The sequence below is a fragment of the Triplophysa dalaica genome, chromosome 22 (assembly GCF_015846415.1).
Source record: "Triplophysa dalaica isolate WHDGS20190420 chromosome 22, ASM1584641v1, whole genome shotgun sequence".
Lineage (NCBI taxonomy): Eukaryota > Metazoa > Chordata > Actinopteri > Cypriniformes > Nemacheilidae > Triplophysa > Triplophysa dalaica.
In genome coordinates, this window is record NC_079563.1 from 9,166,009 (window position 1) to 9,304,637 (window position 138,629).

General features: G+C 39.4%; 1 protein-coding gene and 1 long non-coding RNA gene across 2 annotated transcripts; one reads left to right on the top strand and one right to left on the bottom strand.

The window, feature by feature from the left end:
* The first annotated feature begins 48,443 nt into the window (after positions 1-48,443).
* On the top strand, positions 48,444-108,567 carry LOC130411913 (uncharacterized). The gene is made up of 3 exons (XR_008905130.1): positions 48,444-48,667; positions 48,757-48,972; positions 107,596-108,567. It is a non-coding gene; the product is annotated as an uncharacterized LOC130411913 (long non-coding RNA).
* Positions 52,496-120,039, bottom strand: pcdh1a (protocadherin 1a). The gene is made up of 5 exons (XM_056736917.1): positions 119,464-120,039; positions 114,895-115,713; positions 111,331-113,517; positions 72,204-72,423; positions 52,496-56,225 (listed from the first exon to the last, which is right to left on the bottom strand). Exons 2-5 carry the CDS (start codon positions 115,684-115,686, stop codon positions 55,852-55,854), a joined length of 3,573 nt encoding a protein of 1,190 aa, XP_056592895.1. The 5' UTR covers positions 115,687-115,713; positions 119,464-120,039; the 3' UTR covers positions 52,496-55,851.
* Between the last annotated feature and the right edge of the window lie 18,590 nt (positions 120,040-138,629).

Sequence of the window (138,629 nt, forward strand, 5' to 3'; positions counted from 1 at the left end):
GGTTTATGTAAAGAGAAATAGCTCATTCTAAGATAATAAAAACATAATGCTTCATTATTATACACCTCTGAAGATATAATTATGTATATTATATAGAATTTCTGTCAATAGATCCTCCAAACAATATTACACACTGGACCTTTAAATGTTCATCCAAGCCCAAACTCTTGCTATTGGTTGAGGCGATGTTGAGCAATGTTTAATAGTGATACTTGTTTAAAGTGTCTGAACCAGAAATACTATCTGAGCTGGAAATTCTTCATAAGATCTATAACAGCTTGATATACTAAAGTTTATAATGATCTTGAATTCTATTTGTCTAGCCATACCATTTTTTCCCAATCAATAAGATAATCAAGTGAAGAATTAGCAGAACAATGAGCAAATGCTATAAACTTGCCGCGCTAATTAGCAACACGGCAAAATAAACCATTTATACTTATGACCATTAACCACAAGCTGAACTTACCTGAAGAATGCAATACTGCTGGTTATTTATGAGTGCATGTATGGTAAATGACACTTTGTGTAACAGGTATTGATTTACAAAACTAAACATAGGACTCTAATGTCACATTACATATACCAATCTATAAGCCAGTGAAACTAAAAGAAGACTTTATACGATTTTCTTCCCAGAGCTCCAATTATCCAGTAGAAATTGAGATTCTTGATCAACTAACAGAATTTTGGTCTATTTCTAGGCAGTCTCCCTGGACTCATCATTGTAGCTGCATTTATCTGTGCACCACCACAACGCTGCTTTTGCTACACTCAAAAAGCATATCTGAGGATTCCTACAAAGCCTACGGGATAATCAAAATATTGTGTATGACGCAAATCATGGTTGTATCCTTGTACTGTATGTTCTAATGTATTTGTATAATAAATACACTAGTATAATTTTACAAGATTTAAAAAAGCTAAAGGATTTTTATTCTGTGCAACACAAAGAAGATATTTGGAAGAACGTTGGTAACCAAACAACCTTATCCCCCTTTGACATTCATTGAATAGACCCAAAACCACTAAGACAATTTTCTAAATATCCTCTTTTGTGTTGCACAGAAAGAAGAGTCTATACAGGTTTCTAAGGGTGAATAAGGGATGACAGAATGTTTTGGGTTGGTTGATCTATCCCTTTAAGGGTCAGTATATTATGTTTAGCGATGCATGGATTAGCATCTTCTAAAACGTGTTGAATACAACAAAGCGATTTGAACTTGCAACCTACTCTTCCATGAAGCAAAGCCAAACGTCAAAGCATCCATCTTTGCTTGGTCTACGCTGCTAAAATGGCACATTCTCCCTTAGGATCAGCCTCCAGGCCTCCATCACACAGACACTAGCTCTGCACAGCACACCGTGAGCCTGTTCCCCATCTAAAAAGTTCAATCAAAAGCTTATGTGGGCATCACTATGGAACCTGTCCACCTGGGCCTCAGGTCTCCATCCAACAGATGAGGCTGCCAGGGGCTGAGCGCGGAGGCAGCTGGCGAATAAGAGGACAGAAACGCTCTCCATCAACACCGACGCTGTGACGGCTGAGGCATCGTCGCCGACTGATACTCTAGTCCTACTTTGTTACGCCACCGTCCCATATGACAGCCAACACGCTGTGCCATAACCACTGAGACATCTACAGTGCTGTTTCCAGTCAGGACCTGCATTTATTCTCTCCGCTGCACTGTGACTGTGATTTCTGACAGTCTTAGGCAGGATTAGAAGGGTTTTGTACAGGCGGTAGTTAGCGTTGTAGTGGAATTTGTTTTTGCGTGAAATTCCTGAGAGGCGTGAGGCTTAATTCAGGGTAAATTGTTTTCGACGAGTTTCAAACGGCGCAGTAAAACCAGATATCACATACTTTGGCTATGCCAGCTTGTCAGAGCTACGGGCAAACGGGAAGCATGCAGCCTCCAAAGGGCACCGGGTCCTTCATATTCAGCTGGAAGCTTTGCACAAAAATTGTGTTAGGGCCTTACTTTGAATTTAAATGAATATTGCATGCTCTTTTTCAAATGTCATCTTCCTTGCATGCCAAGTTTACACTTTCCATTGCATATTTAGCCAGGGGAATGCATAAGGACCTTTCAATCAAGGAAAGGCACCTTCCCCTAGACTTTGTATTAATTATGAAAATGCATTCAGGGCAAGGCCATCCAGATGTCTAGTGGCAATTGGAATTTAAAAGCTTTTTTTGGCTTGTTATTGTGGTCTCTAGACTCTGGGAAATCCCAAATGCATCACCGGGGATTGCGCTCACAGTCCAATTAGCGTTTTGAGCAATTACAGCAAAGAAGGCCATGGTCATTTCAGTGGCGAAAAACTTATGGAGTTTAAGGCAATCGGGGCGGGAAAAGGGACGCGGGGAGATTGAAGGGAGAACAACGTAAACAGGAGGAAGCTGAGGGATGCTTGAAAAGTACTGCTGAGTGTCTAGACAGAAGAAAAAGTGCACGACGGGTCAGACAAAGTGAAATTCAGAGAAGAATCTGACAAGTTACTCAAGAAACAGTAGCCAGGAAACAAAAAAGGAAACATTGGTTGAGGCTGGAAAAATACTTTATTATCTGTTGAAATAAACATTCCTACAGATAGTCACTATTAAAAGATTTTTTATCCCTTGCTAATAAATGACAAATTTTCAGAAAATATACACCTTATCAGCTGGCTCATGAATATTAATTAGGTGACATAATAAAATATATTATCATTTTAACTATATTTCTTTGCGTAAATACATTTTAGCACAGACAGTGGATTAGGCTTACACACAATTCAAGTAGATTATGTACGTATATGATATTATTGTAAAAAATATGGCTATAGAGTGTGAAAGTAATTGTGTGTTCGCCTAATAACCGAACTGGTTCAAGGGGCGCTAACCGTATTAAAATAATTCATTATTGACTTTTTAGTTTGATTTACTGGCAATGCCTCTCCCTAGCCTTTAACGTTCATTTATGCATTTGGACACAATTTTTTCCTTTTAAAAAAAGAAAACTGATTAAATTTAATGACGAATAAGTAAAATACAGCATGAACATTTTCTAAGTAAATAATTGTCGCTATACATGCCAAATCGAATCATACAATTCATACAAGCAGTTCCTTAGATGACATTGCAAAATCGAATCACAAAAACCTGCATATGATATGATGGCAGCTGACAAAGGTGTTCAATGAAAACAGGGGCATGGCCTTATATATAGAGCGGTGACATGGTCACATTTAATAGTGCTTCTGATGAAAGCTGGAATGAAAGACTATAATCAACACATATCGAGGCCTCAAGACACATGAGCTTTGCATTGAGTTTCTCCACTGACACAGTACTGAATGCACACTTCAAATCAATAACACTGGGAAAAGCCACCAATGGAGAGGCTTTGACGGTGTCAAGAGTGTGACAGACCAAGAAAGAATGAGGTATAAATTGCTGGTGTGACAAAAGAGCCTACAACTGGCCAGCAGGGGAAAAGGTAAATAGTTAAAGAGAAAAGAGAAGATAAAGCGAGACAGGAGAAAGAGAGACATGAGAGAGAGTGCCTTTACAAAAAATAACCATGGCAACCACAGTGTCCCAACAAGACCACGGTTACTACAATTAGAGTTAGACAGATACAATAAAACTGCAATTCTGAAAATATCTTACATTCAATACAATCCCATTTCAATTCATCATGGTTTGTGCAGTAACAATATTTTACTGTGAAACTATGATTCGCGGTAAATTTCTAAGGGGTCAACATTATGAACTCTGAAAAACAGCATGCAATTAATTTGTCGAGTAGGCTATTTGTTAAATCAAGTGGTCAGTTTTGGGTCAATTTGAAAAATTAACGGCTGTTAAATACAAAATCTACATTAAGTCCAAATGAACATGTCATAACAAAATAATTCTCTATATATTGACCAGGCACTTGGATGGATCTCTGACTACAGTCACAGTTAATATTGATGTATTTGCTATTTACGTTGTGCAGTTGTTGAGTCTTTTTTGCATGATCCTTGTTTTTCGGAGTTGATTTTCTTCAAAGATTGTTTTATGTTATCTACAGATTCAACAACACTTACCTGGGACAGGGAATAGATATCTGACAGATGCAGGTCATGACAGTCTAGAACAGAATACACCGAAATATAAGGTAACCGATAATAAAAACTCTGTTTGCTGCTGTTTTCATGCATTTTGTCAGTATTTTTTGCTCATTTCTGAAAAATCCATGTCCATTTTTATTTTCTTGGAGCCGGCCAATAATGTGGATGATTCATGTGCTGGACTCACATTTTTTTTCAAATAAAATCAGTGTAAGCCCTTTGATATACAAACCCCAACAAACTGCCTGTTTTAATAAGAAATACATCAACACAAGAAGAGAAACTGCATTCATAAAGCAATTACATTAGAATCTCAAAAACCTATTGGGGGAATGGTGTTCACAAACATAATTCATTTCAATGTTTGATACGATACTTTTGTTCACTTGTGTTAAACATCATATCATTTTTAATGTATTGGGTTGCCAATTGATTTCCAGTGTGAGTGCCGAGTCAAAACCAGTTGAGAATCACTGCTGTAGATTTCACACGGACAGAGAGGGCACAGAGACTCGCTTTAAAACATCAAAAACACAGCATGAAACGGCAAAGCACAGACCCAGACAGAAAATGAAGAGTCCTTCATAAAAAGTGAGAAATCAGTGCATTGAGCGCCTTGTGGGACAAAAGGAATAATGACGCGCCGGCATTGAAGAACCGAACAAAGAGGAGGGTGCAAATGGATTTGATGTGAGACGTCACAGGTAAAGACAGCAAAGTGAAGGATTGGACGGAGATGAGAGAGAAGGAGAAAAATGGGAGTAGAAGGTCAGACAAAGAGAGAGAACAAAAAGCAAGGGTTCGATTCAGCCAGGGATGAGGTGAGAGACTTGAATAAAAAGACTGACAGGTGAATGGAGAGTCTTTTGTATGTGGAGACTGCGTTTATAAGTATATGCAACTGTGAAGTTTGCTTTAAGTGCTGACAAGGGCCTGTGAAAACAGAACACACACGAGAGAGGAAACATCGTGGGCTGTTAAGAGCCGTATGGGGAGGAATGTCGAGAAAATGTTGACATTACTGACAGGTCGACGCTAAAGGTGTTGATGGTGTAAAGGAATTCCTGAGGTCTTTGTCAATCAGGCATCTACACATTCTTTTCAACAAACTTACATCAATACTTCTAAATACAAACAACTGGAACACATAAACATTTACCTGTCTTAAACATTATGGGATATTATCTAGAGGCCACATGTTAGCACAGCCCAGGTGGTACGGAGTAAAAGCTTTTATACATTTATGTACAAGTACATTTCCATCAGATGTTGTAACAAATAAATATAGGTATATAGCTTTCCTGTAGCTCAGTGGTAAGAGCATGGCGCTATCAATGCCGAGGTGATGGTTTCGATCGCAGGGGATTGCACATACTTAGAAACATAAATGTATAGGATAATGCAATGTAAGTTGCTTTGGATAAAAGTGTAAAATGTAGATTATCCCTGCCAATTATATTGTAGGTGCTTTAAATAAAATCTGCTGCATTTATTTAACCATATACATTAGTTTAAACATTTATAGCTACTGGCTTTAGTCTTTAGATGGTTCGGAAATATCTTTTTAAGCAATTAGGTCATAAATACAAGTATAAAACTCTGAATTTCTGAATTGAGACCGTGTCAGTGAGAAAACAAAAGCACTGAATGCAGCATCTGTGGATGACGGTAAATGTGCTAAAATGATGAATGTTTACTTATCTCAGAAGCTGATTTAGTGATTTAGTGTTCTTTATACAGCTATTGAAATAGAAGCAAGCTGCAGATATTAAATATCTGTATAAAGGAAATCTACATAAAGTTCGATTTGCGACATCACTGTCGCTTCATTAATGTAATTTTGACTTGGTTGTAGTTATGGGTTAAGGGTTTGAATATACCAATCCAGTGTCATGTCAGTTTAAAATGTAGAATCTATTGATTCGTGTACATGGACACAAATTCCCCTCTGTTTTTTGAGTCACTCAGCACGACTTTCAATATATAGACCGCATGCACATATACATTTATATATTTATAAACTGATATGAAGTTTGACATATTTTATGAGGTGGCAAAGCAACCCCTGACCTAGTCCCGCTTAGCCAGACCTTCATGCTGTCTAGAATTTATCACCGCTTTCTTTGGCGAAGGGCCCGCTCAAGAAGCCATATGACTGACAGGTAAAGCAACCAATCACATTTCATTTTGTGCCGCATCATGTTTAGAGGCAGGTAAATTTCCCTGCAGTAACAGACCGGTGTTCGTCACCAACGTGTCAAAAGTTAAAAGAACAAAATGATTATTAGTTCCTGTGAACCTCGCAGGACTTTTAAGAATTAAGCGTTTAATGGATTTTAATAAATTCTTATTAAATTGAAAGTCGTGCTGAGTGACACGAAAAAAGGGGAAATTCGTGAAATGAAAACGAATTAATAGACTACAGTACAGTCATGAACAAAAGTATGGGCAGTAAAATAAATGTTGTGTTTGCAACCTCTGTATTTGAAGATTATTTTCCCACATGTTTTTATGGTATACTGGATATCTTAAATTAGCATATTTTAAGTTTAAAGGCATTTATTTGCAATAAAAGAGTCAATATTTTCAGTGTTTTTTCATAACCTCTGCAATTCGCTTTGACATGCTGGATATTAATTTCTGGGCCAAATCCTGATGGTGAAACTTTCTTGCCTTATTAGTGCTGTGAGATTATCACAATTCGAAGATGATCAAGAGTCACTTTTTTCAATTGTTAAAAAGGCTCAGCATAAGACATTAAAATTTACCCATTTGGCAGACACTTTTAACCAAAGCGACTAACATTGTATTAAACTATACATTTGATTCCATGTATGTGCCAGGCACCCGCGCGTCCGATGAAACTGTCAAAAAGCTGTCAAATATAAGAAATTACATTCCCAATAAAATATGATACAGAAATGATACAGAAATAAAATTTATATTATTTTAGTTATTTGGAAATATTTATCTTTTAGAAACCGGAAAAGACAGTAATTATTAAGCCGAAATAACTGTTTCATGTTGTTAACCCTGATCATTGCCAGGCAGATATTTTAGGAAGAGTTCAACAGTTATAAGATCCTCATAAGTTAGTTGCCTTGAAAACAGCTACATAAAAATTGGTGTTTCGAGCAATATATAAAAAATCTTACTTAATCTAAGTTGTTTACCTACAAAATCCACACACTTAAGAGTTTAAGTCCAATGAACTTAAAATCATCAGTTCAAAATGTAATGCCGAAGAATACCCAAACCCATGAGCCCTACGCCTGAATGTTTTGATTATGTTTGGTCAAAGAACAGGAAGTGATTATTGGTATTATTAAATCAAGTTGTGTAAGTGAATTTAACAATTTTAGTTCAATCTACACGTGAATCAAGTTAAGTGAACAAAAACAGAGACCCAAAACTCCTTCCTTCAATTGAACTTAGTACTGCAAACATATTATGGTTTCCAGTATATGCATACGGTGTAAATTGAGTAAGTCCTAGCCATGACAGTGTGCAGACCATAATGTAAATCTGAATTAAATATAGCACTATGGGTACAATATGATTTAAGCCCCGAATGCCTCAAAATCTCATGCACTTGTTGGCAGATTTTGAAACGTTTATGACAGACGTCACTGCCTTTACCTCACAGCAATTGGCTGCCGCCCAACTTTTTCGCCTTTCATTTGCACTGTTTTTTAACTTTTTGACGCTTTCACCGCTTGTCACAGTTGGTATTTTGAGTGGCTGCCATGGCACGGTTCTAATATTTGGTTGCTCCGCTAGTTGAGGTTTTTATAGTGATTTGCTATGCGGTTGCTAGGGTATTCTGGATGGTTGCTAGGGTCCTCTCTTCGCTGTAATTCTGTGAGATTTTTTATCACTAGTCTTATCATCTGACAGGTGGAAATCGAAAGTACGATTGCTTAGAAAAGTAATGGCACACCTATCTTGAAGCTGAACAATCCGACGCATTCTTCATGTCCGTATAGCAAAAATAATTGATCGATTTACATGCCAATCATTTAGAGAATTTGTTTAGATACAATATCACACACACGTAGGTGATTTCAAGTTGTACTGTCTTCGTAGGCCCCACAAAATTAGGTGATGAAAATGCACAAAGGCACACAAAGTCTCCATAGCCCATCAACCATCTCCCAAGGAAACTAAATCCATTTCCTGCCACTGTCCTCAGAAAACGCTTGCTTTTTATTCAGGCAGAAGGAGGACTTTTAATTGCTTTCCATAGTTGCATTTTCTAAGTATGCCCCTCTACCAGCGCTCAGAGGGGGGTGGGTTATCCCGTGAGGCTCTCCGGGTGGGCAAACCATGAAGACTTAAAAACAGAAAAGTGCCGCAAACTATAAATACATTTATGGCGAGAATGTTCCCTTTAAAAAAGGCCATTCCATGCCTCGTGGGGTTATCTTTCTCATATTCACATAGTTTGTATTATTGTCATGATGTGTGCCTGTTATAAATGCGGCCCCAAAGGATCAATGCGTTGTTGATGTACAGTTACCGCCTCAATGAGGCAAAGGTGGAAATTGTTGTCTATGCATTCAAAGTTAATGGCATTTTCATAGAAATGGCAAAAACATAATATTTGTCATTGGCATTTCAAGGGGTAGAGGCAATGCAAATCTCTTGCTTGTATTTTCTTTTTTACGGCGGTTTGTTCATTCTTTACACACACAAAATAAAATGAAGGAGTCAATTAGAGAAGTAAAGCACATTACACTGCATTAATTCTCTCTGCATATGGAAATCAGACTGAAAATTGATTCATTATTCTGTGTTGAAAGCAATTATAAAGTTTACACTGCTCGCATTAGAGAGGCTGGAAGGTTGTTGACAGCTTAGACACCGAGTGGGCTTTTGGTTTGATAATTACTCATTAAACGTGGAGGTGGTGGTGAGTTTGGAGGCAGTCACGTGGCTCGGTTCAGTCTCGAACCCCGTATCTAACCCCCATCTCCAACCGCAGACAATTAACAAAGGCTAACAAAGTGCTAAAAAACAGTGTTGGCTGAGGACATTTCAACTCGGAAAGGTCTGTTATACAGTCCTCATCAGGGGCGTAAAAAAGATCGGAAAATTGTTGTGAACCTTATCAGGCGGGTTCATGAATATTAATTAGGTGACTTAACATTCGCCTGGCAGTCGAAGCTGAACTGCTGAAAAGTGAGTAATTTGGGAACAGACATTCTTACTCTTCACAGATGCATGTTTGATGGTTTGTAGGCTGTGTAAATGATACACAAATCGATTGGCTTGTTTTCCCATAAGAAAATTAAGATCACAAAGGAGATATCTCAATTATTGCTAATAGACGGCTATCAGATTAAATGCTTCCATAGACTTTTTCCTTGCCAAACAGATGACATAAAGAGTCTCCTCTACAGTCTTAAAAATAAAGATGTTTAAAAGGTTCTTCACAGCGATGCCATAAGAAAACCAGTTTTGTTTCCACTAAGAACCAGGTTCTTTATAGCAGTGGTTCTCAAACTGGGGGCCGTGACCCCCTTGGGGAACCCGAAGATGGATCTGGGGTAACCACATATTTTGTGTCATTTTATGAAATATAGAAATTCATCACAGATTTTATGCAATCAAACATAAAACATAAGACCACCAACCAAAAGAATTGATGTTTCGAGCATTGTATAACTAAATCTGTTTTTGGTTTAATTAAAATTCTAAGTTTAAGATTATAAGTCTTTATTTGGGGGGCCGCAAAGCAATGCATTTAAAACAACAGTGGTATCACTTTATTTGTATTCTGAGTGTGATTCATTGACCATTTACAGAAAAAAACACAAATTAAAGATGAATTTCAGTGATAGGATCAGTTACTTCTTTTTTTTTAAATAAAACACAAATATTGGTTTAATATTGCAACATTATTGTTATCATGAATTCTGTTTGCCACAATAATCATGTATTGGAAATCTGATGTTGTGACATCACACATTTAAAGTTTTGCCTTAATAGCCACATACTATCTCTGCCTCCCGACACTAATGTGAAAATTGACCAAAAGAACAAAAAACCAACACAAACAATAAATAAACCAAACGAAAGATGAATTTGACTCCATACAATATTTATTAAACAAAATCAATTAGTATTTTGATTGGATATATATTTGGACATAATAATCCTGAAGTGAACATCTGCAGATACCATGACATCCCTAGTGTGTATAATGTACAACATGAAGTTTAGCAAAACCGAGTGAGACAAAGTTCCTACGTCAATAAACATAACCAATAACTCTAACTCTAATAACTAAGTTTTTGAACCTCTGGAAATTAATTTTTATTAGTTCAGATTTTAACCAGAAAATAAGCTTGACCTCATGTTTCGTCACAACATCACCTTGTGTCTTGTCGTTTTGAGTATGAGTTTGAAAATGTAGCTCATTAGGAGCAGAAGTGATGCAAGATCACTTTCTGATTGGATGACTTTCAATATGCCACCTCTGATTGGACTGAAACATCTCTTTAAACTGGAATTCTATTTTAAGCTCTCAAATCTCTACATTTTTGATATGCAACGCTTGAAGAATCAGTGTTTGATAAACGATTGCAGATTGCTTTAAAAATGTCTGAATCGATTGCATCAGTCAAAATTATTTCAATACCGCCGCATCACAAACTCATAATGTGTATCCCCTGGAGACAAACTTGCATGTATGTTTCATATAGCCTAAAGAATAATCTCAGTTTCTTTATTGACCAACTGTTGATAGTGCCTCACAGGCGCTTGCATTTTATCACTCTGAGTGCAGTCGCGGAAAGTTGGAAATATGCAAATGCATAAAGATGGTAAGAAACCCCTTATTGATCTGAACTGTGCTAATGGGCCCTATATAGTGTCTTAACCGCTAAATTGCTCCTCTTATAATATGAAATTAATGAGGATCTTTGCAGAACGCATATTAACACATCAATATCAGCTGTAATTCTTAGAAATTGTGCAAGACTCTTTTCTAAAAGGCTGATTAAGATGTAAATGCATTCATACGCACACAGAGCCATTTTATCTCTCACAGAATTCTGCGCCGCAGAATAAGGTGGATGATGAAGAAGACAATGTGTGGATTATTTCCGAGTTTGGAAAAAACTCTCGCTGTAAGCATTTGCATAAAAAGAAACCACCAGCGCAGCTGCGTGAAAAACTATGGGATTAAATGGATTCTGCATAAATTAGTCGTAAAATTTGAATTCAATTTTGGCAACAAAAGACAAACACGGTCTGTTCGGTTTTCTGTTTTTTATTGAACACACTGGGTAAACACAAGGTGGAAAAAAGAATGTAAACCGTTCGATTTAATGAACCTCCTTTGGCAGCAATAATCACTGATGGTCAAAATTCTGTTATATTTATTTTTACACAACGATTGCGGTTTATTTCCCTTAAGCAGTATAATATGTTTTAGTGAATGATTGAAGTTGCTCTCTTGAGGTCACATCAAAGTATCTCAGTTGGGTTGAGGTCAAGACCCTGCCCGAGCCACTCCAGGACGTGTGTTTCCTCTTGGTGACACCATTTTGTTGTTGGTTAACTTCCGTGCTTTGGGTCCTCATCCTGTTGCATAACCCAGCGTGGACTACAACATTCTCCTTAGCAATGTCATGATTAATTTGCAATTCTTTTTTTCGTTCAGTGATAACATGCTGTTCAAGCCTTCAGACTACACAGCAGTCCCAATCCATGACAGCCCTTTCACTCTACTTGTTGAGATGTTTTGAGCTTTTTGGGCTTTTAGTTTCCACATATTGCATATACAGTATATATTTTTTCAAACAACTTACCTTTTGTTTCATGTGTCCACAGAAAATCTTTCCAGTAGTGTTTTGGGACATCTACATGCAGACCTCAATGACTCGTTCTGTGGTGTACATGAACATTATCCTTGTTTAAAACTGAAACTATTTTATGAGGTGGCTTATTCGAATGAATTTATACAATGTGAATTATACAAAAATGTATGATGTTTAGAAAAAGCCCTTTCTTATACCCACCCCTAAACGTTAAGCCACTGAAGTGAAAGGAAATCGTAGTAAAACATACAAACGAGATCATATGAATTAGTATGAATTTGTCATAATTCTACCTCATCATGTCGTGTCTTTCTTGGTCCTGTGGCAGAATCATGGCAGGATTCCTTGTTTTATGTGGAGAGAGACATTTTGACCCTTCTTGTTTTCCATATGCTCTCTCTGGTCTCGTCTCTGTTCCCACCCTTTTGTCTCTTTAGTTTGATTGTTGTTTAGTTCATGCCACGCACCTGTTCCCTCTTGATTTGCTTCCCTTAAAATAGCCCTTGTGTTTCATTGTTCTGTGCCCTGTACTACTATGAATATCTGTTTCTTCATCCTCATCCTCATCCTCTTGTTCCTGTTCCTGGATTATTCCGTCTTGTCTCAGTAAGTGCTGAGTTTAGTTTATGTCTAGTGTTTGGTTAGTCTAGTGTATGGTTAATCTTCGTTTCGGTTCACCTGTATTATTATCCCGTTTGGGAAAATCTTGCATGTAAACCCCTTCACCACTGCTGCCTGCAATATGTTTCTTCTCCCCCGCAATTCATGACAGAATTAGCCAATTTGTAAAATGGTAACGAATTCTCATGAGATTGTGTCGAAAAGTAAACAATGTCCTGATCTACCATTTCAGCAATTAATATTGTATTAATACTTTATTTTGATATAGCACCTTTAAAGTGCTATATCAACGTTCAAAAATAGTGAACCAACTTTACAAAGTATAGACGATTTGTCTTAAAGTAGACTGAAGAACTTTTGGCGATTTTGAAGGCCTTTGGAGATGCTCCTGTAATCCTTTCCAGCTTTGTGCAAGTCAACAGATCTTAATCTTAGATGTTCTGAGGTCTCTCTTTGCTTGAGGCATGGTTTACATCAGGCTGTTTTTGTTTTGAAGAGCAAATTCAAATTCTGTCAGTGTTCTTTTATATTCATTAGGCTTGGATTTCACATTTTTTATTTACACTTTCATCTGTGCCATGTGTGTTTAATTTAGACATGAATAATTGTTTTTGTTTGTGTGTTGTTGACATCAATTTTATGTCTTATTTTGAAAGGTACATCCAAAAGGTTTACTAACGTTTTACATTAAAATATTCCCTGAAGAAATTTTATTTTTTTAATCCGCACACAATTAAGTTTCTCACTGCCCGCACCTTATTGACAAGAGCAACTTTGGAAAGCAAGGGCGCAATGTGTTCCTTTTTATAAACACATAAAATGTGCAGAGCTCACTTATGTCAGTTGTAATAAAATGCAAAAGAACAAAACTGCAACCTGATGTTGTATCTAAAGTTAAGTGACAGTTTTTTTTTACTTTGATGCGTTTGAAAGTGGGGAAGTGCACACGTTTTATTTTCGTACCAAAACAGAATTTGAAGCAGCATCTAGTGTCTTTTTCTTAATTTAAGTCAGCAGTCATGGAAATGATGGTGTTGTATAACACTTTTACCTGAGGCTTCTGTAAGACATCAAAGACATTTGTTATTTTTCGGCACACAACATTGGTGAGTCACTGTAATAAATGAATGTTAAAATACATTCCACACCCCCAAAAGCCCTCCACATCCATCTTGTTTGATGATTGTATTTCTGCTACTGATTAAACATGATTTTTATTGGAAGATCTGTGCCGTAATTCAATTAACGTTTCACTAGCTAACACCACCAAGTGAATGTCATTACATTACCTAGGACAATTAGGCTTGTTGATAAACAGACAAGACGGAACAAAATGTCTCAAAAAGCTATTTATGATTTCCCATAAGAACAGGGGAAATAGGTACTAATAAAATGTAAATTAGCATTAATTCATTTTGCGGATGCATCGTAGAGAGACTTGACACCATCACAAAGCAAGCTCCCAAAAAACTATTTTCTGTCGGTCACTGTCAGCATCTATAAAATAGTCTTACTGTTCCAAATACATCATCTTAATCGTGATGACACATACCTAAAAAAGTGAGTCACACTGGGTTCCTTACCAATGAGCAGTCTGTGTCAGCTGTAGAAAAGCTTTGGCATTGTGAAACGAGAGGCTTCAAAACAAGATGAGGCACAATCCGTGGAGGGCAAGTAATCTTTCTTTAGATTTATGTTTGGCATTTGGCTTGGACAGACAGTGATTTTGGAGAGGACAGTAAGAGAAGTGGATGAGAGAGAGGGGGTGGGGTCAGGGGAATGGACCACTGGCCGGGATTTGAACTCAGGTCGCCCAGGACGCACCGTCGCCATATGTCGGAGCACAAACCACTCGACAACCGGCTCCGATCATTTCTTAAATGAAAGGTGATTCATTCACCAAATTGCTAAATTGAATGTGCAGTAGATCAGGGGAAACTCTTCTGAATGCCGGCTGGCCTCGTTTTGGCCTTTGATATTTACATTCTATTTCCTTGCATGGGGAAGGCCCACATTTCAGAACATTTTTTATCTAAAATTTCATACATTTTTTGAAATATTAAAAATGTAACATCCATTATTGAAACTGATATATTATGCATAACGTTATGCATTTTTTTATTTTTTTGTAGTTATATTTTTAGAGGTTTTAAACCATTTTATTAGGACAGGACAATATAAAGCTCACAGGAAAGTGCTGGGCAGAGATATGGAAGTGGGTTCGGAAATAGAATTTGGCACATTGACGCTACATGTCGGCACGTTAACCAAAGGGCTATTTTTTATAAAATACATCATACATTATAATAATCTTAATATTATATATAAGGTTTTGTATTTATTTACTTATTGGGTATTAATATTACATAAATGTAATAATATAATAGAAATGTATACTGTATATATATATATATATATATATATATATATATATACATAGCCACGGAAAAAATCAAAAGATCATTCTGAATTTATTTCAAAACATCATTTCTAGATATATTGTGGTCATTCCACTCCAGTGTCTGTTGAATCACAACAAAATCAAACCACAGGAGGTACATTAAGTCATCCAACAGCAATGTGAAAGACTGAAAAGAAATCAAGGTTATCACATAAAACAACTTTTTTTTACATTTTTTAAATACATGTAAAAATAGTCCTGTTGTTTTGCTTAAAAGTGAATATGAAGGTATTTTCTTTGCAGTATTTGAGGTCTGAAAAAATACAGAGCACCTCTCCTGTAATTTTGACCTGCTTCTTCACTTTAAATGCAAATAGAAACAATATTTTGATTTGAAATTTGGAAGAAATATATAAACCATATAAACATATATATTGTATACACACACATTTTCATTTTAATATATTTATTTATTTAATTAATTGAATTTACTATTTCTCATCCACCCCCTACATAGGTCAAACAATGAAAATTTCCTAGCAGTACACCGATGAACGTGGTTTCTTTAATTTGTCCTGAAACACCATTTCTTTCAAACAACCAGATTGCAGGGTCAGGGTTAGATTTAGGGCTCGGTTTGTGAACTTGAACGTCATGTCAACCTGAATTTCCCCTTGATTTCAGAAGTAGCACATGTTCCTGCCTGTCATTGGTTGACAGGAATGTTAGATGTTGATCCAGGAACATGTCCTACTTGGCTGAATCACCTCAATGTGTCGTCGCAGCCATATGCGAAGCCTGTAAAACATATCAAATATTCATGCTTGTTATAATGAAATTTAGATACACGGTAATGAAAACTTCACACGCTCCCAAACGAACACTTTCATAATCTTAGTCTGGTTTCAGACAGCCACCCAAGGCAACCGAAAACAATAAAACAAACACATCCGCACTGCGACAGCAAATAATTGACACTCAAAGTGTCTTAATCCGTACGTATAAATATACATATTTGAAACGACTGGTGTCTGAAGTATTCGTGGCGTTTGGAGCTTAATATAGACGGAATAAGAATGAGGCAGCGGGCGGTAGTTCTGTAGGTGTGTGTGAACTAATCCTAATTAGTCTATGTAGCGGAGGAGTTGTATAATAATTACCTGCTGCAAAAGATTGTAGACTTGTTATGATCTAGATTGTAATCATTTTTGGTGATTATTACTTCTGAAGGGATTGCGGTTTTAAACACTCTCTGCTGTGGTAAGCATTTGACTGTAATTAGTACTGAGATACTACAACTATAATATCATTGTAATCAGAGATTTAATGTGGAATAACAGTGTATACCAGTCATAGGAAAAGGGGTTGGAGTCAAATCAAGTTTGAGAAACCAGGAACATTATGAAAGGAATTCTTTGGTTAAAGTTAAATGTTCATGTAAAATGTGTCTAGCTTTAAGCTCCCGTGTCCTATCTTATTATTTCTCAAATTCACATTTTTTCTTCTGTGTTTTTCTTCTACACACACACACACCACCCTGCACGTCCGCTCAATGTTCTCGATTCAATACAACAGAACTGTTACCGCTGTTCATTACCATCAAACTGCTTTACAATTCAAATGAACGTAGACCCCATGTGATATACATGAAATGACTTATGCGAGTTCCGGATTCCTGTCAGTGGAGTAACCAAACAAAATTCTATTTCCTCCGGCTGGGCACGATGGGACGGTCCGTGTCACCCAGGTTCTCATACCCAATTACCTCTGGGTCAACACGGGGAAATTGGCTTCAACATTGATTATTTTCTATCCCGGTGGGGTGGATGAATAATTGACCCTTCTGATGTCTTGAGTTTAACACTGTCTGAAAACATCAGAGTACAGTTATCAGTCCTGAGAGGTCTGTGCTTTGTTGTCTGGTTGAACATGCCGACTCGAAAGCGAGTCATCTTCCAATAATGATCGCTATCAAAGCTTGTTGTGCTTTTTACAATTTTCTCATATATATTATTGTTCTATCATTAGTGTCAACAGAGTAAATAACCCCTGCTCAATGGTTTATTAGCATTTTTAAAGTTATTATCCACAGTTGTAGTTAGCATCGATCTCATGACTCTGCAGTTTATTGGTAGGTCAGCGGGGGGTTGGTGATTACATGGTGGTCCGGCTTTATAGGGTTTCATTGTCGTGGCAACACCGACGATCTAGAAATAATGTGTATGCATTCATTAAACACGCTTAATACGAGTAATGTGAATGTACTTTTGTTCATTTTCACAAATGGTCTTTTATTCAAATACATTTGATGAGATTTGAGTAATGTTGCCCGCACAAGGTTCATCTTGGAAACTTTGTCAAATTGATAGTCTCTATGATGTCTCAGCTGGGAATTATGATAAAGTCTCATTTTAAGAAAAACTTTGTGGCGGACCAGACTCAAAGTGAAAGTCCCCCCCAAAAAGAATTCTGTAATCATTAACTCACCCTCATGTCATGTGAAACCCGTGTGACTTTCTTTCCCACAATAAGTGATTTTGGAGAATGTTGTTAACCGGCACCCATTAAATAGCATTGGTTTTTCGTCCATACCATAGAAGTGAATGGGTACCATCATTGTTTGGTTACCAACATTCTTCAAATGATCTTTTTTGGTGATCTGCAGAAGAATGTAAGTCATACAGGTTTGAAATGACCAGAGGGTGACTAAATAACAGAATTTGTGCACTTTCCCTTTTATACTTGTATGAATGGTGATCTATGTCCTTGTTGTATAAGTCGCAAGTGTTGTGACTTATTAGGGTTAAAGTGTTGTGTTAGTAAAGACAGAAACGTTTTCACAGCCTGGTGAAGAGTTATTAGATAATGAAGAGCAACACTCAGGGAGTTCAGCTCAAAGGAATATGACATACAGTAGCTCCCATATTCTAGAATAAAGGATAAAGAACCCCAATAAATTAGTTAAATGTAAGGTAGCTTTTAAGCCTGTATGTTTGTATGTAGCCACAAAAATAAGGACTGATATCTACCAGGATCTCTAAACAGTTCCCCAAACAGATAGTCCGCCCTATAAACTTTTAAATCTCTAAATCAAATCTCCTGTGTTTCTCCAGAGTTTTGAAAACATGTAATTTAACAGTTTACACAGACATCCTACATAAAGCTACATATTAGGCAGGGAAAGATGGCTTCGCTTCAAGATTAATCAAATTAGCTACATTTTTATCAGTGTTCTGATTTGGGGTTTTCGGTTTGTTATTGGTTGTTAAAAATGATATTACGAGAAACAAACGATGCTGATCCAGAAACATGTCCTACATTTCTAAATCTCATTGTGCATTCAGCCACTGCTGCCGTAAGCATGTTTGTTTGAGTTAAAATTTTACACATCATTTCAGATTATGCTTTGATCTTGCCTTTGACTTTTTGTTTGGGAGAAGACAGTAGAAACGTTTCACAGCCTGAAGCAGATTTACCAGATAATGAACAGCATTGCACAGTGAGGTCATTCCACCAAAGTGTCTTCTTGACTCCAAACCGCAGCGTAACAAAATATGATCCATTTGCTTCCTGCCAGCAATGTGACTGGTACTATTCACCAGGGACTTTTAAAAGCTATTGAATGGTTTTTCTCCGTCTTCATTGAATGCACAAGTTTACTATATTTGACCAGAGAGAGCGAGTTATAGTCCTCCTGCAGGCCGATCTTTACATGCAGAAACGGAGACATGAAAAAGAAGAAAAGGTCTTTTTTTACCCAGTGAAGTGGATCTTTCATCTCTGTTAACACTTCCATCAAATGTGCTTCATTAATATTGCAACTATTCCATAAGTAGGTTTTGGTGTTCATTTCCAATATGAATCATGCATTTGGCATGAAATTTTGAGTGAGGTGTCATACAGGGAGATTCTGCTGGAAATCTCCGCTTATATACCGATGCCCTCCGATACCCTGAAATTTCCAGCCGGCGTGATGGATTCGGGAACGGTCATGAGAAAGTGAAGAATGTGACTTAGAATAAGCAACAATCATTCATGTGATGTGTGAGGCATGCCACCCAGCCGCAGCTGTTAAATTGATCCCGGTGCTGATTCATTTTTCCCTTCATCAATAAGAACCTGCTACAGAAGAGTCAGAAAGTCACGGAAGTTTGGAAACGCGGTAAAATATTAGATGCGGGTAATTGTGATGTGTGATTGCTGCTAAGGCTCAAAGAAGTACGCTTTTTGTTCCGGGACGTGAGCGGATCTCGTGAGACAACATAATAGGAATGTTAATGTCGAGCTGGCGAAGTAAACAGCCTGTTTTTCAGGACGAATTTATCTTGCTTTCCAACGTTGGCATAGGCAACAATAAGCCTGGACCGATCTCTGCTACTGTTCTGAGAAGGTGATAAGCGCCAACTTAATCTTTCCCTCACACAGCCATTGGTTGAAAATGTACACATCGCTGATGTTTCCTTCTGCTTGGCCGCTCGCTGCTTAATCTTCCCGCCATTGATTTTACCAGAGGAGATCGACAACCGGCCTGACAGCCCAGGCAGGGCCACGGCTTGCTGAATAGAAACTTTGTGCTCAGGTGTCCTCTGAAATTTCTATTACAGCTCGGCAGTAGTCAGGGTCAAGTCTCACAGACGGCTTGCTCTTCCAGAACACTGTGACTGGAGTGAATCAATTCCTTTATAGCATTGCAGGATGGTGCCAGACCTGCTTTGCTAATCCGATGCAAATTATTGGAGCGTGTTTACTAAAATCAGCAATGTTTTAAATCAAATGACTTAAACGGAAAATTCTCTTTCAATAAATGTCACGTCTCTGTAATGTACAGGTATGTGTTTACCACGCAGCTATACTGTAAAGCTGATTCAGATCCAACCAGAAGCTCAATACAGCACCTGAAAAAAAACAAGTACATGTAGACTCCATTAAAGAGGCCAGATTCTTAAGAACGCAAAGTCTTTGGGCTTTAGTTCTTACACCGGTGACAGCCGATGCATGTTGCCATGGATTTTTTCCAGCTCCCTTGTTGCCAGTGGCAACAGATCAGTCCAACAGCCACTGTATTGTTCGGAAGTAAGAGAAAAATCGGGTTTAAAACGGAGGCTGATTCCTACAGAATTTAATTGACAGTTTGGTACCGGGCTGTCAATTCTGATCTGCCTTTTCCATTTTATATGGCATACTGTAGGATATTATTGTCTTATACAATACAATGTTCAAATAGCTTCAGATAGTGCCTGTTGATGCTTTATACTAATAAATCACATATTTTTGAACAATCATATTTGCTATTTTATTTATAAAATTAACATTACATAACATTTTAATCACTATGAAAAAAGGCAGCATATGAATGAACATGGGCTCCACTGAACTGCACGCGGGGGGTAACTGTTATTCTTCGCTAAGAGAGCAATAATTGCCCAACAACGTCTAACCAAATTGTTCAGGCTTGAATAAGCAATTAGGCTAATCGGCCAGTGTAATGGCAGAAGAATTGCCACAGCCTTTTCCTATTAGTGCCTTCGCTTTCCAAGACTCTACCCGAGAGTCTTGACATCCTCTAACTCTCCTGCTCGACTCATGCTGCTTGACGTTTTTTCACGCCTTTACATTTTCGAACATTTCCCTCAGTCTTTCACTTCCTTTCCGGAGCATCAATTGCATTACTAAACCGCTCACATTCATTTTCTATCACCCCAAAGGCAATTATAGTGAAAGTACAGGGCCCGAAGTCGAGAGTCAATGTTACCCCGAGCCGATATAATTCATGCTGGGAAAGAAACCTTTAATTGGCACACAGAGGCTGGAGAAATGAATAGGAATTCGCTATGAATCCCGATAAAACAATTTTTTCAGCGTGGCAAGGAAGGTGTAAACTACCAGGGTAAACTCCGAGGAAAAGATGTCTTCTATTCCCACATTTTGGATTCCTTTTTATAATAGGAGAGGGAGACAGAAATCGTCTGTTTGAAGAATAATGAAGCTTTCTGCTGAATTTCGATGTATGAGCGCAACACCGGAGATGAGAAGAAGGATGAATTCATGAAATCAAATGCTCACGCGCTTAATTCCGGCTTCTGTCCGCTGTTTTACATTTCAGATAATCATAAATCAGCGTATTAGCAACATCTCAAGATTAAATTGGAAAATTTGCTTTGCATAATTAACTCGCTTTTGAACAAGCGGAGCTGAATGGGAGAGGCTTTCTTGAAGTGGATACAAAACATTATGACTTTTCGATCTTCTTTCTATGTACCTCCATGAACGCTCAGATGTTTATGACTGAGGAGACAAAAGGATTAAATTTGTGCCGGGAAATGTGAGCTGAATTTGAAGCATGAATGAAAAAACTGACCCTTTCAATGCCTTCAGAAGATGAAAAGTCTCAATTTCTTTATTTCCCTTAAATATATATTGCATATGATAATATGGAAAAGTTTACTTTGAAAAGTGATTCCTTTAAATGATTCTTCTTGCTTTCTAATAAGTTTGGCTCATATTATGCATAACCACTTTTTATATCCTGCAGTGATTGTCATCTCAAAACTTAAACAAAGTTAGTTCTTAAAAACCTGTTCATCTTATGATGCATGGTGATGAAAATATGACTGATGTAAGTCTTGCCTCTCAATCTCTCTTTTTTTGAATAAAACATTAAAATAATTATGTCCTTTCAAAAAGTTATCGTACATTGAAAGAGTTTTCAAGGTTTGCCCCATTTTATGCATAACTGTATGACATCTGGCAGTGTTTGGCATTGCAAAACTGTGATTAATTGAGGTGAAGTTTGATTTAATTAAACTTTTATCCAATCGCCTTTATATCTCTAAATTTGACAGACACACTAAAAGTTTACACAAAAGTTATAATTATTTTATCATTTAGTCACCCTTAAGTCATTCTAAACCTGAATGACTTTCTTTCTTCCGCAGAACATAAAAGACAACATTTTGAAGAATTTTGGTAAACACATAAACACATTTCTCAAAATATCTTCTTTTGTGTTCAGCAGAACGAAGAAAGATGCACAGGTTTATAAAGACATCATTGTGAATGAATGATGACAGAATATCTATTTTTGGGTGAACTGTCCCGTCATGATGGGGCTATAGATTCTATAGCCTTTGATGTCCTACACTTTTAAAACATAATAAATCGAATCTTTTGTGTGAACTATTATACATATTTGTTGTACATTTATCGTTGCATACATATTTATATATATTTTTTTTATTATCGATTGTATAATTATTTTTAAATAATATTTTTTATTAACCTCACAAACTTTATTTATGGCTGTGTTTTCCACTTTCTTTAAATATTTGTATTAATTGACTTTAAATTATAGAAACTATAAAAAATATATATATAAATTTTGCGATTACCTTACGTGAATTTTGTGCCAACCCAACTGAGTGTCAGCTTTGGACTAAAATAGGGGTTATAGTTTTTACTATTACCAGACCCTTTTTAAAGATGAAAATGTGCCTCTGCATACTGCATGCATTGGGACAACCATAGACATATATAGCCCAGATGCCTCATTGTCCACTGGACCGTTAGTCAACGCCGCTGACATATTGGTTAGGGCAAAAGCCGACAACAAAGACATACTAGTGAATGGTGGAGCTGCAGTTTTCTCGATAAAAACACAACATCTTTTTCATCATTCCCAACAAATTTCAATACTTTTCTATTTAACGTGGAGTACAGAAACATTTTGGTTCCAGGTAAAAATGGTTATAGACTTGAATGTTCATTTATTGTCATACAGAACTATTAAAATCACGCTTGTCAAGCAGTCATGTAGGCTTAGTTACATTAATCTAAAATTATTTATGGTAGATTAGATGCATATGATCAGAAGAACACTGATCGTTTAATTTAAAATCCTGGGAAAAATCAAAACAATGTCTTTACTATATGACCATAGATAAAGCTCCTTCATACTTATATTGCATGGCAGTGTTGTTTGTTTTACTATATCACATACATCATGTTTTACTTCTGTAACGGTTTTACCAGATTAATAAAAAAACATTCTAAAATTACTATAGGAAAAGCCATTTCCACAGTGAAAAACATTAGTTTTTATATAATACGTAAATTAAACTATATAACATTGAGTGTTGTGTTCGATGATAAAAAAAACCTCAGAAACAATCTCTAGGTATTCTCGACTACTGCAACGAACGTTGTTATTTATTCTGTTGCTTGTTTTGTCTATAAGATATCACTGAACGCGGTCCCATCTAGTGGATTCTCACCAATAACAGGCACAAATAATGGATCTCACATTCCTATTGACAACCATTAATTTTAAAGTAGGCTATCGATATATGATGCAAGGAGAGACATGACACAGTTCTACGTATATCATAAACTATTAAAAATATTTTAAGAAATGGAAACGTGACTGTGCTTTTTATGCCGAAAAAGCGCAGCTATCCCATTGGGTTAAGTGGGCTTTAAGCGCAATGTTGCCCTTACTACTATGGCGGCACCGTTGAGGTTGAGCCACCAACGAGGCATCTTGGTAGCTTACGTGTATTATGTCTATGGGGGCAACAACATGTGATTTAAAAGTCATTCTTTAATAACCCACTCATACTCAAAGATCACATTAAATATTAGCATCTCATGCTTTACTTTTCTATTTATGTAGCCTACCTCTATTTCTAAACATTGAATCTGAAGCCCTTCTCAGACGTTGTTGATCAAAGCTGAACTCGACGGCAATCGAAGGTGTTTATTTACATCACTTTGCACCCACACCCTCATTTACTATAACTACATGCTGAGTTTGAAATCAGGTCACATTCATTTACTTTAAACAAACAGCGAGGAGACGAGCGCTTGTGCCACGACCCCTCAACCGGCGTGTGTTGACGTGCTTTATCGAGCCGTTTCATGAGGAATGGGCGAGTTAGGCGGCGAATACTTGGATGAGTGATGAATCAGACTGCATCGCATCTAAAATGAGGTCTCCGTAATGAGGATTAACTTGAGCAGTCAAGCCTGGTCGCACCTGGCACCCGTCAGTCTCTGACACTGCGCGCTCTACTCCCCGCTGATCTTTACTCATATGTGCGCTAATATCAGCGACTCCATGCGTAATTAGGGAGCTGCTTTCAGCCACAGGCGGACTGTCGCAACCTTTGACATTTATAAGTTTGTTGAATCACCCCTCAAAAACTCATTATTGGTTTGCGATGGTTTCAAAATTGTAGATTAGATCGTGAAATGCCCCATTGTCATTTTAATTAGTGTGCATTTTGTCACGACACAGTGTGATATTTAATTTCTTATTCAGAGATACAATATTAGCCCATACCTCAAAAAACGACATTCAGAAACGTTTTGTCTTAGTTGTTGTTTCATCATATAGGTGGTAGTCTAAAGTTTTAAAGGGAGAGTAACCCAAAAATGCCATTTCTCTCAACATGTACTCACACCCGGTTTGTTCCAAACATTTATACATTTATTTTTTCTGATAAACACATAAAGGAAAATGTTTTGAAGAGTTTTAGTAACCAAACAGATCTCATCCTCCATTGACTCCCATAGTATAGGGAAAATAAACAGGCTATGGGAGTCAATAGGGGATGAGATCGGTTGACATTCTTTTAAATATCTTTCCTAGTGTTTAGCAGAACAAAGAAATTGTATATAGGTTTGGAACAATCTGATAAGTAAATGTTGACAGAATTTTCCTTCTTGTGTGAACTATCCCTTTAATTCATGCATTGGCAGGAATGTGGACCGACATTTCATGAGAGATGTCGAGAGTGTCAAAATGAAGCATTTACATTTTTATATGTATCTGAATCAATAAATCATATACACTCTTAAAAACGTTGCTTTAACATCAGTTCACAAATGTTCTTTGTAGAGGAAAATATCTTTTCGAATTGAAAAAGTACAGAAAGTAAAAAGTAAGAAATACGTTTTTCTTATAGACAGTTTCATCGGACGCACGCGCGCCTGACCCCCAATTCATTTCCGGTTTGTGTTTGGCTTGTGTCTAATAATATAATTATTTATATTTATTTTATTTAATTGATTGTTATATTAATTTGTATTATTATGTTACTGTATTGTAAAATTTATTGTTTATTGTATTAAATAAACAATTTGTTGAATGGGTCCTGTGGTTCGGTCGCATTTAAACAAACCGTATGATTTAATGACATCTAGCGGTTGAGCTTGGTATCAGAGTCTAAATTTAAAATATAGGAGAGACAAGTTTAGCCAAGCAACAGTTCTTTTCGGTTTCTTTTGATTGTTATCAGAAATAATGTACAGGCACTCCATTGTTTGTGAATGTGTACCGGAAGTTGGGGTCAAAGAAGTGCACATTCGCAGTAACGTTTGTTTCGCTATACAAATTATCAAATGGTTCTTTGGGCACCTTAATTCATATTGATGTATTGTTATTCCCCTAGTGTACATGCAGATATTAATAAATGTATTAGATTACAAACATGATATATTAACAAAGATTTATATATTATGAGTTATTTGTGCTTAATAAATAAAAGGAACAGCACAAGGTTAAGTTAAAAACACAAAATGTATTGTCCTTAACTACTCAGAGAAATGTAAAGGACAGATTGCCTTTTTAGAGTGTGATTGACAATCTAATAGCTTTGCTAATGTAAGCGGTTTTGTTGAGATTTCCTAAGCCTTAGAGACTATGATATTATTACCCAGAAAAAATCTGATAAACAGAAGAAAAATCTTTAGTAAAAATCTCAATTTGCTTTCCATTTAATAGTGCCTTGGCTGAGAAACAAGTGAGATACAGAGATCTTTCTTGCGATTGGCTTTCCTATGGGTAAATGTCATTTTAATTAGCCCTCATCCGAATGGCAAAGAATAATTTTACACATGTCAAAATATTGACCTTGATTATGTAGCTTTCGATTCTTTTTTTCTGCAGAGCACTTCATAAATGCAAGAATATTTGTTTCAAAAGACGAGTTGATTGCGTACAGCAATGAAATGCCTTATGCTTTCTGCTTGTTTGCATGACAAATATTTCGGCACCCCAACGTGACCTCTTCATTTCCAGCGAGTTTTTCGAACATATTTACAGTAATTAACATGCCAATGTTTCACTCAGCATCTAGTAAAAGGGTCGTTCCATTGCCGGTACATGAAAGTCAACCTCAATTACTGCTCAGAAATGCCATTTAGCCTTTTAGCTAAACTCACAGTGCTCTGTTTGTTAAGCAAACAAAAACAACACAACGTCCCCGTTTCCTAGTCAAGACAGATAACGTGCGCATGACAGCTGTGAATGTGCTGTTCAGCTTTAATATCTGAATTTTCAATTACATTTTTGGAGCAGTGCAATGTGTTTTTCGTCTTAAAGGGCTGGGAATAATAAAGGCAATTATGAAAAAGGGGGTGCAATGTTCTGGGGCAAGAATGTAATAAAAATCTGATTCAGTAATTTATTACATAACGTGCTGTCTGCCGTCTTCATAAATGTGCTACGCACTCACCGATTCCAAGTGTGGTGTACAACTTTATTGTGATGGGAAAGAAAAACAAAACAATTAGGACAACAGTGTAAGGTTTTTTGTCAAAAAGTCTTCTTAAAAAAACCTAGCATTCAGAATGCTAGACATACAATTGAGAAGTCATATTTCAGGGTCATTTAAACCTTCATGCTGGTTCTTGTTGCACATGGGGGGGGGGGCAGCTGGGATTGCAAATGCTGCTTGGCCGCAGAGATTTGTTGGAGATTATGGCATGACGGTCATTTATAAGGAGAGGACGCTCATTCCAGAAGAGCGAGTCCTAAACAGATAGAGACACAAATTGCCATGGATTGTTATTCACGGTTGTTTGTGAAGTAAAACTACATGAATAGCACAATCTACATGAATAACATTTGCCACTGGGTATGTTTATCAATAGGTGAAAATACCTTATAATGTCAGCAAAGAAAATATAAAACTATACTATGACAAGTTAACATGGATCAGTATTGTTCCTAAGGGAATAAATATTAGGCACGAGAAGCTTTTGGGAACAGCAGCTGTTTTGCGCTCTGTCACTCTTTGACTACTGTGTTAGCCACCAAAATATCTGGCAACCTTTCAGTTCTCAATTCTGCACCTGCAACATCTGAAGCTGTTGAATTAAAACTGATAAAATGTTTACTTAATATTATTTCGAGGAGTATTACGGTTGTATAATTCACTATCACAATGCTGAACAGTGGCCTAGACCATCTTGTCTATTCTGATGATCCAGGATGAAAAGAAGAAAAATGAAGTGATACCTGAAGGAGAACCTCAAGGCACCGATGCTGGTGGATCATCACAATGCTGCTACTGCTGGATTTCCAGCATCCATGGTATAAACATCAGTCTTCTCTGTGAACATGAGCCTGAAGGAAGCCCTCTCCATTCATATCTTCATCAAAAGCCCGATTTGGCTGGAACTAGTTTCCCTTGGGGACGTTGGAGAAATGTGTATTAGAGACATAGTTTATTTTAATAAGTCTGAAGTCACATTAAAAATTACCAAATTCATTATTAGCAAATTCATCCAAATAATCGAAACCTGTCAGAATGTTAATGTCTGTGATTTTCCATTTCTGTTTTTGGGCATTGTAAACTATACCATAGTACTACAGATAGCACAGGTAGAGCTGTAATATGTCTGCTAAAGATGTGGAGATCTGGAAAATATTTGCTGGTTGAAAAAACCTTAAGGGCAGTTTTACAAACATTCTAATTTATAAACATTTTACAGACCGACCCAGTCTCAAGACAACATAAACAGATTCGTTTTTATTGAATTTCCGTTTTTTCCTGTCAGTCAGAAAGACCTTTTTTCATGTCACTCAGCATGATTTTTAATGCAGAGACCATGTGTGTATGTACAATTATATATTTATAACCTGATATCAAAAGAAGTCCTACATATTTTAGGAGGTGGCTAACAACACCCTACCACATCCAAACCCTAAAATCACACTCGCAAAGGCAAATTTTGCTAACAATGCGAGTTTCACACGGTGGCAAAACAACAATAAATGGCTACCCAAGCCCCGCCCCTAAACCTAACGTCACAAAGGGGAAAGTAAAATCATTACAAAACATATGAATGAGAGACTAGGAATTCACACGAATAGCCACCTTTTTAAAATATGTATTAATTCCCCTTCAGATTGTGTTGATATATATTTACAAATAAAAAAGATAATGAGTAATTAAATACTTAGATTGAAAGGCATGCATGGGTGACACGAAAAACTTTGTGCTGGGTGACACGAAAAAAGGGGGAAATTTGTGTCCATTATCATGAATTAATAGAGTAGATTAAAGTTTGTGACAATGTCAGAAATTCCCACGAGACTGTGTTGTACAGACATGTACAAGATGTCTATATGATATGACAGCAGATGTCTCAGAGAAATCTTGCAGATGTTAAGGCAGACATCAAATAGACATCTCCCAGATTTATGTGCTCGCAGGTTCTGTAACTACTAAAGTTCACAGCAGTGTGTTTTCTGCATCCCATTAATAATGGATATGCATTCTGCCATTCTCTTATTTAAATAATTAAAAATATACCACTAATAATGTCAGTAGTGAAATAACGTAAAGTTATAATTATAAAAAGTAATAAGGTCTTTTATTTCAGTGGGTTTATAAGCTTCTATTAAATCACGTTTCTTCTGTAAGATTTATTTGATTTATTTATGTGACTTAATCAATAATAAATAAAATTATCCAAAAATTCCCCTTAATCTTAGTCCTGTCCGGATTGGTGCATTTAAAAATTGACTCGTTGTTTGGAAAACTTTTCTCATAAGGCTTAAGGCTACCAAAGTAAATACTATACCATGCTATGTGAAAGTTGCCCTCCGGTCAAACTCTTTTCTTCAATCTGGAGTTGTGACTTCGCTTGAAAACAAACACATTGAGATTTTCTTTAGCCAAAAAGTAACAATTTATAATGCGCAACGATGTGGACACTAGAAGTCCAGACAATGACTGAATAACAACATGTTGAACATTTCCTGTTATTGAACACTCAAATGTTTTTTTTCCTTGTTTCTCTGCTCATAGATTCCGAAGTGTGTGAACCCAGTTCCTATCTAGCTGTAGCAAACACGTCTGAATGTTGCAATTTACAATGCGAATCAATACGGAAAAATTAAACCGTTTCTAGCCTCTTTGCAAACAACGTTTGATATGATTGCATCGGCGTGCAGCATTAGTGATGAGATGTTATCAGTGCCATTGGAGACTTCAGTTACTCGCCTGTCTAGGCTGCTACGCAAAGATTAATCCGCAGCCGTGTCTCGTGATGGGGGGCTGCTCCTCACAATCTTCACCATCAATCAGTCAATATCTCTCATGAGCAGATGTGTGTTAACACACACACACACACGCTGACAGACGCAAACAATTAAACAGACTGGATTAAAAATCACATAGCAACTGCCTGAGGATTAAACCTAACCTATAGAAATAAATCATACAGAGACACATGCAGGAATGTTTATAGACACACCAGCACCATCCTCCTTTGTGCATATTATTGTAAAAATGACAGATGCATCTATCAAGGAACACATAGACGCACTATCTATCCGTCCATATATTTACTCTGAAGGCACTGGCTACAGAGAAACATTCCTTTTTTTCTTATTTAAGGCTTAGAGAAGCATTCATTAAAAATCACAGACACGCCAGCTCACATTTATATGCACGCACACTTGCTTCCCCTCTAAACGTGAGGTTTGTAGTCTGACAGGAAGTGTGGGCTTATCACCTCACTCACTGTTAGTACAGAGAAAACATCAGTTTGTTTTTCCTTGTTTCTCATTTTCACCTGTCACTATATATGTGACCACATACTTTGACATCTGTTCAAATGTCTTTTCTCAGGGAAACATGTCGACAAACACACACCACAAACTGCTCAACCTGATTTTGCATGTAGTTTGCTCTTTTCCTGTCTCGCTCTCGCTCCCTGGCACTGCTTTTTCCTCGGGAAAAGTGTCTGGTGTCGAATAAGAATTCATAGTGTTAATTAGACAAACTCTACAACGGTGAAGTGCAAAACATTCAGTAGGAACTATATGTCACTGTTATAACTTGGCAAAAGGCAGATGTAGGATCGTGCAATAAACATCTAATTAGAATTGTTGTTACCCTCTTCTTTTTCATACCTTCCCAAGTTTACAACATTGTAATCTGCTACATTATTGATAAAAATAATAATCAACTTTTTAGGATTTCCAGGACAACATAACCAAGAGAATGAGAATCAAGCATAGTGTCCTAACTAGCTTTCTAGTGTGTAAGCATAATTGTTATTTATCTTACTGGAAAATTAGAATTATTGACATATTTCGATGAGATGTTAACATCGGTGTCTAATGGGAATCAGACCCTTTACAGGGCGTTTCAGGAAAAATGCATTTCGACAGGAAGAATTACGGGATCAATACCAGGAAGCCTCATTCATAAAACCATCGCCATGCTGGAGTGCTATACAAACGGCTATCTGCTGTCTCTGATCCATCAGCAAATGCAATTAGTAATGCACAAAGCAGCGACATCTCTACTACAATCAATAACATACTTCCTTTTGTGCAATGCTCCAAACCACCACATTCAGACGAGACATTGCAAACAGTACTGACATTGAAAATGAAAATTGCCTGGATGGCATGCTAGTGTAAAGTATGTTCTGTTCAGTCTTTCATGGTCAAAACTGAATGGCTGAGTGAAGCAAACCTTTAGGTTATAGGAACATCTTCTCAGGCGTTATGGACTCCAAACATCTAGCAAGGTACAGACTGTTTGATATAAAGCATTTAGTATGAAAAAACGACTTGCTTTTGGTTTTATCAATTCAATCAATCTATCTATAAACAGTAGTGTCCAAAAGTGACACTTTATTTTTTAAAGACGTATTAAAATCTTTTTATTCATGTAACATAGTTGTATTAAAGTCAATGTGTTTTAAATGTTGGTTAAAGTTAAACTCAAACTGAAAACAGTACTAAGAGGAAAGTAATTCAATTCAATGTATTTTCGAATAAAACAAATTGCCATGATGATGATGACAAACCAGGCTGAAAGGCAGATCCAATTGCAGTGTGATTTAAATAAGACCAAATAAAGAAACCATGAATAAAGCAGCGAATACAGCGAAAACAGCGAAAACAGCGAAAACAGCGAAAACAGCGAAAACAGCGAAAACAGCGAAAACAGCGAAAACAGCGAAAACAGCGAGGAGACATAGAACGCAACATGTGCAACAACTGACAATGGACAACTTAAACATTGGGGTTTAAATACATAACTAATGAAGGATCTAACAAGGAAACAAGACACACCTGGGAAACCAATAAAAAAAAGAACTACAAAGGACTACAATATTGGACAGGAAACAGGAACTACCAAACTTAAAGGTTCACATCAAACAGGGGAAACACAGACAGTTACGTGACACTAATATAACAGCACTGTTTTTCCTCCCCTATATATAATGTATAGTTGGTCACGGTTGTATTAAAATGTGCTTTCTTATATCCATCCGTAATATCATCCAACCCCTCACACTTGCAAAGTAAACTCACACAAAATCTTCAGTTCAACGAAGTTCAACCAAACTCAGTGAAAAAAAGATGAAGCATTTGAATGAGGGCAAAAATAGCTGCATGAAAAAGTACAACAACATAAAAAGCACATTTTTGAGGAAAGATGAATATTTCAAGTGCAAATGCTTTAGTTATGCTGCTGTTCAGCGAGAGCTAGAGAACTTCAAACATGCAGAGCAGCGGGGACCGGACTGAGAGCACCTCGGAGCACTTTGGCCGTGGTGTGGCGTGGCTGTGCTGGGTGATCAAGAGGAAAGGAATGGCTCGGGTCCAGTGGAGATAATGGAATTGGTGTGTTCTCCCTGGGCGATGCTCCCAGCTGGAGTTAATTCTGTTAATAGCAGCCGACTCTAGCTTCTCCCTTTGGTCCCGCCGTCTGGCGGAGGCTGCACGCAGCGGGGACCGAGGAGCATGGAGCAAACGGCCAGACGCGGATGTATAATGAATGAAGCGGGACTGAAGGCCACGGCTTATAATTGCTCTCTGTGCTGCTAATGTATCATTACAAAAGAACCGGACCCCGCACACTTCACTTTGAATGGTTTACCTTTGAAAGCCAATCAGAGGGGCACGTCGGACCACGCCACGGTGAACGGGAACACGCAGCTTGAATGAGCCACCCTATGAACATCTGTTCATTTCAATGCTTCACCTGCTCTGGATTCAGTCTAAGCACTGTGCAGTATAACCCATGGGGTTACAGAGAAAACTACCAAAAGCCAAACAATATGATTTAGCAAATGTTAGTCAATATGGAAGTCGTTCTGCCAGGCTGGTCAGTTGCCTTTGTGAATGATTGTTGTTTTCCTCGTAGGACTCAATTAACCCTCATGTTCCATTCAGATTGACTTTGCTGTCTTTATGTTTTAGTGTTCCCATAAATCCAAATGACATACATGTGAAGAATAATCATTTTCCATTATAATCAAAGATAATGAAAATGCATATGCATAAATGTAGTTATCCTAAAATAATAAATAATTATTATTTATTTAAAATAATAAAATAAAGCATTTTCAAACCAAACCTTCCTTACATTTTTCTTTTGTGAAACACAGATGTTAGGCACGATTTCACAGACTGACACCTTCACCTAAAGAGATCTTTTTAAAATCTTAATTATTTCTTAATCATAATATTTCTCGATATATTAGTCAATAAGACTATTTATTCAGTCTCAAGTGTTCCAGATATTTCACCTGTGAAATGTCTCCGTAGAGTTTCAGAATAGATCTCAACAATATCACAAACTGAGCTCATTGGCCAAGTCTGCCATCAAAAGTCAATATTACTCAAGATTTCAATATGAATTTAAATGTATTATCCAATTTTACCCAAATCCAAATTGTTTCAATAAAATCTACATTCATTTTACAGCTCCTTATTCCTAATGCAAGTTTACAATTGTCTCATTTGTTTGCTCCCAAGCAGGAGACACATCTGAGACTAAGAGACAACCAAAATTTTAAATTCTGTCATATTTTGCTAACCCTCAAGTTACTCTAAACCTGTACACATTTATTTTTTCTTTGTGTTTGAACACAAAGAAAGATATTTGGAATGTTAGCAACTGAAATTTCTGGGTCACCATTGTAGAAATATTTTTTAGTTTTTTTGAAGAATTTATGAAAACAAACCGTTCTGGGAATCTGTTGACCACCATTTTTCTGGTAGTCAGCGATGCCCCAGAAATCGCAGTTTCGCATATATCTTTATTTGCATGCTCAACAGAACAAAGAAATGTAAACAGGTCTGGGACAGATTGAGTTTGAGTATTTCATGACAGATGTAAATTTTTTGCTACCCCTTTTAATAAAACACATCTCTTGAGCTATGAAAGAGCAAATTCTAAGCAGTAACAGCCTCAACATTCTTCAAAATGCCATCCGAAAATGTGTGTTCTACATAAGAAAGTTAAATATATACAAAGGTGATGGTGAGCAAATAAAGGCAGAATTTTTATTTGTGGGTGAACTATCCCTTTAAGTTTTTTGAGCTATTAAAAGCACCCCGGGGGCTTTCAGACCCCAAGGCAAACATGAGGGTTAACTTGAACAGCAATTTACCGGATCCGTGATTAGACAAGTACAGGAAGAGATCAGGACACAGGCAGAGCCCGATGATCCTGGCTGATTTACACTCTGTCAGTCCTGTGAATTGAATTGGCAATCCTCAGCCCAGCGGCACTCGAAGAGGAAGAGGGGAAGTTAGAAAGAATGATGAGATTAAGGATCATTATGGACAACTATTCTAGCCAACGGGGTTTCAAGCGTGATGGAGACTCGCACAAGTGGAAATAAAATTACATTTGTCACTAGTAATAACGAGGTCGTCTCCATTTTTACAGACGTCCAAGTTGATATTTTTCTACATTAGAGTGAAAATGAATAAACTTGTGTGTATTTATTATGAAAAATCACAGAAGCCTCGTCCCACAGTGATGTCGCCCCCGAGGAAGGCAGCTGCACTTTGGAACAATGACACAACACGCATCGCATGACAAGTCACCTCCGGGGTAAATCTTCAGCTCAGCTCATGAGTCACGAGGACGAAACAGAATTTCTTTTTTTCCCCCAAAGATGCTTCAATAAAACATGTGGCTGAATGTTGCTTTTATTAAATAACCAATAGTTGAATCTCCTTTGCTTCTGAAGAACGTGGCGTTTGTGCGTCCCGTGGGAAACCATCAGGCTCACTTTGCGACCCCTTCTCCATGAGCGCCCCCCCCTCCAATGTTCATGCGTCGTGTTTTCCCGGCAGTGGCACACAGGGCGATATTTTCTGCCTGCATTATTTCTTTCCACACGTCTGTGGTGAAAGGTCCAATTTACAGTTCAGAAATCAGTTCAATACAACCGGATTGCTTTCGCAATAACTTCAGATGACCGAGGGGAGTCTAAATCCCAGCCGAAGGGAGTTCTGCAGGCATCATGTGGGGGAGCTCTTGAGCTTCGCAGCAAATCCATCACGTCTCCGCCGTGTTGTGATGGAGTCTCACCAGGCTCATCTGCCTACCTCCAACCTGTTGCTGGTAATTAAATGATAAATGTCTGCAACGGAAAGAGAAATCATAGATTGTTCCTCTCTCAAATGCGTACAAATAAGGCATGCCAAGTCGATGGCTGCTATGCTGTAAATATTGACTGCAAATGCCAACTGGATAGATTAGTATGCATTCCTGTCTTTGGTCAATATCCTTCTTCATCAGAGTGGGAAGATGCTATAAATGCACCCCATTGTTTTTGCGGCTTAGTGCCACGTTTGAATTCGGCATGATTCACCCGTCAAAGGAATAAGTCGTAATCTTCAGCCTAGTTAATTAAAAAGCCAACAAACAGACTGTTCCAGAGAACAGACAGAGGCTTTAGCGCCTATATACTGTGGGATCACTAAGCCCGAGTTGTCCCCTCTCTGTTCAATTGATTTAAAATGTAAACAATCTTTTCCACACAACAGGCATTTTGCTCCGTAATCAGATCCGTCCTTGTCTTTCACATGAAATAGCACGGATCATACTGGAACGCACGCACTTGCAAATGACATCCATTACTTCTACTGCAGATCTAATAAGCGCCAGTCTCATTTTCCGTCCCTCTCCAGCTTCACCACTCTGCAAGTTTACAAGGCGTATTTCGGATTATTGGCAAAGTGGCCTTAATGTTTTCGCTACATATTTCATCAAAGCGGCAAATCAACGATGATAAACTCCTGCCTTCGTGAGTTTATGACCCATATTCTATTGATTCATTGATGTGAACCATACCAGACTACATTCTGCTCATTTGCATCTGGCGTGCATGGACATAAATAGATCAACATTCTGCTGGAGTGTTTAGCGATTTAATGACTGGAAGATTCAGACTCAGTTGACTCTACAGAAGTGTAGTGGCTTACGTCCAGGTTTCCAGAGTTCAAAAAAGGCACGCTTAAAGGGATTCTTCAAAAAAATCCTTCAACACCGTGGAAGCGGGTCTAGCAGACCATTCCTTTAGCGCATTCGTTTCAGAGTCTTAGCCATGAGCGTCTCCGCGAGCTCATTGGATTGGCAGGCCGTAATGGCGCAAACAGGATACATTAAACGGTACCGTCGCTGACACCCCACAGCACGAGTCTGGCGACCACTGCAGTCATTACTCTTTAAAACTGCTGACCAAAGCCATCACAGCGCCTGGGCTGTCAGACAACACACAACTTCTACCTGCCAGGAACAGAGAGACGATGAGAGCGAGGAAGATAAAAAGAAACCGAAATCAAATGAGGTGTGTTAGGGGAAGCGTGGCATGGAGAAGCCTGACGGTGATTGTAGTTGAAGGATAAAAGATTAAAGTGAATGAATGAGATTAATAGGGGCCATGCATGAAATTGCAATTTTTATGGATCCAGATATCTTGTTTTTATGAACACAACCATGACCAATTCAGGTTAATTTCACAGAACTTATTTAAAAGAGTGCTATTTACCCTTGGGGGTGACGGTTAGTTCACCTTTCAGGCCGCAGATATAAATAAAGCAACTTTATTGTTTCACCTCATTAACATTTCATATAAATTATTCCCACAATGCACATTAATGTTTCAAGAACGTTAAAAGGGCTGCGAAATGAATTGCTTTGTATTTTTAATCTCTGTCATATTTCATTTGGCCAGAGAGTTCCCCCTTCCGGCATAAATATCATGAGAAATATCGATCAGCATCACCTGTCATGCGTGGCGTCATATATTTTTATGAGGAGCATTGTTGCTCGAAAAAAACAGCTGATTCTCACCGGACGCAGGAAATCCATTAACGTCGCATCATTCCATCACACGGCTCTCTTATGTCAACCGGCAGGGGGGATTGGGGGGGCCGGCAGAATTCACAAAGCCATCAATAATTAATAAATATTCATAAAAGCCATTAAAAATGAATGCAGACAATTGCTTTCAAAGCCGACCCAAATTCAGACCTCACGGTAATAGTAGAAATGGCATCACATGACTGTTGGGATTTATCATTTCCATAATAAATGTCTCTTTTAAAGACAATGCGTTCAGACGGGGTCAAGAAACAGCAATTTCTGGGGCGAAGCGATAATGATGAAGCTCAGTAGTGAGGCGCATAAAGATTTATTATGTACATGCGCATCATGCGCTGTCAGTATCTCGGCAGCATTAGCACAGCTCGCATTCATTAGCAAGCTATCCAAAAATGATGAACACTTTTTGACATAAACAGCTCATTAATTTGACCCTGACACACATAAGTTTGGCATCTAGTCACTAGGAGACCATTTTGTAATGCTTGCTTGTTCCACATCTATTAATTGGTCCTTGACAACAGATTGTAAGCCTCTTTAGTATCTTGAAGCCGTGTCTACGGAAAAGACATATTTCTGTCAAACACCTTTGTTGACTGTTTTTTTATGTATGTATGTGTGTGTGGGGGGGTATGGGTGATGTTTAGTTTTGTGATCTGGCAGATCAGCAGGTGATTGATGTACAAGCAGAGGAAAATGTCTATCATTTGCAACACTTGAGTAGCAAAATGTTGAGTAACAGCGTGGAATTGTAACCTCATTCTTCATTCTGTAGGCAGGAAGCAGATGTATTACTTCGCTTCTTGAACAGTGAAATGGGAAGATGGCAATAGAGAATGCTTAATTCACTGGAAACAGACACAGAATGTTATTCGAAAAGAAAGACAAACAGCGCTCAAAATCTCAGATTGGTCCACACATATGGTAGTGGCCAAAGGTGATTTCGTACAATTTGTTATTTAATGCTCATTCAGGTTTGGTTAAACCACAAAAATATGGGGCAAAATGAACGAAACACTAAACTTTAAAAGTTATTCATTGAACGGAATTATTTGACAAAATAAAAATATCAGGGAATTTGGGTTATTTACACATACAAAAAATGCATTGAACAACAAAAAGCTTACAGGAAATAAGCAAATATTGACTTAAACTTTATCTGTTTTTAATATCATATGAAAGCTGAGGAAATAAGCTTTCTATTGATATATGGCTTTTTAGGACAGGACACTATCTGGTGGAACAACAACTCTTTACAAAGCTGTGATCTGAGGGTTCAAAAAAGCAAAATATTGAGAAAATCGCCTTTGAAGTTGATAATCTGAGGCACTGTAGCAGGCCATCCACTCACAAAAAGATATGATAATGAAAATGATTAAATATCGTCATTAAACATGATCTTCACTTATTTATCCTAATGATTTTGGGCAAAAATAAAAATCTGTAATTTTTACCCCTACAATGTATTTTTGGGTATTCATAAAAATATTCCAATGCTACCTAAGAGTGGTTTTGTTGTCCAGGGTCACAAGATACTTAGGTCACAGAGACCCAGTCGCTGGGAGTGTGAACGCACATTTTCGTGCAGCGTTTTTTTTTTTTTTTGACATTTTGCAGACGCTTTTATCCAAAGCGACTTACTTATAAATAAAATACACCAGGAAAATACACCCATGAAGGACTGTAACTAACCGTTTTATAAACAATTATAGATACTTCTGCTGAATTAATCGGCAGATGGATGGATGAAAATATCTATTGTCTAGTTCTAGACTAGTGAATTGGTTCGTTGATAATGTGTTTTTGTATAGACAACTAAAAAAAAAGTTTTTACAGAAACTAGTAACTTGCAAACTCCCAGTAGGCAAAGCCAAAAATAAATGTAAACTCCCTGAAAGAAAAAACGCTCTGTTCTCTAGTAAACTTCCTAAACTTTCTCTCTTTTAAAAAAAATAAAAGCGAATTTGAGATCCCACCCTCCAGTGAAGAGCATTTTTGTGGGCAGAGATGTGTCCTGTGACAAACTGTCTAAAGCGAAAGCGCCGGCTGCCCGTAAGTTTGCCATCACTCTCATTTCGTCTGAGACTCGCCGCACGCAGGGAAATATTTCATGAGCTCTAAGTGACTGAAATAGTGTGTAAGCATTTTTTATCGGCCGGGCATTTTAATTAAATGAGGTTGGGGGAGTTTTTAAGAGGGCCTTTTAGTTCTGTGCATAGACATTTATAATGTACGTCTCTGTGTCCATTTGGATCTTATCAGCTTTGACCCACGATGCCTCTGCTAGTGTAGACGTAAATAAAACATCTTCAAATACGTTATCAGCAATGACCCTAACTTAATTACCTGGTTGTGGACCTGGAGAGCGTATACTTTCCCTCAGTGGTACATAAACAAGCACGGGAACACACACACAAACTCATACCTCAGCTAGATGATGGACCATTCAGCAAACATCTTGTGATCAATCTTGAGTCAGCTTAGCTGTCCCACTTTCCACCAGAGACTTGTGTTGAGCAGGACTCATCGATTTCCCTTCCAAAAAGAGACACCGTGTGTGCTGATCGTACTGCATTTTAACCGAATAACTTTTTGCCTTCTGCTCCTGGCAGCAGGTTAGGACTGCATAAGGAGATGTTCTGCACCAGGAGGGGCTGCGAGCCACTGCTATCTTAAGATCTGCACAGATCCGCTTTACACATGCTGTTATCAGACATAGGAGACATTTGGGAAAGGAACATGAGATGTTGAAGGCTTTCTCGTAGAGACTATTTATGTACTGTTCTGTGTCTCGCACAGGAATGGTCTAGGCTTCACAAATGAGGTTCTTGGAAGGGCCCCGGGAGTTTTCTCTCCTGTGGTGAGAGCTGTCACCTCCGTCTTTTTGGCACTTCAATTACAAAGAACTCATGACCCACAAGAAAAAATCATGTACAGACATGGACGTGATGAAGTGATGATACGATTTTATCAGAGCCTGACATTTGTTCTCAACGAGTCTCATATTTCTTTAATTGTGGAATGGATGTAGCTCTTGTTTTGTAAATGTATTAGATTGGTTCAACAGTTTTATCCAATTGAGAGAATCGTGTGCTTGTGTATCCTCAGCAAAGATTGCAACTGAACTTGCTAAAGGACACATACATAATTCAGACAAAGATGGGCCCGGAAAAGCATTTAGAAGCTTAAATCACTCAAAAATCTTTGAACATTTCATAAAAAATGATACATTTGATAAAAAATCTACACCACAAAAAACTAAAAATAACAGCTTAATTTAGAGAAAAGCATACCACCACACCATAAATAACAAATGTATGTTTTAATGTAAAACTTGTACGAAATGTACAAAATCAAAAAAATGTACTTTTCAGGATGTCAGAAATATGTTCGTTGTTAGTTCTGGGGAAATAAACATTGATACATTTGGTGTGTTTTTATTCAATGTGATGTACAATATGTAACATTTTGCCAGTCTTGAGGAATTAAAGTCATAATAGTTCACAACCAACTCAGCTCCAGGAACACTATTTACTCACTTTAGATTATTTTATATAGTTATCGGTACAAATGTTCGAGGAGTAAAAGTATGATTTATGCTTCATAATATAGTGAATTCAAATTTTTCCAAAGTAAAACGGATACTTCAAAAAAGCAGATTATAGTAAATAGATGAGTACTGTCTACCTCTGCTGTTATATAAAATAGACGAACACTTGAAACACAATAATGTATAGTTTCAAAATTAATTCTTCTGTTGATGAAAAAGGATGACTGTAATAATACACATAATCCAACGTACATCTTCATATAATCTGTGGATCACTCCATTTATCCAAGGATCATTGAATTTATCATGGGAAGGTTCAGTAGATCAGAGCTGTGTTTCTCAATCCTGTGAAATCCAAACCCAAACACTGCACGTTTTGAACGTCTCCCTTATCTAACACTATTGATTCCTCTGTTAGCTCATTAGTAGACTGATCCATGACTGCTGTGTCAAATAAAGCTGAGTTTTTACAGTATAATTTCATTCCATCCTTTAATTATGTTTCTTGTCAAATTGTAAGATCCGACCTCAGTGAGATATAAAATAACACCCAAGACACACTATAAAACATCAAATGCTTTTATGTCCGACTGTGAGATGTACATATTAGGCCTACTTTACTTTCAAGTGGTGATTTGATCAGAACTAGGAGCGTTGACTGAGTGTTTATGTGACATCCTAATTTTCACACAGTTAAAATGAACCCAAACAAACCCTTAAAAAACCAAGCCGTCTTAAGTAAGTTGTGACTCGGCAAAAGAGGTCATGGTCCGTCAATTGATGGTTGTGCTCTCCAAACAACTTTCTAGATCTCTCTGTTACTCTCTTTCTTACACACACACCTTTATCATCAATAACTTTGTTCCTATTGGATCTTCATAAGAAGTCCGTCATACAAGCAGGTGATGATGACATCAAAACTCCAAGATTAATTGTAGAGGCATTTTATCTACTGTTGTCAGCACGTCACACTGTACGATTCAACACAGCTGATTTTTTACCTGACATTTTGACAAACCCCCAAATTTATCTGAGGCGGCAAAACCCCACAGCGTGCACCTGGCTTAAGGGACGCATCCACACCGCTTCAAGTCCTCCCACACCCACCTTGAGAGACACTGAACTGGAGAATGTGTATATCACTTCTAAGCTATAAACTCATGTTATCTCCTGTGTCTTATAGATGGTGAGTGGAATCCTTTCAGTCATGCACATCTGTTACCATGGTGACGGAGACCTGCTGGGCTCCTCAATACATGCAACATGTGTTTGACACTCTGTCATGAGCACAATAAACAAAATTTACATGCAGAGACGCTTAAGCAGATGCAGTGAGCAGTCTAAATGTGCTTTTTGCGTGCGTGTACGTGTCCGTACGTGTGTGACACTAAAGCGGTCTCCGTACATTGTGATTTGGTACATTCAAGTCTGAATGCCAACAAAAGTGTGTGCGTTGCGGCAGCGGCGGCTTTGACGTGCTCATCCATCAGTGCGGCGCGCTGAGGTCTCCGTCAAAGCGGCAGGGCTACAGTGGACCGCAGGGAGGGGAGGTGTCACTCTTAAACAGGATATATGGCCTCTCACTGAGACACAAATTACAGAGTAAATACATTATGGTGCTGCAAGACTTCCCCAATGCAACATCTCTTTACTGGCTGCGGCCCAGTCAGCGCACAACCGCATTAGACGGCCCGCTCCACGCCGCATACACAATCGCATTAGAACGGCCTGCCAACACCACATACAGCCACATTACACAGAGCCGGGAACTCCTATGCAATCACGAATATAAAATGAACTCACTGGATCTAAATGTTCATCGACCCACTGCAGAGTGAACAAATTTAGCCGCAGCATAAAGCCCCCGCAACATACCGGATTCAGTATGGTCTCCAACTAGAATAATATTCCCTATGTGCTGGCATTTCAAGGATACAATATGATCTGTCATAAGCCTGCCGGCCTGCGCACTTCAACGCACACGTGTGTGCTTTTTAGAGAAAATTGCTTTCCCACTACCTCCTCACTTCACTTTTTCATCTAATTAAAAAGAAATACGTTCTTTTCTTCAATTCGTTGTGTTATCAATCCTCCGGCCACCGAAGGGGGTCAGTTCATCCATACATCAGAAGCCCACGCGTACTCCATGCTTTCAACATCCTCCGTATCTAATGAAGACTGATGTCCGACAACACCAGTCATCTTAAAAGCACAGAAAAGAGGTCTGCGCACTGTATCATTCCCGAACTGTCAAAACAAAACATCTTTGTCGACAATCAGTAAACAATTCGCCATCTATAAAATATGATTTTTTAACTCGGGAAGCGGTTTGACATGAATTATGCCCCATTTGTTTGAAGCACAGCTATAATTTTCATAACTACACCCACTGATAATAAAGTGCCACGGGTGGCTGTCTGTCACCTTGGCAGCTTTCTGTGACAGACGACATCCTGCTCGGTTTATTCCCAGTTCTCCGCTCTCGTCTCATGCCCTCAGCGAATCACAGCAGCGCCCTGCAAAAGCACAAACATGCTCCACGTGAAATTAAGCTTTTTTCGCCGCCGCTGTCAGATAATGCGGCAAGGATGACGGTGACTTGTTTTATGACCTCATTTCTCGTTCTCAAACCTGCAGATTCGCTTTGTATTTCCTTGTCTTTGTGGCTTTGCCAATGAGAATAGACGGGGCAGTGTGCACACACAGCATAGACAAATGGACTCTCGGTTTCAAGCGGGGGACGTGTTTATATCTACTGTACTAGAGAGAGATAAGGATGACCGATGAGAAAGAGTGGAATAGGTCAAACGTAATGTTTAATTTAGACATGAAAAGTATTCATTTATTTAAACCTATAAGATGAACATATATTATTTTGAATTAGTGCAGGCAAGGCAATGCGTTCAGGTTTCTCACAGGCTGGGAGCACAGACCAGGGTGAGTGGACAATTACATCCACACAAGCTGATCTGTGCGAGCTTTCTTCCAATTATTTTTGGTGTAAAGCACAGGGAGGGGGTGGAACGAACCTAGCCCTTAGCAAATAATGATGTACAAATGAGTGGAGGGGGGGCAGAAGGGTTGTGTGGGGGCACCAACGAAAGTCCACTGCGGCTCTAAGTGTATAAAGCCTGTAAGGACTGTCTGTAAGAAAAATCTTTTTAATATCCCAATTGTTCCTTCTAGACAGCCAGAGGTTTAAAGGGAGCTCTATTAGACATTGTGTCTCCGATTTGTCTTCGTAGAAAAAAACTGTAATTTTAAATATTGTAAATGTCTCGTCTTGAGTATTATCAAAGATCTCAACATCAGCGTCACTGACTGTGCTCAGACTTGGCAAGATATCAAAATCTGATCCTGCAAAGTCTAAAGTCAGAGATTTCATGTCTGTAAACCCAGAAAGCAAATCAAAAGCAACTGTTGCAAAGAACCAAGAATTTCAAAAGGTGTTTCATAAGGCTGTTTTGTTGTCAACAATTGTGTTTCGTTTCTATTTTCAGTTGTGTAAAAACTAAAAGAACCATCTGATACTTAAAGTTGTCCTCTGTATTACCCCGCGTTATAAAACTTTACCACAACAAATTACAGTCCCATCAGTTGTGGAGCAGGTTGCATTTTGGGAGCTAAAATGTTGAAATCATAAGACTAGCTGAATAACACTCATCTTCTCTCATAACTTCCATTATTGGAAAATATTCACATGTGAAATAGGCCTACATGAATAATTGAGTACCCTGCTGAAGAAATATAAGAACCCTGCCCAAAACACAATAGAAACGTTTATGGATTTAATGGTTGTGTAGCATTCGTAAGATGTAAACACTGGTCAAGAAGCACTTCTGGTTTCATTTTTATTTATTTTATTTTTAAATCTTACATGCATTATTAAATCTAAGAGATATTGGTTTAACATTCCGTTTTAAATGGATGTATTTTGTTCAATTTTTGTGCAGTGTTCTTCTGAAACAGAGCCGGATCAGCGTTGTCTACGTTCTCCGAAGAGGTCAATAATGGGAACTGTATTGGTTTTAGTGGAAACGATAATTGTGTCTACTGGTATGTGATGGATTCAGTTGGTGAGATGTTATCTGGCAGATCCTATGGAAAAAACACGTGGACTGGTGTTTATAATGGTATATAATGGTATTTTATTTGAAACTTTGCTTGTTTGATACTATAGCCACGCCCCTTAGCGTCTAAGATTACGACGATATCAGTAAACAAACCAACAGATGAATTTTTCGATTAACCATTTCAATTTACCCAGAACCGGAAACTCATCTGAACTTCAGCAACAGGTTAAAGATTTAATATAAATCCCTCATTATATCAATGTATGGCAATTAATTTCCAAATAACTCCTTGTAAAACTATTACAGGCACATATTAAAACGATGACATCCTTATACATTTGATCTGGTCGTGGGATGATTGAGATTGTGTCTCTTTGCTGCGTAATTGACTCCCATAATTCACTTTTAGATGCGAATTTTATAGCCGAAAATAGACGAGCAGGTTATCGCTCAGAAAGCCTTTCATTTACGCAGCCCTATAAAATGATGAATTCACCTCATCCAAAACTCCTGGCTTAAGTGCATTTTTTCCCTCTAGATCACCTCTTTATAAAGCCACTGGGAAGAGCTGCACCATTTTCTCCAGGCGCTGTAAGGTAAGAAAGTGTTCGCACACGATATGAATCTCATTTGAAACAGCCCGAAACATTGCTTTGCATGAGCGGTCCTATCGCGCGACGGTGTCGCAGTAGCGCGCGCGCGTGAGCGCAGAGATTTGTCACGCGCTTCCCGGGCTTCTGCAAAGAGATCGCGAAGAAACACCCCGTAACCGCCACAAAACAGCCTAAACCACAACAGGCCATTAAAGTCACTTTACCATGAAGAGATTAAACCCCCTTCCTGAGGAAAAAAGGTAGGGAGAGAAAAATCGTAAAAGCTGCTAGCACACGGACACATTTTAACTAGCTCTTGACTATCTTGTTCTCTCTCATGACGTATGTGCTAATACTTTTGCACAAAATTATACCAAAGCAAACAATAGATTCTGAATAATTTGATGTAGCCTATATTTTTTATTCATTAGCAGACTAAATCTTATAAACCCGACTCTTGGTTTACTTCAGAAACATGTATTGTGATGAGGGAGAGAGAGAGAGAGAGAGAGAGAGAGAGAGCTAAAACACAAAAGGAAGTACAAGTTTAGTCAAGTGTGAAGGAAGCAGTCATTATAAAACTGAAACATGTCAGTTTTGCTGTAAGGAAAAAAGAAATAAATTTAAAATGCGTTTGACATTTGAGCTTTTTTTCCGACAATGGAGTACTTTAAGGCTACATTAAATGATTGGTGTTACTCAGAAAGAGAAGCTCATTTTCTCACTTTTAAGACTCTTTATAAAGTCAACATATCCTCTGGAGAATATTCTCCATTCCATCACGAAATCTCTGAGAGATCAGTTGAGAGGTGATCAAGCTTCACTTTTTCCCCACTTTTCCTCCCCAGAACAAAAGACTCTCTGTCTCCTGGCAACAAAAGAACAAATTTATGGAGAGTGGAAGAGAGAAATGTGACAGCATGTGGCACCCAAAACATATGCTTTATATTTTTTCCCTGAGCCTATTCAAAGTTTTCCTCAACCGTTTCTTCAAAAACACATCATGCACCGAATAATGGCTTTGAGACTCTCCGTTATTTTCAATTCGATGTCTTGTTGTTTTGAGGCGCAATCTGCACTATCGTAATTGGACAGCTAGGCCTAGCTGTGTGTGTGTTTTCTCAGAAAAACAGCCAGGTCTGTTTGTTAGTGAACTGGGAGAGTACTTCTCCTCTGGGATGTGGGCCCAACACTATGGACGGAGGGAAAAAAACAAGTCGAAAGAAGTGACTCAGCACTCGTAGTTTGAGATGGAACCACCAATTCCACATGGCTCTAGAAGATCCAGTCTGGGATGCTACAAAAGTGGATAGGCTGAAATTGGCTGGATGCAGAGAGAGAGAGGTCTATTGTTAGGGCTATGGAGAAGCCTCGCTGCCTGAGGAGGGAGACAATGATCTTCAATTACCAACAACTCTCAGTCCAATTTACAGCGGACATGTGAGCGGGAAGGACGAACGAATTGTCTTCAGAGGAGAGGAGTAGAGGCTGAAAGTTTGAGGAGCGAGAAAAGGTGAGATTTTTTGTACGGGCAGCTAAGTGGATCGACATATAGAAAAGTGAATGGGAGTCTTTTAATTAGATGACGGACACAAAGAAGGGTGGCTTTAATTAGAAGGGAATCGATTGCGAAGGAAAGTTTTATTCATAGGGGAGCGAGAGAAAAAAGTCGGAGCTTTAATGAGACTACAAGATCAGAGCTCGAGCGAGAAGGATGGGTGCGCTTTTTTCCGACGTGGCGAGCGACACTGAGAGGTGCCTGTCATTAGTGGCTGTGCTTGTCATTAAAGCTTTAATGTATTTCGCTGTTTTTCTTTCACTACAGTAAGGCCAAGACACTTGGTGGTTCGAGTTGCGTTGGATGAAAGAGAAACACTTCAGAAACCAGACATTTCAGGCTTGTACTGGCGCAGTAAATCAGAAATGTTTTGCATTAGCCACAGAGACGCACTCAAGTTTCTCTCTAATCGTGTGCATCCAACCACTGCAGTTGGCAAACAGGTGAGACCGTTCCCCACTCGGATAAAATATAGAAGCCTTAGACTTAGTTCGACAGCAGAGCAATTATACTTTCATACAGAAGGATTGAAGAGCAGAAAATGAGCGCGTGGGGTTGATCAGAGGCTCCCATGGCTGAGATCAGCTGATGGCACTCGGCTGCCCAGGTGTGTGTTTAATCAGGTGCGCTTCTACTTTTGGTTTCAAATCGGACAGAAGGAGCAAGTCCACCGGGAGACCGCCTGTCAGTATTCATCTTCTAAATGAGAGCCCCCTTCTCCACTCCATCATGTAGCCTGTCTCCTGTTCTCTGGGAACTACCGGTTCTGCTTTCCCCAGCAGCTACAACATTTCTCAACAAAACGCAGTGTTTTCCAACTGTACCCCAACTGTCTTTACAAAGCCATCAAGAAAGTGCAGGAGAGCTGCCTCCGCAGCCTTGGAGGCAGAAGAAACACTATAGCTCACCGTGCCTGTAGGACTCATTCAGGTGTGTAAGAATATCTGACAAAGCGCCACAATAAATGCAAGCAGTGTTCCTGTGTATATATAACAGTTCACAAAACGCTGTCAAAATAATAGGAGCACGCTTGCAAAGCTAAAGGCAAATATGTAAAAACGCAGAAACGCTGTGGATTCACCTCTCAACTGATCTCCCTTTAAAATAAACAGAATTTTTCTACCATTAGCATTATGTTTCGTATCGACTCTGCATGGCCTTCGACGAAATCGTTCAGAGCATCTGTACGCATGATGTTTAATTGCACCCCTTGTGTTTACAACAAAACATCCATATTTTCTATGCTCTCTGTTTTCTTTCCTTTACTATCTACTTCTTGAGCATCTGTTTCTTGATACTTTATCTAAAGTTCCTTAGAGGGTTTCTCACGGGAGAATGTTGAACCTTCTCTTGATTTAAGAAGCTTTATTTTCCTTTGATTCCGACTTTCCTTCTCAGTTTAAGCTGAAAAAAGAATATGTACTACCTGGCTGGACCTTATACACACCGTATAAAGAAAAGTTACACAACATGTCTCTCTGAAAAACGTCTATGGAAGAGTCATCCCTTTTATCTTTTTCAGAAAATTGATTGACGTGAGTGTCTACACAAAATGAAAACTGTCTTTATTTACTCACCCTGTTGTCATTTCAAACCTGTATGACTTTCTTTCGCAGAACGCAAATTATTGCCGTTTTGGAGATTGTTGTTAACTGGCACCCTTTCACTTGCAGTTGGTTTGAGTCCGTACAATAGAAGTGGATGGGTGACCGTGCTGTTCGTTTGCCAACTTTCTTCAAAATATCTTCTTTTGTGTTCTGCGGAAGACACCCATACGGGTTTGAAATGACAAGAGGGTGAGTAAATGATGACGAAATATTCATTTCTGGGTGAACTATCACTTTGAGCTGGGTAGTTATCTGCCATAAGAATAAAACAAATTTAGTTTTGTTCTCATTAATTTACACCTGTACACATACACATCCTTACTATTTAACATTTGAATAAAATAGAGCGTTTACATTCTCTAATCTGTCTAAATGGCAGAGTAATTAAAATATTTTTTTTATACCACAAATTAAGTCTTTATAGTCATTTCATCTCAGTTAAAGGGATAGTTCAGACAAAATCGTTTGGCTGAACTAGCAAATCGTTTCATATTTTCATAAAACTGAATGTCCTTTTTAATAATATTAGCCATAATGTGCAGCCTCTGCACACGTAGTATTTACAGTAGTTCTTCTTGTAGTATTTGGTGGCAGATGGCATACCAGCGTCTGGTACGTTTAGCGCCACCTGCAGAAAGGGAGTCTTTTGGCTGTACAGTTTGGCTAATACTATTAAAATTGATTTTTAAATGTATGAATATATCAAGTGAGTCACTTCACAAAACGTCAGCATGTAGCCAGGAGCCACTTTTTGAAATGATGTGCTTTAGGAACTCTTGGACAGGTTGACCCCATAGACTCCCATTATATGAAGCAGAGAGGGCTGTGGATTTACCAAACAATCTTCTTTATGGTTCTACTTAAGAAAAAATGTCACCTATCTTGGATGGCCCGAGAGTGAGTAAATAAATGGCAAATTAGAGATTTTGACTGAACTATCCCTTTAAGTGTGTTGAACTCTAATTTGCTTTACATTTTTTTTCCAGAAAGAAACCATAGGTGTCAGATCATCATGTTAATAAGCTGGGGTGAAATACAAAATAACAGGACTGCATACAGGGCCGCCAGTGGAATTCATTTAGTTTGGGACAAAATGATAAGCTCCTGTACATCCAGCAGTGTAAATATGCGTTTAGGGGATCACTCTCATCACAGGTCCCAGTTGTCTCCTCCCATCACATCCATCCAGGTCACATCATGGGGTGAGTAAAACTGTAAACTTTATGTAAACTTTTTATGCTCAAAATTGTGTTTGCAAACCATGTTTTAAAAAGATTGGTGGACATTTGCTGTTCTGTCAAATTTCCATCATTTCTGCCACATCAAAACCATTCCAGGATTTGCTCAAAATAATTACAGGTCATAATTTTCGCCGGTCCTAATGACACCAAATTGCCCCACAGCTGGTGTCTGTAAATTTTCATTTTTCTGAGGCCTCTTACAAACCGTCCATAAAATGTTTGACAAAGCACAACTGCAATGACTAATAGATGACTAGTTCTATTATCTAACAGTCTCAGTCTCACCATAACCACGGTTTGTAATTGCACTTTGTGAAAGGATATGAGATAAAAATCATGAAATACTGATAAAAGCCATTCTATCGCTTTGTGTTCATTTTGAATATAGTGAGTAACTATAATTGGACAATTACCCATAATATTTAGTCAGATTATTACTTAAGTGCATATATTCTATTTGTTTTTTTAATGTAGGCATTTATTACGCTTTAGAGGTTTGATATTGTATGTTTGATGGTATTATTCAACAACCTGGTTCACATTTGACAAATTTTGACTGATTTGGTCAGTATTTATTTTTTCACTCCACACCATATGAAGACCATCACTTTTTATATTGCATAATGCAAATTTCCCGTGTGACATCAGAATTATTTCTATTGTTTATATACTGTATTCCAAAATAAAGTTTGAATTGTAATTTCAGTTGATTCAGAACCCAATGATCTATAATTGCACAGGAAGCCTGGAAATCAAGAATATAAATATTGACATTTAACAATACAGCAGGTGATTCAGACATGACAATGTGCACGGTGTCTTGACACAAACTTCAAATCCATTTAGACAGAGACTTGCTGCAAATTAGATCAACGTTAAAGTGTCATGTTTTTTTGGATTAGAAGATCAAGTCCCTGGATGATTTGGGCGCTTGGCGGTGGGCTAGGTAGTGTTAAGCTTAGTCACAGTCTTTGTGATTTTAATAATACATTATGAACCGGCCAACACACAAATACAGGTAATATAAAAAATGTAAGACATTGCTGTTGGACTACTTGACAAATTGAATCTTATGGTTATGCTACATACGCTCCATACCAGTCATGAGCTATTGGGTGTTTCTATCAAGTTGAATGCCTCAGATGAGGCAGTGAATGAGCGTGAGGAGCGAATACTTATTCAAAAAGTGATTTTCCACTTGAACATACAGGAGAAGGCTCCTGAGGGCCAAGTGACTGCAGGGAAGAGCGTTTAGGCCCACTGAACAGGTGAAGAGGCAGCGTTCGAGAAAAGACCGCCACGAGGCATTGCGTACGGTAGTCGTGTTCAGTATGTGCGCCTGTTTGTCAGGGTTGATGGATGGCTCTGGGCAGTTTTGGGATCATAGATGATTGGAAGATTGAGTTCAGGTGGGAAGTAATCGGGTGTTAAATGAGACAAAGAGACGTTTCATAGATACTTTTGGGCGGCAAAGGACTGCATCCCTCCCGAGCACAAACAAAAATAAAGATGTTTATGTGTGTAATTGTGCAAGTGTGGGTGCGTGTGTTCATAAGACAAACGTTTTTAGGCGTGACGCTGCATGTGCCACCCGGGCCGCACTGTGCTTATTGACTTTGCACATAAACCTTTTTAATGATGATGCTGTTTAAATTGCACCATTGATTTTAATGCACCAATTACGTATATAGTGTATGAGAGTCGATATGTAGGACAGCAGTACAAATAGCTGAATATGAGAAGGCTTTAGTCCAGCAATTTTCTATGTGTCTTAAGTGCCTACAATCTGTAAAACACCTCACTTTCCTGAAAAATGTGCAATCAATACTGTGCTGAAAACCTTTTTAAGGCTCGCAGCTCCATGCATTTTCGGCGGAATGAAAAAAGAATGCAGTTTCTAGCGCCTCGCAACTACAGGAAAACACGATGCCTTTAGGATCATTACCGTCGCTGCCGGAAAAGGCCTTACGACAAGAATCCGTGTACCCATCGATCTTCACGTCTGTTTATTTATACAGACAAAAGTGCACTATCCTCCTTTCAGAGGAGCGAATGTTTTTAGGAACGCGTCGTCATTATACGATAGGAGGGGAAGGCTGGCGGTTGGAGAAACGGCGTTATTTGACAGTGTTTAATTGGAGAGTGTGTTTGAGAGGCATCCGTCCCCGCCGCTGGCTTTACTTCTAATTGCTGGCAGCACCGCGCTTAACGAAGCGAGCAGGAAAGAGCGTGGGTGAGGGAGAGCGAGAGGAACAGAAAGAGAGAGGGGCCAGGTTTCTATGGCAACGGCAGATCAACAGTAGGCAGTAGCCGAGGGGGTAGTTTCATCTTGAAGAAAGAGCCTCTCTGCTGAGGCTCCCTCCGCAACAAGAAACAAATGCCCCAGCCGCACGCAAACAAAACACCACCAAAACAGCTGCTTTAAAGCTCAGCCCGCAGAGTGCGAGGCGAAGCGAAAACCTATCCATTAGAAAGAGATTAATGGAAAAAACTCAGTGGGTCCTCCCAACGCAGCCTCGCTTAAATAAGCTGCCACGAGCCTCCCTGTCTGTAAAATGTGCTTCTACGTGGTCCAGAGCCACTATCTTCCTGATCTCAATTATTATTCACACAGCTTTACTCGTTTCATCTGTTGTCGTCGGGAAAGCTGGCACCGCAGGTGATGTCAACAAGAAACTGAAGAACAGCAGCAAATATGAAGGCTATCTGATTCATTAAACCTGACTGTTGAGTATCGGGTATTAAACTCTAATCCTTCTCCCAGACATTGGGTGTATTATGTAGTTCCCCTGATGACCATTAGGGGGCAGTTTGCACTCTAAAGTCAGCCTGCTTCACCGGCCAATATTCCCCTCCTCAACTGCGTCTGGCTCACTTTCCTGATCAGAGAAAGTAATATGTATATCTCATAATATTCTGTGAACCCACACACTTGCTCTGAGTATTTACCTCACTTTTCATCCCGTATGCTTGATCTTCCTTATAACCTGTTTATATATCTCGCTTTTCAGCGTTTGTTCGCTACCTCACATCCATTTATTTTTATCTTTGAAAGCTATCATTTCCGAAGCGCAAGAATTACGCCATAGCGTATCTATAAAGAGAGCAGACGGAATGAAAGCCGGATTGATTTATTGTCTTTCATCTCAGCGCAATCATCTTTAAAGGCTTTGTCTTATTGCGCTGTCGAGTATTGGGAGGTCTTTGGCGTGGCCTTTTAGCTTCTTGAACGCTTGTAAAGGATTAGGTTTCCAAGACTGGAGATTCGCGGACCTTTCCCCCATTAATTTTGATGGACAGCTTTTCTAAACAGTTTACTTTGTAAAACGAGAGCTGCACATTACATATCCGCGGTTCACATTTGGTATTCTGTTCTATTAAGTTCACGTCACTCTGAGAAACCATAACCTTTCCTCTTTTTCTGTTTACCCATGCAAATAGATTCAGAGTGTATGTGAGAGAAAAAGACCAAGTGCCTTGCATCTTTGTCAGAACATTTTGCTTTATTAATGAAAAAGCGCCATGGAGATATCACAGTCCCTAAATTCATTCTTAAACAATAACTCACCAAGCAAATGTGTTTCTTTTGTTTTTTTCCTTCACTCGTTTTATTACAAACTTTGCAAGGACTTCTAACAAGGAGTTTGTTTTCAACATGCGGAAACAGAACGAAACAAAACACATGGGAATCAAACAAACAAGTCGGATTGGACAATCCACTGTTCACGATAAACATAAAATCTGATAAAGCCCTCTGTGACAGGAGCCAGTGAATGACTACGGTGCAGGCATACAACAGCCACATTCACACTGACTCAGCAAAAGATTGATCCATCCAAGGCAAGATGTGCACATCTCAATAAACACTTCACGATTTTTATATGCCGTCGGCTTTTGTTGTAAGATTTAAAAAGCTTCACTTGCATGTACATAAAACTGTACAAAAACAGATCATCACAAGCATTTTTAGTCCTATATAAATATAACCAACAATTAAGGATAACAAGTTTTGAACTCTCCTGCAAAAGACATACTTTCAAGGCAGCTGTCTTTAGTTTGGGTTGAATGGTGAAGATGGGTTTGTGCAGTGAACTTCTGTTTAGTTCTAAGGAAAGGTTTCTGAACCCGCACTAACATCTCAGCAAGAACAGTAAACGGTTTCTACCAATTATCTTTGGAATCATGCTCAACTCGTCGCCTGCTTGACACCACGCACGGAGGGGATGTGGAGAGCTATGTACAAAACTCTTTTAAAGAGATGTTTACCACAAACACCAGTTTTTGATATTCTATGCAGAAACGCCTCTTTCTAAGGACAAAGAAAAGACTCCCTCGTTCATCACGGTCTCGTCACATCCAGCTAGAGACATCTAACAGCAAAAAGAGCACACATCTATACACCAGTGTAAAAACACAACCACGAGAAGTGGACATTTCTCATTCTGTCCTCTGACGGGCCCAGCGAACAAAACTATTATTTTGGGCAGAGAACTCGGAGGAGTCTAGCATTAGAAATCCTTATGAATAAAATAGCCAGACTCAGACATCCAAAACAAAGTCAGAGGAGTCGAAACCAGCAATTTAGACTACCTGACTCAGGTTGGCATCAGAGCGAGGCATGGTCAAAGCCTGTTTGAATAGATGAAAGCATTTAAGTGCTAGAGGTTTGTGGTCATATCTGTCTTTTAGCTGTGTTAAGTCCAGGTCAGCGATCTGACGCTTTCGCCTAGCCAGAGCTGAGCGCAGTTGCGGGGGGTTAGGGGAGTTGAGCCGGGCTAATTACGCTGGATCATGACTCCCGCTGGATTTTTTGTATCAGAGTCACTAAATGGCTTTGAAAACAGCATAATGTGCCTTCTTTCCTTGGGGCGGGATAATCATTCGCCTTATTTAATCATGGCTATGTCCAGTAATTTCCATATGTTTCAGCCTTAATTGTTTCGCGAGAGGTGCCCAAGGCAGCCGAGATGAGGTAAGCGCAGTGAAAAATGCCACTTGCTAAACAATCGCAGCTTTTTCCCACCATCTTCCGGGATCTTTTCCATGATCGGTGCTTCCTTTAGGGGCCGGAGTGTTCACATATGCCAACTGCACCACACTCATTACTCACCCTAATTAAGGAAATGCCCATCGCACCCCCGTTCCATCCCCCCGCAGACACAAACACTCACGTAGTATCCAAGCACTAGAATCCGAGCGGTTCCAGGTGCGGGAAAAGTAGAGATCTCGAGCCGATGCATTGTGATGCAAAGGTAATGAAAATGTCCATCAGACTGTCCCGTAAAAGGGACTCTCAAATACGGAGGGAGACACAGCTAAATACTGTCTACTAGATAGTCAGCACAGTGTCAAAGAAAAACGTTTAGTTAAATCAAAGTTATACTTAATTGATGGAGGACAGAACATTTATGTAAAAAATGCGGAAAATAGGCCAAACGTGGTGTGCAGATGTAATTTTTTGAAACATTTGTACTTTTTTGATTGTGGCAAAAAAACATGCACAATTGACATGCGAAAGACAAGACAGGATTATCAGTCTAATTTGTCCATTGTGATTGTTATATACAACTGTTTTTAAGGCATTAATACATTTGTTCTTCAAACAAAGTCGAAACAGCACGCAAATATTTCCCTTGAAAACGAATATCAAAAAACAACGTAAACGAACCAAACCATGAGTGTGAAGGTGAGAAAATGAATCCGTTTGATGGAGGCAAGTCATGTCTGTGTACTCTCAATCGCAATTGTGTAGTTTAGTGCCGTCGCAGTGTAAGCAAACGAAACGGTGCTGATAATCTGAGGGGAGCCAGACGATCTTCTTCTTACCGTGTTAGCTGTAGGCATCTCTGCGAGTGCCAGACAGCGAGTGCACTACACTGTGAGAGTTCAGTAGGAAGGGAAGATTCACAGTGCCAAAAAACACAAGTTCTGCTGCATGACACGAAAGCACACGCGCGCCTTCGCATCTGTTGAAAGCGTGTTAATGCTCCAGAAGCCGCTCACGTTACTTTTTGTGACAGAAGGTCCCCTGACGCACAAGCGCGCACACGCTGGCATATGTTAAGCTCTGTCATAGTGTTTTAATCGCTGTTAAATCCACCACCCGCCCACCCGCACCTAATACACGCCCACACACACAAACTATACACTATAGTGCATTACACGTATGGATACAGCAGGTGAGGGTCCAGGGTCAAGATGGGAACGGTGAGCACTGGCCCATCTGAAGGTCTTCCAGTCCGGTTCAGTTGGCCCTCAAAAGCAGCAGTTCTAACACAAACTCTGTCTTCAGGCTGGTTTAGATGTACCTTTTTTTGTTACTATTCAACTCAAGCCTGATAGTATATTCATATACACACCATACAAATGTATTTACAGCGTTTTACAGGTATTAAGACTGCTCCCCTCTGAGGACAGGATCGGGTTAAGAGTGTTAGACACTTTATATCTGGCTCATGACCCTGTACAGCAATTTATTCTGCCCACGGCACTTCCCAAATGTAATCTATTGAACCTATCGACATTTTGCAGGCTTGCGAAGCTTAAAATCAGTTAGTCACATCAAAGTATTCGTTGATCGTTTGTGACGGTATAAAATGGATTAGAAAAAACAACAGCGAAACAAAAAGAGAAGTATAATAAATAGAGGTATGAGTGAACGGATGGATAAATAAATAAGATAAATAAATCACTCTTCTACACGTTTTCAATGACCAATAGTGTATTTTCCACTATCGAATTGATATTTCATCCTGTCGCAGGTTCAGGTTTCACAAATCTCTTTCTTAACCGTGTCTCTGTAACTTCCGATGTGCATCAAAGATGGTGGGTGTGGTTATCTCACAGGTATATCTCCCTTTTCGAGGTGTGATTCGAGCTTGGACTTGTGGGCGGGAACTCTGACGTCACGCTCAGAGGCACCTCTTCCAGTGGGGCGTGGTCACTGGGCATGTGGTCATTACTGGAGTAGGCACTGCGGGAAGGTGGGAGGCGTGGCCTGTTCTCCTCTCCCCCGAGCCTCACACTCCCATTGGCCAGGCGCCCCAGGCTCCCCCTCTCCTGATAAGGCACAAACGTAGACAGTTTGGGGGGGTTGCGGGTCTTGCGGACGGGTGAAGGCTGACCGGGCATCCAACAGGCATCCGAGTGACCCAGCTCGCTGCACTCCTGACTGCAGTTTCCTGTCATGGCAACGTCAGGTAGTGAACGGATATCTGTCAGGGGCAAACACACACAAAACAGGTCTTTAATGACGGCAGTAATTGAAATTAAAGAACAGCAAATCAAAACTTGTTTTGTTACACTTGAGTGCACCGGTACTAAGGGAGTCAGAAAGACACTGAAGTTCATCTAGCATCAAACACAAGCAACTAACAGGGAATACACAAAGAGCTGCCGGTGGTTGCCATGCACTGTGGTGGGGTTGCTATGTGAGAGACAGCTGTTGCTACGCAAAGCGCTGTTGTTAAGCAGTGCATACTGGGATTTCTTTGGTGGCCACCGTAGGTCAGAATCTTCCGGTTTGATCTATCAGTCGATGTGAATTGAAATGGTTTGTACACGTTTCGATCTACAGATGTTGATATGTGCTTGCTATGTGCTGAGTAGCAGTGAGGTTGAAAGGTGCGGTGCAACAATCGTTTGCAATCCCACATGTGCACCGGAGGACTGATGCCAAAAGGCTGAACGTGTATTTCACTTTTTATTGCATTTATGGCCCTTGTGCTCTCGATATACATGTATTGAATATTTATACACACATGCTACACATACAGGCCCGTCTGCTTCCAGTATCCTACATTCAGCACTAAATGAGACCTACCAATGGTCCCCGAAGGAAAATCCAGCGCTAAGGCTTATTGATTGGCAGGTCTGAAATTAGTGAGCGTCTGATTGCTATCCATTTTCCATTCCACTGTTCCCTAATTAATTAAATAGGGCCGAGACCCAGTGACCTCATTCCGACAAAGCAACATCGAGAGGCTACATTAACACACAATTCTGTAATCCACCTACTACGTGCGCTCTCCCATTAGTAAACACAACCCTTGTGCTCTGGCATTATCTATTGTGGGGTAGGCAAATTTCCCAAGGCCGATTTTGTCCCAACCGCTTTATAAAGTAGCTTGCGGCAATGATGTATCCATTACAGGGGGAGCATATCCAGTGGCTGAGTAGGGATTTGCATTTCGTTTCGTGTGTAAATGAAATGGCGAAATGTTGCATGACTTTGATATTTTTAATGTTTTGCTGAGATTTGTTTTGTGGTTGTTGCTAACATAGTTCTTAGATGTGTGTGGGGGGAGGGGCATATTTCTACAAAATTTGCTTTTAACGCTCCCTTAGATTAGATTATACTATCCAAATATGAGGGGTATGGTACAAAAGCGACCTGTATCAGGCAAGGTTATTATAGTTCACCATAACTAAAACTATTAAAACATTTCTGTTTATTGAATAAAATAAAACTATTGGACTTAAAATAAAGATTAGCAATGTTGACTCAAGAATAACCTTAAATAGGTTTAGGTTGAGGCACTCAAATTATTAACAGGAAAGAAATAAAAACTTAAATAAAACTAAAATAAATGAATCTTATATCGCAATAAAAAATACAACAAATAAATAATGAAAAAGGAAAAAAAACTAAATTGATAATGTAATTATAAAGCATTAATATTAATTAGTTGTGAAAATTACGTATTAATATTAAATTAGCTTTTATTAAAATAAAATAAAAATCATGGACAAACAAAAATCTGGCAGAAAATAAAGCACACTTTAACTAATATGTATGTATAATAAACATTTGTTGATCCTCTCTTGTGGTAATAAAATGATGTAATAAAGTCATTCTGTTGGGTTATGTCTTTATAAACTTAAAGCATGTGATGTGTGTAATGTTTTGCCAAGCCTTCTCAAAATCTTCTCAAAGTTGAGCTTTAGTTTATACTCCAAACACACCAATGCATACAAAATGTTTAATGAATAATTATTAAAATGATTAAATAAAAGGTAAAGACGCAGTTGTCCCAAGTTGCAGATGACTTCATGCCACCACTGTACATACTACTGTAGTACAGATTAAAACATAAAGACTACAAGCAGTCAAAACGCATAAATTGTGCATAACCTAATTGACATTCATAATCTAAGCTTTACCTAACCCCATCATTTTTTTGCCCTCATGCATCTACACACCACCTCCATCCTCCCTCTCTCCACTTTCAATTCTCTCCACAGCTTCAAACCCATGAATCTTCCAGAGACAGAGAAAATGAAGAGAAAAGTAGTGGAGACCCTTAAATGTGCGAGAGATCTACAGATGGCAGCCCTGAGGCAGATGCCGGGGCCCAGGGGACGCACCTTCACTGGCCTTGAACATCCATGCAGTTTTAATGCACTCATTAAACAAGCTCTGTAAGGCTCCACAGGCACAACATAACCGATGGTTCTCTCCACACGAAAACACCACGGCGACCCCGCCGCAGAGAGCAAAGCGCGCTAACACATGCTTCAAAAAACTCCCAATAAACATGATCCGACGTGGCCCATACATCAAAGAGGTGTACAGTAGTTTAAAAGAGGGCGTTTACTGGACTGGGAAGAAGGCTTTATATCTTACAGAGAGGAATAGATCAACTCTCCCCTCTTGAACAAACACATTAGAGTCCTGCAATCCTATGTGTGTGTGTGTGTGTGTGAGGGATGGACTGTGTGGGAGAAAAATTGCGTGGGGAACTGAGGGTGTAATTGAGGATGTGTGCGTTAAAGGTATAATGGGTGTACAGTATGTGTGTGCTTGAGGAATACGGTATGCGTAGAACCGGCAGCAAGTGTGTTTGAGTTTGAGTGGTGTGTTTGTGTGGTACTGTTGCTCTACAGAGTAAGTGCGAGTAGGCAGGTGTGAAAACTGTTTCTACATTTATTACCCATTACTGAAGTCTCGTTTCTTCTAATTTTCTTACAATTACAGAATAATTGGTAATCATCAGATTACAAATTGAAATGGTCTTTGTGTAACCCGTAGACAGAGTGAAAACCTGATAGAGAAAGCCTGAATTTAGGATCAGGCATGTAGAGTGTGTTAAAATCAACAACTAATGGCGACATTTCATTGTTAAGTTGGCTGTTTGGTTTGGTTGCTATGGACGTTTACACGGAGCCATCAACTGAACAAACTGGTGTGTGTGGTAAGGTGGTGTGAACTAGCCTTAAGACACGTGTGAAAGTTGCATTTGTAACTATAGCAACAGTGGGTTGTAGGTGGGCTGCTATCCATGGTACCGGTTGTCATATTAAGCTGTGATGAAACGAATCATAACATTGAAGGCTTTGTGTTGAAGCTAAGTTGACCTAACCAATCCAACCAACCCCCACTTTTCACAAAGCAATCCAATCCTAATGGACAGAATAATGCTCTAAATTATTGTTACATTATTATATTCTGCTCCTACATAATAGACATTATATTCGCTCATACATAGGTCACATTATTATAGTCAAATATGTTGCAGGTGCTATTCCCCCTCAAAGTCACAACACACATACACCTGTTCTGTGGTTGGTTGTGTATGTGTGTGCTTGTCTGTTTGTGTCGGCACTGGTTTGTGCAGTGATTGGTTTTCCCTCCACACAACAAAAGCTCGAAACCATCCAAGTTTCCAGCCTTAATCACAGCACACAACCTAAAAAGGAGACCAAAGGGAAACAAGAAAAAGGGAAAGATGAAAGACACGAAAAAAGGTAAACCTTTTGCTAACGGCGCTTTCCCGTGACTACTTTAGCATACAGAACCTGGCCGTCTTTCATTTTTTAAGACACATGCGAGGTACGGGTTTGCAGTGTTCTTGCATCAGAGAACCAGTGGGATGACTGGTCTCGTGGATCTGTGGCAGCTTTCTTCTGTCTGATCTCCGGCCCAGGGGCAGTGGGGAGGGGAAATGGGCATGTTTCTTTTCCTGAGATTTCACAGAACACCTTTCGTTTTATCCAGCGTGCACACTTTCAAACGCACCCTGAGCCTTTTGCCCTCCGTCCGTCTCCCCGATCCTTTTTTCCCAAGTGCTTTTTGCGTACGAAGCTTGCTGCGTATTCCCTTTTTTTCGCTACCTCCTACTTAACTTTTTCTTCAAATCACTGCTTTTCTTTCTCCCTTTCATTCGCTCTCCCTCCTTCTCTCACCTGCTGCTTTTGAGTGTGGCGCTGTGCTCTAATCAGTTGGAAATTACAGTCCAGTTCACACAAAACCAAAAGAATCTGCCTGACTTCACAATCGTCCACGGTTTTAATCAAATGTGCAAAACGCTCATATAATTACAAGAGTCTATTATCAAAAATCAGGTGGCCTGTGGTTAACGGTGAAAAAACAATGATGTCTGTATTTCTGTAATAATCCGTGGCAGCCGTCTTACGGATGCAAAATGACACAGCTTGTTTTTGCCTGGCATGCTGGGGGTTATTATCAGACACAGAAACTCCTCTAACAAGCTGGCTCTGCTGAGTACATCATGTTCCTCTCTAGAGAAACTAGTGAAGATAAAGAAAATGAGAGAAATCAGCCGAGAAAATAGCATGAAATAAGACACAAGTCATCTCAGAAACATTCACGTAATGGCAAAGACATCCCTAGAACGATACATATTTAAGAGGTAATGATGCCGAATTGTTTAGGTGCTGAAGCATTGCGGATCTGTATTATCTAAGCTTGTTACAAGTTATATGTTCCTTTTCAAGCGTTTTTGAAAACAACGCTCCTCCAGTGTCCTGCTTGTTCTGGCAGGCCATTCTATTTGAGGCCGTAGAATTGATGGAACTTCTTAAAGAGGCATAGAGATGCTTCACGAGGTGAGAAGAAAGAAAAGCCTCAACTAGCCCACGAGCAGAATGCATGCTTGGGAGGTGGCGTGGCTACTCTGATGAACTGATTAGCCGCTAGCTCGTGCCAGGTCCTCCTGATGGTCTGCAATTTTGGACTAGGGATCATTTTCCTCTTGGCGCCGGAGCGGTGTTGCTTGGCCGTGGCACGTCCTGAGTTTTATTATGGCGATTGCTGGCGGTCGTATCTGGCGTTAGTGCAACGCACTTTGGCTCTATCAGTCTGCTGTTGGATTAAGGGGTAACAATTAAAGTCCGACCTTCTGATGTGTGACTTTATAATCACAAAGCATTAGAGCATGGAACGAATGGTGCATATCTATATATATGGCGTGCGAGGGGACTGCTGGTCATGTGGCTGCGCGGACGCTGTTGCCTCTGGCTGGTTGGTAAAGATGGAAAGCGGCCGCAGTGGACTTGCTCCTCTCAGCACTTCTGAAAATAAGGAAGTACATGTCAGAGCCACACAGCTCTGCTCCCTCTAGTGCTATCCATCATGGCAGGCCAGTTCAGTAGTTAGAGAGCGCTTCACTAACTCACGCTAGCAACCGTCGTGTATGTGTGTGTACAAATGTGTACGCATGTGTATGTGTACCTGAAATGGAGGTTTGAGCCCCAGGGTCTTTCTTTGCCTTGATGAGCAGCCCAAGTGGTGTGGAAGTGGATTTGACCCTGAGCCAGCAGTCTCTCAAAAGTGCCCTTTGTGCTACCTGGTCCGAGAAATCTTTTCTGCGGTGCAGAGGTGACTTGGAAGGAAGGTGGCCAGTGAAGGCCCTTCCTTCATCATTTTATTGGCTTGCCGCGTGTCGGACTCCCTCAGTGAGGCATCCGAATATGACCAAAAAAATACTATTGATTATTTCTTGAATATTGCAATTATTATAATTACTAATCACTAATCACCAATTAAATTTGGTTTGCGTTGGGCAACTTCATGCTACTTTCTTTGGGGCCTAAATATTCGTCAAACAGAAAAAACAACTATTAATGTAAATGAAAAACAAAAGTAGACATGAAGTAACAGCGCTACAACCCTTCCATCCAATTATTATAAAGAAGCTCTCGTTACAAGTTTACAATTTCCATCCTACTGTATAAACTTGTTGACTGTCACTTCAAAATTCTGGATTCACGTCGGTTATTGTTATCAACAGGCATAAAAACTGACTCAAATGCCTGTGATTTCTAATTGTACTCATGAATACTACAGACATATCTGTGACTGTATGCAAAAACACTGAAATAACATTTTGAGATGACGAGGATAGTTTAAAATGAAACGCTGTAATTGGCCAAATGATGATTAGTTAATCGCGGGAGCTATAATCGTAATCTCAATTATTTTTGTATTAATTACACAGCCCTAGCTCGGAGATAAGATAACAGAGATGTTTTTCTCTCCTTGTTTTGAGCTAATCTTCAGTCCGGCCTCGCCTCATCACGTCGCATCAGTCTCTGTTGTGCAACGTCAGTCAGCCACATCTAGACACCGACAGTATTTTTATGCGTTTTCAAATTATCCCTGCATCTCTATAAAGTGGAACGGTTTCGTCTCCCTTCTAACTCAGTCTATAATGTCGACTTCCCAAACTTTACGCGTTATTTATTGGGTTATGTTGTGTTATGTGTATTGTAATAGTCTCCATCTGTCAGAGCATCAAAGGTGTTTATTGTGTAAGCAATCCACATGGCAGTATAAAGGATTTTGCTTCTGATTTGCATGCAGGCACAGACACACACACATCCACCCACGCGCACACACAAATATGTTAATGTTCCCAGAAACTCAAATCAGCCACTCACAAAAAGAATAATCTACTAAAAAATTCTTCTCCAGCTGCACTGTTGTTTATGAATTAACTATTATCTTGTGCCATTAAATAAATAATAATTTAATAATGTATTTTAAACTTTCATGATGGATTAAATGAACGAATTCAGGCTGCGTCACATCAGCAGGTTAAATCTGTTTTAGAGATTTATCAGGTTTAGCACAGAGATAAGAAATATAGCAGAGATGGAAAGAGAAAGAGAATTTTGATTTTTAAGAACCTTTTATTACAACGGGACCCCCTATCCACATCCTAGACTTCTACACACTACAACTGTTCACATGGAAAAGAAAATTATAATAATTATTTAGATAATAGGTATGAAAACATTTCTTCAACAACTGTACACGAGGCTACATTTAAACACCACTTCATCTCAAAAGTTAAAAGATCATTCGTAGACTTATAAAAACAAGAATCAACCAGGACTTGTGACTTAATCATTACAGCATCATCACCTAGAGAGAAAGAGAGAGAGAGAGAGAGAGAGAGAGAGAGAGAGAGAGATGCGTTTCTAAGGAATGTGTCAGGATAGTCAACTAGTCAAATGGTTACCATATAACCACAAAAAAATATTATTTAAAATCATTCTCAATTTTTCATTTTTTTATGTACATTTTAAAATCCCATACATCCGAAGACATAATGTCTAACATGTTTGTTCCTATACAACAATCACAGTGAGCAGCTATGGGTGCTACATAGTGTAGTAATGGCAGCACGATGAAACCGCTCCTGACCAATCAGCATCAAGGACCAAGAACTAACCCTGTAATAATAAATTGCCTATAAACACCCAGTCACGCCTGTCAGTCTGAATGATGTAACTTAAGGAAATATCCGGCATTATTTGGTGTAAAATTAGCGAGCAAGGTTTTTTTGTGCATTTTGTAATGTGACATGATGAGGGTATAATCAGCCTCATTGTGGAGAAAACCGAAGGTTGATGTTGAGTTGTTGACAGTTTGTAAAGGCGATAATCATCTAAATTTTTATCTACGATAAGCTCGCCTTGATGACACCCCATCGAGGACTGAAACCGCTGCTGTATTTTGAGTGATCCACTTTGTCCTAATAACAGATGTTATCTGCACCACTTGGGCCAGATCGTATCACAGTCATTACAGACAATCCTGGGTAAATGTTGGGAGTGATATGTGAGGTTAAACAGGGGGGCTTGGAGCAGCTTGAACACAAGAGAGTCAAAGCACCTGACCAGAAACTAGAGCTGCTTGTCTAACATGAATTAACAAAGTGAGCCAAGATCATAGATTAACTTGTTGGTTGTGAAACAATATTCATATTAGATTGTGTTTGGTTTAGAAATGCCTAAACAACATTCTAATCATTTCATCTATTTTCTTTTGGTTTTAGGTGAGCTTGGCTTGCTTGTAAAATGTATGCTGATCCTAATGTTCTGTTTATTTTGCAGAGATTCACACATTCATTTATTTGTTGAAGGTATTATCAGGCATTTGTAGAATATTGTTGATTACAAAAGTTGTTGTAACTTTCCTCTTATTTGTATCCCCTAAGAAAACATTTCAGATACAGTAAGGTACCTGGACATAAATGGAGCAAGACAATAAAAGCTAAATTTGTCCCAGCAACCCCAGTAGTCCTAACATAAAAACAACAATTTAGACAATCTTACAGCTCAAATAACAACCATTTTTTTAAAGATGAATCTGTGTGCTTTAGGGATGTAACAATATTATCGATATCGTGTTATCGCAGTAGCAAAATTGTTTCAATATGATCGTGGTCACATGACTGAAATGATAGCTCTTCTGGGCCTAACATAGAAAATGTTATAAAAAATAATTGATGTTACTTTGGGCAAGTCCATCTGGTGCAATTATTTAGATTATAAAAAGGATCTCATACAATAACTCATACCTCTAAGCAACAGTTATTATTAGAGGATAAAGAAAAGAGGATGCTTGCGGCACGTTTCCAAGTCATCATTTGTCATATTAAATATTGCAATAAATGTTGCACCGTGGACTTTATACTGAGGTATTATTGTCAAGTGAGATTTTCAAGGGGTCATATGACACGGCTAAAATTAATATTATCGTTTGTTTTAGATGTAATACAATGTGTTTACATGATTTAAGGTTCAAAAACGCTCAACGCTGTATTTTCCACATACCGTGCATGTTTGAATCTCCTCTTTGCCACGCCTCTATGAAACGCACCGATTTTTAACTAAGCTCAATGCTCTGAAAAGCGAGGTGTGCTATGATTGGGCAGTTAACCGGTGCATAGTAATTGGTCGAATACTGCAAGTGTGTGGCGTAAATGTTACATCTCTTACCATATTTGGACAGGTACGCCCGCGGTCTTAGGTGGTCTTAGTCAACTCATACCACGAACTGACGTAGATTTGTGGCGGTGTGGTTACACGAGGCGTAAACATTTTTTGCGCCATATGACACCTCTAATATTTAATATATACCCCTAAAATACATCCTCCACATTTCTGCATTGAGACACTTAACATGCATGACCCTGCTTCATCCATTATGCCTTACTGCCTTGTCTTAAAAAAACCCCTTAAAGTAAGAGTTTAAATTATTTTGCGTGGTAATCGACATTATGCCACAAAGGCTGTCGATAGAGCTAAACCAGAACATGTATTTACACCGCACCATGACCCAGTCCCTCGATCTCTCTCTGTTTGCATTCACCCAAAACCTTGCAACAGCGCTACATCTGATACCGAGCGGTTGTTTTTTCCTACCACGGCACTGAAACGGCAAGTGGCGTGCTGTAGAACAATAAAGGCAGCAGAAAATAAACGACAGTACAACAAGCACAATAGCCATGTTGGAACCTGCTGGCATTAAGGCCACAGCCTCACTGACAGCTCACCTCTGGAGGATAAACAAAACCAGGACACATTGTTTCACTCCAACCCGCCTCTTTCTAAAACAACCACCAGGGGAAAGAAAAAATACCGTCCGAAAAATCCAGAGCATCACATGCGGCTTTCTTTTGTAGGGAAGGTTGAGCAAAGAGCAGGAACACTGGCTCAGGTCTCTGCAATCAATTCTCCTAACAGGCAGGGACTCTGACAAGGCCCAACGCCATCTGTCTGAGCGGAGCCGTGTCCCGTGTCGTCACGCCACACTGGCACCCGGGCAATCGCCCAAGCTGGCACCCACAAGACAAACAAGCCCCCTCAGACTAACACTCTGTTCGTCAGTCTGTCCCTCTCGCTTCCTCCCTTTGAACACGGGCGAACGCGTATGCATTGTCACATAGAGAACAAACAAAGACGGTGTCTGCTTTCGTCCACTCAACAAAACTCGCAAACGATCACACGCGAACGCATATCACTTGCGCGAGACAAAACAAAAACAACCCTGAGATCTGAGTGCGATGTGCGATTAAAAATGAGCTCAGGACACAATGAAAAATTATTCCAATAAAACAGAGAGCTGGAAAGCGAGCGAGAGACGCTGTCAGTGGAGTTCAGAAGACATACTACATTATTAGGACTTCATAAGGCCTGGAAACATCACAGGAGCGAGAAAAAAGAAATATTTTTTTTAAATAAAAAAATCACACGGCATTGCTAAAGTTCCTCATCATTATGCAAATGCCATTTTATTCCATTTTATCTCTGTCTCTTTTTCCTCTCTGGCCATATGTGCTATGGCTCATGTTGGGTCTTCAAAAGGAGCCTCTGTCCAAAACAGCCAGACCACATGCAAATACCCCCATCTGGGGATCAAGCAGCATCCCCCGGACCCCCTCCTCAGTTGATCCCCTCAAGCAGGCGGGGGGCTCGAGTGGAGTTGAGATGTGGTCAAACGTCAGCGCTGACCTGTGTAAAAGTCCCAGCGAGCCTCAGATGGCGACCCTGGCTAGTGACCGCGGTTCACGAATAATTCGACTCCCGGGAGTGGAAACCTGCACGCTTACCTCTCCCAGTGGGACCTTATACTAAGCCAGCGAGTGCTTCTCTTAAAGAGTACAAAAGCAATCTAACATTGAGTACGACCCAATATCATTTGCCTCAGAGACCAAGTGTTTCGACAATCACGTCTAATGAGCCTTTAAAAGTGTTTCTGAGAGTAAAATCATTCTAGACGTACGCCAGACTGGATTGCCGTTAGAAAACCGCAACGTTCGATACAAAAAACATGCTTGATAGTGCCTTCATAAATCAAAATTAGCAGCTCTAATCAGAGTCAAACAACCACTTATCAGAAGGGAATGATTCATCAGTGTCAATCCCTCCTCTTTTTCATACTCTCTCGAGTAGAGGAAGTGAAATGGAAGCCGCAATAAAGACGAAATCAGCATTTGCGAGCATGTCATTGTTCGTTGACTGTCACTCAGATTGCCTACATAAATGAGTTCTGTACACCTGGCTCGTCCAATCAAACGAGACCAATTAGGAGAGAAGATTAAAACTCCAAACCTGTTATGGCAGACGTGTTCTCATCGCTAGCGCTGCCTGTCTCAAAATATCACAATCAAACTTCTCAGATCTGGGCGCACCCGTACGTACTAATACAGATTCTTTTCCGGGCTGCTTCTGTAAATTGCGGCTTGAATGTGCAAGCGAGATCATTTACTGTAACTCAAGCAGATTGGGGTTCCATGTAAACAGTAACCGTTGATAAACAAGCACATATGAGCACTGCAAGAATAACTGCTCATCATATACTGTAAACGTTCAATATAAAGCTCATTTTTCATCGTAATGTTAATACGATACTAATACCCATTAGCCAGCCCTTAAACTAATGACGCTCATCAATTCTAATCATTTCCCGTGATGACGACAGGCTTATTGAAAGATGGTGTTCGATACAAATATAAAGGGTGACATGCGATCATTCAGTCCGAGAGGAGCGATGACTTTTTCTTGTTTGTTAACTATGGAAGCCAAAACGTTTGCTAATTAACATTAATCTAATTATTATACAGCACTGTATCATTCATTATCCATATACATATGGTGATCCAGAAATGCGTATTACTCATCGTTGCATAAATATGTATGGATGCTTGGGCAAATGTTATTTTAACTCTATGCTTTTCTAGAAGGTCGGTTCTCTGAACCGGGGGAACAAAACACACACAGGGCTAATCACTGGGAACAAATGCAATTTTTACGGCAGAGTTCCTTATATTGTTTGTCTGTTCTGTGAGCTGGCTCTTTAAAAGCAGAAAATGTGATGAACTGCACTAAATGCCCGAATATATGCTCGGTTTTAATGTTCTTCATTATTATTTAACGAATTAGTGATGCAATGATCGATAGGAAATGTACACAAACGTCTCTTTTAGTTTCGATTAGGTAAATAACATTAAGTCAAAATCTATCTCAGGCTAATTTACATAAAAAGTGGTGTGCTGGTGCTAAAAAGAATGACAATGGACTCATTTAAATACTCACGGCGCAGAACTGTTTTATCGCATTTTGCACCTGGTTCGCCTGTAATGCAGGTGGTTAGCGTATAAGATGCAGGGTTTTGCACTGAATTACAGCATGCAAATGCAGTGCAACTCACTATACACTGGATATATAGGAAACAGTTGTAATGCAAAGCGAGATCTGGACAACTCGACACAGAACAAAATGCAAGAGCAAACCAAAAACCAGAGCTAATGCTTACGTCAAAACGAGGTCTGAAATCAATAGTAACAGATCATGTTACATGAAAATCAAATCGTGTTTCGCAGATCTCAGGAAGCCCGTCTGAGCCTGTTCTCTAAGGAAAAAGGCTTGTGTTAGAGAGAGAGAGATAAAGAGACAGACAAAATAAGTAGACAACAAGGCGTGGACAGCAATAGAGAGAGAAATGCTATAAGAGATACAAGGACAGGTAGAAATACAGAGAACCAAAGTAATGGGGCTGGGGTGAGACTTTCCTTCCACTAAATCAGGGAATCCCAGATTTTAAGACCACCATCCTTCTTTTACCCACCATATACCACTGAATTACATCATACACTTCAATCTGATCCAGGATCAAACGAGAATCGCACGGGTGCCATGGAAACGCACTTCAAAGGCTTCCTGCACCAGCAGCCGGTGTAAACCTCTGTTACTGACTGCTGCTCTTGCACCTTAAAGACGCTTCTGGGTTCTGTTGACTTGATAACAATGAGAAACCGGCTGACAACTGCCTGAGCTCAAATCTGATATTTACTGATGGAAAGACGTAATACGCCTGCAAACTGCATAGTGAGAAATGTCAACATTTATTATTTATTATGATGTTTTGTATGCACAGATTTTTTGTTAGCATAGAGCAGCATATGAATGTTTATTGTTAAATAGAAGTAATCAACAAAGACTATGATAATAAACCCCAGAAAATTATTTTATCTTGTCCCACAAAATCAAATTGACAGTTACCTGCATACAATTGAAGTATAGGGGCCGTTCAACTAGTATTGCCTCAATCCATTGCACTAAACATAGACTATAGGATACAAATATTTTGCAATGGTGTTGTAAACTAGTGCTAGACAGATACATCAGTCGGGCTGATTGACCAAAGCTGATGATCCCCCCTCAACAACTGTTAGCACCTTTCAAGATCTACTGTTAAACATATCCAACCTATAACCCCACTAGGGATGTCAAGATATACCGGTAATGGCAATAACTGTAAATTTTAAAAACTGATTTATGATGAATTTGTGTTAATATAACACATATATTAAATTATTCGTAAGCTAATTCAAATTTTGCCTTAAAGTGACTTTCTTTCCTCTGCAGAATACAAAATAATTATTTTGAAGAATGCAAAACCAATGAAAGTCAGTAGGCACCGCCATTGTTTAGTTACCAGCATTCTTCAAAATATCTTCTTTTGCGTTCTGCAGAATAAAGAAAGTCAGACAGGTTTAAAATGACAACAGGGTGAGTAAATGATGACAGAATTTTCAGTTTTTGGGTGAACTATAACTTATAGAGCCACAATTGTTACAAAGTCTTCTCTAAGCCTCCCTACACTCATATTTTGAGTATAATTCAATGGCCAAAAAGAAACATACAAAATTAAACATTGACTATTTACCGATTACAATATTTAATTTATTTGAAATCATACCCATGCTTTTTCAATTTTTGGACAATTGAAATTTCAGTTAAAAAAAATTATAAAAAAATATAAATTTTATATTAAACTAAAGAAAATGTAAAATTGAGTTTTTTTTGCTATCATTAAAGGACTAATTATATCAAATTAACATTATAATACCCACCCTCATGAAAACAATGCATCAGCTGAGCTGAGTAAATTACACATTGTAGCTTTTGTAGTGAATACAATGCACTGTATGTGCACAGTATGAATCATTAGAATTCATATAGCCATACGTCTCTCCGATGTGCTGTGTAATGCCCTGTCAAAATGACACTACTCAATCATCAGACGATTGCCAAACGAGAGGTCTAGTGACAGGTTGAAACATTAGCGCGGCTCTTGGTACGTCAGTTTGTGGTTTTATGGATGGATTAGAGGTATCATGTATATTGCACGCTATATTGATGGAGGCTAACAATGGCTGCTGTGTCAAATATCCCGTGAAGGGCATGTGAAATATTGTATCTGTCATTTGCTCAGCCTGAGAGATGATCGGCGTTCGACGTGTTGTCTGGGGATGAGGAACTGATTGGTTTACGGTTGCAATCGGCTACCGAATCAGTCACGGGCTGCAGGTATATCTGTATATCTAAAAGGGGAGAGGGTACAATGCGGCATTCACTGTCTTTCCCTCGAATCTGGAGGTTTGGTAACAAAGGCCAAAGCAAATCATAAAACACCATCACTTCCTGCACAAAGGATCCCACGTCAGCAGTATAAAAGGAGACTTTTCATAACCAAAGGCCGAACTGCTTTAGGGGACCCATGGTGTCATTCCTGCTAGGAGCCGCAGACGCACAGAACGACGAGTGTGAACTTCACATATTGCTTTTCATCTAGCTTAAACGGAATGACGCGCCGAGCACTCCGCCCGACCCCCCTTCCCTACCTGTCAATCATTCCACCGGCAGTGAGCAAAACCCTCCACCGGCCCTGCTTGTCACCCTGTCACTCAAATCCCACCGCAAAAATAAATAGGGGGCAGGAACCGGTGCTGTACGGTAGACAGCTGCAGGGGGAGGGTGTGGGGACAAGTGCCTTTTTTAATTCATTTTCTCCTCCGTTTCTCAATAAGGGATTTCTGTCTAATCTCCCTGAGGGGAGACTCATATTTTAATTAGGTCTACCTCTGCTTAACAGTTCCCCACCCTGCCTGATCAGAGAACGTGCCCACCCACTGGTGCTAGAGAGGCTGTCAGCTTGACTCAATTTCAAATCAAACTGTCTCAAATCAAGGATGCCACCGATCTTTGGTTTTCTCGCTCCCCAAATGCCATAAGCCAGTTTGTTTCTTGCTAGTGTTAAACAACCCCTCTATTGATCTATTTCAGAAGTGGATAATGACACGTCACATACGTGAGACCCAAATGCTTATGTACAAACATAAGGTCATACATTAATTTGCCGTACGATTTCCTCTGCAAAGCATAGAGCCGGTCACACGCAGCGCTGACATTTTTCATTTTGCTTCATAAACGGTTCCCCTTATATCCAACACGCTTGCCAGACACACCCCACGTACCCCGCATGGAATCAACAGGAAGTCGTGTTTTACGAAGCATGTTAAAGCGCTGACGTGAGAAGACTATGGTATGATTCACAGCTAAAATGTTAACATGAGCTCTAACCGAGATGTCCAGAGGGATAACTTCCTGGTAATTAAGCACAACAGCACTAATGGAGAAAAAATCTGAAGAGGATAGGTGCGAAAAGTGGTATTATGGAAGCGTTGCCGTGGTAATGGAGATTAAATTGGGCAGTGGCGAATTTGGGAGGTGAACGCTTAAAACCGCAGCTGCTGCGACGGGGTTTGCGCTTATGAGAGTGACGATATAAATGAATTACAGGAAGAATGTCTCGTACGGCTCCGGCGGAATTTAGTAATGGCCGAATGAAATTGATGCTTGACTATCCTGCTTAGTCTGTGAATTCTCTTTTTTTTTACTTTGTTTTCTGTCTTATTGTTTTATGACCCTGGCAGCTGCTGTGAGAGCAGTTTGGCTTCAACAAAGAAGCTGTTTACGATCAGCACGCTGTTGTCTGGGCAGATGTCAAAGCACAGAATTATGTGGAGACCAAAAGCTCCATTAGTTGGAGTTTTTAATTAGCACACTTGTGTGAGAGGGTCATTAAGAATGATTTGCTGATGTGATTGAGGGCCTGCTGATGGGCGAGACGCAAACCCTGCTGAGCTTGCTTCTGACCCCAAACTCATAGATCTACCTTTTGGCCAAAACAAAGCCATGTTGCAACTTGAGAACAAAACACCCTGATCAAACAGATTTAAGCTGACAAACCAGCAAAAATCAGCGTAGACCAGCGTGGTGGTCTAAGCTGATCTTTACTGCAACAAAGCTCCTACCGTTTTCTGGGTGCTCCATCTCTCCGATACTGCCATCTGGGGTGGTCCGTTCGTAGTGGTCCTCAGGCAGGGCGAGTGGGCCGATGCGGGGCCCCGAGGAGCTCTTGCTGCTGGGGGTCTCGGACTCCTCCAGGCCGCTGTCGTAGTAACTCTGCTGGGAGGAGTCCTGTTGATCCTGCACCGGATTGGCGGTGGAAAATGTCACCCTGCGATGCGGGAGCTGGAAACGAGAGTAGAAAAAGAAGGGCCTTCAGTCACACAACAATCTAATTATAACTTAGGCCCCAAATCTAGGCTAATTGACCACTAAATTTGTAATATCACACTTCAGCAGACGGGCATTTTCAATATGTAATTTCCAGAGGGGAGACTAATGAGGAAACGTTTTGTTCAAATTGAGGGGAAACTTTTAAGTGGGAATCACATATCAGGGGCATCTTTTGGTAGAAGGGAAGAAATATCCTCCGATATTACTGATCAGATGACCACGTTGTTTTTCACAAGGCCAATGAGGGCAAACACTCTTGCTGAAATACAGAGACGCAGAGCTCATAAAACAGTGGAAATCACAGATCCTGCAGAAAAGCCTTCATTCCCAATTCTGTGTGAGCTCACAGCTCACAGACTGCAGGGAAGGATCGATAGCGCCAGGCTGCACACACGCGTAGAGAGACGCACACACACACACACACACACACAGGCAAACAGGACCATTTTAGAGCAGGAATTAAAGCCATTAAGAGAGCAATTTCAGTTCATATAAAAAGCCCATTAACAAGGCCATTTAAAACATATAGAGAGGCCATTAACGCTACGTACTTCGCCATCCCAAACTCGTAAGGCTTGCTTTCTCCTTCTAATTCTCAGCATGTTTATTTATGAGCTAATTTATCAATTTGTTTGCAATTAATTTCCTCGACTTTTGCTAAAATATTTCACTTCAAAATATACGTCCAGACCTTTTAAAAAAGCATAACAAGGTTAATCCATATGTTGTCACGCAGAATGTTTCAATGGATATTTTAATGTGTAACTTTTAAATCCAGCTTCCTAGGTCAGAAGAAATAGTTTGACAGTTGGGCTGCATGACATTGAAAAACCTTGATTAATAAAAATGCAATATACGTAATGTTTGTAAAATTAATTTAAATTACATAAACATATATTCAAACAGGAGATGGTAAGAAATTGGTGCATGCTGCGTTTTCCACGAGTTTAGATGTTAATGCCCCTTATAAAATACACATCTTCCGCAAGCATTTCTTGATTTCTTTCCAAAATGTGGTGGGGACATTTCTCACCCACAAATTACGCCTTATAAGCACCAAAAGCAACACCATATGACTAAAGAAAGCATGTTGGGCTCAGCTGTCGAAACTCCAGGCGATCGCTCAAAGCCACGTCACAAAGAAACATTTATCCTGTGTCCAACAAGTGTCGGTTATGCCAGACACACACCCCTGCAAACGATACCTGATGAAATTCTCACGCACACTCGCACAGCCACAGACTAAGGACATCACCTCCGAACTGAAAATAAAAAAGCAAAGTAGGCTACCAAATTGTGCAAAAGCGTATTTTCCTTTCTCATATGGGAAACACCGCTCACTAGCATGAAAAGCAGCCGATCGCAGTGCATAATGTCACGTAATATAAAGGGAGGCACATTTGGGAGTCGTAGTTTCTTTTTTTTATTGTATTTAAATGGGTTATGAGCTTAGATGGGGTCAGTCGCACCAGTGCGCCTAGTTATTTTTTCATTGTCGCACAGACTTATTTCCAGTCCCGAATGCGACAGAAATGGTTGCATTGTAAAGCACTGCGATATATCGATAATTGTGCTGCCTTACTGTCTATTATCAACTATTATCTGCATCACATTATACAATAAACTTATACTTAATTGTATAATGTGATAATCACAGAATGTACAATTCGCATTTAAGACGATTGCCTGACTGAATAACAAACTGAACAGCAATAATAAGCAATTTTTTAATTTAATATCACAATATTTATTCAGCTGAAAAATAAAATAATGAGTAAATTTTGTACTAATTTAATAAAAATCCAAACAATGGGTTTGCTAAAATAAATCAGCTTCCCAACACTACTTGAGAGACATTTTAAAAGAGCATATTCAATTATTCTCATTGATTGGTCTAGCTGGTGGCCTTAGATAACCATGGTGATGCTGATTGACCTAAGAAGATTCTTCGGTTAAGCTACAGTAGTCAAGAATCATTATTCCAACGTCTCATACAGGGACCAACACCCAAAACACAAAATTTGTGTTTTGATCAGCCATGCAGTTTTCTCACCAGGGAAGTAAATAGCAGCACTACTTTAAGTAGTTATTCCCCAACACTGCTCTTTATTCTCTCAAGCTCATATGAGTTGTAGGCCTGCTTACCATGTGCTCCCCTGTGCCTTGGTATTTACGGTTAGTGAGGAACTGAAGTTAGTAGAGGAACAATCTCACTGCACAGTAATTACATCGACTTCCTTAGCAAACTCAAACATGGACTCACAGCATGAGTCCCTCAGTTGTCTATCAACGCTTTCACACAAAATATTAGTGTAAAAGCGAGACAGAGATACAGATGGGAGATCATGAGTTTTTTCTTGGGGCAAAAAGCTTTTGATGTATTTCTTTATTTTACATTTTCTTATTAATTTGTAGGCTTTGATGTGCAGTGACCAACGTGCACAACATCTTCGGAGGGTTAGTCATTGTTTGATCTTTCGTGAAACGTGCTTATCGTACTTTGTAGAAAATGCAAATGGTGCCGCTTGATCGCTGTAAAGTGATGTGGTGATTACAAGACTACGTGTAGTATGCAAATTGTAGTGTTTGATCTGCGGAAAGGGACTTGGAGAAGAAAAACCCTCAAATACAGTTTTATTAGTGAAAGCGCATTACTATGGTTATGAGATTTTAATCGCTAATATTATTGCTATCCCAGGTACCATCCTGGGGTAATGGGATTGTCAGCGATGGGAATTGTGGTTCAAAGCAGACACGTTACTATTTAAACCTAAGAGAGGCTTTAGTTGTTTAAATATGGATTCTTGCTTAAACTACTCCTACAGGCATTGCTTAAGAGTCAGCACTTTTTTTGCCCGGAGCGCTGGAAGCTGCAGCTCTGCAGATAGAGTCTCAGCACTGAATCCAGCCTCTGTCTTCCTCCAGGGGGAGTACTGGAGAGCTGACATGTCTTTGTAAGGTGGGGGGTGGGGGTACTGGTGGGGGTGGCAAGGAGGCAGAACCAAGATAAAAGACCCTGGCTCTGGATGTACGTGGGGCAGTCTTTAGCCACTGTGGGTTCTGCTCTGATGCTTGGGTTAAAGCAATCCCTGATTAGAATCGACCTGCATGGATTTTGATGACTACGGATTGGGTAAGTGGAGCCGCTTGTCAAGATGAGGATTGGATTGGAGAAAGACGGCCTTGTAATGAAGCAACTTTCTACCGGGAAAAACAGTCTTGGATTGGGGACAAATTTGGACTGGAAAACGAGTCTTGGATTGAAGAGACAGACTTGGACCAGACAGATAGTCTTGGACATGTACAGAGAATCTTGGATGAAGAGAGTCTTGGACTAGATACTGGGAATTATATTGAGGAGAAAGACACTGTTGAGCTGGACTGGACAGAGTAGGTGCTAATCTGCTGTCTCCAGGAAAGAAACAGGGGACTGTAGAAGGGTTACCGGGGCTGGCAATAAAAATGGACTCAGAGCCAATGGAAGGTTCAATTATGTGCCACAAAAAAAGGACAGGACAAAGTAGAGTGGAACGAGATATCGGAAAATAGACAATGGGGCCCTGAAGGAATTTGAGCGGGAACAATAAATGGTGAAACTAGAAGAAAGCGACGAGGAAATAAATGGAAACTGGGTGCTGTGCTTAGATTAGAAAAGATTAGAAACATTTCTGGGCTGAGGTAAAAAGAGGAATAATAACAACAAGCTATATTAAATGCAAGCGTATTTCACACTTGACAGGAATAAAGGTCCACAGATATTGCAGCAGACTCTCATGAAGTGAGACAGTACGAGAAAATGGCATGCGCAACACTGGGCTGTTGTGCCTCCGAGCGAGTAATGGAGTGCTGCCTGATATCTGTCTATTCATCATGCACGAGGTGTGGTTTAAGGTGAAATACTCCACAAATGGATAGGCGATACAAGGGCTGGTTTAAGCTGCAGGCGGTGCGGCGAGGCCCGAGCTTTTCCTACCAGTGATTCCTTCAGCCCATAACTCCTGCATGCTGTCATACCAAATGGCGTGAACTATGAGATTTGTCATTAGAAGTGGCAGCTCGATCCCCTGCACTCCGTGTACGGCCAATGCGGGCTTTTACTATGTCAATGCTGCTGCAGCCCCAAACCTTGTACCAGTTTGAAACAGACTGCTTTAGGAGTGCAGCTTTCTAGGCAAGAGAAAGATATGAATTGACTGAGAAACTCTCACGTCTCTTAGACACGGAGGGAGTTTGTATCTACCCAGCTCTGCGGGGGCAATTAGCTGGTAACGAATGCTAAACAGGTCTGACAATAGCTTTCTGCTGCCGTCTCTCATTTCAATCATGAGCTTCTTCTTGTTTCATGTCTTCACTTTTTCCACGCTTTCATGGCCACCCCCTCCATTCTGCCCCATCTTCTCCCTTTATCCCTTTCTGTGCCTCCTTGATAAGTCTAGACTCTTTGAAGATCCTAGTGTCACAATGCTTGCCTCCAAGCTATTGCACCTACAAAAACCGAGGAACTCTGGGAGAAGGAAGAGGAACGAGACAAGGAGGTCGGATGGGAAAATAAGAACAAATCCGTATGTGCCTCTGCCCCCACCACTCTTCTCAGCTCTCACATTTTATGCCGTCTGCCTCTCTTTCGAGGTGCACTTCTTCATTGTCATGTTTGTTTGCGCAACTCATTTTTCCTCTGCTCTACATGCCTCCTAAAGCAGCGGCTCATTGATCCTCGCACACGCCCGCAGCCCTGCAGCCTGAACGCTCGCTCAGATCCCCTTTAACTAAAGCATGGTGTGCAAGAGTTCACCCACTGACTTTAACCAAGCGAGAGCGCCGAGGTTCACACTACATCTCCTACTCAGTGTGGGTGCACAAGGGCAGGAAGGATCTCTAAATTAACCGTAGGAGAGGGGCTGAGAAAGCAACCTTCAACATCTACAACATAATACATCACAACAGACCCTTGCAGATACCGTACAAATAGTTGGTTTAGAAGCCGGAAAACTTTAAAAAAAATGCTAGAAGGCAAATAAAAACCGAAATGCTTTACTTTAACCAGGTCCCAGGGGTTCTCTGAGTGTACTTGAGGGGGTCCGTGGAGAATACATATGTGAAGTCATTTCTTGCGATTTGCTGTTTTCCACATAAATTCATTCTACATAATGTGAAGAACAGTCTGTAAAATATATCCTTGATATATAACCTTTAATATTGACTAATGCTATGTCAGAAATTGGAATCAATGTTGAGAAAGCCTACCTCCAGTTGTTTTAGTGGAAAATATTATGATGTATTATCAATAAACCAAGAAAAATATTGATCGTAGTGTTAATCAAAATTTGAGTGCTGCATCTCAAAATCTTTGAATTCGTATTTACAGCTCGCCACTTTTACAACACACATTATCAATTCGGTAATTTTAATGGCTATGACTAATTTGATGCTCCTAATGTTAGACATAGATAGATGGGACTGTAGCCTAGATTTCACAGACGAAGTCACTTATAAATCAAATAATTTTCATGACATTATTTTAATGGACCCAAGCTAATGATCTGTTAAGCATTATGTGATGTTTCTGAATAAAACTGATTCTAAAGTATTATGTTGCTCTTATACAGTACAGCGAAGGTTAAAAACCCCTGGTCTAATATAAACTGATAATGGAATTCATGTTTATGATAAATACAAGACAGATAACATGGTGTAGGGCTATCAGATAGCACAGCTGTCGATTCTGTTCCCGCAGAATTTGTGTTTATACTAGGAAAACACATACTAGCTGAACCTGCAATTCTGCGTTGGCGTGTAGCCTACTTGTTAGACCGCAATGTCTGTCGTGGTTGACCTTGCTGTGAACCTACAACCTTTCAAACTCTTCAGCTTTTTGACCATCAGCGGGACAAGAAACAATACAAACACCCTAATCGAAACTCCCTATAACACCTCTCCATCTCACCTCTTCTCTCTTCTCACCAATCTCTCCTCCCAGTACCTTCACACCCTCTAAATTTTACCTTTCTCTCCTCCCTATTCTCACCTGGCATCTGTCACTCCCTCTCTGGCTCCCTCAGCATCTCCGCACCTCTCCCCCACCTCTCTGAAACTAGTCCGCCATTGGGATTTGGAGGAAATTGAATTGAATTATGAAGGAATTTCTCTGCAGTTCGATTGGCATCATTTCCCCCCTCACAATAGAACATCATTCTCATATCTCTTCGTGAGAGAGAATGAAAATAGGCCGGGGCGCCATTCTCTCTCTCTCATCCTTTTAAATTGAATTTTTCATATCTGAGGGCACCCGAGACATCTGCCGATTCTTTTAAGACTGGGGAGAAAAACCTATTTCATAACATATGAGAGGTAGGCTATATGACTGCGTATTTCAATGTGACTTCCTGCAATGAGTGTCTGAATCCTTCACAGCATACCGTAAAATAATAACACGGGTTCTATCTTATAACATTAGACGGTGAAGCCATATCAGTGCTGTGTAAGCGTGGAGATTTTTGAATATTACAGTTCAATCTGAATGGATCAGACTCTCATCTCTGCAATAAGGCCTTTTCCCTCAGGGATGCACTTTTCAATCCCACTGCAAGTGTTTGCACTTGGCGGTAGGCAAACTCTAAGGCGCGGTGTCCTAAATTTCATTTCATTTGTGTGGTGCTCTGAAAGGCCTTGTTTTGAAAATATCGAGCGACGGGAGGGCAGCCGGAAGGTGGAGTGAAAAGGAGAGAGAGAAAAGCACTTGAGAAATCCTCTGTAGTATGCACTCCCAAGTGGACACCTTTTTTTTCTTCTAAAACCTCCATTTTCAGAGTTAATATCTTGGTCCCTAAAGCGTCTGGCTGGAAAGCATGCATAGAGCTCAGCCCCAAATTGCTTTAAGGACCTGATATATACAGTATAATGGGATTGTGGGGCGAGATGACAAAGCTCTTAAAAGTGCACGAGACTTTAGGAACTCCCATCAGAATTGTTTTTTTTTTGCATCACTATTAATAGGCTTTGATGTGATGCTAGATACTTCTCCGTTGACAGGTCCCCCTTTTAAAAATGACATTATTAATAAAAGTTACTCCACAAGACAGACAATCTGTTTTATCCCTGCTTTCTTATTTAAAAGACTGAGATGAGTACCCGGACTTTGAATTTCCTCAATGTATAAAATCGAGGGAGTGTATTAAAAAATAATGTTTAATTAGAAACTAGAGAGCTCTTTTATCTCCAGCACAGAGCGTTCTGCCATGGCCGCGGAACTAGGACGAATCTCCTCTATTGATCCATCCGAGTGGACCCGTGGTTTGGCAGCAGCCTAACTGTGTTCAACCAGGCGTAAAAATGACGCTTAGAAATACTTTTATCTGCGCCGAAGCCAGCTCACCCGCTCGCTTTCTCCTCTCGCTTTTGAATTCGGAGGGACGTCTTGTCAGAGTACGGTTTGCAAATATCAAAGAGATTCAAAGCCTTTTTTAAAAACCCAAGCAAATAACAAAGTCGTGTATTCTGTTCACATCTCATTCACCGCCCCTTTTAGCCGGTGGTTGAGAGGAACGGAGGAGGGCTGATGAATTCGCAGCTCTGTCCTCTAAATGAATTAAAAGCCGATTACAGATGGGTGACTACAACCATGGCTACAGCTGGGCCTACAGGTGAACCGAGGGAGGGAGAGAGAGAATTTAGTCTCTTAAGTAGAAAACATAGCTGAATAAAACCCACTGCCGTAAGCCAGAAAGAAACTATCTTGAAGCCTGGTAATCAGAAAGCATTGATCCGACATTTCCAATTAAGTGAGGATGCATGTAGAGTCGACGAGTCTGCGATTACGCGTTCATGCATGTGCGTGCGAGGCAAAGTGTTTGTCTGTGCTTAGTGTGGTGTGATAATGGCTTAAAAGTCAAGGCTCGCTCTCGCTCTTCACCTCCTCTCTCACGCTCTTTGTTTTCGTGCATTATTTTAATTCAGACTAAATCAAAGTTCTGCATTGTGCTGTGTTAGTACGTGGCAGGGGTTCATGTACACTTGACTGAATCTGCGCCAACACTATTGAGCAGAAAACTCAAATGCTGATCATTCATAAAAATCGACTTAGAAAACGGGGCAGTTTGGCTACGATAGCGGACTGGATGGGTCACATTTGCTACACATTAGTTAAATTCCATAGTATTGCGCCAAGCTGCTTGGCAACCGTACGAGCCTACATTTAGGATAATGAACTACATTGGCTTGGCAGAAGAATTGTTTAGCGTGTTTTTTTACTAAATTGGCATCTTTTATCAAACTGCTGTGATCATCGTTTTATACTTTGTGCTGTCTGAACACTCCTTTACCTGGAAAAATCACTTATGGAAAGCTTATGGATTACTGCTTTAATATCATAGCTAATTCAGTGGTTACTAAAGAACCCTCAACAGTATGAATGTCTCCCTAATCAAACACATCTAATATAACTCATCAACTTATGAGCAGAGTGCTGCGAGACTGAAACGGGTGAGTCAGATAAGAGAAGATGTGTACTTTTGTAAGGGAACAGGGTTATTTGATCTATTTTTGGCTCAAAGGTGTTCAGGTCTGGGCTTTATGCAGACCAGTCAAGTTCTTCCACACTAGACTGAATCAATCATTTCGTTTTTAATCTTGCTTTGTGCACAGGGATATTGTCATGTTGGAATAGAAAAGAGCCACGACCAAACTGTTGCTTTAAAGAGGCCCTGCAACAATGTCTCATGCATTCTGACTTCTTTACAATGTTAAACTTGCTGTCTTCTCATTCTTAACATGTTAAACTTGTCAACAAACTTTAGAGAGAGCAGGAGGAGGAGCATTCGCAGAAGTTACTTTCACTTGTAAGCAGGAGAGAGAGAGAGCATACGTTATCGAAGTTCAGCTGTTAGTTTGTTACTGCATTTGGGTGATGAATGTTATATAAACTGTGGATATAACGCTGGATTTGGAGATCGTTTGAAATTGATATATGGAGTCGTCCAAGCGCTAAAAGATGCCGGACATGAACCACATGCAGTGAGTGAAACTGATGTCTGTGTTTTGTTGACAATGGGTGGGCACGTGCTTTGGTCCAGCCTGCCCCTCCCCCTGCACGCGCCGTTTGTTTTCAGAAACAATCGTAAAACTGTATATATCGTTTATATATGTGATCAAAGTAAATACTCTTCGAAGATACGAAGTATGCAATACTACTCTATAGGTACTCAAGATTAATATGAGATTGGCAGAAACCCTGTGTGTTACGCCCGGTTTTAAATGACAAGCACAATTCTCTAGAATATTGTTATATGTTGTGGCATTAAGATTTGCGCTTAATGCATATAATGCACAGAAAATAACTAAAGTAGTCAAACCTGTTCATTGGAAGAGGGCATCCCGATACTTTTGTCCATACAGTGTATTTCCCTACAAAGTGCTGAAAATGGGAGAAAGTTTGCGATTATGTATGGATTGAATTGTACCTCCCTTCACAGTTTGACCTTCTGGAGACCAGTGTGTTTTTTGTTTTGCAGAGCAACACAACCCCAAAACCACATTTTCTTTCTTTTCGATTTCGTTCAAGGATAGCCCATCATTTCTCATGGAAATCAAAGAGTGAGTCAGCTAGCTGGGGATTAGGCTGGCAGATGGCGAGGGAGACGAGATCTCTGTGAGCTGGAACTGTAGATTGAAATCTGCATTTAGTTTTACTTGAGTATTATTGCAGCCAATCAGGGAGCTTGGATTTGAGGTCTTGTCTTTCCTGGCCTTTAAAGGGGTATTTTTAGGTCAGTGGGCTAATCGTGAGCCAGAGGTGATCGGAGTCTGCAGCCAGCCCTGACCTCCATTACACTACTGCAGGACATTTAAAGAGAGACAGATAGTGAGAAAGACACTGAAATGCCTGACAGTACCATGTTAAAGTAACTCAGTCCATTGCATCCTGACCACAGACTCCAGGCTCCGAGCAGTGGGTCGCCCTCAGCCTAAATGTAACATAGCACATCCATGGCTAACCCTTCAGGGATCCTATTTTTGGTGCAATGATCAGGTCAAATGCACAGACAGCTTTCAACTTTTCTAAAACGTGCACTGATCCTCACAGCCCAGCTGTAGCCGGGATAGATGCTCACAATTGGCTTCGGAAAAAAAGAACAAAAAGAGAAAAAAGGACCTGACACATGGTCTTGATCCCTGCGGATACATGGAGGCCATGCCATATTTTCCAGTCTGAAAATCTGGGCAACGCTATGTGTGTTATAACCACTTCCAGCCAGGACAGATCAGAAATTAAAGGAACAGTTCACCCAAAAATAACAGTTTTTACGCTCCCATGTTGTGTCAACCCTGAATTTTGTAAAGAATGCCCAGGCTGCTGTTTTGCTCTCATGCCAACAAATGATTGGGAAAATGGGAGAGTCAAGCTCCAAAAGAGACGGATGGACCATAAAAGTCTACATCAGTGGTTCTAAATGGGAGGCCCCGAGATGGATCCAGGGGGCGACAGTTTTTTGGGATTTTATAAAATATATAAATTTATCATGAATTTTATTCAATAAAACATCAGAAAAATAAGATCACGAACTAAAATAATTTATGTTCCAGCATTGTATAAATAAATATGTTTTGGTTTCATTAAAATTGTACATTTACGATTATGAAGAAATAAAGAAAAGTCTTTATTTGGGGGGCCACAAAGCAATTCACCCTACACAAAGGGGGTCTTACAACGAAAACGTTTGAGAACCACTGGTGTACACAGTGTACTAATACAGACTGCCATAGCTTTTTAGGGAGGAAAAGACAGAAAATTTTTGTATCTTCAAATGATAACTTCTGCCATAGCTCTCCCATCTCATTTGCGTAATTCAAATATGGCACATCAAAAACACATGTCATGTTTGCCATCAACTTCATGAAACGACATTTATTCTTGAGTGCCTTGTCATTGATATTAAAGTTGGCAGGGTGCGTCTTGATGCGGCATAATGCAATTACATCGAAGGGAGAGAGATTTGAAAATGTAAAAGACCATTCTATTAAACCTTTCCGTTATTCCACAGAAAAAAGTCACATGGATTTGGAAGAACGTTAATAATAATCATTTCAATTTTGAGGAGAAATATTTATTTAACTATGTTTACAAACTTAACAAAACAAGCCAGAACAAAGCAATATATAAGACATTATTTATATATATATATTTTATATTACATTTTAAATCGTATATGCCCCCCGGCTTTGAGATTATGTAGTACACAAAAAATACAGATGCAAATATCATCCCTGAAAATCACATTTTGAGTTCTGTTGAAAATAAATTATTTTGTCCTTATTTATATCACATTTTTTCCTGTAAAAGCACATTCACTGTGCTGTAAATGCATGCTGGCTTTCAAAAGAGGTTCTTGAGGTCATACATTCACAGTGTCTGTTAATGCATTAACTGTCTGTGGTGGCTACTGCTCCTTTGAACCCTGAACATCAACTAATTCAGAACACTGGGAATATTATGAATGGCTGTTATTGCTCAAAGCTTTTTAAATTATTGAATTACTGTCTGACTTGTGATAAAGGCGCACATATACTTTTAAAGTGCTTAACTAAAACCAGGCTTTGATTAAAGACACGTCTATGCCTGGACATAACTTTCTTGTTGAAAGCAGTGGAGACAGTTGGCAACATATTGGTTGCAACATCATGATTAATACCGGTTATTATTAATATAACACATTCTATATTAATGTGGTTATGAATAAAAAATGGAATAGGAACTTGTTTTGATAAGTCTATGTGAACATTATAATGGGAAGCGGTCTGTAGTAGAGATTTTGCTAGTGTAAACAATAGTATTGTGAAATGTATTGTATGTTATGTAGGATTTTGTAGGTCAGTAAATAAACGCACGGATCAGCAATTAAGCATCAATTAAAACCGCTGGCCTAGTAAAAATGTTTTCACTTTGATGTTAAAGGGCTCTGGGTTTTTCTATTTTCTATTCTATTTTCTATTTCTATTATGCTCATACTCTTTACATAATATATAGCTATTTTGATGACCTAAATTGCAGCAGTAGCGTTGAATGTATATTTTAGGAGTATTTCGCGTCGTCTGTATTTTGTGTAACAGAATGCAGCCTGAAAGAGAACAGTACTGTTGATAAAACCCGCACAACCACTCAGCAGAACATTAAAAATAACACATTTCATGTGGTGGGGATAAAATTGGCCATGGTGAGAAGTGTAGGGGACATACAGTTCCCACCGCAGAGGACAAATGAATGTTTTACGCCAAGTTGGAGATAAAAATCCTCATGATGGCAAAAATTCAGTGTGGCTGTAACATATAAGTAAAATTCTGTAAGCTTAATATTTGATCTCATAATAAGTAATATTTCTGCCATTTGACAATTTATTGTCTCAACATTTAGGTATTCGTTTGGAAATGGGTTAAAGGGTTTAATATGAAGATCCACCATTTTAGTCAAACAGTCATTGCTGCCATGTAGAATATCGAATTTGATGAATTACTAAGGGTTCTGATACTTGACCGATACCACATTATTTAGGAAACATAACAAAAAGCAAATTAAAACCATTACAATATTGACAATGTTGCTTAATAATGTACACATACATTTTTATAAAACGCCTTATGATTATTCTACCAATGGCCCAGCGTTACAATTCATTATGATCATATTCATCAATAACCATACAAATAGTTTCAAGGCTTCATACTAAAAGCCACCGCATTTGAGCGACATCACTTCAAATTTCTGTAAACCTGCTATGTTCTTCATTGACAAAAATGAGAGATTGATTGAAACTTGAAACGACCTAACGGAGATACTTTCAATCAGCACGAAACATTATTAAAACATCAAAAAGCTGCAGCACTCCTCCCCTCCAATTCAACTGCACACAAAGGCAAAGCACATTTCACTGTTTCCCTCACTCTCATATGATAACATACGCGCACCTCATCCTCATAGTTAATACATCAAACAGCACTAGCTCCCAGTATCAGAAAGCCTCAGAAAGACATGCTTCTGACGGACTCATTCTCTCCCACACAGACACAAACACACAACGTGCTGCCAGTGTTCAGATTGTATCTGTGTTACTAGGCTTGTGTAATATCATGTTGAAAGTGATGTGCTGTCTAACCTGCCAGTGAAAGATGCTGTAGAAAAGTCTAAGAAAGAAAACCGACAAACGGATCCTTCGGCTTGAACCCAAAGGTACAACTTTTGAAGCTCATATGCATCTATAAAGCTTCATTATGTCCATTTATTATCAATGCCCATCAAGGCTACTGAGCGATGCCTCGGCGTCGGCAACACGGCTCATTATCATGCTTTACATATATGGCTAAAGCATCCATATTCATGAGTGTATCTTTTATCCGTTTGTAATGAAGGTTTGGATTAGAATGCTCGCGAACAAGCTTTATTGGCTCTTAAACCCATAAAGGCCTTTGGCGTCTAATGAAATGACCAGGTGGTCCATTAGATTTCCCCTCAAAAAAAGACATTAATTAGCTCACGAGCTGAATAAAACTCCACGTAATTAACACTGATGGACGGAGCTCTCGTCCATTTCCCCTTTTCATGGAAAACAGCGCATGGTGTCAATCCCCTTTTATTTCATCGGTGCTGTAATTATGCTATTGATATTCATTATTAGTTTTCAAACAAGCCTTTGTTTACGCCGTGCGGTTGTTAAATCTAGGTAGCCGAAAACAAATAAGCCCCATTGTGGACCCGCTTCCACACTCCGCCCAAATCTGGCCTTTTTTTCTTATTTTTATGCGTTTGTTTGCTATATTCCGCTTCAAATGCAGGAATAAAGGAGCCGTCTGCCTAAGCCTCCGCTCTTTGTAGGTATTAAAGAGGAATACCGGCGTTCTATGAAGTCCTAAATGCGCCCTGACAATCCGAGACCCACTTGTTATGCCAACTTGATATTAGTTCTGACACGGTACTATTTGGAAGGTGAAGTGGTGTTATCTTCAATTACCTGATCATTCTCTGAGTGAGCAGGTAATCCATGAAAAATACCATTTGGCTTTAAGGATAGAGAATGTCTCGACGATGTCTCTATTTTTTTCTCGCTCCGTTTTTCCCCCTTCCTTGGCGGACACGTTTCATTAGCTTAAACCAGCTGCGGTAGGAAACTCATTGCGATGACACTTAGTAGATGGATTTCTTATGTTCGAGAGCCATCCTGAGAGACTTCCTCCAGCACTGGTTGTGGCTTTATAAGTGGGGTGCATAAATTTATAAGTGGGAGGGCGAGGAGGGACGTTCGGGAGCGGTCATTTTAAAGATGCCGATGCGCGCTTCCCTGGAAAGCGTTCGGGAATGTGATCGCGTCACGTGACAGCACTGTGCAGTCTCTGGTACATCTAAAAAAGAAATGAGTATGAGCTATTATCTTTAACCGTCCAGCGGTGCAGACACAAACATCTTCTCGGATATAAACCGTACTAGTCCTTCCCCCAAGACCGCGTTCAATAACACAGCTCTGCTAACATCAGATTAATGAGGCCTGCCTGGCATGTGCACCAAACTCCCTCTTAATAACAGCGCCTCTTTTTTGGAGCTGTGCAGAACAACGCAAACCAATTTAGAAGAACTGCAGTTGCCCGAATTCTTCATAAATCTCTTCCGTCATTTGGCCTGCCATTGCTGCTGTGGTATCTTTATGGGGATGGCAGGAGAGCCCGGTGTATCTCTCTCCAGCTATTTGAAATCTACTGAGCTGAGACAGTTTGGAATGGACGCATTAGAGCGTTTCGTACGTTTGTCGTCAGAAATCGACGCATGTGATTGGTGTAAAAATCTGCATTTAGAAATCAAGTGCACATCAGCTCACGTGAACAGCCTGAACAAAATCACACCAGCGAACAGCTATTGATGGCGTATAATTTACATCTTTGCACGCTTGCGTTCACACTCATTTTAGTGTAATGCATTTCTTATACCTGCTTGTCTCAAAATAAATTGGCTTTGGAAAGCGGTTTGCGTTCTTCCAAAGTAATATGTCTCGCAATGTGTGGCAGCTTGGCAGGCTAAGGAAACTGCCGAGTAAAGTTTTGGTAGTAAATCTAACGTGACAAAAACATGAATAAAACAGTGAAGCTGGCATCTTCTCATTCTGTATCATTACTTAGTTACAGGTGTAAAAAGCTGCCACACAGAGTGGCACGCTATGAAAATAAAAATCACAAATGCGATCTTAAAGTACAGAAAATTCTGTCATCGTTTACTCACCTTTGAGTTTTTGGAAGAATGCTTGTAACCAAACAGTTCTTGACCAACATTGACTACCATAATAGGGAAAATTGGTTTATAAACGTATTTGTTTTGTTGAACACAAAAGAAGTAGAACAAGAAGAACAATGTAGGACTAGGTCACTTTTGACTACCATTGTCTTTTTTCCTATTGTGTAAGTCAATGGTGGCCAACAACTGTTAGGTTACAAGTATTCTTCCAAATATCTTTCTCTGTGCTCATCAGAACAAAACTGTTGTTTGGTTACAACTGAAACAGGTTTGAAATGACAAGAGGTTGAATAAATGATAACATCATTTCATTTTGGGGCGAACTATCACTTTAACCAGATGATATGGTCAAATTTAAGGAGTAGGTAAACTTCATTCTTTTTGTTGTATAGGTGAAACAACTAAGATATAAGTGAGATTAAATGAACACTACTGAGAATCTTTGTAATATGATGTCTAAATTCAAAGAAGATTATTTGTCATACTTTGCACAGATTTCGCATGATGGGGATATTTAAAGCAAGTTTAAAATCTGTTGGATGGGTGTTTCTATACGTCTGACTTAGGTAGCGTCTTCACGTGTTTATCTCTCCTCATTGCCTCCCAAGAGCAAATAAGCGGCTTGATTTAATTTCCTCTCTGTTTTCGTTGATCTCTGTCATTTCAGTTAAAGACGTCACATGTTCTAAGGCCCGTCTCACCTCCGGCGGCTCTGTGACATTTCCAGCGCTGCTTTCAACATCATCTGACCGTTTTTTCTCTCTACGCTCTCCATAAACACATAAGCAAAACATAGGAAGACACAGCCTTGTGCGCTTTACTAGAGTTCCTATCAAAGAAACCCACATTAACTTGTCAAGCTTAAAATAAATAATGTATTGAATTGAAATGAAAGGGAGATCCTATTGGTGGCAGGCAAGGTGGCAGCGCTTTGGTCCACTTCATCGAAAATAGAGCGCGCCGTTCCCCCTTTTCCACTCCGCCTCGCTTTTTGCCCATCTATATCGAGGCTGAGCTTTCTGCATTGTATAAATGACAATCCTGGAAATGGAAAGGTTTCAAAACGGATAAAGAATGAAGCGAACCCCCACTTCTCTGTTTTTAATTTGCATGGACGTCTGATGCACAGATAAGTCACATGAAAGCCGGTGGCATTTTCAGGTGCGGCAGATAATGAAGAGGATGTGCAGAAGAGCTACAACTGCCAGCGTCTTTCCGCAGAGCTGACATGAATGGCGGTCCGGTGAATAATGCTTCCATTTCCCTGCTGGCATTTTAGTGGCATTTTGATGTGAGTGTGTGAAGGGTCCCGGGAGAGAGGGGAGGAGAAATCCAATAGAGATAAAACTCCCTCTTTTCTGTGTGCGTTTATAGTTATGCCAAACATCAAAGATCGATATCAATGCTTGGTCTTCAGGTGGCCGATGAGGGAGGGAAAAAAGACTTCCAAGAAGATCTGATCGATTGTGATGCATAAGGTACCATTTGCACTTTTTGTAAGTCATTTTTGATCGGGTGTTAATAAAGCGGGGGTTCATAATTCGGTAGGTTTTCTCTGGACTCTCCTCGGGCCTCTGTGAAAGATTTAGCTGGGCTTGTTTTCAATGGTTATGTAATGGGGATCGAGCGGTGCCGTGTGACTTAGTCAGAGGAAAGAAAAAGAGAGGAAGAGAGTCAGAAAGAGGTTTCCTTCCTCTCCTTTTGCTTTATTTATGAGGGCTGCTGATTCATGAATGAGAGAGAGAGAGAGTAGAGAAGAAGAGAGATGGAAAAATGATGAGAGGAGGTAAGAAGCAGATGAGGGGTGAGAAGAAGATGAGAGGAAAGCAATCCAGCCTAACTGGAAGAAGTGAACAGCTATTGATGACATCATTTCCATCTCTGCATGCTCCAGATTTCATTTACTACAGTAAGCCTGTAATGCATTTCTTATTGCTCTTTGTCTCTGAATAAAATGCTTGCACGGATAGTGTGAAAAGAAAACTGTGGGGGGCAGGAAAGAGTTGACATCACTCGTAAACAAAGGATTCAAATCATTTTGTAACCGGATCACTCAAATATTCACAATTCACATGTGGCCACACAGCATTAGCAACTCCTTCCTGCTATTGACAAGTTTTGTACAGATTGCCATGTCTTTATTGTTATGGAGTAGGGGGCGCTATTACGCATCTTCTAAAAGAGTACAGCTTCTACGATCCAAAAAAAGGGAAATACTGTAAAAATATTTGTTTTGATCATGGTTCTCTCTGCAATTTTCAGCTTTTTGTTAAAATGTGTTTTAAGTGTTAATAAAACATTTATGAAGCTAGAATAAAATGTTCTAACAGAAGCTATGTTCTTTTAAAAGTATCCCTTTAAAAAAAAACACTGACAGGCAAAGAACTAATTTATTGCGTTTAAAAAGTAAAAAAAATCTGATTTTAAAAAACTATGAAACATGTAGTGAAACAGATTATGCGAATATTAATATAGATTATTCCACAATAATTGAGAATGAAATGAGTAAAATAATTGTGAATTCTTCAATTAAACATCACATAAACAGTATGCTTACATTAAAATTCAGTCACGGTTTCCCTCTGTCTCTACCCGTGTTTCCCCTTTTTATTTCATCACCCACGCTTCCTCATCGCTCCTGCACCTGTGTCTCGTCAGTAATCACCCTAATCGTCAGCGATTCCCTCATCACCCAAACCATCTATAGATTCTCAGTGTTTTTATATCCGTTGGCCAGTCTTAAATGTACATGAAAATGTTATGTTTCATTTTAAAGGGATAGTTCAGCCAAAAACTACAATTTTCCCCTCATTTTTTTACTCACCCTCGGGCTATCCGAGATAGGTGACATATTTTCTTGAGTAGAACCATAAAGAAGATTGTTTGGTAAATCTGCAGCTCTCTCTGCTTCATATAATGGGGGTCTATGGGGTCCACCTGTCTAAGAGTTCCTAAAGCACATAATTCCAAAGAGCGTCTTCTGGCGATGTGACGTTTCGTGAAGCGAATCGTTTGACATTTTAATAAAACTGAACGGTATTTTTAATAATATAAGCCATAATGTGCAGCCTCTGCACACAATCGCAATCTTCTTTTAGTATTTGGTGGCGGATGGCATACCAGCGTCCGGTACGTTTTGCGCCACCTTTCATTACAAATTTAAATGTGTATTCAAAAGAATTAAGAACTAACTTTAAAAAAAGTTTAACTGTGTACTGTGCAAACTGAGATCAATCTTTAATGTACTTGCACTTAATTGACCTTTTGTTGATGTAATTCCTTCTATTGTTTGCTATTGTAAGCCGCTTTGGATATACATTCTGCTAAATGATTCAATGTAAATGTTTACTAACTATATCCTAAAATACTTTTAAAATTGAGGAAAACAGTAAGTGGTCCTACACTTTTGATAGGTAGTTTATGAAGTCACATGTGTAAACAAGGGTTCTTCATCTTCACCCTCTCCCTTTCTCTCTCGGTCTCTGCTGGATCCTGTTCGTGACAACCCCTGTGTGAACAGGAGTCAAATTGTTTTTGTAATCCGAGTGTCTCTGATACTGACGACACAGATGGACTTCACAGGAAACAGGGCCATTTCCAACGTGGGCGCCAGTGGGAAGGCCAAAGGGACTCTGAGGTTTACTCATTTCTATCTTGGCCTGCTTTACGAAATGACAACACAGACAAGAGCTCGTGCTAAGGAGGGAGACTCTGCCCGGGCAGCCTTGTGGCTGTGAGCTAGCCAAACACTCCGCTTCCCTCGTCATGATATCTTCATCTCAACAGCCTCTCAAAGAGAAGAGTGACTTGTCTCTCACTAGCTCTCACTCAGTTCCTCCCTCTGAGTCTACCTCTCTCTCTCTCTCTCTCTCCTTCTTTCTCTCTCTTCTCTCTGAGCTCTGCAGCGTGCCTGTCACTCACTGTCTGCTGGGTGGAAGCTCATGTCTGACATGCTTCCATTAGTAGGGAGACTGTTCAATTACCTCAGCTCACGATGTTTAAACCCTGCCAATTACTGATACATCTTCCATCTAAATTATGCATACACAGGGCTGGGCCGTCGCGTGTAATGATTTCCCCTCTTGACACTGTGCTGTGCGAGTTTGTGCCGAGACCAGCGCGTTTGGAGTCGGAGGGAGGCTTTACGCAGATGCCCGAGCCAGTGGGAGTGGCGACGGATCTCGCTTTGCTATATCTTGCGCTCATTCGGTGCTGTGCTTTCACAACGGCAGCTTTTTGAAATCACTGGCACGCAGCTTGCCAACCTTAAACTGGCACACTATCTCTCTGTATGCTCTGAGCACATCTCTTCTCATCCCTCTGTCTCCTAGCAACCTTGGCTGTCTGTGGCCCATGAGACTCCCCCCATCTTCAGTCGGCATGACTTATCCCCCTTTATTCTACCCTCCATCTCCTCTTCTAGTTGACCCCTATTCCGCGTTTGGGATGTGACCCCATCTCCTGCATGAGTACTTTCTCTATGCAATCTCAATCAAAGGCTCCTCTAACCTCTCTTTTCTGTAAGCCTAGCTTGCTCTCATGCTCTCTCACCGTCTATTACTTGTTCTAAGGCACCCTATAGTTAATCTCTGATCTCTAGAACCACACACATACACACTCTATAACAATATTCACAGCACGTCATGTCTGTATCATGATGGATTTATATGTAAAAGAAAATAATGTTTAATCCAGAAAACGTAAGGTAGAAAGGGACCTAACTATGGCTGTTAGGATTTAATTGGATCAATATTGGTCAATACAGGATATTATGTTTGTTTACACGAGGTGTAAATTGAACATTTCATCACAGTACGATCTGATATTGATTTTCTTAACCAGCAATATACTGTAATATTTGTTGATACCTTTAAAAGGGGTCAGGCAACAGTGTTTCATGCATTCTGACTTTTTAAAAGTGTTAAACGTGCTGTCTTCTCATGTTTGATATGGTCAACTTGTCAAAAAACGAGTTGGACGTATGACGTAGTATTTCCAATACGGGACGTGTCAACCCGCCAGAGCAAGAAGAAAGAGCATCTCCACGCGTGAACCAGAGAGAGGGGCAGGAGTATGCGCACAAGTCAACCAGCTGGAGCAAGAGAGAGAGAGAGAGAGCACTGCATTCGCAAAGTTCAGCTGTGTTTGTTTGTTCACTGCATTTCGGTGAGGAATGTTATGTCAACGGTGGATTTAACGCTGGATTTGCAGATAGTTTAAAAATGATCATTGGAGCGCAAAAAGATGCCGTACATGAACCGCACGGGGTAAGTGAAACTGAGTCATATGTCTGGAAATAATCGTATAGCTGTATCTTTCTTTTATTTGTGATCAAACTGAAGACTCTACTTAAAGATACTATTCTGTAAGTACTTACGAGTAACATGAGATATGCAGAAACTGTCTGAGTAACAGCCATTTTAAAAAATGTAGTCAGACAGGGGAGATTCAATGTTTTCTGTTTGTTATTATATTTGTTTTCTTTTTTTCTGCAACACTACACTTAGGTAGTTTTTGTTAACAATTAGTAAATGCTTTAGTTAAAATAAACTAACAATTAACAACACTATACATTTTATTTTCATGGTAAAGTGATAGTTCACCCAAAAATTTAAATGCAGAATAACATTTTTGACCTTAAATTTCTTAAAAATCAAACGTTGTAACTGTGAAAACCAGGCATACTTCTTAAAATCTAATACAGAGATATTGAGCATCAAAGTTTGATTTTAACCATTCGTTTCACTATGATTTCAGTCTTCGACACTTAACCGATCAATCTAAAAAAATCTATGTTTTATTTCACACAATGTTCTTTACATTATGTAGGATGTTATGTTGAAAACATTAAATCGCAAAAAAATGCCTTTAGCTGGGTTTTAACAGACTGGGTGACATACGCTATATTGATTTTCTACCCGTCGTATCAATACATCATACTTTTATTTGATCAATAAATTGCCCATATCTACATATTCTAGCACCCCTGTTAAGTATACCACCAGAAAGATTTCTGGGATATTATATATATATTAAGGTATATTTTATATAATTTATAAATTGTTGTCTTTAAAAAAACACTGTACATCACTATAAGCCACTTCCAGTCATCCTGAATCCATTTCAATCCTCAAATGGCACAATTGTGAGGCAAGCATTATTACCAGTGAAATCAGGGAGAATAAACCAAATTACTTTCAAATCAAAGTCCCCCATAAGTAATTGTTTCTGAGTCAGTGACCATGGGCAGGAGAAGGGCAAGGGATGGTCTGCCTGCAACCAAATAGGCCTGCGGCAGCGTCTGTAAGTGCATAATGCCATATTATGGACAAATGCACAAAGAGCTCACATGAAATTACATTAAGTTCAGACAGACTTCATCACACCGCATGCCTATACGCCACTAACACAGGCCATATCAAGTGAACTCTGAATCACTTTCGAATCAGCACTCTGATTAAATAAATCTGTTCTATCGACACGCAGCCACCTCAAATCTTATACAAACGTGGCCAGCTTCTAGACTAAAGACAACGATTTAATGAGAGGCGCCAGGATCTGTGATCAAAAAGTCCTCCTGAAACCACAAAAGCAGAACTAGATGAGTATAATTACAAAAGCTTGAAAACTGTAGGAAACCTAATCAAATTCTGTGTGAATTCATTAAAACACTGTAAGCGATTATCAAATGCAGAATAACTTTTAATAGCAATGTTATGTTGTCACCAATTTTATCTGTTTTTGTTTGTGCATACAATATGAAATCAAAGAACCAAGAGAGAGCTATTTAATCCTCTTTGAGAAAAGAAAATGAAAACACTTCAATCCCAGAGATAATTTTGAAAATATAGACTGTGGTATGATTTTCGTAGACACGCAGTCCATTACTGAACATTTCTGGGTTCATCAACGAACCATCCACTGAAACTGTGCTGGGTGATTGAATTTGGGGGGTAAGGGGAGGTGGGGGGAGGGTGCTTACTCCACCAACTGCTTTTGGGGGACGAAGAGCAAATGGTTCCTGAAGGTCAAGTCAACATCATACAAATCAATTTCAGAAAATACAACACTGGAAAGTGCTTCTTTTTTTAGATGACGGTAGAGGAAAAACAACAGTTGCAAATAAAGATTTTGCCTCTGCAAGTGGAGCTTTGAAGACAGCAAAGATTAACAAAGATGGGAAGCTCATTTCATATGCTGTGTTTGAGTTTCTTAGTCACAGTGAATTCAGGCGGATTGCCTCAAGACTCACTGGAGCTCAAGCTGTGATGCTCTGGCTGAGGTGGTATTGGGGACCGCATGCCTCCCTGTCTAAGCTTTCATGGAGTCTGTGAATGTAGAACACAGCCGGAGCAGGCAGGTTTGAATGCCAGCTGTGATGCAACAACACAGTACAGGAGACATGCAGTTCATACTTAATTTGGACCCCAGCTGGATGGACGGGGCGATGCCGGAAAACAGGATGGACCCAGCACACGCCCCTGTTGAACCCCGGCTGTGCTGTAATAGTAAGGGAGGAATAAAGCCAAGAGGTAATATAGATGCGACCCCCCCCCCCCCAACATCCAATTCAGCCCTGTCCACCAAAGTGGGAATGCAGGGCACAGGGATTCTACAATGGAGCTCATCCACGCCTCTGTAATGATGCCAGAACAACAGCACTCACACAAAGAAATGTAGGGCAGAGCTCTATGCTGTCAAAGCATCACAGACATCATCCTTTCTGCACTTCCCACAAGCCCAAACAATCAGCATGAACGTGTTTTAGGTCAATTTGCATAGTATTAAGATCATTTACAGGTGATCCATACACAAATGAAGAATGGCAAATACATGTGTATCAATAGTTAAACACAGTTTGTGTATGTTGTGGCAAGTCTCCCAATAGAATCTACTCTACACGCCGGCTGATCATCAGCACCTGATCACAATTAAACCCACCTCTTATAAGCACAGTAGAAGAAAGGAACATTGAGCTTTGTTCTCCCGACATACTAATGTATTGACAACTCTTTTTACACAGAAACCAGTGGCTGACGATCGGCTTTCACTCACCAAAAGTCTTCACTTCACCAGCACGTCCCGATGTACTCCTTTGAACTGCCCCACGGCACGGATTTTTTCTCTTTGTTTGGACTGTGCACAAAAATCTTTTGAATAAATCACCCTCAGAGGCCTTCGTGCATACTTTTTGTGTCAGTATCATCACTCCACCTGTCACATCGTATATACATTTGTGTTCGATGTAACACTTGCACTAATAAAAAATCTTTGCAACAGGTAAAAAAAATTAGACACCTGTTACAAATGAGTGTAAATGCTGATCTTTATCACCCCAACATTTGTAATTGGATCACCCAAGAAGGATCTTAAAACCAGGTCTAAACAGTATCCCTGCAATCTAAAGCTTATGTCCAAAGCGACCGATGAGCCTAGGATAATAATTAGCTTTATCACACAATGACATGGGTCGCCCAGGAGGGCACGTCTCTCTCTGGTGAACAAAAGCGGGCAATATGTTTCAGCTCAGGAGAAATCTCCAGCAGGGATTGGCTGTTTCTCATAATACTTGTCAAATCCCTCTTGACACTTCATATGGACTGCTAATCAGAGACAATCCATCCGTGGGTGAGACCCTGCAGTTTCCACAAATCTTTTTTTATCGTAAGCAGCACAAAAATCCACAGGGCTGCAGTTCGGACCTCACATCGCCGGTCCTTTGTTTACGCTGACACTATTCCAAAAGGGCAAAGCTATGAAAAAAGCTATGAATTTCTAATTTCTATTCAATGCAAAAAATGCTAAACGAGGGCTGAAAGAGACCGTGATTGCAAACAAGGATAACGAAAGTATAAAAAAACAAATGGAAATAGACTGTCTATTTTCAGGGCTGATGCTCGGGAGACTCATGCCTCCGCGCTCTCTCAATTCTGATATTTTAAGATGGAAATTGCAGTGTGAGTATGACATTGTTTCCTATGCCTAACAATTACGCCTTGGGAAGTTTGCCATCCAGTTAACGTGTGTGAATTTCCCCCTCTCAAGGCAAGCCTTTAAAAAGTCAAGACTTGGGAAAAAACTGGTGGAATGTAATGTTCAGTTTGGGATGTTTCATGTGTTCTCTACAAAAATGTAAGTACAGTGGCTTTCGTGAAGATAAACTATATATAGACTTGCGTTCAGCTCTTGTGATTGGCATCAAAAGTAACCGAAAGATAGTCGTCTGCTTGTAGAACCTGATTGCATAAGTATAGCAATTCAGACCAATTTTGTTCCAAGTGTTCATGTATTAGCAAAGTAATGAAAACATCTGCCTCTCCAAGGTCTTTAAATGCTGTAATAAATGCTGAAGGACCATGATAGTCTTACAAACAATCTAACACATAATTGCACGCCACAGTAAACACTAGATAATTTTAAAAGCTTGCTGAAACCCCCCTCAAAGGGACCGAATCCAATCTCCAAAAGTCTCTCATTTCATGCTATACTGCATCATGGTATTGTTAATTACCTTCTATCATCTCGTTGAAAACAGTCAATATTTTTCACCATTCTTGTCAATATAAGAGACTATCTTTAGCTGTAGCTTTCCAGGGCTGAACTGTAGCAGCCTCTTGTAGTTGGCTTTGCTATTTGGAGCTGCTGAGTGAAGCGATTGAGCTGTGTGGCGCAGTGTCGCGTGTCCCTGGTTATAAAGTGAAGAGGCTTTAGCGGACTGGCCGATCACATTAGCATAGCCACAGCCAGCATGGAGAGGGAGAGATAGACAGGCTTAGAGAGCATCAGGGTGGGCCTGTTCTTCTGCTCTTATCAGCCGCAGCACCGGGCATCCGCAAAAAAAAAGAAACAGGAGGGTTAAACAGAGACAAAACGCAAGACGGAGAAAATGCATGCGCAGAGGTGGAGGAGCAATTAATAATTCTTCTTGGCTGGCATCCAATTTCAAAAGTCGAGCAAATAAGGTCTATTAATATTTCAGCAATCAGAGAACGGAAAGAGCTTACCGTGAACCTAAAGATGCCATATGAACCACCAGAGTATTTGAAATGCACATGAAAATGTCGCTGCTGCTAATAGAATATGCAAAGACAAATGTGCACATTTGTAAGATCGCCACAGGATGTTGGAATTGGAATCCAAATGGAAATGACAGGGAGAGGGATTTACTGATTTCCCATTTAAAGACATTCAACACAGTCATGCAACAAAAAGGGTACGTTTATGTGATGTATTTAAGCTTTTCCTTTTGCAATCCTGTGTAATGTCGTTTTGTTTCCTTTCAGAGATGTTGGCGGTGAACTAGAGAATTTGTAGAAAGAATGTGATTCTCCATCAAGGCCAACAATATGAAATTTGATTTAATACATAAAACACAATTTTGTGCCATTCTAACATTACATTCTAAAAATTCTGTTTTTTTATGTAAATGTTTTGTAGGGATACACCGATATGGAAATTTTGTCCGATAGCTTTAACTGATCATTCTTTAACATAGGAAGCCGATAACCAATATAGGTTGATATACACTATCTTAATAATAAACTAAAACTGCTTTTTTAAACATTGACTATAGAAGACAAGGTAATATTTTTCATGCACCAAGCCTATTTACACTAGTAAAAGATTCTTTAACTTCTTTTCTGGAATAATTTAAAACATTCATGCATATCTACACACTGTACCTACATCAACAATGTTTTTTTAAAAGCAGTAAGTGAAAACAGCACTTTACTGAGTTTTAACAGCAGCGTGCACCTGAAGTGGATTGAACCGAAGAAATGATTTATAATATATTGTCCTGATTTTATTATCTGGCCGATACCGATAACAGTAAAAATGATAATATATCCCTCCATTCTCGGGGAAATGTATGGATAAACCCAACTGCTGGATTGCATTAACCTCTAAAATGTCCATATTTTACCCAACCATGGGTTATTATCAATGTTTTCTCACATGTCTAGATATACCTGAAGCTATTGTTCCGTTTATGGGACCATGTTAATTTGTTATTCATATTTAAAATAAATTAAATGCAAAATGTATGAACTTCTTTCAATCTCACTCCTCTTTAATTGCGCTTCCCTAATGCCTACATTTATATTACTGATCTGAATCCTGTGATCGGCCTTTGAATCAACTTCAGGAACTGAAACGGATTTTGAGACGCAACAATTCTGACACAGGACCAATTCAGACCATGTTCTGCATTAAGTGTCTGGTGCACATACCACACATAGAGACCTTGCTTCGGGCCGCTCCTTCAGAGAAACACTGTGCACAAAGACGTTTCTAAAGAGGTAGACAAAGATAATATAACCAGAGCACAGTGTGAAAGAAGTGAGCGAGGAAAAAGAGGGTGTAAGGGGGAAACAGCAGAACACGGTTTGGTTCATTTATCACTGTCTGATTGGTTTGTTTCTCCACATAACAGGAAGGATGAATCCTGCTCTAAAACCCCTTCCACCCCCACACGCGCTCTCTTAGCCTGAGGTGGAGCTTTGTAGGATATCTTCAATCCTGTTTTATAGAGCTTCTAAGGGATCCTTTTGATTGTCTTGATCTGGGGCAAATAGTTTATTTATATAGGACAAAACGGATAGGATCTTTGCTTTAGACAAGGGTTAAATACAGGGCTCACGAAAAGTCTCAAGCCCTGGCGTCCACTTGCTTAATTTCGGACTTAGATCTTAAAGTACTGTTCCAATAGGGATTAACATTTTTTAAAGAGGTAATACATCACGAAACAAGATGACCAATTTGGGATGAATCATAACTAGGGCTGTCAATAGATTAACATTTTTAGTCAAGATTAATCACACACGTACAGTGAAATTAAAAATACACTATTTATTTTGTTTAACATCTTTATTTTAGTGCCGTCAATCGATCCAACAAATTTACTAACTAATCACACAGCTTTTATGTTTTAAGTATACTTTTTATATTCTAATAATTTCAATTATATCTCCAAATTAATGTAGAAACAACATATTTCTTTAACAGCATCATTTTATAAATGAAACCCAACATTCTAATATGGTAGGAAATATAAATGAAATAAATATTTCTCAAACACTTCACAGTCTTTACAGCTAAATACATGAAATACAGAAGAATCCTCATTAAAGCAACAAAATCCCATTGATTTCTTCTTTTCTTTGGTTCTTTGATTAACATTATAGTGAATCACAGCAGCATGTTTAAGAACGCGGCCCTTTTAAGTGCTGCCGCTCTTAGCAGGTCTAATGCGCTTCCTATTTTCACTACTCTTTGCATTCATTTAAGACTTTATTTAACTTGTTGAAGACTGTGCTTGCGAAAATACTAGACGAAATGTCATTCTGGCACAATCTTGTGTTCTTTGTTCATTCAAGCACGAAAGAGAAGTTAATACTGGTGTGTTGTGTTGGCTTGCCTACCAGGAAACTGTGTTTATTTAATTATTTATTTATTAGATATTCTTTATTAGAATGATCTTGCTTGTTCTATAAACACCATGCACTTTTCTGTGTTTTTCTTATCTGCTCCTGTAAAGCTGCTTTGGGAGAATGCACATTGTGAAAAGCGCTATATAAATAAACTTGAATTGAATTGATTTGCAGTCTGACAGATTCTGACGCAGCCTTTACACCAGACAGGACTGCTGTCGTGTTGAGCCGTGTTCCACAGCCAAAAGTTGTCAGTCTATAATGGACGTGTCAATGCGACCATTTTAAATTGCGCCTAAATAGTTTAAAGGCCTTAAAATGAATAAGAGCGTGATTATATACTGTAAAACGCAAGACAATGATGACCGGAAAAACGGATGTTGCGTTAATGCCGTTAAATATTTTTAACACTTTAATCTAAAAAAATGAATCCCATGCGTCAACGCGTTAACATCGACAGGCCTTATCATACCATTACAAACTTTGGTTTCAAGCAAAAAGTATTCAAAGACAAAGGTACAAGACTGTTCGCTTTACACCTTTTATGAGACATTTTTTCCCTTATACTGAAGCTGACTTCTGGCTTCTACAGACTCACACTGTACCATAACGATCTCAGAACTCACTGTAGGCCTGACTTGAAAGGTATATACATTATAGTTAAAAATCAATTTCTCTATGGAGAAAATGAATGGGATTTACACTTCCCCAACCCGACTGTTGCACTCTATAACAGCTTGGAAAAACAAGCTTTCTCTCTCTCTCTTACATTCTCTCATTATATCTCTCCACCCTTCAGGGACTGATATGGTTGTGGGATGTGAGGAAGGCCACAGCTGAGGTAGCAGTCCAGAATGCATTGCCGGCAGAATTGGATAAACTCATTTATTGGTATTGTGCGTCCACCCAGAGAGCATCTGTGTGTAATGAATGGCAGAGCGCAGCTACTGCAGTAAACGCTCTCTCTCTCGCTGTCGCCCTGTCTTTTAAATTTAACTCCAATGGAGCTCTAATGACGTGACTGTCCAAAATGCAATATCGGCAAAGCAATGCAGAACAATTTTTGAATATAACATGATCTTTCTCCCACTGCATTACGGTGCGTGGTCGAGCAGGTGACGCACAGGCCACTGGTTCGACCCACAATCAGAAACCAACCGAGTGTTTTCCAGCGGCTAGATAATTAACCTGAATTCTTTCGTGTATCCAAGCGCGTAATGGACAACTGAGAGTCATGTCAGCGGCTGCGGATAAGGGCATCTGCTGTGCATCTTGATTACAGTCATAAAAATAACACTGATAATGATGTGGTATTATCGTCAATTATGCAACAGTTAGTTACGCTCCTTGAATCTGATTGGACGAGAGGTGTTGCAAGTGTGCTGATGAAGGACGCTTTCCTGTTTTGCATCGCAGACTGTTTTTGGATGGGAGTAGAATGGCAGATATAGTTTTGTACGATGATGTACCGCAGAGGCTCATGGTACAAGCACGCCCGTCATCATGTTAATGACCATGCTCCACCTTTCGCTAAAAGACCACCTTTTTGTCATCGACTCTTTCGGTTTTCATCCTATTTTCATGGCTTTTTAAAGCACTTTAATTGGATTTCATCATCCAGACAAGTGCTTTTGGACAGATAATTATCACTGGTGCATTGTCCAGTGCTATCTCTCCCTCTCTGCTCAGTGGCCTTTGTGTTTAAACATGCCTTCTATCCAGATAAGAGTGCGGGACTGCCATGCAAATAATCACCTCTGGATGGGCTTTAGAGCACTCACCCGAAGAATCTCTTACCACGGGAAATAAAGGATTAGACCGTGGTCGACTCTCCCTGTTTGTCTCTAGTTTTGGCTTTTGATTTCTTTCACGCGAGGTTATTTTTATTTGTCAGACGAGGGATTCCAACATGGTGGAAATATTGGATCTGGATTAAGTTCAGCCATGTTATTCAACACCAGTGACCATTTCTACAGGGGGGAGAAAAAGCTTCCGGAATCAATGTTGTAAGAAATATCATCCATTTAAATAGAATTTAACACCACATACACAGACCAATACAAAATTGCAAATGTATCATTGCTCGGTCTCAGGCGGCTTCAAACATGCAATGAGTTCATCTTAAAAACTTTAGACTAAAAGCGAAGCCTGGCGCAGGAGGCACGTGAAATCTTGGCTCATGTCGCAACGCATTCAGCACTCTTTTCTTTGCCCCCGTCTTGGAATGCATTCAGCTTGATGCTCTTCCTTTCGAGACTAATACAACAAGGCACATCAGAACATTTCACATTGTTATATCCCTCTCCGCACTCACCCCATTTTATAGACTTACGCAATTAGGCCTTGTTCCTTTTTAGTGCCAACATGAAACAGCAGAGAACATTATTCTGTCACTGCCAAAAAGCAGAGGAGAGCTCAATATTCATGAAAAATTCTAATATCCTACTTTCCCAGTGGGATGAAGACAGAGAGGGAAATAATGATCACTGCTCTTGTCAGCCAGCAAAAGCAGGAGAGAGAATTATGCAACATCATATCTCCCCGGCACTACGTTTGCTTTCACAGTTTTTTTGCAGGATTTTTCGTTAAGTGGATTATTCTCCAATCCAGGACACAAGAAAATTGATGTTTTCCATCATGACTACGAGTAGTTTTGAAGCCTCAGATATTAAACTAGGCCTTAAACGTGTTTGCCGTTGAAGATGTGGGTTGAACAATTTAAGCGTAATTGCTGTGCTGGTTTCCCCCGAAAATGCACTATCAAGCAGTTTCGCTCGACGTTGTCGAGCGAAAAGAGGGAAGATCTTATTACGGCTTGTATTTTGACAGGGTCAGGAGTTGAGCCGGCGTGTTGACATCTTTGTAAGTGTTGAGGCCGTCTTGGGGCTGTCAAGGGGCTTGACTGACAAGCCTCTCATGATGACTGCCGGATTTGAAAGATTGATTTGGTTGTATTTTCTTGTTTGTTTGTGCCCGAGTGTGATGCATGATTGAGTCACAGACAGCTCAAAGCCCGAGAATTAGAGCTGTCTGACATCTCTGCCAGACTGTTGCTTTACTTCTAAGTGGTGTAGAAAGAAAGCGTCCTGAATCATTTCCAATGCAAAGCGTGTTCATGGTCGGAGCATGCTCGCTGCTCCCTCTAACTGATATTAACAGAAGGTTTGTCAAATAAAACGCAACCAAGTCTGGCCCCAGGCTTCTTGGCTGATGCGACACAGATCATGGTCGAACATGAAACCGTGTGTTCTCTTAGTAGTTTGTAACTTGCATAATGTATGAACGAATCATCTAAATAATGAAGCTTGATTGTAAGTGTAACAACACACCACTGGAAGGCTTTGAAGGTGTGAGTATGTGTGTGTGAATGTATACCTTCCTAATGGAGCTAAATGGGTTGCGTGCAACTCTCTATCGCTCTAATGGGGTGAGCTGTCTGAGAGGCATTTGTCCTTGTTTCACTCTCTCCAGATGAAACTTTCCCACTGACCCACAGGCGAAACCGAGGCCAGCGTTCGCTTAACAATTTGTGTCTGGGTTGCAACCGTACAGTTAACTAGCATGAATTTTAGGCTGGTCAATGCTAGTTTAGTGTTAACATGGCATAATGAAGATCAGTCCAGTTGATCAAGAAACAGCTTAACAAATGTTTTAGACCAAAGGCCCTCAAACTAGGCGCCCCAAGATGGATTCAGACGGGGCACACATTTTGTGGCCTTTTAAGAAATATACAAATTTGTCATAAATTGTATGCAATCAACAAGGGTTGGGTTCCAAAACCTGGTGCCAATATGGCTCCGGTACCTATGTATCCGGTATGTAACTGGACCGAATTAAACGCAGATTTGGATGCCTCATTTTGGTGCAATTTAAATGCTGACTGAGTCGTAGATTGAGACATCTGCCCTCATTCACGTGAATGAAAGTTGGAAACCTCAGATAAAACAAATCGAACACATCTCATACAATGGTTAAACAGATCCGCACGGATCGGATCGCGCATGACCCGTGGATTCATCAAAGTGAAAGTTAGTTTTAACGTGCGCTATCATTTCCAACCATCCACTTTGGAGAGTTCAGCATTCATCACCGGGCGCAGTCTTTAGCTACAACCGCAGCATAAGGCAAGTTTACAAGTGAACTAACGTTTATTCGAAACGCATATGAAACTGTTGCACACATTTAAAATCAATAAAGCGCATGGCGTGAAGCTCGTTCTCAACACTGTAACGCATTTGACAAGAAAGACAATAGTGACACAGCAGTAAAGTGCTAAAACCTTATAGCATCTGTCTGTCTGATCTCTAGACATGCAGTCTGTCAAGCTTTTTACTCTGACTGCATGCATGGCATATAATTATACTTATTAATTATACATACTGTCTAGTTTTAAAATAATGCACGTATTATGTCTCTGTAAATGGACTTTATCTGTTGATATATTCAACGCATTTTCTGCCCATATTTAATACAACTATGGCAGGCATTTTTTTGTAGCTGGAGGGTAAACAAGGTAAACAGTAAACACTGTAACGTCTTTCTCGCAATGTTAGTGTCTAGCAATGTTAGTATACATGCTCATTACACATTCACTCTAATTGTGAATTAGTGTATTTTTATGACTTAATAAATATTTGTATTTTGTTCTTTAATGTCATCCACTATTTTTTTGTGATTATTTTTAAAAGCATCGATTAAGGCCCCATTTAGGCACCGGTACCCTTTTTAAAGTATCGATGTGGCACTGGTCTCGGGAAAAAACAACGTTACCCAACCCTAAAATCAACATTACAAAAATAAGACCACTAACAATAAGAAATGACGTTACAGCATTGTTTCACTGAATGTGTTTTTGGGTTGATTAAAATCCTAAGTTTAAGATTATAAGTCTCTATTTGGGGGGACCGCAAAGTGATGCACCCTAAGCAAAGAGGACCTTATAACAACAAAACATTTAGAACCACTGTATTAGATAGAAAACAAATATTTCACAAATCTGTCAAAAGCGTGGTTCAATTCAACAATTTATTGTGATTCATTTGATAAATAACAATATACAAAATAAAAATAACTGAAACAACTGAATTGTCTTTCTTTTCCACTGTCTTTTCTGCTATTGGCTGCTTTCTTTTTTGTGAAACAGTACATTCGATAATTCATGGATAACAATTTTAATATTTAAGAATTACTGCTTGTGACTGAAGAGTTTACACAAACAGGTGGATTAACCATTTCAGAAAAATAGAAAATGATTTTGGTAATCACCAATACTACTAGTGTTGTGCAGTTATGGCACAAACCAATATGTTAAGCACTGTATGTTTTGTTGTTGCAGCTAGTTATTAAGCTTGGCCGAGTGCATTGTGTAAACCCACGACCAGCTGTGCTTTCCTAGAACTCGCAAAACTGAAGTATTGTTTGTGAGATGGCAAAACAAAATCCTCCAAATATGAAAACCATATTAAGAAATGTGAATAGATTAGGCTCAGGCAGCCTCAGGCGTCAAGGGATTGTTTGCCTTTTTTATTTGTGGTGTCTTCAATTTTAATATCATCAATATTTTCAAATAAACCTCAGCAACAGCTAATGCGGAGCTGTTGCCTGCTTCACCATGGAAACAAGCTGAACAGAGGACCGTGCCTCTCAGTTATCATGCAAAGCCCATGACGAGACAATTACATCATGCAAAGTTGATTTTTCAACACACTGAGCGAATGAGCCACTTCATTACTGACACCTCGGAAATCTGATTGCCTTGTTGGCCTTTGAATGAGGAAAAATAGCAATTCGGATTCGCTTTGATGAAAAACAAAGCAATACAAAACGCGGAGGAAAAACTGACACGAGAGTACATCTACCAAAATAAAAGAGAAACATGGAAGAGCTCAAAGAGGAGGACAGAAAGAACAAAAGCAAGAGAAGCGTCTGGGAGTTAGGGCGGCAGGGGAGAACTGGCATAGCACATTATTGAGGGAAGCATTCGTTCTAAGCTGCTTATTGATAAAAGTACTAATCTGCCTGGCGGAAGGTAAAAGAGGCTGAAATGAGTCGTGATAAAATATTGGAGCCAAAGGCAATACCATCAGAGAGCTGAGCCTCCACACAACGTTACCTAAAGGAATTTCTCATTTATTGTTGAGTGCGGATCTGACCAACGGCTTCCAAAGCGCATTCCCGGAAGCGAAGAAATGAAACGCCGCGGAATGCAAGAGCCGCTCCCTTTCATCTCCACACGCAAACCACCAGAGATAGCGAGAGAAAATATCACTGTCTATATTCATACTTATCATAGATTCCCTGCTCACATCGTAAGCAGGAGGATAATTTGATGAAATCAGAGATGCAACGCCTCTGGCGAAGAAATGACATCATTTCGTAAACACGCGCGCAGAAAAATGATTCCAAGCCGGCGTTTGCATAAATCAAGCTCCTTGTGGTTGTGCGGAGAAGTATATTTGGGAGGAAATGAATCTGACTGTGAACACATGGATATTACCATAATCATTATCATTATTGTCTTCCTTGTCTTCAACGACACTATCATTAGTTGCACATCTGCGTGCCGCTGTGGTGCGCTGCGCGTCGCTGTCGAATAGCTTTACAACATCAGCCAGCGGTGACAGAGCAACCTGCCCGCGAAGCACCTCCTGGATAAGAGCTTTAATTCTTCTTACAACATAATTATTGGGATGTTAGATTGAAATCGCCAACGGTATGGAAAAAACAGGCTGTGGATATTTACAGAGGCCATCTTCAAGTTTCAAGAGTTTGTGTTCTTTTGAGATGAACAGAGAGTGGGAGCGAGATGATCCAATTCTACCGTGTCAGTTCTGAGAGGCCCATCCCAGCGAGCTTGTCAAGATCATGAGAATCGATTAGCCCGGACTCAAAATGTCACGTCCGCCTCATTTATTTGAAGTAGAGATACAACAGAGTGGTGACATCTAGTGAATCATATTGGCAGGTGAACCGGTTCGAACATACTAAGTTGATTATAGGCCAAAATGTGGTTTGACTACAAAATGGCTGCAGCAAGAACTGAAAACAGCCCTTAGTGATTCTACTGCCTTATCGCTTCGACCGCCATGGACAAGATTACTCATTTGGAATATGTCTGTCCGGTGCACTAAATCCCTCAGCACTTGTCCGGGTCAATCGATTGTGAAGTGTCAGCCAAGACCAGTCATTCCGTAAGTGCCTGCAGAGACCTGTTAGTTCCAGAGAGAGATTCTATACAAACAAGAATGCATATCTGATTCTCCCCGTTGTCTTCATTGCATCAACCATATTGACCTACTAGTGGGATGTTGTTATGTAGCTGTAGCTGATACAGTGGAATTTTGTCATATTGTACTAATTTCCCCCTGGTGTGAACGTGTATTTTATTGCAAAGTATTTATTGATAATTGCTCAATTGTTCTTTTCCCGCAGGCTGAGGGGTGTGCCACGATCTCTCAAATTCCTGCAAGTGCAGCAGTCGCCTTCACGCTGCGTATGAGCCTTCGAGGCTTTCGCACCTGACAGTAGATTGGTCCACCAAGAGCAAGCGGCGCACCGGCAGTATTGTGCTCTAATGAGGAGCAGTCTGAGAGTATTATGGGCTGTATTCACCGAGGGGAGATCTGAGAGGGTGGGCGCCAGGTTTGAGGTGTACGGGTGCATTCTGCTATGGATATTAGCCAGAACTGTGCTGAGCAGATGCTTAAAATGTGGGATTCTGGGAAGGGCCTTGAGGCAGCCTGCATAAAGGCATGGCTGTCTTACATTGAGAATATATAAGTTTACGAGAAAGTGTACAAAGAGCAGGGGCTGTAAAGGTACTGAATATTTAGTTTTTTTAGCCTCTCTCAGAGCCTGTGCTGATTTATGGCCATGTTCAATTCGTTATATAGGTGGCATAATTTACTGAAGTGAAAGGGAAGAAGAGAAGGAGCCCTCAGAGAAAGGGATAGGAAGAATTCTCTGTAGTAAGGCAACATTTTTGATGTCAGATCTCCTTATCTTTAAGCTTCGCTTGCCACAGAATACGAGGCATGTGTGGTAGATATGGAGATAGAGGGGAGATGTAAAGGATGACCTGGCTTGGAGCTATTTTTTCAGCTACAATGCTTTGCTAACATACACTTCACTGCTTTTACTCTGTTTTCGCTTTACTGGAAGACTCCACTGAATGCTTAAAGCAGGCAATAAGCATAGACGATATGACCAAAATCCTATATCATGACATTGATGACAACCATATTACTGTAGTCAATATATAGATATTTTGGTTAAAAATTTGGTTTAAAAGATTATTTACAGTATTCAATTCTTAAAGTGATTGTTCAAAATTGAAAATTCTGTCGTCATTCACTCACCCTCAAGTTGTTTCAAACCAGATTTAAAAGACTGCTTTTACAAACAGTTATGGGGCACTATTGACTACAATAGTAAAGAAACAAACTACTGTGGTTTACAACATTCTTTAAAATATCATTTTTGGGTATACAGATTTTAAACAGCTTGAGGTTGAATAAATAAAGACAGAAATGTCATTTTTGGCTGAACTATCCCTTTCACAAGCTGAAAGTGTTTAATGTCATGGAATGAATATTTGTACTTTTTGTTATATTGACATGATATGTTTACGTTTGTTAATATTTATTCATGGTATCATCAAATTAAAGAATTAAAACAAAGAAATAAGTCTACAATCACAGCAAGAATAGATTTCCATTATGTGGCACTTTAAAAAACATATAAACATTAGAAAAACATATGCCTAAAAATAGTCAAACTAATATTTAAAAAATAAATTACATATAATAGATATAAATGTCAGTTAAATTATACAAAGAGATGGTGGCACATCAAGTGAATTCAATATTAAGGCAACAAATTGTCATCCCTGGACTTTAATGGCTCCTAAAAAAGTTTAGAACAGTACAAACAGTGAGAAATATCGGCTCTTAAAGGGTTATTAAGAGATGTGTTCCACAAATTAAAGCCCCGCCCGAATATCCAACCCTCCCAATCCTTTCACTATTAAGTTGGAAGCAATGGGAGATGAACGGCAGCCCATGGTGAGGGGTGGGCAACAGAGTGCTATCTCCGTTTAATAAGTCATTTTAATTGTATGGTTTTAATTTAAGCTCAGATTTACAGCTTCGTAAGCTCTCATCACACCAACTCCAAAATAACTGGGAAGGTCTCTCCCCTTATCCCTCAATGTGTGCTAATGTCTCCCACCTCCCACCTTTTCCGGAGAGGAACATCCTAAAAAAGAGGTGTTAGATGGTTGCAATGACCAAGCTTATTATCAACACGATACTTGATAAACCCGTGCAGCCCTCTCAGTATCTGTCCCACAGTCTTACACATTTGGAGGTTATGAAATGAGTTTCGGGAAGATCCATGATCTGTGAACGACACACTTGGCGATGCACAAACAAACTAAAGAGCCACACACTCAGACAGAGTTCTCTTCATGAAGTCAGGCAATGCCACTGTGAATTGAGTATTGGGTTTTTTTAACACCTCAGGATAAGTCTTCCTGAACAAACAAACTCCGCTTAATGAGTTTTTTACGGACCAGGAAGGAGAGCATTGAAGCCAGTCATCATGCTCAATCCTCACTGGCAATAAACGACAAACAAGGCCACTGTGTTTACACTCATCAGAGCTTAAACTGGTAGAGCTGGAGCCAAGCCTGTCACACGCACCTGAGCACATTGCCGCTTGCGCGGAGTCATCGGTGAGCGTATTACCGTTCATTCTGTCACGCTAAGCACTCTACATCTGTCACTCAGCTTGGCTGAGATTTTAATTTTTTATTTTGGTCAATCTGTTAAGCCTGATGGAGGGGGGGGGCGATTCCTTACAAGTTCACATCTGCTCAGATATGTCACATGAGTTAACATCTGTCATGTTTAAATGTATATCAGTCTACTCTCGCAGATACTAATATCCATTTATGTAACGTATGTTCTCGAGTGGAAATCTGATCGGATAGGTCTGCTTGCCACCAGCTACCATTTACACAAATAGATCACATGACTGTATGCGGAGGGCACAAACAGCACGCAATAATGCAAGACGCTCTCCGTAGCTGGAGTCTATTGTCACTTCCATGCCATATGCTGTCCATCACAGTGTGGAGGCTGCCGTGGGTAACTGTTCTCCCCAGTCAGTAAGTCTACAAGGCCTGCACTCACCCTGCCTGTCATCTAGCATCTGCTGGCTTCATCAAACAACAGACTGGTACTGATGGAGTCAGGACCCGTGTGACCTTGCTTTCTGTCTCAAGCCTCTGCCCAGTAAACCTCACTACCACCCCTACTCCAGATTACACTCAATTTGAAATTTCTTACCAATTTCACTTCCCTTCACACACACACACACGTAAAGTATCACTGCATCTAGTGCTCAAGTGTTTTCATATTGGCTCATCTGAACTGAGCACATTGAGTTGGCATCTAAGTGGGTCAGGCTGAATTGGTATCCGAGCCAAATCTGAGGCTAAGAAAATGACTTTGGACTTCAGTGGCAGCAGGTCAGATGGGCGCCTCTCACTGAGCGGATCAGATTACATGACCACAGAGACAGCGTGAGCTCGAGGAAATATGCACATTTTACACTCTACTTACACTCTGAAAAATTACAGAGAAATCTAAGATGAGATGAGAGTTATTCATGAGTAAACTGTTTCAGAATACACTTTATGTCTGGACCTTTGTCATTATGTACTGTATGCGATAAGCATACATAATTGTATTAAAGTCTTTTTTCAGACCGCAAACTGGTGCCTCAGATATACAGAAGCTGAAGAAAAAAATTCTGAATTTACTATTCATAGTGTGTGTATTCGTGTGTGTTATATGAAGTTATCATTTTTGTTTCATTCTGTAAACTATTAACAACATTTCTCCCAAATTTCAAATAAAAATGCATTTTTAATGTGATTTATAAATAAAAAAATGTATCACTTTGTTAAAATTCAACAGACAACTGGACTGGAATTGCCACAATTCAATGGAAGGGTCTCTTATTTTTAAATTGTCATATAAAAATACTGACTATTTTATTACACTTACTATCCCAAACAATATTAGCATGAACAATATCAATTAATGGCACAAATATACTTTTTTGTCAACACACTACACAAAATGAAAAATAGATCTGTACCGTTTTTGCGCTGTATTTTGGTTGATTGGTCTTGTAGCTGTAATCCGAGTACTGGTCTGAGCCGGTCGAGTTGTCATCACCGCCTGTTCCCACAAAGGTATTGGCAGCAGGGAGCTCCTGGACGACCTGATGCTTTTGAGAGGCAGATGGGGACTGCGCCTGGAGTTGGATGGAGGGCAATGGGGAATTGGAACGGTAATGTCTGCCTAGATCAGGGCTTCCAGGCGGATATGTCAGAGGCAAATGGATCCTGGGGCTGTCATTTACCCCATCAAGGTTAAATTTCAGGCTTTTTTGAAGGCTGACCTCCTCATCCTCTCCAAGAGGTTTGGGTGACTTTGGTGGCTTACCTTTTTTCCCCTTTCTCCCCTTGCCACTTTTTGGTCCTTGCTTGGGGGCATACAGATCTTTGGTCTCCTTTTTGCCAGCCTGATAACCACTCTTAGCTTCTCTTTGAAGACGATGCCTGATGAAGACCACCACAATGATCACAGTGACCACCCCTGCAACTCCAGCCAAACTGCCATATACAATGTTGCTTCTTTGGGCAGCCAAACCATATTCTGGATCTCCTGCAATGTCCATGTCCAGTGGGGTGTACAAACTGTGTCCCACAAGTGCCTCCACATGACTTACATTAGCAATGGTCTCATTAACGTAAATGTGTACCAAGGCAATGGCATGGCGGGTTGGTTTGCCTCTATCACTCACTTTTACAACCAGTCGATGCAGACCACTGTGTTTTCGAGTTAACTCCTTGGTTAGTGTGATCTCCCCGTCCGTTTGAGAGATATAAAAAAGATCATGCGGGTTTCCCCCAGCAATGCTGTATACTAGATCAGCATTGGACCCGGAGTCAATGTCTTCTGCTTCCACCACTTCCACAACACTGTTTGGAGCAGCCATGGGAGACAGACGTCTGAAAGATGAATTAGATGGTTTAGTAACAACAGGTGCATTATCATTCTCGTCCAGGACATTGATTGTCACACCAACGTATGAAGATCTGGGTGGGTCCCCTCCATCCACAGCTTTTAAACGGAATGTATAACTGCTCTCCTTTTCTCTGTCAAATGAGATACTAGACAGAATAGTGCCTGTACCATTTTGGATGACAAATTTTCCCACATCTGGTTCGACAGAAAGTTGTACTTGTGCATTGCCACCCTCGTCCATGTCTTGTACTGTTACCATGCCAACAGGGCTAAGGGGTGGCATGTTTTCCAAGACTGAGAAGCTGTAGAGACTCAGCATAAACTTGGGATCATTGTCGTTTCTATCAAGAACCTTAATAACAACTGTGGCGGTACCCCTATGACTAGGAACCCCTTTATCCGCTGCAGTAACACGGAACTCATAGCGCTCCTTGTGTTCACGGTCAAGAGGGCTCCGAGCACGTACCTCTCCTGAGTTGGGGTCAATCTCAAAAAGCCCCCTTGTTGAAGAGTCTGCAATGATGTTGTAGACCAGCTCTGCATTAGTGCCACTGTCTGCATCTGAGGCAACAACAAATACCACCTTTTCACCTGGCTGGTTCTCCTCAGCAAACTCCACTTCAAACAGGGTTGGTGAGAAAATGGGGGGATTGTCATTTGTGTCCGTCACTTGGACCTTTAGCGAGTTAGTGCTGGACAGTGCTGGGTTGCCGGAATCTACTGCCACTATTTCCACACGGTAGTCCTTAACCCTTTCGTAGTCAAGAGGGGTTGTGGTCTGCAGGAAGTACTTCCTCTTGTTGTCAACTGAGGAATCGCTGGCTGGTCGAAGCTGGAAAGGAACATCACCTGCAACCACACAGGTCACCACAGCATTCTCCCCTTCATCCTTATCTGAAACCTGCACCAGGGCTACCGCAGTGCCAACAGGCATGTCCTCAGAAATGTTTGCCACCCCATCATTATGGATCACAAGACCAATGCCACGGATCTCCACTGCTGGTGCATTATCATTCTGGTCTGTCACATCAATAGAAACATATGTTTTTGAACTTTTGGGCGAGGGGCCTTTGTCTCGGGCTACGACGTAAAACTTTAGATTGTTGATCTCCTCACGATCCAATGGACCTTTAACATATATAATGCCTGTGGAACGGTCTATCCGGAGTAGTTTTGGCACAGGATCAACAGCCTGATGTAATGTGTATTCAATCTCACCATTTGGACCCAAGTCTGAATCATTAGCCTTCACCTGCAACATAAAAGATTAAAAGTTACTTCAACTTAATTTGATTGAAATAAATGATAACATAAAATAAAAATATGGTAAAACAGATCAGGACTGGATAGGAAACATCCTTTACGAGCCATTAAAAATTGCGTTTTCGAAACGAAAAGAAGATATTTAAACTTCAAGATACAAAGCAATTTGTCTTAATGGTTTTTCTAAGCAACAAGCATATTCCTTTTAAATGTTATATACTCCTAATTAGGGCTGCAACAACTAATCGATAAAATCTATAATTATCGATAATGAAAATAGTTGTCAACAAATTTCATTATCGATTAGTTGGTCAGTGACGTCACTTGCGAGCTGCACAGATATAAATCAAGCGCGTCTTCTTCCCTTGAAATGTCCCTCCGTGCAGCATGAGCTGCACAGTTTTAAAGACAAACATGTCTCTCTGTGCAGCGCGAGGTGCACAGTTTTTAAGTCAAACGTGTCTCTCCATGCATGCGTCTCTCTATCCAGCACAAGATGCAGAGTTTTCAAATCAGACGTGTTTTGGATGCAACTCATTAAGCCGTGCAGTTTTAAAGTTTAAAGAGGAAAGGTGTTTTAAATGACAAAATTAAAGATTATATTTGTAAAACCCAATTTGTGGAGTTTGCACTTTGCAAAGTACATAATAGGCTTAATACCCTGATTTGGGGGGTTTATCAAAGGTGGGACGTAACGAAGTACACTTTTTGTCCTATACTTTCATATATTTTTTCTGGATACTTTTTACTGTACTTAACTACATTTGAATGACAAATATCTCACTTTTCAAGAAAAAAAAAGATTTCTTTGACCAAACACCCCCTCCCACTTTTGGAAGAGACTGTCGGCTGCTTCTAATATGACACACCTCAATCAACTCAGCCTTGGTGTGTTAATTAGGGAGACATCCACAACATTTTGGGAGAAGGCAAATGAGTTAAGTCGTGTATACTTTTCCCATCTCTGATTTAGTCATTTTAAGCAAACGATCTAATTAAAACTGTTATCAATCGATTAATCGAAGAAATAATCGTCCAACTAATCGATTATCAAAATAATCGATATCTGCAGCCCTACTTCTGATCCTCTCAAAATAACTACTCTTCTTGAAAATATATTTTTGTTCACTTTATTTTATTTGTTTATTTTCACAATAAATGTGCCAAACTTGATTATTCTAGTAATTTGAAAATGCATATAGTGAGCTAAGCCCTGCTTCACTCATGTAAAGCATCAAAGTAAAGAACAGACAGTTGGGAGGTTGAGTCAGCAGTGCTCATTAAAATTTCACACTTGAAGATGATGCAACAGACAATCTTGCTTTGTTTGAAACTAAAGGTTGACTTTACATGTCTGCCATTTTACCTGCAACACGGAGTGTCCAATTGGGCTGTTTTCTGCAACTTCGGCTTCGTAGGATGACTTTTCGAATTTGGGTACATTGTCATTGGCATCAGCGATGACGACCCTCAGCAAGGCACTGCTGTAGCGAGGTGGATTTCCTCCGTCCACAGCTTTGATGGTGAGGTCGTAGGAATCTTTCAGCTCTCGATCAAGGTTTCCCAACACAATAAGTTGAGGCAATTTTTCACCTCGGTCTTCTGCAACCTGGAGACCAAAGAGTGCTACAGCCTCTGGTCCCGCTGTTAAGGTGTAGTCAGCTACTCCATTCCTTTCTGTGTCTTTGTCAGTGGCTAGAGAAATTGAGAAGAGTGCCCCCACGTGGGTGTTCTCTGGAACTGAGAGGGTGAGAACAGGTGAGGGGAACTGTGGTGTGTTGTCATTGATGTCCTGCACCTCGATCCTTCCCTCTATCAGCCGTGGACTTTGATTCTGAATAAGGTCTGTGACGGACACCTCGAACTCCAGAAAGCAGGGTTTGTTTTTGTTACGACAATCTTTCAGCGTCTCTCTGTCTATGGGGACCTCTGTAGTAAAGATATCCCCCGTTTTGCCATCCACCCGCAGGTAGGGAGCGCCAACTTCCAGTTTGTACAGGTGTCCGGTGTCTGGCAGACCCTGGTCAGCCGCCAGACTGCCAATCAATGTACTTGGAGGCTGTTCTTCATGCACGCGGTACAGAATGCCACCCACCGCACCACTCAACAAGTCCAGTAATAGTCCCCACAGCAGAAACAACACAACAGGGAGATCCATGAGCCCTCAGAGAGACAACACCTCAGTCTGCAAAACAGCGTGAAAAACATGTCAAATTATAAACAAGTGTGTAATGCAGTACTCTTTTCAACAAACATGGGAAAACAAACTGGCTTTGTGTTTGCCTTTCGATTTATTTTTACTAGTTATGAACTAGTCGAGGCAGAAACAGAATTCACACAGCAAGCACTGTTTTGTGTACACATTGTGCACACTAAATCCAAGCTAAGAGTTGTAAAAGCTCTCCGGAAAATGCTTCTTCCCCTGACACCACTAAAAGCCTCCTCTCTCATTATCTTACATTATTTATCATCCTCATTTTTGAGCAGACGATTTCTTGGATGTAAAGGAAGGAAAAGCAAATCTACCATACAAGTGTTCCCCTGTAAAAAGGTGCTTAATACTGTGAAACCTTGTTCATATTTCTCTGACATAATGCGATATCAGAATATTTTTAGCTTCAGCCACTGGCCACAAAATGCCCCTTTTTCCAAATCTGGGCTTTAAATCATGCCAACTAATACCACACAGGAAAATGTTAATTATCACTCTTTTGAGTGGCTGTCCAAGCTAAGATGCTTTTGGAAATTAATGATTTAGAACGAATAATAAGACACTTCTTAATGGGCTTTTTAATAGGCAGGTATGGGTTACTGTTAGGCTGAAAAACAACAGCTCAGCAAGCTTTACTATTTACAACATAAATTAATCCACTTTATAAGAAGTTTATAATATACTTTCCTCAACGTATGCTTTATCCAGTACATATACACAGATAGTGATAGGGCTATTATATTGGATGGCTTCCCTTTAATGAAGGTTACACTCATTTCATTGGCCCATAACATAAAATGGCCAGTTTCTCAATGCAAAGTGCTGATGAGACAAAAGGTATTAAGAAGACTGCCAACACAGCAAAGGGTCCATTCAGCATCACAGAATGTAAAATATTCCCATTTGTAATACGCGGGTATAATAAGACTCCGCACGCCCAGGTCACGGAGCACCTGAAGGCCAGCCCTTATCTCAAAACACAGATTTACTCAGACATCTGACCTATCGGAGCTCAGAAGTTTCAGGCTCATTTACACACGGTAACGTTCATGTTTGATTTTCCACCTGCTAGGCTTCCTCATTAATCACTAGGCTTTATTTTAGCATCTGCTTTGATCCGTATTCCCCTGGCGTCAGGTTTTTCTCTGTTTTAAGCACCAAATGGACGCTGGAGTTTAATTATTTCCTGTGTTGGAAGATCTCTTGTTGTGCCTTTGTGAGACTGCGGATAGTTTATTGAGCTGTTCCACTAAATGCTGTGGTCTTTGAAGAGCCCTACATTAAAATATGCAAAACATCCATGTAACATCTAGAATGGAGCATGAGACACACCAATCAGAATCAATACAGGCTGTGCAAGCAACCATGATCCAAAGGAGAGTAAATAAGTGTTATACAAAATAGCTAAACACAAGAATGCATAGAAATCCAATCAGAAATCCAATTTCTTCGGATCTGTTAAGATTGGGAGTGCCGCGTATTGATGCACTAATTGCCCAGGTATTGATGTGCTCTCTTTTTGCATTTGCAAGACAGCCTACTGTCGATTTAGCTGTGCTGATAGTGTGTAGGGTAAAAACATGATCAAGGAGTGTGACATAAAGCACAACCTTTGAAGGACTTAGAAACATTTCACCCTTGCGGTGGCAGTGGGAGGGTGAACCTAACACTAATGCAGTTTGATTTCAACAGTGGATCCATTCTAGAAGAAGCTTAAAATATTCCGGCTCAAGAAATGACATGCGTTTTGTTCTAATGGAGTAAATGTGATCGGGTGACTTCTTTTCAGATTTTTGTTTTTTATTTCTAGAATTTGCAAGTCATTGACTGTTGAATATAGTGATTTGTGAAACCAAGAAATAAAATAGCCCTTCAACCTAGTTTTACTGTATCGTCAATCAAAATACACTGCACTGACGCTGCACAGAGAAGTATATAAATTGTTGAGGAAATAAGAGCGACGATCATAAACGAAAGCCACTTTAGGCTATAAATGCCGTTCTAGTTACCTTAACAGCAATAACAAATTGGCACTGATTAGCGAATGAATCCACAAATAATTGCAATACTATTAAGATAATTAATAATCATTATAAAGCATGGCAACCTTCTTCATATAAGAGACACTTCAAATAACCCAAGAGCATAAGCACTCATCTCGATAAGAGTCTAAAAACACTCAAACTATTTAAGAGCTGTTGATGTTTCCAACTATTTTGAGTACCTGACAAACTAAAGGTTATTATAGTAGCTGTGAACAGGAAAATGTGTGGATGAAAACATTATACATACATTGTATGCATTTATACAAGTTTATTATATGTAACTTGATAATGAGCCATATGTTCACTGCGAACTGTCTTAACAGTGAGTGATGTGCTAAACACCTGCGATATTTAATTGAAACAACCAGAATAAGGCAGTGTATTAATCACATTCAGCACTGTTGAAATTACAGCACCGACACTTTCCGATCCCTCAAGTCGTACATTCAAGCTTTGCCTGCAGGCAGAAGATGCCTGCAACAACTTCAAATTTGAACATGCATGAAATCCACGCTGAACAAGTCCTAAAGTCATTTTCGCCCAGCTCTTGAGACTGATAGTTCATGCAGACATTTTATTTTCCCTGAAGTATTGTGACCTTTTATTTTTCTGCAGTGCTGTAAATCAACTGTTATCACATTCATTCAGGTTCAACAGGTTTAGCATTTCAGCTCAGCCCAATTAAATCAGTTACCCATATTATTGCCCATACCTCACCCTATGGACAAATGCTTTGCAATTTTGTAGCCTAATAAATGCAGTGCTTGGAATGCCCTATTGAAAATGATTATTTCTATGATAAAGTCATTCAACATTATAAATATAGTTTATACTAATAATAATATAATGTTTGTATCAAGTATTCTATCTTTTTATTCTAATGCATTTTTATCTCCCTATGGACAAAAATGAAAAGTTATCAGATTGAAAGAATGTAATGTGTGTATGCATGTATGCATATATACTGTATACTTGTAAAGATAACATTTTAGGATCACCCCATCTTATATGTGTATACACTTTTCTCCCCTGCAGCTCAGAGAGGGTTGAGGGTGGAGGTGGTGTATGGGGGAATCCTGTAATCAGCCTTATACGGATATGACCAAACATTGATCCTGCTGTTGACCCAGCCGGCCCAGGTGGGCTCTTCACTGCGGTTTCATTTAAATCTGCAGCCCTGTTGAACAACATACAACCCAGTGCAGCTGGGTAGCTATTAACGCTAATAACATTGTTATACATGACTTGACGTTGCGCACGGCGTACATTCAACTGGTCGTTCGTCAACTATCGCAGTCTAATTGTTACGCGTAAATGTACAGTACCCGATGAAAATGCGTCTGAGATGACGCAGAAGGTTTACGCACTTAATTTACGCTATGCAATACTATATTCGAGACGTTATAAATGATATTGCGGCGATGAACAAGTGTCATTTGTTTATTTGTCAACCCCTCAGACCAGCCCAAACCATTCTGGAAAACGTATAACACATCGTCCAAATTCTGTAACAATGTATAAATCACACCGTGCTGCGTAATAACTGCTCCATACATATTCTTTCAAAATCCAAATAGTTTCTGCGATGGGATAGAGCCATGCGACGAATATTTAAAACGACAAAATCTCGTCAGCTTTCTTCGTTTTTCCACTCGCGTCAATAAAGTTCGTTGCCTACCTTCGTCGATGACTTTTTTTCTGCTTGCCAGCTCCCTGCGTCTCCGCCGAGACTAACGCTTCTCGTCTGAGAATGAACTACGGTTATTGCTTCCTCCGACGTACCACAGACACCCCTTCTTTAAAGAATCCAGACATCGAGAAAAGAAAAAATCCTCCCGTTGAAAAACAATCCATAAGTAGCGGCGTTATTTCTCCCCGCCATTCCCACGACTCCGCGTCAGGTTGATAACGTCGGTAAGTATTAATACATGAGAAATAACGTGTGGTGCTCGGTGTTAAAATGTCTGTGGTGTTTCTTCTCAATACAGAAACAGCTCTGAAACGAACAACTCCTTCCTCTTTCAGTCCATAAATCCTCCAACACTCATATAAGCTTCTCAGATTTGATGGTGCTCCTCCTTGCTGAATTATTCGCGGAATGGTGAGCAAAATGTGCCAAAAATGATATTAAATGTGCATGGATTCGGGTTTCCTTTTCGTTTCCCTCAGAAGTACACTATCAATGCAGATTTGGCACAGGGGTCTTCTCCGCACAGGGTTAATCCTGCATGCATATCTATGCATGTCAGAGAGCGAGTGAATGAGTGAGATTTCTCAACACCGCGCGCTGCTCCTCTAGCCGCTCGCGCAAGCGGACGCTCAGAGCGCGAGGAGGTGGGGCTCTCAAGCCCCCGCGCCACAGGCTGTTTGATCAAAAAGACACAATTAGGTTAAGAAAATAGCGTAATTGTTAATAGCGTAACACAAATGACTCTTATCAGTTTATGTTTCATTGTACAGTAGCTCTCAGTAGGGCTTCTTTTTGTCAGACGCCTTTTTATCTGTTTCAGTTTAATTAGATGGAAATTTTACGGGTGGCTACAAAGTCTTCAACGCGTCGGATCCCCCCAAGGGTCACGCGCGGAGCTCTGCTCGTTGCATCATTACTTTCTCGTGCGTGGATCATAATCTTGAGCAATTGGGTCGTAAAATGTGATGAGTATTGATCGCGGTGGAATCGCGTCCAATGAGCAAATACAGTTTGGCGCATTCAACAGTTAAGAGCTGTGCAGGGTATAGGGCGCTCTTTGCTCTTTTGGCGCCACCCACGGGCGTTTGGATGCACACGCGGCTGGCAAAGCGTGTTCACGTTGCCTCTAATCTACCCCATAAATCCACTCCCCCCTAACCCACCCACGCTCACGCACACACAGCTGATGTTGTTGTTCTTATTCTGAAAGATGCTGGTGCTGCGTTGGATGACAATTCATGCTGAGAGCAAGACTCGTGGTGACCTTAACACACTGTATGAAAACGAGAGCATTATGAATGAATGGTGAAGTGTGTGTTTTGTAACATGAATGAAGGCACTTTGCAAGAACAGAAATGAAAGCCGCTGAATAAACATCACGTGAATGTACTTGTTGTTTAAACAGGGTGTGGGAGTGTTGGTCAACACCATGATCACATAAGAAATCATACGCAAATTAAGTTGTTAATTCTGCTCAACCCACTCTAGGACATATTCTTAACAACAACTAAACAGGTGTTGTACTTAAATTTGACACTATTAATTCTGATTGGTTTGTTGAGTCCGTAGGCTGCTCATTGGTCACCATCTCTACAGCTCGATCAAAGAAGGGGGACAGAAGGTAGTCATTAGGTGTGTCCCAAAATAACACACTTATGCATTATTCTACAAACAATCCATTTTCATGGTATGTGTTTTATATCATTTGCCATAAAACAAATTTAATGTTCCGTTTGGGACAATATTAGCCGGAAATTTGTACACTGCATACTACAGTAGGGTAGGATGGGGAATAAATATTTCCAATTTGGCAAACTGAAGTATATTTTATGAGATGATGTCAATATTGATGATAAATCTTTCTTTTGTGAATTCTTCATTGACATAATTATTCAACCCCTTAAAGACTACCACTCTGAAGAACAGAGGTTCAATGAAGTGTTTTCAATCAGGTATTGAAAAGACCTGTGGATATCAGGGAGCAGCAATAAAGCCTAATAAGCACCAATTAGGCAGCTTTAAAATGACTGTGATACTCAGCTCCTTCTAGACATTTACTGGTGTGGTTACAAACATGGTGAGGTCAAGAGAATGGTCCAGGAAGACAAGAGAACAGGTGATTACTCTTCACAGGAAGGGCAATGGCTATAAGAAGATTGCAAAGATGTTAAACATACAAGGCGAAGGGCACTGTTGAAACGCTACCTGGTCGTGGCAGAAAGAAGATGCTGACTTCGACTGCTGTGCGCTACCTGAAGCGTAGAGTGGAGAAAAGTACCCGTGTGACTGCTGAGGAACTGAGAAAAGATTTGTCAGATGTGGGTACTGAAGCACAGACAATACGGCGCACCCTGCGTAATAAAGGCCTCCATGCCAGAACTCCCAGGCGCACCCCCTTGCTGTCCCCATAGAATAAGAAGAGTCGACTGCAGTATGCCAAAAGTCATGTGGACAAACCACAGAAGTTTTGGGATAGTGTTCTGTGGACTGATGAAACAAAATTAGAACTGTTTGGGCCCATGGATCAACACTATGTTTGGAGGAGGCCTATGAAGAAAAGAACACCTTGCCTACTGTGAAGCATGGAGGGGGTCAATCATGCTTTGGGGCTGTTTTGCTTCTGCAGGTACTGGGAAGCTTCAGCGTGTGCAAGGTACCATGAATTCTGTTCAGTACCAGGAGATATTGGATGACAATGTGATGCAGTCCGTCACAAACCTGAGGCTTGGAAGACGTTGGACCTTTCAACAGGACAATGATCCCAAGCATACCTCCAAGTCCACTAGAGCATGGTTGCAGATCAAAGGCTGGAACATTTTAAAGTGGCCATCGCAGTCACCAGACTTAAATCCGATTGAGAACCTCTGGTGGGACTTAAAGAAAGCAGTTGCAGTGCGCAAGCCTAAGAATGTGACTGAACTGGAGGCTTTTGCCCATGATGAATGGGCGAAGATACCCGTAGATCGCTGCAAGACACTTGTGTCAAGCTATGCTTCACGTTTAAAAGCTGTTATAACTGTAAAAGGATGTTGTACTATGTACTAAGATTGAATGTCACTTGGGGGTTGAATAAAACTGATAATGATGTGAGCTCAGAAAAGACATTTGTGGTTATTTCATTATAAATGTTATGTTATATTTGTCTGACCTACACGTGCCTCTTTGATTTAATTGAAAGCAGGATGACTGAATGATCATAATCAATGTCAAACCGACCAAAACAATCAATTTCAGTGGGGGTTGAATAATTTTGAACACAACTCTACTTGTAAGCAGGAGAGAGAGAGAGCATACGTTCGCGAAGTACAGGTGTTAGTTTGTTCACTGCATTTGGGTGATGAATGTTATATAAACTGTGGATATAACGCTGGATTTGGAGATGGTTTGAAACTGATATATGGAGCTGTCCCCGGGCTAAAAGATGCCGGACATGAAAACTGATGTCTGTGTTTTGTTGACAATGGGTGTGCATCTGCTTTGGTTCAGCCTACCCCTCCCCCCCCTGCAAGCGCCCTATATTTTCGGAAACAATCCCAAAGATGTAACTATCGTTTATAAATGTGATCAAACTAAATACTCTTTGAAGATACAAAGTATGCAATACTACTCTATAGGTACTCAAGATTAATATGAGATTGGCAGAAACCCCCTGTGTTACACCCGCTTTAATTTAAGTGCACAGTGTATAGTATGTCAATTTGAAGAGAATTACATTACAAGCACACGGCACGTTTATGGGAGTCTCGCACAGTTATAAGCACAGCTGTGTTATCATAATCATGCTGTATATCATTAAAAAGCTGTGATAGGATGTGAGTTTATCACATGAAAAGTGGATTGTAAACAGTGAAGATTGTTTTGTCAGGTAACTGAAAAATAAAATGATAAATTAACTGGTTTTAATGAAGACACATAAAACGGAGTGCATGTTACCACTTTTAACAGTGAATAGTATGATTCTTTTCTGTAAATTTAATAACATTTCCATTTGATTCTGCCGATCAGAATTACAAGAGAATATAAATTGCTGGTTACCTCACAGGCAAACAGGTAGTTACTGTATATATGCTCGCAATGTGATGTAAAGCTTGACTGAGCTTTTATGCTCAGGTCCAGTTTGCTTTCATCTCATTCAAAAATTCTATTAACATTTATACTAATGAACCCTCTTGTCCCCCCAAAATGTCCTGCATGTTTTTAAAGCTGTGTGTCTTGTTAATAGTACTTTCCGGTCTGCCGAAACCGTAAAATGGTCGTATGTGATCAGTAAAGCACAAACTAATTTGTAGTTTATGTTGGAAAATGGATGATTCAACTTGATATTTTTAGCTCTTTAATTTTATACGGTAGATGTTTCATGGGTGTAACAGCATGCCACCTGATGCTGTCTGTTAAACGCATGCAGCTCCCTCCAGCAGAGATAAGGTCTGTACTAAAGGAAGACAGCAGGCAGTTTGTCCTTTGGAAAGAGTAAGACAGACGTTTACGATTTTTTTTGTCATAAACAACGCGGTTATTTATTTACACCATGCTGAGGTGTCTTTAGAAACGCTCAAAAGAACCATGTCAATATAGGATTGTGTACCTAAGCCTTTGGCAATAACGGTTTTATTATAGATACACAACAAACATCACGTTTTCAACATGCTGAATATAAAAAATGCTATGTATTAAAAAGTAAAAATATTTTTATTCATATATGTTATATGTATTATTTATTAACAAATACATTATTTCATGACAACATTAGGTTATATTTGTGCATCATATACTTTTTTTCTACATAATGGTCTGGCACAGATACTGTATAAACATAAACTTACATTAAAAACTGTGTGTTATCACTTTATTTCTTTTCGCGAAAGTGTTAAAATGGTTCATCTTTTTAATTTCTTCATCTGTTCATAATGTCATCTTTATATAGTCATCTTACATAAATCAATAGGAATGTGTGAAACACAATTATCACAGATGAAGCAAAGCTTTCTCGAACCACATCTCCCTGGTCTCCGAGCAAACATCTAATCCGACCGATGGGGAACAGTGGTGGCAGAACTCGGGAGCTTCCAGAGCGGTGCACCGCAGCACGGTCCCATACCCAGCCCTCGGGGAGAGGCAGGACTCCTTTATTTCTGCCAGGCAGCTTTTTTCAAAGAGTTCCAGTATGTGAGTCTTTCTCTCTCCTCCACCAATCTCTCATTAGCAGCAAACAAACAGCTGTCGGGTTACATCTCCTGGGCTCTCATTAAGCTCTGCCAGTCATTCACGAGCCATCTACCGTCCAATCAAAGTGCATCTTTTGCTCACACTGTGCCCGCCCACATGTAACAGAGAGATGGTCAGAGGTCAGCTGTGCATCTCATGAGCAATTCAGCCAAAAAATCACTTAGCGTCTGATTCCTCACGTACCTTTTCAGCCATCGTGAGCAACAGGTAGCCTAAACAGCAAAAGCATCCTTTACAGAACTCCTTTAAATACTCCAGACAATAGCAGCTTGTCCCTTGAAAGAAGTCCACATTTCAGATTTTCTATAGCCTGAAACCTGTTCTAATGAAAGGTGAGAGACTTTAAAATCACCAGTCTTTTGTTCGTTGATTGTGTAATAGCACTGACTCATTCTTCAGGCAGTTTGCGATAATGACGCCCCCCACTGTCAATCAGTGTATTCAGAAATATAAAAAAGAGGATAAAACCGCATAATGGACCAAAAATCTCAGAGGGGGGTGCAGAGGAGTTGCTTGAGTGAGTGCTCTATTTCACAAGCAAAGCAGTTTGATTATTCCCTTTTATAGAGCATACGATGGTTTTGACATTTCTTCACAGCAACTTCACAGAATACGCACACGGATGACATAACCATTGTTCTACTAACACTGAAATTCAGTCTATTTTCTTCTTTAACCCTCAAAATCAATTTCCTACAATCTTATGATGATAATTCTGGTAATACATATCGCAGCGCGTGTGGGCACTTCATAGAGTTCCATTTACACACGAGAGCAATTCGGTTTCAGAGAGACTCTCGCGGATTAAGGCTACAGGCCTGAGGCTGATTCACGTGACAAGACCGCAGGGAACAATTAGCTTGGCTTAGGAACAAAACTAGGCAGGAACCTTTTCCACACATTTCAGGGTCAACAGCTTTATGACAGGATTGAGCCAGCGCACGGAGAACAAGACATCCCCGCCCAAGGAACCTGTTAAAATTGTGCCTCTAAAACACAGCGGTGGATCCAGCCTTGAACGCGGTGCCGAGGATTTATGAGAGGGCCAAACACATCGTGTTAGTACAGTTGACTGAATCTCTAAATGTAGGAGCGCACTGACATTAGGAGAGTTTATTGACCTTATGTACGAAGTGCACTCAGTCATTTATCCCAATCACTAAAGTTTTACCCTTGAGAAATTGAGTACTTGAGGAAAGAAGCTTAAACCCGTGTACAGCCGTGAAGGTAATTTGATAACATTATATTTGTTATATTAATGGCGTATTAAAACTGGATTTATTTTACATGGAACTGGTCGCCTCATGGGTGTTGCCTTGTAAAAATCACATGATCAGCTGAACATGATTCTGTTTATTTTCTATTTAAGTCACCTTTACTTACTAAATACAACTAAATACGACTCACTGATATTGTGCGTCATTACAAAAGAATTGGTAACCAGAAAACTACTGCTAGAGGTGACTGAAATTCAGAAGTAGTTTACACATACGTAGTTTATACATTGTTTCATCAGACGCACACGCCTGGCCCGAAGTTTACTTCGATTTATATATGATTAATATCAATATTACTTCATATTGATAATTTATTGTTTATTCATTGTATCACATTCATTTTAAACTACTAAACGGTTATTGAGGTCAACTCGAAGTTAAGTTTGGGCTTCATAACAATTGTTAATGTTCTTTCCGCTGAAACAGTCTATATATTATTATATAGTAATTCATATGAAGGAATCTGTATTAGTATTTCACATGTGCAAATGTACATAAACTCGACAGATAAATATTGAACATACAAAAAATAAAGTGTACAAGTGTATCTATAAATGTTCATTTTAATGTATATGTGTTAATCTTATGTCAGGTCTGTATAGGGAGGCTAAGAGATGACTTCTTTTTGTATCCAAAATCTATTTAATTCTATCATCACTTTGTCTAGTGTCTCCTGTTTTTCTCTTCTAACTATGCCTTGTGCTTGAATAGAAGCTTCAAAGGTCCAATGTGAAATTTTTTGGAGGATAAATTGACAGGAATACAATATAATATACATGACTATGTCTTCAGACGTGTATAAAGACCTTAAATATTGAAGTGTTCAGTTTTTATTACATAACTTTATTATATTGTATTACAAACATGTTGTTTCAAAAGTAGCCCTAAACGGACAAACTGTTCTACTGAACACATTTTGTAAATATATTATTTCCTTCGGCAAAGAAGCGAAAATGTGACAACATATTAATGCTCTGTCTAGATGCCACTACACTGGATCTTTAACTCACAACATAAAATATTGTGTAATAGTAATTTTCCTTAAGAAGATAGATCTAGTGAGACCTAGTGCAAGAACTAAAAAACTAGTTCTCAACCTTGAATCTATAGGCTCGAATAATTTCAGCATAGACATGGTTGCTTCCAACATTACTAACGTATTTGGTGGATACAGCCTATTGCTGTAACCTTACTGTCTTCCACTACTGAGCTAAAAGAATAAACAACACAAATTCCAGGATACATAAATCCTATAATGTTTTATAATATTTCAACAGAACACAGACTGAGTTGTCATGACAGCAAAACCTCTGATCTTCATCTAAAGGCTTGAATAAAACACAGCAAACATGATGACTGAAAACTCAGATACAGAACGCTTTCTGTCTGCTTTTCAAGCCCGCTGACTTTGTGTAAGGAAACTTCACTGTTTCAAACAATGCAGTCAAATACCCCATCATCTGAAGCCTTGAAAGCATAGAAATCATATAGCGTTAGAAAAATCACTCTGTTTCTATGGGAGGGTTGGCTGGCTTTGCTATGTCTAAGTGCTGCTTTAATGCCACATACAGTAGAAAGCAGTATATAACAAAGAAAATGCAAGAAAACGACTGGACGAGGAAATTATGAGAAATTATGGTTTTGGCAACTTTTCACAACAGCTCAAGAAGCGTTCCGAAGGAATGTAAACAGTAAATGAAAAAATAATAATGGTGATTATAAACCTTTAGCTTTGTATTAAATGCTAAGACAAGGATTAATGTGAATGGCGTTCATCCAAAGGAACACCAGCTAAGGAAATGTAAAAATATACGTCCCCCGCCTAGAGAGAATAAACTGAAATGAATTATTTTTCATTAGAGCGCCACAGACAGTGCTTAAAAAAACAAAACTGTGCTGCCGGTTTATGCTTTTACGGTTAGTTAGCAAGAAAATATTAGCGTTGTCTTGTTGCCCAGTTTCCCGTGGCAGCCCGAGTCATTTTAGCAGCACTCCCTGGCCCTTTCACAATACTAGATGACTTGCTAAATAATTCCCTCCGCAAAGGTTGAAGCTCCTTCGTAGAGGAATGTACCAAAGAGTTTGGGAAGAAACTTGCAGTACTGCCCTGCTTTTTTACAAATGATACAATACAATATATATACTACATTGTGTTTTTGCAAGACCTTCGCTCAGGAACAGAGTTACGACACAAACCGATGCCAGTAAACGGTGAAGAAAATACATTTTTAATGGCAAATGTATATCAAAATGAGATCTGAGTCTTAAAATTGAAGTCATTGCACTTTTTGTATTTCTAAATGTAATTATCTTAAACGCTCAACATTGACTAATGAATTCTGAAACAAACTGCTGCAATGTTATTATGTGACATTAAAATGTTTCTAAATTGTTTTTAAACATGTTTTAAATTATGTAAATGTATTAAATATACTCATCTAAAATCCACAGGTAGATCTGTTTCATGACAGAACATCTCTCAATTATTTCCATTGATATACCTGACAATTAAATTAGCTTTTTTTACCAAAACCCACTGTTTGCCTCTTATTGAAATGTTGTTTATGTAAACGTTAAACTTTTTTTTTAAACTTTTCTTTAAAGCAAACCAGAGGGGTTTCTTAAGTTTTCATATTCAGTAGGTGTTTGAATGCAATGGTTTACAGTGGTGGTGGCACAATATGTTGAAATCATAGAATTATCGTAATATACATATTATCACAATTGTTTAAAACATTTATGGATTTTTGTACTTTTAAAATGTACCATATTTTCCAGGTTTTTACAGATGTCCATCTCGATGGTTCTATTGTAGTAAATGACGGTGTAATGTCAAAACAGGTAAATTGGAGCATTAAAATTGTATACCTTTTCTATGTCTCTAATATTATTATTACATAAAAAGTTATGTGGTAAAGGCCAACCTTACCATGAAAAAGATTTAATCACTGCTTAAATACATAGCTCAGTATTTCGAGGTTAATCTGCGGTCTCTAAAAGTTTTTTTATTCAAAGCTTTTCCATAATGTCACAGAATGGTAAAACACATACCTGTCATTTTTCCTATTAATTGACACATTTTATAAAAAAACAATTAAAATCTAATCACAAGTTTACATTCTATGAAGAGCCATTCCTTCTCCATTGTTGCTTCTGGTTTGTGCTTTTTAATTCGCAAAAATCCTGCAAAGTATGTAATCTCTCAAAAACAGTGTCATTGTTTGTCACATCCATAATAACGCTTTAGAAAATAGAAAAATCATGCATAGACTGATATTTTTTCAAACTCAGGCGTTTAGGAAAACACTATAAACAGATGGTCCAGTACACTGCTAATAAAAACATTCTCTAAGAATGAATATATTAAGCTTTGATTGAAAATTTCACATCCATAAAAATCAGAAAGATTTTGACAATACTTAGATATTGTACATTTCAATGGCGAAGAGATGATATCACACTAAATAATCCCCTTGGCTTTATATGATCCGTGGCTAGCCCACAGTTTACCTGATCTACACTTGCGAGACACAGAACTTCCAAAAGCAAACACTAAAACCGTATGTGGCCATCGAACGGGCTTGAAGGCTCCATAATGCGTCGCTCTCTCTAATGAGAGGTCTTTTACAGAGAAACCCCGCAGGTCGCTTTTAGCAGACTGACCAGCGCTGCACAAACAGCCCTAAATGAAGTCCTTCATCAAGGGTCTGTCACACCTCAATGCTCGGAGGCGTCACGCCCCCACAGACTGTTACAGAGGTGGATTGCATGGAGGTCTTTTATCGTATGATAGAGTTCAATACGGTATAATAACCCCCATATATCACAGAGTAATTATAACCGGCTTTGTAAATCAGTGGGCTCAGATCTGTTACAGAACGATTAGAAATTTCACAGTGACAATGGAGTTCTGGAGATGAGTGATTATGTGTCTATTCTTGTAGCAAAATACCAAAAGAGAAATTGATGAAACAACATGCGTTATTGTCATCATTGCCTTTGTTTCAGTCACAACGGGACTTTGGAGACAGAACAGCTCATTTGCATTGGAAGTGCTGCTGATTGGAACTAAAGTGTCTTATAGTTTATACGTCCAAACAATGGAATTGAATGTTGGCTGAATACCAAAAACATGTTAAGCCAAATCAGATAATGTCTTTTTATTGTGTTGTCATGCTTGCAAATGGATTCTTGATGGCTTCATAATTACTTACATACATGCAAAAAGAACAAACTACATTTGAATCATTTTTAAAATAATACAAGTCACTACCGCAATGCTCGGGTATATTGGGATTGATATTATATTGTTGTGGCTAGGGTTTCAGGGTTGTTTTTCATGCATTGCTAAATGCGAAACAAGACTCACAATCTGTCTATATATATTTTTATTTTGAAATTAATATTTGATGTGCTGAAATCCAATATGAGCAGCGGTAATAGTGATGGGTGATGATAGACTGCTGGCCTATACATTTACAGAATATACTATATTTAAAAGTGTAACTCTGTGAAACAGTACATGGTTTACTGCACAACTCAAATCACCAAGCTCAAGTCAATTACCTGTAGTTCAAAACAGGTGATCTCCAAACAAGCCCAACAAACCAACAACAATAATCAAGCGCTGTGGCCAAAAACAAACAGCAATCAAAGAAAAAAATCACACGGGTCAGAGGACGTAAACACTTGAGCCGAGAATCACAGGAAAGAAAATATCAAAAAAAAATGCTGTAAAGAGACATTTAATACAATGCACTGAACACATCAGACTAGAGATGTGAGTGCACACAAAGCTTTAATGTGATCAAGACAATTAGAACTTTTACACCGTATCTACACCGAACACGACTGACGCGGCGCGGACACAAGGGATGGTTCAGATGGGATCCGGTGTGGACACAATTTTAAATTATTATAGATTCTAACCACTGATCTACACTCAAAAATTTTTTTTTTGCTGCTTGTTCAATTTACTTAACTTGCTGAAGTTAAATCAACACAACTTTTGAAAAATGTGGTCACAAAATTATATTTTTATGTTTATTCATATAACTGAATCCATTCATGTTGGGTCAACATAAAAGAGTTCTGTTGTCTTAACATAAAATAGTTTTAATTGGGCAGAGGACTTATATTTCCCAGCATGCTTTCCCAGTTATTTTCTTAAACGTCCCAACATAATAGGTAAAGGGTGAGTTATGTCATATCAGATCAGCAGACCAATTCAACATATGACAAATGTGCTTATTCTGAAATGAAAATACAAATAAATACATGGCTGTGCTTTTAAGTCATGAAGCTTTATTCCGTTTTTTAATGCATGAAGTTAAGACAAGTGAGCTCAAACAAAGAACAATTATAAGTGGGCTCTTACAGTACAAACAATGCATGAAGTGAAGACAAATAAGCTCATACAAAGAACCAGAGGCAGACGACATACCCAACTTCCTTACTTAAGTGTAAGTAGAGATACTACAGATCAAATATTACTCCACGTAAAAGTTGTAAATAGAGATTCTTATTTGAATAATAATACATAAGTTTGTGTTTTTAAAAGTACTCAAGTATTGAAAGAAAATGTCCTTTTATGTCACTGGTGCATTGTTTTATTTTCGTATACCATATGCTTTTTAAAGCAACCTACTGAATACACTAAGTAGCTCACAGTATCCATGGTATTAAGAGCTTTATTTGTTTAGCAAAGACATGTTTATCTTAGATATAATCCTGTATGATCATTTAGCCTAATTATCCTCATTAGCCCCCTAGGCCTATGTGTATTTATGAGCCTTGTTTTTTGTTTGAATATTCCCTTTACCAGTAAATGTAATTCTATTTTACTAAAAATAACTTAATTGAAGAAGATCCCGGGGTTGCTAAATGGCCATTCAAATCTAAACAGAAAACCGTGAGCTTAGAAAAACTAAAATTGTTGGCAATAGTGAAAGGTCCTGGCAGATCTGAAGCCAGAAAAATTGCGCACACAGGGAAACCCATACATAGAAACGACTTTTTATAACTGTAGTGGAGTAAAAAGTATGATATTTGTCTTTCAAATGTAGTGAAGTTAAAGTCCACTACTGTCCACCTCTGCAAAGAACAACTGAAAACATAAACCACAGTAACATGACCATGCAGCACAAAAATATAAGACACACAAACAAATACAGTACACTCAAGAGCGATTTATGGAGAATAAAGTCACTACAGATTCAACACATCCACAACTTGCAATGATTTATGTTTAAAGTTCAACTAGAACAATAGAAGAGATCTCCATATTTTTTTAAAAGCAACCATTTTATTCCCATTTTTTCATATTTGAAAGTATCTATTAGAAGATTAAACAATTGTGTAATAAATATTTTTGTGCAATTGATTAATAGTACTTTTTTGCTAGTATGGATGAAAAAAAAGTTGTTTCATTTGAAGCATAGAAGAAAGATCTCCCAACAAGTGCATTGATGGAGATAAAGATAGATTTATGTCTAAATTCGCATTGAGTTTATATATAACTTCTAACCAGAATTCCCGTTTATATACACAGTTCTAGAAAGAATAGATATAAACATCTAGGCCATTGACAGTGTGTACATGTATTAGTATTGACAAAGCCCAGAAGAGAAAATGCTTTTGATGATATGTACTATGCATTGTAACAACTGTAATCTCAGGTTACTAGATATGTGCCATTAAAACAGTGTGCAATACACACTCACCTTATATACATTGATTTTATACGTCACTATTGTGCCAAAAATAAACGTAAACATTGAAAAAAATATAAGAAGTAACAATTAATTTAAAAACACATGTGAACTAAAACGTATTGTGTGCCTAAAAAGCTGAAAAACAAGTTATTTTAGATCGTTATTTTGACTAAGTCATGGCGCACTCTGTCAGATGTACAATGAACAATGAAATACAATACAACGAAATTAAAGCCACAAAACTCCAGAGTTATAAAAGAGACACTTAAACAATTCATGACATTCCTCAACATTCTGTTGAAAAGGTTCTTTAACTTTTATTCACAAATTCCATCCTTTTCTTTGTTTTATTTGTTGTGGCTTTTATCTTTTGTTTGAAAGGTAAATTATAACTTCAGAAAATAAACAAGTTATCAAATAATCACTTGTCTTTCTATGTGAAGTAAAACGCATTTCGGTTGTGTTGTATATCAGATAGTTCGTATTGTGTTTGTTTTTGTGTTGTTGATAATTGTGTTTGGCCTTTACGTCTCAAAGCAGCAAAACTAAAAACGGTGTGTAATTGATTTTCTTCCTGTTTGAGAGACATCAGCATCTTATTTGCTTTGAGATGCTATTTCCACATCGATGGGGCCATTAGCTATCCAATCTGACATCTCGGAAAGGTTCGAGAAAGAGAGCGAGAGATTGTGCCTGTGTGTGCGTGTGCGTGTAAACACAACTGTCAGCTCAAAGATTCTGGTGTTTTGGCTCACACAGTGTTATCAGCTGATGTCAACCCTTCTTATCACAAATAGCCTCCACATCTTTACTGCCCTTTCATTCCCCTTTTACACACACACATAGATTCCCTTCTCAAATCTAATAACAAACAGAAAATCAGTTACACGGTTACAGGCCAAATATAGAAATCTCTATATTTTCCTTTTCTTTACCCTACTGTCCTTGTCAGTGTCACATACAATGAACTTACATGCTCTCTCTATTTTAGTGTCCAGAGGAGGATCTACCCGTGAAGTCATGTTCAAGGCAGCTGTGTGTGTGTAGGCGATGTTGAAGGCAGCTGGGGAGGAGAAGGTGATGAAAGGTTTAGAGAAAAATGCAGTTTGCCGAGATGGCTATAAGAGGAAAGATACAGTAGAGGAAGAAACATGGGCGCCCTTTAAGAATCAGCTTGTGTGAGCAGACCTGTGCAAAACTTTCTCTTTCTGCTTTGTAATATCTATTAAGTAGGTTTTTCCTGGCCGCTGGAGAAGCCTCTACTGCGAGCTGACTTCTCCAGCCATTTGTCTTGTTGAGTAACGCCATGCCAGCCCGGCCAGATGAGCTTTTAAATGACTGTCACTTCACCCTCTATTTCAAACAGCCTCATGTTATGGCATCCTATAGCAATTTACTTTATTTACGCCCCCTGCCTGCATGCGGGTGCTTTCATTTATGGCCTGGATATAAGTTTGGTCAAAAATAGTGCAGAAAGGTTTGGCCTTGTGTTTTCTCAGCCTGAGTATAAGAGTTGTTTAAACCTACAGATAAGATAAAACAGCTAGTGGAAAAGACAAATCACAATAGGGAACGTGTTAACATCTGCATCGTATCACTTCATTGTGCAAAGAAATGGAGACGAAATGGAGACTTGCTAAAAAGTGACGTGCATATTTTTTTGCTTAATAAACACGACACCCATTTTAGGCTTCAAATACTTCGCTTGTCGGTTTTTGTCTCCTGAAAAAAACTTAAATCCTACTTTTTTAGAAGAGATTTCTACAATGTCACACACTGTTCAGATTGACCAACATCTGTGATTTAAGTTTTTACTAAAGGTAAAATGTCTATATTTGATGGATCAAATACCCATGTGATGTCTCTCTTAAAGTTTTAAATGATAAAAAAAACTTTTTTTGTTTTGACAGCATAGTTTTCGATAACCGGTCTTGTCACATCCATAACAGTAAATATTCATCATGGGCACATGAAAAATTGAAATAAAATAATCATTTTGTGGTCTATGTAGAGCCATCTCTCCCCATATGTTGGGTATTGCTTATGGTTTGTGAATTATATTATTTTAGACCCTCAAAATTGTGCGCAGTTTTTTGTCACATCAATAACGCACGACTTATCTCTCCTATAATGGAAAGCTCATACTCAGACTGATATTTCTCTGATGTCTGGACTCTGTCATCAGGGGTTTAGTTAAACATAAACAGATGATTCAATAAATTGGTAATAAATACATTCTCTGAGAATTTATATTTCAAGTTTTGAATGAAAATGTCACATCCATAACTATGGAATTGCCTCGATACAGTGATGTCCAAGAAGTGATCTCCAACTTTGGAAAACTGACGTCTTTAATACCTTATTAATGATGTATTAAAATGTCATTGTTTTTTATGATACATAGTTGTACATAATATAAAATAATGCTCAGTTTTGGGAAGAATTTAAAGAGTTTTGGCAATTAAAACCAAATGTTGTACAAATATGCTCACAGACATCACTTTTGACCACTCCGGTATTTCAGTATGTACTCCAACATTTCTCATCACTGTCCTTCAAAACCAAATAAACTAATCTAAACCCTCTACAATAACAAAATACCGTATGCCGACAATTTTCTGTTCTTCAAAAACGTTGTAGCAACATCAAGGTTGGCACCTACATAAAACATATCTGAGACTCCCTTATCCTGAGAAATGAAGAACCACCTGTGAGCCGTTTGGTTTTCCTCTCTAGTCATCTCTACACATCAATTCCAGAGGCCATGAGCTGATTAAAACCGCATTATAGTTTAATGAGCACAAAGAGTGGAGGAGGAAGGGAGGGGTTTCAGATGTTGGGGGAGGGGCCAGGTAACAGGTTTTAGATGGAGTGGATTAATTTGTTGAGAAAGAGAAATGACTTAATTTAGAGAGAACAAAGAATGAATCTTTTTTGGGTGACAATAACCAGCTTCGGTGTAACATGAGCTGTCAGCCCCTCTGGAGCACAGTAGGTCAAAGAGAACATCCTGCGAGTTAATTAAAGAAGAGTCTGGATGTCAGCCGGGTAGGCAGTGCATATACATCCTGTAATGGTTGGTAAGACACGTCAACAGAGACAGAACGCAAAGCAAAAACAAAAAGTATAGAGAGGTTCGCTCTTTTCCACAACATCCATTCTGACATTTCAGCCTAAACTTTAAGCTCACGAACTCAATACAAATTCTAGCCCACTTTCATTATTTATGATTCGCATTGTAAAATATGCATTAAAACCCTTGTTCTCTGGACTTTGACTTTAAAGCTTTGATGCTCGGAGTGTTAAGAAAAAAATCGGACCCTCCTCAGGCCAGGTTCCATGTGCCTGACCCAACCCAGAGCTCCACCGGGGGACTAACAGAGCAGAAATTGTTTGTAGGTTGTAGGACAGACAGGTTAGCACCAGACTAGAAAGAGGTGACTTATGAATTCTGTATGCCCTGTCTTTGTGCTTGAGGCATTGGGCAACTTTGTGAAGAGCTTGACTACAGTTGGAACACCCATGATGATTCTGTATCTCACAGCATTGGGGGAAAGTTACTTCTAGAGGTAATGTTTTAGATTATTTTTATATAAAACCTAATGATGTCATATTAGTAGGGTACCAAACACATATGGTTCTTTTCTGGTACTTTTTCTTTTACATTTGTTTTATGGCATATTCCTGCATCTTCTTTTGCTCAACAGTAGTTCTTCCATTGGGCTTGCAGGTGTTTTTGTTCACATTCTTCTCAGCGTTTTTGTAAACTTTACAGTTTTTTTGGCATGTAAACTAAACTCGAGAGGAATGCAGACAAGCATAAACAGTTCACACACAGCTAGAGTCAACAGAAACTGTTAATCTAATTTATAAAGGACAATAAAATGCTTTCATTATATTTAAAACATGACATAGCAACGTGGAAGAATAATTCACAGCTGCATTAGCTAAAAGATTGTAAAGGCAACATCTAACTCAATCCAATCTTAACCCCACGTTCCATTTTCTATGTCAACATTTTTTGTGAAATTAAAGGAACAATTCACGCAAAATGAAATTCTGTCTTCATTTACTCACCCTCGAGTTGTTCCAAATCTGTATAAATATCTTTGTTCCGATGAACATTGGGGAAGAATGTTTGTAACCAAACAGTTCTTAGCCACCATTGCTTTATAAATGTATTTGTTCTGTTGAAAATAAAAAATATATTTTGAGGAATGTAGGAAAGCAAACAGCTCTGGGCCACTTTTGACTACCATTGTCATTTTTCCATGGCAGTCAATGGTGGCCAAGAACTGTTGGGTTACAAACATTCGTCCAAATTTCTTTCTCTGTGTTCATCAGAACAAATACATTTATATAGATTTGTAACAAGTACATGTTGACAGATCTTTCATTTTTGGGTGAACTTTCCCTTTAAAAAGCTATCTGTGTGTTGATTCCAAACAAGTTGTTACCATTTTAGCGCCTTCTAAAAGCATTCTGTTTTCATAATATACTTGATAATTTACCCCATCACTGCAATCCAGCACATCACATATGGCTCATGTCAAGTATACAGCAATTACCACAAAGTAATCAGGAAAAATTCGGCATGTCATAACACGACTCAACTTGTGTATTAAAGTGGTTGGTGTTTAAATTAGTCAGCTCAATTATTTTAAAATCTCTCTCTCTCTCTCTCTCTCTCTCTCTGTGTCTCTCACTCAGAGATGTGTTTAATGTGTGTACAGGCTTCCAGCCACGTTTCACCTCTATCCCCGCCATGCTGTTTACTCCTCTAGCAGATGCTTGTTTTCTACCTTCTAGGCTATCTGCCATAGGCTTGCTTAGTGGGATTACAACTGGGTGGATCTGCCGTTCTCATCACACCGACAGAGCCGGCAGTAAAAGATCTGCTAATATCTAACACGCACGCTAGGCTTTTTTCCCCGCATTATGAAAATATAAGAAATAAAGCAAAAGTGCTAAGATGTAATGCTGTTAACTGTGTTTTACCTTAAATGGTGAAAAGTAAAATGAAACCAAACATTACATGTAAATGTTTAAGGTTAATTACCGGTGAATATTTGTTTATTGGAAGTAAATAGCATTATTGTCATCAATTTTGGGTAAAAAAGATAATAGGGCTTTTAAATGATTAATCACATAAAATATATTTGTATTATTTTGTATTTATAAACACATACACGTGCATGAATGAATTTAAGAAAAGCAAATGTAAAAATCAATAAATGTTTAAATATTTTTTCTATTATATATAACTAAAAAATTAATGTATGTAAATATTTCCTAAACCTATATATATGTATATACTGTATGTTTAGGTTATATGGTTTTATAAATAGAAAAATAATGAGAACAGTACACAGAAATATATTATGTAGACACAAACTTTTTTTCTGGATATGATTATTCATGATTAATCATTTAACAACTCTAATATTTAAGAAAACAATAACATAACAATATAGCAATCTTTGTTTATAGTTTTACAGTCCATATAGTCTTTTGCAAATTCAAAAATATGAGTCAACTTTGGCGAAAAGGCATTCGCTTGTGTGATACAAAACATACAAATGCTGCATTATTGTTTTTTATCAGTTTTAAATGGGTCATATGGCACGTCTACGTGTTTTCCTGTGTTTTTGGTGTGTTTTAAGTTGCCCATGTGTGTATTAGACACGTAAAATTGCAAAAATTAAAGTGTCGGAATATAAGATACATTCTATCTAAAAGCCAATGCTATTCCAGACCTGCCTGAAACGCCCCTTGTAACCACACCCCCACGAATCTATGTCATTTCGTGGTATGACTTGACTAAGACCGCCCAAATGTACGCAAGTAAGGTGGGCATACTTGTAAATCTCATTGGATCGTTGCCGCCGCAGCCATGTCTTGGAGAGGATGTGTGTTTAGTTGCCAAAAGAAAGCGTCT

Excerpts from the sequence above, each read along its gene's own strand:
- pcdh1a (XM_056736917.1), bottom strand. The coding sequence starts at position 115,686 with ATGGATCTCCCTGTTGTGTTGTTTCTGCTGTGGGGACTATTACTGGAC. Across the intron at positions 113,518-114,894 it reads TTGGACACTCCGTGTTGCAG|GTGAAGGCTAATGATTCAGA; the intron begins GTAAAATGGCAG and ends TTTATGTTGCAG. Across the intron at positions 72,424-111,330 it reads CAAAATACAGCGCAAAAACG|CTCCCGCATCGCAGGGTGAC; the intron begins GTACAGATCTAT and ends TCTCGTTTCCAG.